Source organism: Tasmannia lanceolata, unplaced genomic scaffold, assembly GCF_043159265.1.
Source record: "Tasmannia lanceolata isolate RefF3 unplaced genomic scaffold, GAP_Taslan_0.1 ptg000008l, whole genome shotgun sequence".
Classification (NCBI taxonomy): domain Eukaryota; kingdom Viridiplantae; phylum Streptophyta; class Magnoliopsida; order Canellales; family Winteraceae; genus Tasmannia; species Tasmannia lanceolata.
In genome coordinates, this window is record NW_027518685.1 from 7,102,169 (window position 1) to 7,232,116 (window position 129,948).

Sequence of the window (129,948 nt, forward strand, 5' to 3'; positions counted from 1 at the left end):
TGTAAAAACCCTCTGAACTACCTTCAACAGATACTCATAAATCACCAAGGATTAGATCGATCACTGTGATCTATAAAACACACTATATTTCTAAGAAATCCTTTAGAACAATCAAGCTTATCATAAAACATGATCTATTTCAAAATTGTTAAATAATAAATAAATAAATAAAAATGAATACATACTTGAATCGAAAATAACTTGTTCGAGCTCTGAAAAATTGTTGAGAACTGAATAGAGAGCAAACTTTCAAAATCACAATCAAACGAACCTGATTGCCTAAGCTTTTCACAGCTTCTCAAACGCAGAACAATCTGAGTTGCTAGCCACGCCTTTACAAGCAGAAAATAACCAGATCCGAAGAAAATTCTTTTAAAAACCTACTCGATCTGAGCCATAATACTCAGATCCGAGGTAAATGAACATAGATATAGAATCCGCTTAGGAAAAAAAACAAACAAATCCTACAGAATTTGCTTAGATCTGAGGATTTTCGATGAATAGAAATGTTCAATCCTAAAAGGCCTTGATCTGAGATGGAATAATAGATCTAAGGTTTGGATCTGGGTATTAAGGTTTAGATCTAAGTTTTGATAATAAAGGAAAGGAGAATAACAACAACTGCACTAGAAAAAGGAGAAAATAATGAGATTGAAAAGAAAATCCCACCGGAAATCGACCGGAATCTGACAGATTTGATCGGAGAAGACGATCGGAGATGTACACGGCCAGGAAATGGACGGAGAATGGAGGCTATCGGATTTCTCTCTCTCTTTCTTTCATATTTTCAGATCTAAAATCTCAGATCTGAGATTTCTCTTTTATAGACAGATTTGCAGAGGGAAATCGGCTCCAGGAAGAAGTAGAGGTGATGGTTAATGGATGGTGATCAGAAAATGAGATGAACTCACCGGAGAAAATGGAGGCCGGAGAAGAGGAATTTAGACTGTGAATCTGCCGGAGAGGGAGGTGGATCGGAGCACGGCCGGAGGATTGGAGAAGATCGGAGAGGGATCGGAGCAGAAAAGGTTGCCGGAAAAGGATCAAAGAAGGTGGATCGATGATCGGAGAGATTGCCGGAGAAGGATCTTTGCCGGAGAAGAATTGGAGAGATTGCCGGAATCTTGACCGAAGAAAGAGAAATCCGATCGGAGGTTGACGGCTCGATTAATCGGCTCGAAGAAGATGAAGGAGATCGGAGTTTGCCGGAGTTGGATCGGAGAAGGTCAGAGGAAAACAGAAACAAAAAACCCAAATCTCTCTCTTTCTTTCTCTCTCTCTCTCTCTCTCTCTCTCTTTCTTCAACGAAAATGAGGATGAACAGTGCCCTCATTTCTGTTGAACAGTGCCCTCATTTCTGTTGATTTTTTTTTTATATAACAGAGTAAAAAAAAACCGATATTCGCACCCCTAATTGATAGAGCGCGCGAATTTATAAGCGCACCTCCGCCGCTTTGTCCTATTAGCGAAAGACAAAATCGGAATTTCACATTTCAAAGGTGCACCCCCTCTTCGGCTAATCCACCCCCTTACAGGTTTACACTACGACATTGATTCATCTCGTTCGCTGATCAAACGAGCTCGGATTCCAACGAAATTTTACGGGGACCTATGGGGGACCCTAACCTAGCTTAGGGTGCAATCCGGGATCCTAGCTTGGTGATTGGATGGGGTTTTGCTCGAGCACCGCGAACTTGGGTCCGGTCAAAATGGTGTGTCTACACTAGTAAGGTACTGTAGGATCCTAAATAGAAGTTCTTAAAGGAAAGTGTAAAGAAGGATATTCCCATATCAATCTTGTTTATAAAGGGAAAGTAGGAGAGATGACCAAATCCATTAGTGCCTTCTTTGAATTTTGGATGGCCATGATTTGTTGCCATAAGAATAGTCAATTAATTTCTTAACTGAATATAGCATGGTGGGCAAGCAAGGCAATTTGGATTGGTGTGTTGGGTTGGCCATGGGCAAGGAAGGCAAGTTACCTAACCCAATTAAATTGCTTACCTTTTTGTCATATGCAAGGAAGGAAATTTTGCCAAATCAAATTTAATTGTTGCATGGTCGATCAAGGCAGTTGCTGTGAACCCCGATCCGAGGACAAGTCCTTGCAATCCTCTAGATCTCCACAAAGTGAAGGAGAGCTCTACCAGGGAACTCTCGAAACGGATGCCACCCTCACAGCATAGCATGAGTGGCGATATAAAAAAAAGAGATACATCCTGATCCGGAGCCAGGGCTCGAAACCAAGATATATCTAAAAATAACTCAGAGTCGCCATCCATGGACACGCCATGGAACCAAAATAAATGCTCTGTTTGCAATGGATAACCAGAGATACAAAAGGTCCGTGCCTGATGACGAATGGAGAAGCTCCGAAGAGCGCCCCCAATTCGCCCGAGTGCGAACACTTGGTCTCTTATGCCATTTATTATTAACATCGAAGAGTTTTGGGCGAAAATCATGTGAAATGGGAACAAATATCCCCGAGTGGACGTCTAACTAATCATGCATGACTCGGGGATGAAATAATAAGCACACACAAAATAAGATAAAAGATGTGTCGCCTAATCACAACTAGGTTATGAGTGACATACGTAACTGGTGTCTAAGTTCTGGTGGGCAAACACATGCATGCTACAGCTAAAGGTATAAGGTCTGCGCATGAAAGTAAGAGAACATAGCAAAACACACAACATAACAAAACAATAAACCCTAAGACTCTAAACGATTTAGCCCGAGTCCTCGGATGGTCTGATGTTCATCCAAGGAAGCCTACGTATCCCCGCCTCCACGAGAATCAAGGCAACGTAGTTCTTCGCGCCTATTCTAAGCTATGATGCCTAAGACACCTAGACCTCTATCTTAGACTCGATCTAAAAGACCAGACTAGTTATTAAAGCTTCTTGAACGATTATTTATATTCCAGTGGATTGTAGATTTTAGGACACCCTATATGCCCTAACTAAATGCAGGTTAGCTCTAAGCTAATGCAGGTGGTTCCTACAACCTATGTGTAACTAGGCTGTGCGTCCTAAGGAAAACAATGGGATCACTAACGCATCTTAGACCTAGTCATCAGTCGGCGATGTGAATCGCCAACTGACCGGACGGAGGCGCTCATATAACTCTAGGACAGACCCCTAACTCTAAAACAAGCACATAACAAACAAAATAAAAAACCTATCAAAAGAAACCCCTAACTCTAAAAGTCTCTATCTAGGAGAAACTCCTAACGCTAGAGGAAGAGCTTTTTGAAAAAACACAGTTTTAAAGAAAAAAAAGTTAAAGTATATTTATTTACAAAGTTTGGCTGGACCTGATATAAGAATCTCAAGCTGCACTACGTACCTCTTAGAAGAGGATCAAGCCAACGTAGTTCGAAAATCGAACTCTCCTAATACGCTATAAAACTCAACACTTCAAATGATTTAACGGTTTTAATGTGTTTCTTTTCAAATGTTTTTGATATTTTTAAAGTTTTTAAATGTTTTTGAGTTTCAAATTTCTAATGTTTTTTTTATTTTAAAGCTTTTGGATCTTAAAATGATTTCACTCTTACGGGGAACAAACAAGCATAACCATAAACTAGGGCAAAGCCCTAAAGCAAAAAGGGGAAACCCCAAACAAGCCACAAAGGTCTCAAAGAGACGATCCACAAAAACCAAACAAGCGTCCCAAGAAGAGAGAAAATGATCCAAGATCCCAAGCAAGCAAAGCTCTAATAAGACTGAGTTAGTCTCTAATGGAGAAACTCCTAACTAATAACACCAAGGAGGGAATACAAATGAGTTAGAGACTCTCTAATAACACTACCAAGTCAAAGACTCGCTCTAAAAGAGGAGGCCACTCTAACATAAGGCTAAGTAAGCCTCCTAAAGGGGAAACTCTCTATATGAGATAAAGCTTGTGTCCGAGACACAAATGACGTAAACAAGGGTTCTGATGAGACTGGACAAGTCTCCTATATACAAAGGAGGGGTATGCTACTTGGACTAAGCAAGTCCCCTAAGGATGGGCTTGGGCTAGCGCCTTCATCACCCATCTCTACAAACTCATCTATATCTCTCATCAGCTCATCTGCAAAATCTCAAATAACCCCACCCAAATCTGATCCTAGGTAGTCTAATTCCTCACCCCTATCTTTTAGCCACCTTTTATAACCTGATTTGTCTATGAACTGGTGACGAAAGGCTGGTTCTAAGGGGGGGCACGACAATAGTAAAGGATGCATGAAACATAATCTTCACAACAATAAAGGTAGCCCAGCAAGATGGATTTTTAACATTATGTGACTCATCCAAAATCCTCAATGCATAACATAACAGCAATATTCCATGCCCCACTACTATTACTAAAGAAGCTCCTAAACATATATAACAAGGAAAAAATGCCGAACAGTTAGAACTGTTGGAACTCAAACCACATCCTCACTTCCATTGGATTCCTGCCTCAAATGATGGGATGAACACAAAGCTCCAAAGTGACACGGTTATCACTATTTCCTACTAGCATGGAATGAGGGATTGAAATTTATAGTATGAATGCATAATGACCCAAACCAACTATATGTGTGAGAAAATCTCAAAGTAGAATTTCTTATAAAAATGTAGCTGTACATACATTAGTTTATTAAACCAAATCAAAATATATCACGCCAATTCAGTGTAATTCATCAAACTGAATTATATAATATTAGAAATGAGTGACCCTGCCAAAGGAACTAACTATGACCAGGATCCACAAAACACTAATCATCTACAAAATACCAATCGATTTATACCTCTATCTCACACCTCAAACATGATAATTTGTATCATTTCTAATCAATTTGGCATATTATCATTTTTATAAGGGATAAAAAAAAAACTGGAACCCGCCTGGATGCCAATGCATCAAAGCATAAGTCAAACACCCTGTCATTTAGACACTAAAGGCATTCTAAGAAGTAAGAACGAAATGCATACCCTGCAACCCTATGTTCTAACAACACTAAATTCATCCATGCAACTTTGCCTACACTTTCTTTGGTATTTAGATGCCCAGGGACTTAGATCGAAAACATGAGAAGCCAAATATTAAAAAAAAAGTGCAATTAGATCTCGATAGAAACAGAACTAACAACAAAATAACAGATCCAACATATTCCAAATCAAGTGATGAATGAACCAAATAATGCTAAGAACCCCAATGGGAAATTCTTTAACACAGAGGTTATCTCATTGACAAACAACCTGAGCTTCACTATCAAAAATACCAAGAAGAGACAGTAATCATAGGAGTTAGCATGAAATTCATCATCAAGTGCTCCAAGGAATCACTAATCGTAAGAATTGAAAGCAGAATTAGAGATCACTACCTGAAGGAAGCTTTTAATTTGAGATATCCCTCACGTATTCATTAAGCTGCCGATTCTACCTCTAAGAAGGAGATGGAAATTTGAGAAGAGGGTCGGATCTGAGATGGTGCGGGTTTACAGAGGAGGTTGAAATGGGAAAAATGGAGGTGGGTTTTGATGGGAAGGAGATGGTCGGAGATGACAGAGAAGGGGAGAAAGGTGAGGTTGAGTGGGTCTTGCCGGATTTAATGGCGACCGGCCGGAATCCGATGGGTTTGACGGGAAGAAAATGAAATGGGTTTGGATCTTGGGTTTTAGAGAAGGAAAAGGTAAATGGAGAAGAAGAAGATGGAGGAGGTCACAGAAAGGAGGGTCGGATTCAATGGAACTAGCCGGATTTGGGTAAGAGAGGGCCGGATTCTGGTGGAATGGTCGGAATTAATGGTGAGGTGCGGTAGATTGCAGAGAGTAGATTTAATGGTGGAAATGGGTTTGGTGATTAGGAGAAGATGGTCGGATTCCGGCAAGATTGCCGGAATCAATGGAGTTTCTTGGAGATTGGGTTTTGGGTAAAGGTTCGAAGTGGGTTTAGGTGTTAGAATAAGATTGTGAGATAGAAGGGAAAGGGAGAAGGTGGTAGATAGATCAAGTAAGATTAGGGAATTCATGGCTTTGGCGTTGTAGTTTGAGGCTTGTTGTTCGGCTTCAGTCCAATCATTTAGATTTCTAGTGGGTAATATATATTCATTATTAATTGCTCTCCACATTTGATAATCTTGGGTTAAAAAGATTTTCATTTTGGTTTTCCAAAATCCATAATTTGTTCCATCAAAGTAGGGTGGCCTAGTGTTTGAGTAGCCTTCATGGTGTTGAGGGTAGTTTGCCATTTTTAGAATCTTTACTCTAGACCGGTTAGGGTTTTAAAAATTAGAGACGAGGCTCTGATACCAATTGAAATAAACAAGAGGGGGGGTGAATTGATTTTAACACTAAATTAGGCCTTTTGCAAATTTAATTAATGACCCTAATTTGAATTTTTTTCTCTAGATTAGATTTTTGGTTAGATCAAGTAAGATTAGAAACAAATGAAATACCAAACCAAATGACAAGAATGAAAGTACAAGAAGAGGAAAGAACACACCGATATATAGTGGTTCGGGCAAAGCCCTACTCCACTCTTCTTAAGATCGTCCTTAAGGTTTTCCACTATGCGAGACCTCCACGATGCCTGGCTCCGAGGCGATTACACTTCCAAGGGATATTAAATAAGGATGCCCTTACACCTTTACACCGACTCTCCTTCTTCGCCGAGTTCTAAGCGATTGCTCTCTAGGGTATTACAATAGGATGCCCTAGCCACCTTTACAAGAATAGAAGAGAAATAGCTTGGCTTCTTCTTGAAAGCTTGATGCTCTTTGTAGTCCCTTGATTGCTCTTCAATAGTGGTTGCAAGTGAAAGCTCTAAATCCCAACTTAGTAGATTTGCAAGTGCAAGGTAAGTTTGGGGAGAAAAACAAAATCCAAAGCTCAAATGGTTGCAAGTTTTCTTGAATGCTTAAGGAAGTTTTTCAATTGTTCAAGAGAGAGGAAAATAATCCTCTTGATGTTATATATATAGCATTTGACAAAATATGACCGTTTGGGGGTGTGGACCCCGATCCGAGAGAAGCGGCGGACGAGCCCCACACTAGTCTCAGGATCATCCACGTGAATGGAGAGCTCTACCAAGGAACTCTCGAAAGAAGTGCCCCTCACAGTATGAGTGGCGATAAAAGGTAAGATACCTCTCGATTCGGGGACTAGCCCAGATTCGAGGCGTACCTTAAACAAAGAAGAGTCGCTATCCAAGGAAGTGGGCCAAGGAACCCATACTATGCTCTGTTGCCACGGATAACCAGAGATTATAAAAGAAAGGTTCGTGCCTGGTGTAGACACCCACATTTTGCTTTACTTTAACCAACAATAACCTAATATATTGATCCATCCTCAAATTTTTTGAAAAAAACAAAATGATAAAGAGATGTACCTGGTGAGATGATTAGATCCGAAAAATTGAAAAATACCCTGATTAGTGAATTTAGTGTGTTAAATCCATGTGAGAACCCCCTCTATCATTGATTTATATGTTTTAGGTCATTAATATCTTGATCTGACTTTACGGATCATCAATCGGGACAAAATAAGCTAGGGTCACTTCATAGCCCGGACCCTGATTCCATTCCGAGACCCGATTTCCGTAAATCGTTAGATCAATGACAGATCTTGACCTGGGTCTCACCATCCAAAACCACCTAACCTCTCCTCTCATCCTAACCATCCAAACCTCACCTAACCTCACCTAACCTCTCCTCTCATCCTAACCACCCAAACCTCACCTAACCTCACCTAACCTTACCTAACCTCACCTAACCTTACCTAACCTCACCTAACCTCACCTAACCTCCTATCCCATTCTCCTATAAATACCCTCTCATCCCACCATCCAAAAAAGAGAAGAAAGGGAAGAACCCCTCTCTTAGAAAATTCATCCCTCTCCCTCATCTCTTCAAGGGTTCAGCCATCCTTGCCGGATCGGGTGATTTTATACGTTTGGTGATATATATCAAAAGCAGTCATTATCAAGCAAGGAATCATCTTCAAGGAATTAACATCAAAGAAAAATCAAACACAAAGTGGGTTTCCAAAGAGGTAGGCATTTATTTCAATTCTATGTAGGGTCTGTTTTCATGCATATCTTTTACTTTAAAAGAAAAACCATGTTAGGAAGCATGTAGGGTCTGTTTTCCCCCTGGTTAGCCTCTGGTTAGACCCTGGTTGCACCCAGGTTCGCTGCTGGTTGCACCCAGGTTCGATGCTGGTTGCACCCTGGTTCCCTACTGGTTGCACCCTGGTTCCCTGCTGGTTGCACCCTGGTTCCCTATTGGTTCGCACCCTGGTTCGATATTGGTTCGCACCCTGGTTCCCTGCTGGTTCGCACTCTGGTTAGACCCTGGTTGCACCCAGGTTCGCTGCTGGTTGCACCCAGGTTCCCTGCTGGTTGCACCCTGGTTCCCCTGCTGGTTCGCACCCTGGTTCCCTGCTGGTTTGCACCCAGGTTCGCTGCTGGTTGCACCCAGGTTCCCTGCTGGTTGCACCCTGGTTCCCCTGCTGGTTGCACCCTGGTTCCCCTGCTGGTTCGCACCCTGGTTCCCTGCTGGTTGCACCCTGGTTCCCCTGCTGGTTCGCACCCTGGTTCCCTGCTGGTTCGCACCCTAGTTCCCTGCTGGTTCGCACCCTGGTGCACCCTGGTCCGCACCCTGGTTTGTACCCTGCTTCCTCCTAGTTAGACCATGGCTAGTCTCGGGTTTGCTCATAACTTAGACCCGACTCACTTGACCCTAACCATTAACCCAATCCAACCAAGTCATATCCCAACACAATCCGAGTCGCATGTCTGAATCCATTTGGCCGAATCTCATAAGCCCGCCCACTTTGAATTCCGAAAATTCAAACCCTTGATGATTCCTATATGATCAATTCTTTGATGCAAATTCCCAATTCCAAAATCCCATTGCTAGATCAATGTTTCTGAATCTCAAGTCCTATGCTCAAATACAAACCCGATTCCAGATCCAAATACCAATTCTGTCTTCCAAAATCCAAGCAACATCCCCAGTGGAACTACGTGTGGCTTGATCCCCATCACGGGGTACGTAGGCAATTTGGCACTCCCAAGTTCAGTCGCACCTTTCTCTATCTTTCCCATTCCCTCACACTATTCATCATCTCGATTCATCTCGTGTCTCTCGGAACCATTGGATTATGGTTTCCGTCGTAAGAACCCTTAGAGCCCAATTTAGGAACAATGGTGTCGTGTCGTGTTGTGTCCTAAGTTTTAGGGAGTCCTAGAGTTAGGAGTCCAGCCTCATCACGGACGCTTGCTATGTATAGCAACCGTGCCATAGGTCAAGTTACACTAGTCATCCAGTTTTTCCCTAGGACAAGCCTAGTAAACTAGGATGTAGGCTAACCTGCATTAGTCTAAGGGACAACTTGCATTTAGATAGGATCATATAGCATCTTCGATGAAATCCTAAGATAATAAAATCCTCAACTTGAATTAAATAACTTCTCTTAAAACTGTTGAAACAGTCAATCCCGTCTAGGTCGGTGTCTTAGTTGAGTTAGGCATATGTAACTTAGCTTAGGTGCACCGAACTACGTCGACTCTGATCCCAGTGAGGCTTGGGTACGTAGGCAGCTTGGATGTCTGATGGCATACCACCCGCGAGTCGGCACCACAACAAATTGTGGTGTTTTGTATATTAATTTTCTTGTAAATACTTAATCAAATCACTTAGGACTTTCCATGAAATTAGAATTCTAGGAGAACCTTCACTTAGATTGAATCCAGACAAATTAATAAATCAAGATACACATTTAGGATTCTCATTGAAATTAGATCATAGGATGCATGTCACTTAGTTCGCACATTAACATAGAGTTGAATGAGCCATTTAAAATAAATTTAAAAGAGTTAGCTTTTGGAATCGAAGACCGATTATCGGGCAGGAATGGTGCATGTGGCGGATAACTCCCCATACCTTCCATTCTCGTAACCAGGTAGCGAGTCTAGATTTCTGGTTAATTTCGGGTCCTAGATCCCACATCTAGGTGGCGACTCTGTCAGTCTCTTTCGTGTGGAATTCGGATTGCCTTAGTGATCCCAAGTTCACATGAAAGACGAATTCAAATCAATAATTAAATGCACACGCCAATCGCGTGGGTACGGGAGACCAAGAGAGAGAGCGTGGCGGCTCGCGCCCCACCCCTCTCGCGGGATCAGGTACCACAGTCTGGCGACTCTGCTGGGGATCACCTAACTTCATTAAAATTCCAAAAGATAATTCATTTGAATTTAATTTAACTGGCTCATAAAAACTCTATACTTGTCAGATTAATTTGTCTTGTTTTATTTTCTCATCACCTTTTACTTGAACTTAATCTAACAAAACCTGAAGGCATCATAGATTGCGCAAACATATTGCACACACTTACATCACTTGCATCTAAACCCTTGCATCTCACGTGCACACAGTCCTATTTTAGGAACCCGGAGTGTTATCTAGCATGGTTGACTGGGATTTCATCACCTGGTGCCTCTGTTCTAGAGAAGCATTCCACCCTTAGCCTAGTACCTTTATGGTACGTAAACGGATCTCTTGTTCACGTACTGATACGCCGGACACTGGTACAGTATATCGAACAGGGATTCGCGCTAAGGGAACTCTTGGCCTTACCCCTAGATTAACCCACACATGCATGTAGTATACGAACACATGTGCATCACGTGTGTGAGCCTAGTTTAGGATATCCTACCCATTTGTGTCTAGATTAGGCCGTGGTCCATCTTCCAATGGCTACGATCGGTCCTTAGATACACGAACAAAGTCATGAGTCGAGATCCTCTCTCCACTCCGCTAGATTAGGATTAGGGTTGATGCCTTCAGGTAACACTGTTAAAATGTGTGAAGATTAAAAACTTTCCCTTTGGGGTTAGGATATAAATCCCATCATTTTCAAAGATCTCATAGGATTAGTCATTCATGATCTATCCGTTGAAAGCAATCTTATGCTATCTCATCTAATCTCTTGATCGTGCGTCTTTCATTCTTCTGTCATACAATTCGATCGTATCTTCATGCCATCCCCTAACTGGCAGGAGCAGAATCTCACAATCTTTCGATTATGCAATCTCATGATCTGATCATGCCTGGTCCAGATGATCCAATCTTACTTGTACCCTTAGTCCTTTCTTACTCTAAGGGCAACCTTTTTCAAGAATATTTTGCTAAGTCCTTCAGAGTTCACTATCATAATCCTTGAACTAGGGGCATTCCCCTATGCGAATCAGTCATCATGGTCAGTACAATTGTTGAGTCCGGTCTTACATTTCAAGGTCAATGCCTAGTCCAGGCAAATCATCTCTCTTTTTTATTTAGAGTTGTGAATCCTGAGCATGTTCAGGATAGGTCGTGTCCAATAATTCACTTGTGTTTGTTTCTTAAGTGTGCTTCTGATCTTAAAATAAGACTCCCTCCTCAAATGAGGACAAAATTGACGAAACTCCACTTGAGTCACAGCAATTACTTGAACAAGAGGAGGAGCGCCAATCCCAGCTTTTCAAAAATGAAATTGAAGTGGTAAACGCTGGCACTGAAACTTTGATTCAGTAAATGCCGATTGAAAATACATTACCCTCTGAAGAGTGTGAAGAATTGATAAAATTATTTCAAGAATAAGATGATTGTCTAGAAAAGCTACAACCGATACCAGGGGCAAGACATAGTTGGAAAGCTCAAAGAAAATGAAGAAAGTGAGAAGATATATGCTATACAAGGGGCATAGAGTGGAAACAACTTTCATATTTCCAATTAATGACCTTGGTTCTCAAATTCATAACATAAAGCCAACAAATTCAAGATAAGAAGTTCAAGAGCAAGCATTGAAAAGTGATCATCAGAACGAATCCATAGATGGAGGATGTCAAAGAACAAGTTTCGCTCTATGAAAGTCGAAAGCACACTTTAGAATCTTGGAAGAAGAAGATCCATTATCTCTTACCTGGAAATGCCGTCAAACTCCGTAAAAAAAAAAAAACAAAACAAAAAAGAAAAAAATAATCAGTACCAGACGGACTCTAGCCAATCTGAACATCGGAAGGCCTCCTTTGGCCGAATAAATCCCAAAATCAGAACCCAATGTCAAAACAAATACCTGTTTGCAAACCCTTTGAGCCTGAATGAAATTTTCTTGAAAACCCATCAAACTAGGGGCATCTGCCCCGAACTACGCGAGACCTGATCCCTACACTGGGGTACGTAGGCAGCTCGGTTAAACTGAGTTCGGTCGATTCAAAAAAGAAAAGCAATTCAGTCGATCCAAAAAAAAGAAAAAAAAAAGAAAAAGAAATTCAATCCTTTCAGAAAAAAGAGGGACAAGTTCCTAAAGAAGAGAAGTCAATTTTTCCAGAAAAAAAAAAGAAAAATCAATAAACATTCGAACAATTTATCTTCAAACTAGGGGCATTCGCCCTGAACTACACACAACCTGATATGTAGGCAACCTGTTCACAGGTTCGGTCGAAATCTTTGTTGAAACCTTAAGCCATTCTTTGAAAAGCCCTATCCTACCTATAAAGTCCCTCCGGTGTTCAGATTTAATGATCTAGGTCCCGAAACACAAAAAGAAAAAAAAAAGGACGGAGTTTGAAGATCTGCTAGACTGAAAACCTGAAAGGGCGGTCTAGGCAAAATTTAAGATCATTTCCCTGCTAAGTTGAAAACCCGAAAGGGCGGCTTAGGCAAAAGCTAAGGGGATAGCCTGCTGGATCGAAAACCTAGAAAGGTGGTTCAGGCAAAAGTTAAGGCTAGCGCGGTCCGCCAAGTTAAAAACCCTGAAGAGGTAACTTGGTCACGGTAAGAGAATCAGTATAAGAAGGCTACAGCCGGTATCAAGACTGAAGATCAACTGAAATTCAAGCAAATTCAAGTGATATCCTCAAAACTGGGGGCATTGAAGCTAAGCAATCTTAAGGGGTGTAATTAAATCCTTGAGGCATTACTGTTTCAAGGAAGAAGTCCCATGTGCACCAATTGAAAAAAAACATTCCTTGAAAGGATAGACTTACCAAATAAAATATTAACTAAGTCAGAAGTATTACTGTGTCTGTCAGTGTAGTCAGTCAATCTTTGTCATTCTATGTTCACTCCTTCAGAGCTGCTCAATCTTTTGAGTAGTGCATTTTATCTAAGTTTTCTCTTTAGAAAGAGTCAATCGTCGTCCTGGTGTCCAAATGATGCAACTGTCTCGGTGAAGAAGGCCCAGCCTCGTCAGCTCCCTGCGATCGTATGAAGGAGTTCGAGAATCTAGTCAAACAGCTACATTTCAAAGAAGATCAACTCAGAAGAGTTCAGAAGTAGAAACATCAGAAAGCCCAACTTTCGTAAAAAGATCATACCCCAGGAAGGCACCTTAAGCTTGGAAGAGCCCCAGATGCAATGGTGGTTGAGCCAATTTCTCAGAAAGATGAACCATTAAAATTCGGAATCTCCTTCCAGTTGTTAAATACTATCCTGGTCAAGAAATGTTTATCTAAACACCTGTCAAGAGGCAAATCCCACTTTTCCATGATTATATCCAAGAGAGCCATTGTTCTAAATTACCAATCTCAACTGTCTTGTTCAAGGTTTCAGTTATCAAAATCCCCAGAAGACAAGACCAACAGTCTCATTGAGAAAAATCTTGTTGAAGTTTCATAAAAGTGTTCCTAATCCATCCTTGTTACTAATGGTTCTTCGTTCATAAGGTTGGTCGTCTCATCATTCGTCAAAGTCTTGGTTTCCAATATCTTTACTGGGCACGATCTATAATGTCCCCGATTTCATTGAGTTCAAAAAAAAAAAAAAAAATCCAAAATTCATCAAATCCAATTCTACGTCAAATTCAAATTCATGAAAACCTCTAAATTCTTCGAGCCCGTTTGTGAACGGTGCCACTTTTCTCGAGGCCATTTGGGAATGTTCTCGTCTTCTCCTTGAGCCCGTTTGTGAACGGTGCCTCATTTTCTGAGTCCATTTGTGAATGGTCTCATGTCCTCCTTGAGCCCGTTTGTGAATGGTGCCTCATTTCTCGAGTCCATTTGTGAATGGTCTCGTCTTCTCCTTGAGCCCGTTTGTGAACGGTGCCTCATTTTTTTGAGTCCATTTGTGAATGGTCTCGTCTTCTCCTTGAACCCGTTTGTGAACGGTGTCTCATTCTCTGAGTCCATTTGTGAATGGTCTCATCTTCTCCTTGAGCCCGTTTGTGAACGGTGCCTCATTTTCTAAGTCCATTTGTGAATGGTCTCGTGTCCTCTTTGAGCCCGTTTGTGAACGGTGCCTCATTTCTCGAGTCCATTTGTGAATGGTCTTGTCTTATCCTTGAGCCCGTTTGTGAATGGTGCCTCTTTTCTCGAATCCATTTGTGAATGGTATCGTCCTCCTTGAGCCCGTTTATGAACGGTGCCTCATTTCTCGAGTCCATTTGTGAATGGTCTCGTCTTCTCCTTGAGCCCGTTTGTGAACGGTGCCTCATTTTTTTGAGTCCATTTGTGAATGGTCTCGTCTTCTCCTTGAACCCGTTTGTGAACGGTGTCTCATTCTCTGAGTCCATTTGTGAATGGTCTCATCTTCTCCTTGAGCCCGTTTGTGAACGGTGCCTCATTTTCTGAGTCCATTTGTGAATGGTCTCGTGTCCTCTTTGAGCCCGTTTGTGAACGGTGCCTCATTTCTCGAGTCCATTTGTGAATGGTCTTGTCTTATCCTTGAGCCCGTTTGTGAATGGTGCCTCTTTTCTCGAATCCATTTGTGAATGGTATCGTCCTCCTTGAGCCCGTTTATGAACGGTGCCTCATTTCTCGAGTCTATTTGTGAATGGTCTTGTCTTCTCCTTGAGCCCGTTTGTGAACGGTGCCTCTTTTCTCGAGTCCATTTGTGAATGGTTTTCTATCCTCTTCGAGCCCGTTTGAGAACGGTGCCTCTTTTCTTCGAGTCCATACAACTATGGTCTCTTATCCTCTTTGAACATCATACATCTATGATGTCTCATTTCCTTGAATCCGTACAAATACGGTATTTCATTATCTTCGAGTCCGTACAACTATGGTCTCTTATCCCCTTTGAACATCATACAACTATGATGTCTCATTCCCTTGGAATCCGTACAAATACGGTATTTCATTATCTTCGAGTCCGTACAACTATGGTCTCTTATCCCCTTTGAACATCATACAACTATGATGTCTCATTCCCTTGGAATCCGTACAAATACGGTATTTCATTCTCTTCGAGTCCATACAACTATGGTCTCTTATCCCCTTTGAACATCATACAACTATGATGTCTCATTCCCTTGGAATCCGTACAAATACGGTATTTCATTCTCTCCGAGTCCATACGACTATGGTCTCTTATCCCCTTTGAACATCATACAACTATGATGTCTCATTCCCTTGGAATCCGTACAAATACGGTATTTAATTCTCTCCGAGTCCATACGACTATGGTCTCTTATCCCCTTTGAACATCATACAATTATGATGTCTCATTTCCTTGGAATCCGTACAAATACGGTATTTCATTATCTCTGAGTCCAAGCTGCCTACGTACCCAAATCTCATGTCCTCTTTGAGCCCTTTTGTGAAAGGTGCCTCATTTCTCGAGTCCATTTGTGAATGGTCTCGTCTTCTCCTTGAACCCGTTTGTGAACAGGTTTCTCATTCTCTGAGTCCATTTGTGAATGCTCTAATGTCCTCTTTGAGCCCGTTTGTGAACGGTGCCTCTGTTCTCGAGGCCATTTGTGAATGGTCTCATCTTCTCCTTGAGCCCGTTTGCTGACGGTACATCATTTCCCAAAAATAAAAATTCATCAAATCCAATCCCTGATTCAAACAAATCCAATCTTACGTCAAATTCAAGTTCATGAAAAATCTCATGTCCTCTTTGAGCCCTTTTGTGAAAAGGGCCTCATTTCTCGAGGCCATTTGTGAATGGTCTCGTCTTCTCCTTGAACCCGTTTGTGAACAGGTTTCTCATTCTCTGAGTCCATTTGTGAATGGTCTCATGTCCTCTTTGAGCCCGTTTGTGAACGGTGCCTCTTTTCTCGAGGCCATTTGTGAATGGTCTCATCTTCTCCTTGAGCCCGTTTGCGGACGGTACCTCATTTTCCAAAAATAAAAAAATTTATCAAATCCAAATCCTTAATTAAAAAAAAAATCCAATTCTACGTCAAATTCAAGCTCATGAAAAATCTCTAAATTCTTCAAGCCCGTTTGAGAACGGTGCCTCTTCTCTTCGAGTCCGTACAACTATGGTCTCTTATCCCCTTTGAACGTCATACAATTATGATGTCTCATTCCCTTAGAATCCGTACAAATACGGTATTTCATTCTCTTCGAGTCCATACAACTATGGTCTCTTATCCCTTTTGAACATCATACAAATATGATGTCTCATTCCCTTGGAATCTGTACAAATACGGTATTTCATTCTCTCTGAGTCCATACAACTATGGTCTCTTATCCCTTTTGAACATCATACAAATATGATGTCTCATTCCCTTGGAATCCGTACAAATACGGTATTTCATTCTCTTCGAGTCCATACAACTATGGTCTCTTATCCCCTTTGAACATCATACAACTATGATGTCTCATTCCCTTGGAATCCGTACAAATACGGTATTTCATTCTCTCTGAGTCCATACAACTATGGTCTCTTATCCCTTTTGAACATCATACAACTATGATGTCTCATTCCCTTGGAATCCGTACAAATACGGTATTTCATTCTCTCTGAGTTCATACAACTATGGTCTCTTATCCCTTTTGAACATCATACTACTATGATGTCTCATTCCCTTGAAATCCGTACAAATACGGTATTTCATTCTCTCTGAGTCCATACAACTATGGTCTCTTATCCCCTTTGAACATCATACAACTATGATGTCTCATTTCCTTGGAATCCGTACAAATACGGTATTTCATTCTCTTCGAGTCCATACAACTATGGTCTCTTATACCCTTTGAACATCATACAACTATGATGTCTCATTTCCTTGGAATCCGTATAAATATGGTATTTCATCTTACCCAAGCCCATTCAAAAATGATGCTGCGTTTTCATTAAGAATCTTTCAAAAGTCATCCATTATTCTCTCTGAGACCATTTGAAAATGACGTCTCATTTCCTCTGAAGCTGTTCAAAAGCGATATTCCTTTCCCTCCGAAAATCCATTTGAAAATGGTATCCCATTTCTCTCGTTGCCAGCGGCACCGCAGCGGGTTTGTTTTATTGCATTCCAATTCTAGGATTTCATCTAAGGTCTTGCATTATATTAGGTTGCATTGTGTTTAGGGGGTCCTTTGTCGATTAAAGCTACGCAAAATGGTTCTGTCATTTTGACTTTGGTATTCGATGACTACGTCGTCTCTACCAAAGAGGGGCATCTGTAGACACCCACATTTTGCTTTACTTTAACCAACAATAACCTAATATATTGATCCATCCTCAAATTTTTTGAAAAAAACAAAATGATAAAGAGATGTACCTGGTGAGATGATTAGATCCGAAAAATTGAAAAATACCCTGATTAGTGAATTTAGTGTGTTAAATCCATGTGAGAACCCCCTCTATCATTGATTTATATGTTTTAGGTCATTAATATCTTGATCTGACTTTACGGATCATCAATCGGGACAAAATAAGCTAGGGTCACTTCATAGCCCGGACCCTGATTCCATTCCGAGACCCGATTTCCGTAAATCGTTAGATCAATGACAGATCTTGACCTGGGTCTCACCATCCAAAACCACCTAACCTCTCCTCTCATCCTAACCATCCAAACCTCACCTAACCTCACCTAACCTCTCCTCTCATCCTAACCACCCAAACCTCACCTAACCTCACCTAACCTTACCTAACCTCACCTAACCTTACCTAACCTCACCTAACCTCACCTAACCTCCTATCCCATTCTCCTATAAATACCCTCTCATCCCACCATCCAAAAAAGAGAAGAAAGGGAAGAACCCCTCTCTTAGAAAATTCATCCCTCTCCCTCATCTCTTCAAGGGTTCAGCCATCCTTGCCGGATCGGGTGATTTTATACGTTTGGTGATATATATCAAAAGCAGTCATTATCAAGCAAGGAATCATCTTCAAGGAATTAACATCAAAGAAAAATCAAACACAAAGTGGGTTTCCAAAGAGGTAGGCATTTATTTCAATTCTATGTAGGGTCTGTTTTCATGCATATCTTTTACTTTAAAAGAAAAACCATGTTAGGAAGCATGTAGGGTCTGTTTTCCCCCTGGTTAGCCTCTGGTTAGACCCTGGTTGCACCCAGGTTCGCTGCTGGTTGCACCCAGGTTCGATGCTGGTTGCACCCTGGTTCCCTACTGGTTGCACCCTGGTTCCCTGCTGGTTGCACCCTGGTTCCCTATTGGTTCGCACCCTGGTTCGATATTGGTTCGCACCCTGGTTCCCTGCTGGTTCGCACTCTGGTTAGACCCTGGTTGCACCCAGGTTCGCTGCTGGTTGCACCCAGGTTCCCTGCTGGTTGCACCCTGGTTCCCCTGCTGGTTCGCACCCTGGTTCCCTGCTAGTTTGCACCCAGGTTCGCTGCTGGTTGCACCCAGGTTCCCTGCTGGTTGCACCCTGGTTCCCCTGCTGGTTGCACCCTGGTTCCCCTGCTGGTTCGCACCCTGGTTCCCTGCTGGTTGCACCCTGGTTCCCCTGCTGGTTCGCACCCTGGTTCCCTGCTGGTTCGCACCCTGGTTCCCTGCTGGTTCGCACCCTGGTGCACCCTGGTCCGCACCCTGGTTTGTACCCTGCTTCCTCCTAGTTAGACCATGGCTAGTCTCGGGTTTGCTCATAACTTAGACCCGACTCACTTGACCCTAACCATTAACCCAATCCAACCAAGTCATATCCCAACACAATCCGAGTCGCATGTCTGAATCCATTTGGCCGAATCTCATAAGCCCGCCCACTTTGAATTCCGAAAATTCAAACCCTTGATGATTCCTATATGATCAATTCTTTGATGCAAATTCCCAATTCCAAAATCCCATTGCTAGATCAATGTTTCTGAATCTCAAGTCCTATGCTCAAATACAAACCCGATTCCAGATCCAAATACCAATTCTGTCTTCCAAAATCCAAGCAACATCCCCAGTGGAACTACGTGTGGCTTGATCCCCATCACGGGGTACGTAGGCAATTTGGCACTCCCAAGTTCAGTCGCACCTTTCTCTATCTTTCCCATTCCCTCACACTATTCATCATCTCGATTCATCTCGTGTCTCTCGGAACCATTGGATTATGGTTTCCGTCGTAAGAACCCTTAGAGCCCAATTTAGGAACAATGGTGTCGTGTCGTGTTGTGTCCTAAGTTTTAGGGAGTCCTAGAGTTAGGAGTCCAGCCTCATCACGGACGCTTGCTATGTATAGCAACCGTGCCATAGGTCAAGTTACACTAGTCATCCAGTTTTTCCCTAGGACAAGCCTAGTAAACTAGGATGTAGGCTAACCTGCATTAGTCTAAGGGACAACTTGCATTTAGATAGGATCATATAGCATCTTCGATGAAATCCTAAGATAATAAAATCCTCAACTTGAATTAAATAACTTCTCTTAAAACTGTTGAAACAGTCAATCCCGTCTAGGTCGGTGTCTTAGTTGAGTTAGGCATATGTAACTTAGCTTAGGTGCACCGAACTACGTCGACTCTGATCCCAGTGAGGCTTGGGTACGTAGGCAGCTTGGATGTCTGATGGCATACCACCCGCGAGTCGGCACCACAACAAATTGTGGTGTTTTGTATATTAATTTTCTTGTAAATACTTAATCAAATCACTTAGGACTTTCCATGAAATTAGAATTCTAGGAGAACCTTCACTTAGATTGAATCCAGACAAATTAATAAATCAAGATACACATTTAGGATTCTCATTGAAATTAGATCATAGGATGCATGTCACTTAGTTCGCACATTAACATAGAGTTGAATGAGCCATTTAAAATAAATTTAAAAGAGTTAGCTTTTGGAATCGAAGACCGATTATCGGGCAGGAATGGTGCATGTGGCGGATAACTCCCCATACCTTCCATTCTCGTAACCAGGTAGCGAGTCTAGATTTCTGGTTAATTTCGGGTCCTAGATCCCACATCTAGGTGGCGACTCTGTCAGTCTCTTTCGTGTGGAATTCAGATTGCCTTAGTGATCCCAAGTTCACATGAAAGACGAATTCAAATCAATAATTAAATGCACACGCCAATCGCGTGGGTACGGGAGACCAAGAGAGAGAGCGTGGCGGCTCGCGCCCCACCCCTCTCGCGGGATCAGGTACCACACCTGGTTACGAATTCGAAAGGTCCAAAGAGCACCTCATCCGCCCAAGTGCAAACACCTGGTCTCTTATGCCATTTACTTAATAATTTTGAAGAGTTTTGGGCGAAAGCCATATGAAATGGGAACGAAAATCTCCGAGAAGACGTCTATCTAATCATGCATGTCTCGGAGATGAATAATAAGCACACATAAAAGAAATGAAATGAGTGTCACCTAGGAGTAGCTAGATTCTGAGTGACAAGCCTAAGGAGCTAAGTTATGAGTGTCATACCTAATTGATTTCTGAGTTCTGGTGTGCAAACACATGCATGCTACAACTAAAGGTATAGGATTTGTTCATGAAATTAAGAAAACACAGAAAAACATATAACACATTTTAATTCTATACATGACTGGACAAGATGAATCCTAAAACTCTAATGCGACTTGACTCGGACCAAGATGGCCGTCCATCCTAGCTGCTCTACGTATCCCGGCCTCGGGAGGAATCGAAGTCAACGTAGTTCGATGACCTATTCTAACTATGATGCCTAACCATCTAGAACCGCTATCCTAGACTCGATCCGCTAGACTCGACTGATTTTTAAAGCCTTTTTGCACGATTGCTTAAATTCAAGTGAATTGTAATTTTTAGGACTCTCTATATGCCCTAACTAATGCAAGTTGATTAGCCTTAAGCAATGCAGGTGGGCCCTACATCCTATGTGTAACTAGGCTGTGCTTCCTAAAGAAAACCACGGGCTGACTATATGCTTCCTAGTCTAGCCATCGGTTCGACTAAATGTCTAACCGATCAACTTGAGGCCTCCTAACCCTAGGGACACTCACGCGACAGGACACACCATATCAAACAAATCAGGACAGTCTCATAACTCTAAAATACTCCAAATATCTAGGACAGATTCCTAACTCTAGGGGAAGATCTTTTTAAAAAGGCTTTGAAGATTTTTGTATTTTTTGGAAAATTTGAAATGTTTATTTTTAAAGGTTTAGCTGGACTTGGGATATGAATCCCAAGCTGCACTACGTACCCTGTTGAAAGGGATCAAGCCAACGTAGTTCAGAAACAGAATTTTCTAACTACTCCTAATGACTCAAGATTTTTGAGATTTTTGGATTTTAAAATATTTTTTGATACTTTTGAAATTTTTGAATGTTTTTTGAGTTTTTGACACAAGAGGACAAATTCCTATCATCATAAGGGTAAGATAAACTCCTGAATATCCCGCAAAGGTTGGACAACATCCTATGCTTTGTGGGGGGGAAAACAGAATCACAGCTCTAGAAGGGTTGGACAGCATCCTATACCTTGCAAGGAACTGGATAAAATCATATGATTTGATGAGAGGTTGGATGGAAATCTAACCCCTTTGATGATAGGACAGACTCCTGAAAGATTGACTCTCTAATTAAAGACAGACTTTCTAGCTAAAGGACTGATTCCTATATGAAAGGACTGACTCCTAGTGCACAACCCTAAGAAGAAAGTGCCAATGAGACTAGGCTAGTCTCCTAAACACAGAGATGGGCTCTATTGCCCTTGCAAAGACAAGATGGGTACGGTTTTTAACAGACCAAGTCGGTCTTTAACCTAAAGGAGATGTTCTATTTGAGACTTGGGTAGTCTCCTATGTATGACTCGCTAATGAGACAAAGCTTGTCTTCAAAAGGTATGATTTTCTTTGCACGAGACATAGTTTGTCTCCCTAAACAGGGGCTCTAGATGGCTCTTTCATCGCCCTGGCAATGAGAAAGACCTTATGTTTTAAGGGATACAAAAGACTGGGCAAGTCTTAAAATAAATGAGGGGAGTGCTACTTGGACTAAGCGAGTCCCCTATGGATGGGCTTGGGCTAGCGCCTTCATCGCCCTTGCAATGATAGGAAAAAGATAATAATGAGACTAAGTCTATCTCGGACAATGAAAAAGGAAAGAAACTAATATGAGACTAGATAAGTCTCAAAACAGACAAAAGGGAGGAGAAGGCTTCCCAAGATAATAGCCTAACTAAGAAAGAACTACTGGATTAAAATTGGAAAAAGGGAAATTGACTGTACAAATCCACAACCACACAATCACATAAATTTTGTGGATACTGATCAATGCAACTCAATCAAACCAATTCTCAAATGCATGTAAATATTTTCAAATCCTTTGGATAAGGTGTGCAATACTTGCTAACAGATTCAGGTCAAATGCAAAAGGCAACTATGCAATTTCTAACAGACAAGATGAAATTTGCATTCGATGATCCTAAAATATACAGATCAATTATGAGAGCAAATGGATCAAATAAACTAAAAATCAATTAAGTTGGAACTGATAGCATGATCTTAAGGCTTCAAAAAATCCATAACACCACACAAAGCCTGATTAAGCCGAATTGAAAACAACGTTAACATGGCTGGCAAACTTATCAGAGTAAGAATATTATTCCTAACCATTACTGCAGTTTTTTTTTTTAACACAAATAAACTAATTAGACATGTTACCATAAGAACTTGGAAAACTTCCAATGCTCAAATTTCCATACAGAAAATAGGATGTGAACTCATCTTAATACCAGAAATCAAAATTGATTCTTGACAAAGCATTACTCATGAAGAAAACAAACATTAAATCACAGGCAACATCGATTAAATAAAAAATGTAATCAAAATAAGCATATATGAAATTACCTGAGATTTCTTGAAATAGAATCCCTTACCACCGAGTCAGCTCCGAGAGAAACTTCAGATGCCGGAAAAAATGTTCACAGTTGGGGAGTGATCGAAGACCGTCATTTTTATTTTCCTCGGAAATGGAGCGATTCTCGAGGCGATGTTTCAGAAACTTCAGATGCCGAAAAAAAATGGAAACTCACCGGAGCTTGCTGGGGATGAAGAAGAAGGAGATGAGGAAGGTGTGCGGCTGCTAGCCGGTGGTGAAGTGAAGAAGAAATAGCCGGCAAATAGCCAGAGCTTGACCGGAGTCGCGGAGTTGCCGGAACTTGCAGAGGTTACCGGAGAAGAAAAGAAACCAGTGGATCTAAATCTAAGGAAGAGTAATAGCGAACAAGATCTGCTCAATCAAATTTTTTTTTAGCTCTTTTGATTTTTCATCTCTTAGATCTAAGATTTCTCTTTCAGATCTAAGATTTTTCTCTCTGATTTTTGAAAAAAACTTCAGCCGGAGTATTGCTGGAAGAGATCGATCGGAGAAGATGAAGCTTGGATCGGAACAGAAAATGGAAGAGCCAAGGTTAGGGTTTCGAATGAGGAATTAGGGCTTAGATTTGGGATTTGGGGCTTGAGTGACGTGAAAATAAGATGATGATGATGATTTTGATGGCAGTAGCATCGGATTCCGGTAGAATTCCGGCGGGGTGACCGGAGAAGATGAGAAAAGGGGTTGGGGTTTCATGGGGAAGCTTTCTCTCTTTCTACTCCCTCTCTCTGCTGATTTTCCTCCTGATCAAAAAATGAACTCCCTCTATTTATATATAGATGGAAATGATGGTGGCTATGGGGAGCTCCTCCCTCTCTCAAACCCTCTCTATGTATCCCCTCTCCCTGCTCTCCCTCTCACTTTATCGCCTCTCTCTCTGTTTTTCTCTCTTTTTCAGAGATTTTATTTTTATTTTTTTTATTTTTTAAAATGAGAGCCCTAACCTTTTTATAACCGATTGCAATAAAGAAGGGGTGTGCTAATATCAGCACACCCTCATTTTGGTGAGTGCACTCCTTCCCTCCCTCTTTGCTATTTTTTTTTAAAATGAGATCCCTCTCAACAGACCCCTGTTTCGATGGCTTTAGCAAAGAAAGGATATATTCCACCCCATTGGTCACTGTACAGCCATATGCTTGCTTTTTATTCTTTTATAAGGGGGTCTAAGTAATAAAAGGAGGTACTAAAAATAAGATGCTCTATTTCTTCTTTGAACATCACTTTATAGTTCTCATGAATTTTTAGACCTTGGGGTGATGTAGATCTCATTTTTCCTAATAACGGAGGAAATTGATGGTCAATGAAGGTTCGGTGAGTATTGGTAGAAAATCAAAATTTATTTTGGGTTGTTGTTGAGATGGAATGTGGGTTGGGTCTTCTAGTGGGGTAAAGGGAATTGATGCATTTGACCCCCATTTCTTCTAGGACAGCCCGTTATAGGTGTATATTGCCTTGGTTTGTAAGAAAAATGGGTGTTCTTGAAGAATTTTTTTTTAATAAAAATTAAGAGCTAAATTCATACATCTGTAGTTACCCAAGAACACCCTCTTGCTGCTATTTAGGCAATGAATTAATCTGACAAGATAGACCTTAGACTGGAAAAACTACCCCCCTTCTGCAAACTTGCACCATGACATTGCTTGACTCGTTCGCTAGGAAAACGCGCTCGGATTTCGATGAAATTTTGCAGGGACCTTGCTGGGACCCTAACCTACCTTAGGGTGAATTTTGGGAGTTTTAAAACATTGGTTTGGTTAGGTTTTACTCAAACATGGGAGGTTTAGGGTACGGTCAAAATGGGGTGTCTACAGGGGGTGTTGATATCAAAAACCAAAATTTAATTTAAATCCCAACGGCTATTTTTTGGTCTGTCGCGAGGTTCTCGGAGTTCCGAGAGAACGGCCAGAGGATGGAATTTTTCTACTGGACCATTTCTCGGAGTTCCGAGAAAATGGTCAGAAGCTACTGGACCATTTCTCGGAGTTCCGAGCTCGGAGCTCTGAGAAAAATCTCGGAGTTCCGAGAAGCCTAAAACAAACAGAATTTTGAGATTTTATTGCTTATCTGATTTTGGGCTTTTGGAACTCAACTCCTATGATAATTTTGGAATGTTTATGAGGGTCCCAACATGTTGGTCCACCACATAACCATTCACTAATCCATTTTAAGTTCTTATGTGTGTTTGAAAAACTCTTTTTAAAACACTTTGCCTTGACTTGGAAATCTAAAGAGAAAGGATGTACAATGATACCTATGTAACCTTCAACTTCTCTTTAGTCTTGGTCTTCAATTGATCTTCCATCTTTTGTATGCTTGCTTGAGAGATGATGTAAGCTCCACTTAGCTCCTTTGACTCTTGTGTTGGTACGTCTTTAAGCATGACCATGTAGTGTGTTGGTTTCTTCAATTGATCAATCCTATCTTAAACACAACACTTCAAGGCAAATTGATTAGTATTCAATAACACAATCAATTATGTTTAGAATCATCAAAATAAGATAGGAGAGTAGACCCTTGGGCTTACAACTAGATTAGTTCTCTTTCAAGGCATCATTTTTCCCCTCTTCCTTGAATGACAACAACCACCTTGTGTTGTGCCCTCATCTACAGCATCACCTATAGTTTAATGCTATTGGATTCTAATCCAATACAAGCAGCCCCTATTGCTAGTTGTTTCAGCCCCGTCCGCCATTCATTTGCATTGTTTAGCCTCCTCTCTTGGGGTTCTGAAATACCTTGGCAGTTCTGTGTCCTCTTTGGTGGGAATTGCAAGAGGAAGCTTGCTGTCTTTGGACCTTATATCTCATACCTGTAGTCACCTTTATCACGACCACAATTGGTTGTCACCGTCCCTTCTCAACCGGGAAAAAGCCTACTATTGCTTGGTCTTTGTAGCGAGAGGTGAGTAACCTTCCACCCCAACAGTCCGATAACTCTAGGTTTCATTTCATCCACCAACCTCTTTCTCATCTCTCTATGCTTTAGGGGGGGATCTTTTTGTTAATCTTGAGACTTAGCTTCAAAAAATGTAACTTGTCTTAAAAATTAACAAATCCCTAGCCATTGTTTAAAGGCGGCATTTTAATTTAAATGTCTCCTTTAGACAGTACAAATTGATTGTAAAAGCCCTATCAATTTCCACTATAGCTGATCATTATGTTTTCATAAAAGGAACCAAAAGTGAATTAATTTCACTCCATAAGGCATTTGTCTACCCTAAGCATGAATTGGACGGTTTAGATCATCATGCTATGACTTATGGCTATTCTCTAATAATAGAACCAACATTGGTTATGATGTCTCCAATTGAGCAATGGGTACTAAAATGTCTAGGAAGTTGAATTCCTTAGTCCGACCTTTGGCTTTTATCATAAACTATAGAGCTTAATGGTTTCGGTGATCATATTTGAACCATATCCAAGGCCTAAATGATTTTTACTAGTTGATATCTTCTAGAATAAAATCCTTATTGGAATTTGATGCTACATAGGGTGTTCGACGGAATTCCTTAAAGAAGTTGATCCTTCCCTAGACTTGGGTATTAACTGAGCTAGTGGTTACACTTGCATCAATCTTGACCTTGCAAAGTAATTCTTGGAGATTGAGCTTAAGGTAGGTGATCCTACCCTATGTCAGTGTATTACGTATATTCCATATACTTAGATTTGTTGCAAGCCTTTATTACAGTCCATTATATGGAACTTGTTTTGGAAAGGTTTCTCACTGATATCTTTTAGCATGTCATACTAAATGGTTGAATTGTCATTATCCATGAAATGCTTTAGTCTTAACATGCTTCCTTATTTATACAAAAAAAGATCTTTGTGACTAACATGATTTTGGAAACTCAAATTCATGAAACACTATTGAAAAGCATTCTATATATGATATGGTTTCAATGGTTTGGAACGGGGGAGCCCCAATGGTTTGAAACGTCTTCAAAATTTATGGCACGGTATTGAAAACATTAAATTGCTTTTCTCTATATTTGTATACAGTCTTGGTATGGAATGGATTCCGCCAGTAAGGTTGATCTCTGGTGGGGATCTAGTGCCCAACCTGCTAGTGGGTGAGTACACTGGATGTGATCACGTAGACCGATCGAGTTTATTTGCCTGTAAGGTTGATCTCGGGCGGCCAGTATGGAGTCCTCTGGCTATTGATATTGTGATATTGCGCACTTTAGAACCTGTGAGTCCTGCGAACGAGTGTTCGCCTTGGGTTACGCTACTTGCCAATAATGTTGGAAATTGGCCACAGAGAAGACTGTTAGGTATTTATTTTCTAAATGGAAAACTGCAAAACCAAGTGGTTGAAAATATATATTCTTGTCATTGTTTCCAAAGTGAAAAACTGCATAACCGAGTGGTTGGAACCGTTTTTGTAAAAGCATGTATTTTTATTATATAGCTTATGTAGAAATGATTTTCTTGCTTCTTATCAATTTCTGTATAGACTAAAATTTTATGGCATGTTACTTCTTTTCCGCACCAACATTGTTTTCGTTTTCCTATTAGCTGGCTTAGATTTGGAAAACTAGCTGGGCTGTTGTAGACACCCCATTTTGACCTGACCCCCAATTTCCCAAATCGAATAAATTCCCAAGATTTCTGATTCCCAAATATCCCGAAACTCGAGTCTTAAAGTCAACCTCAGAATCTCCCGGAAGCCAAGTTTCAAATTCCGAAATCCGTAAAGAATCAAACCCAAATGCGAGGAACCCCAAAATTTTATTGACCCACAGTGTTCACTAATTGATACAAATTTTCCCAGGGTGGTTAACCTCTCCGAGAGTGTCCCTACAAATTTTACAAGAATTGGACAAAAAATGGAAGAAAGGACAAACAGGTTAGTGCAACTATCAAAGCACGGTAGTGTTGATGCTATCTCCCTTTCTTGCAGAAGAGGGGGGTGAACTAGCATAACAAAGGTGCCCCTTGATAGGAAGAAAAGGCAAGTAGAGCCTAAGGGTAGGAGGGTGTAAAATCACCTTGTCCTAGGGGTATTTTAATAAAACGAGTGTTGCTTCCTTTACAAGCCACAAGCATAGGCCATTGGATCAAGGAGATGAGGTGTAGGGCTTAGATCAACTAGAACATTCTAGGTTTTTAGGGTTTCTAAGATAGAATTAGGGCTAAGGATAACAAATCAAGGGCTGATAAGAACCAAGAAAAAGAATCTAAGGAATGAATGGTTAGGATTAAAGCAAAAATTCCCAACCCAAAAGATAAAAATCAAGGGGAGCTCGTGACGCCAGGGGGATTCTCATTCTCGGTTTTGAGAGGGTTGCACATAGCAGAGAGAGAGAGAGAGAGAGAGAGAGAGAGAGAGAGAGAGAGAGAGAGAGAGAGAGAGAGAGGGCCAACCTGCTTCTTCTCAGGCGAGAAAACCCGCTAGAAACCCATACCCACTTCATCTCTCTTCACAACCACCATCTCCCTCAAACCCATTTAGCTAGGCCCCATTCCACCGACCTAACCGCCATCATCTTCTCCGGCCATCCAAGCCGGAATCCGCCATGAATCCGACTCCAATCCGGAATCCATAGAAACCCACTTCATTTCTGTAGACACCCCATTTTGACTAAGCCCTAAACCTTCCCGGCTCGTGCCAAATTCATCCGAATCTCAGCATTAGGGTCCCAAGTTTCACCCTAGGCTGGATGAGGGTCTTTTCTACCCCCCTGCAAATTTTCATCAAGATTGGAGCTCGTTTGCCCAGTAAATGGACCGAAATAGTGTATGTAGTGCAAATGAGGGGGTGGCCCACTAGGTTTTTCATTTTACCCCAAAATCCGTGTATTTGAAGGAAAATTCCAGTCATCCAAAGACCCTAAGCACCCATGACCATATTTTTGAGAACCTTATGATCCCAGAAATACCCCTGCAAAATTCCAGAAAAATCCGCCAAGATATTGCACAAAAGACAAGGCAAGTTAGTGCAGTTATCAACAGTAGGGGTGAATTATCCTGTTGAGATCGCACATTTGTGCGCCCATCAAATGGAGTGCCGATATCAACATCCCCATTTACCTATATATACCCATTTAAGCCTCATTTTTTTTTTTTAAAAAAAGAAAAATCCGAGAGAGAGGGCGAGATCTGTGCGAAACCCCAACTCCCTTCTTCTTCTCCGATCTTCTCTTCTCCGGTCAATCCACCTCCTCCGGCAACCCTCCGATCGTTTTCCGGTCTCCACTTCTTCGTCTCCGGCAATCACGATCTCTGGTAACGATCCTTCTCCGGCATCTTCTTCAGCCGATCCTCCTTTTCCTTCGCCGGTCATCTTCTCCGGCAGTTTCTTTATTTCCGATTTGATCCAATCAAATTCCGGTCATTTCCCCTAGCCGATTCACCTTCTACAACAAGCATCTTGCAGAGAGAGAAGAAGATTGAGAAATAGAGAAAATTTGCAGAGAAAGAGAATAAGAGAAAAATCCCGAATCCCTAAATCTGTTTCTTTCTTTTTCTCTGTTCATTTTCCGTTTGATTTTCCGATCAATTTTCTTTTCTCTGATCATCTTTTCCAGATCATTTTCCGCCGATCCACCGGAGTCCAGATCATTTTCCGCCGGTAGCCGCATCCCTAAATTTATTTCTTCCTCTTCTCAGTTCATTTTTCCGTTTGATTTTTCAAGACAAAACCCCTAGTTTCCGCCATTGAAACCCTAACCTGCAGATCTTACCGATCCATATCATTTCCGGCCAGATCTGTCCATTCCGGCCCGGAATTTCACCTCCGATCATCATCTGCACCTTGAAGCGGTTCAAAGAGAGGGAGATCGAGGCATCCATACATCTTTTGGAGTATTATCTCATCAATATTCATTCTTAGCTGAGGAAAATAGGTATTTTTTTTTTTTTTAGTTTAATTTCTTTAATTTTTTCAATTACTGTTACTATTCAATGCTTATTCTGCTTATTGATGCTAGAATTGTACAGAGTTGTGATGAATTAGTTTTTTTTTTTTTTTTTTTTTTTTAAACCTGTAATTTAGTAAATCTGAAGTTATTTCACTATCGATTTACTAATCTAAGATTATTATTGAGGCATGATTTTTGAATTTAGCTGTACAGTTAATTTTGTTGATTGATGTTCTAGATTTTTTTTAAATCTGAGATATCTCTGATACTTCTTGTTTGAAATTTGTGTGCTTTACGATTTTAGTTATGGAGGATAGCATTCCCCTCTAGTATATCTTTCAATGATTGATTTTTGGGGTCATTCCATATATAAGGCGACAATTAAATTTTTAAACAAAGCAATGATAAGGGAGATATATAGATGGATATATGTGCATGAATGTGAGAGAATGCGTGTGGCTGTGAAGGTGAAAATATATGTGATGAATATATGAGAATGTGTATGTAACTATATGATTTGCACTTTGGCTTTGTCTTCCAAGGATTCAACTTCTCACTGATTTATGTGGATTATATGCTGGTTCAACCTTCAACTGGTTAGGTCTTTTGCTGATTATAATTGAATTTGGTCTTTCACAATTCAGCCTTGTTATATGCATGTTTTGACTCCCCGATTCCGCCCCTGTTTTGCATAAAATCAACCCCTAGTTTACATAGTTTCAACCGATGAATCGGCACACATATATTGCATTGGTTTAATACGCTCTTTTGAGTCATTGATTTATCACAAATCATAAATACTCAATGACTTGATTCATTTCCTTTCACTTTGGTCTGAAAGTGACAGCATTCATTAGAAAATTACAAAATTGGTGATGGTCATATCTTTCATAATCGGAGATAGTTTGAGATAGTGTTGATTAAAAATGTGGTATTTATTATAATGCTATAAATACGACTTCGTATTTGGTTTACTATTGAAAATAAAACAAGAAAAGAATGCACCAAAATTTGTCCACATTTTCACCCTCACTGTTTAACATAAATCTGTGCACTGAATCAACCCGCTATTCAACACGAATCTGTCCACATTTCATTCACTGTTTTTGCACTTGAATCTGCACAAGTAAATGCCTCATTCAAATTAAAATTTGTACAAATTAGAAATATCATTTAATATATTTAACCTGCTGAATATTTAATACTTGTCTTTTATACTAATCTTTAAGTTAGATTTTGAAGGTGGTGATAAATGGAATGCTCAGGTGAGAATATCTTGAGGCTTATAATACTTGTTTTTATTTATTTAAATAAACTGTTTTAGGAAAGAAGGAGATCAGATGACTACTCTATTCGATATTATCGACATGAGTACTGTCTGATCTCAAGGCGGGATTAGAAATATTATCATGTGTATATGATATCAGATGATTACTTTGGCATCATCTGATTTCATTGGAGTCCCCGTATTGGGGTTTGTGGTTGGTTTTGAAGTGTTTGATATTGTTTTTACTTTATTAGGCTATCCAGCGGCTGGTCTGGACTAATTAATGTTATTTATCATTTTATGATTGCTATTAGATTGTATATTTTTCTTTGCTTGGCAATTGATTTATTTTTAGAATAAAATTTGTGATTATCTGGTAGACTTTCCTTCTCTCTTTTGATAGACTAACACAGTCTTTTAGACTTTTGTTAAAATTCTTTAGATATTAGAATCCCCTTTTCTTGTAGGGCGATGAAGGCGCTAGCCTAAGCCCATCCTTAGGGGACTCTCTTAGTTCGAGTAGCCCTTCCCTCGTTTGTTTTTAAGACGTGCCCAGTCTTTTGAGATACCCTTAAATTTTGTCATTTAAAGCCTCAATTTAGGGAGACAGGCTATGTCTCAGACAGAGAAAGTTGTATCCTTTAGAGACAAGCTTTGTCTCATTAGTGAGTCTATCCTTAGGAGACATGCCATGTCTTGTCAGCACCTCTCTTGGAGCTCATCTTTTGTTTAGGAGTCTCACCCAATCTCTTTTTTCTTTCTAAACCTCATTTTTGTGCGTCTTTTGGTTTTGGGAGAACACCTTACTCGGCTTGGCATCATACCCCGACCCTTATGGGTATTGGGTTGCACATTTGTTGCACCCTAGGGCTAGGTAGCTGTCCGGCCCGGCTGGGTGTTTTACCTTTGCCAAATATGCACAAGGTCTCTTTTTCCTTATTATTTGTGAGCTTTATCTTAGTTTGATAGTCCACTAGCATAGGAATCTGTCCTTAGTCTAGGGAGTCAGTCCTATCATCATAGGGGTTAGGATTCTATTCTACCTCTCATCGTATCATGTTTTTCTATCCGCTCCTGCAAGGTATAGGATGCTGTCCAACCCTTGCAGAGCTGTGTTTCTGTTCTTTTCCCCCGTAAAGCATAGGATGCTGTCCAACCTTTGCGGGATATCGGGAGCCTGTCCTCCCCTTATGATGATAGGATTTGTCCCCTTTGAGTCAAAAACATTTAAAAACAACAAAAACATCTGAAAAATCAAAAATCTCAAAAATCTTGAGTCATTAGGAGTAGTTAGGAAATCTGTTCCGAACTACGTTGGCTTGATCCTCTTCCACGAGGTACGTAGTGCAGCTTGAGATTCTTATCTCAGGTCCAGCCAAACCTTTGTAAATAAATCATTTACCCATTTTAAGAAAAAATACCAAAAATCTTCAAAACCTTGTTTTCAACAAGATCTTCCTCTAGAGTTAGTAGTTTGTCCTAGATAAAGAGTTTTAGAGTTTTGAGTTTGTCTTTGATGTGTTGTGTGGTTTGTTTGTGTTTGTGTTAGAGTTAGGAGTTTGTCCTAGAGTTATAGGAGCGCCTCCGTCCAGTCAGTTGGCGATTCATATCGCCGACTGATGATTAAGTCTTGGATACGCTAGTGATCCCATTGTTTCCCTTAGGGCGTACAACCTAGTTACACATAGATTATAGGAACCACCTGCATTAGCTTAGGGCTAACCTGCATTTAGTTAAGGCATATAGGGTGTCCTAAAATCTACAATCCATTGGAATTTAAATAATCACACAAGAAGCTTTAAGAACTAGTCCGGTCTTTTAGATCGAGTCTAGGATAGAGGTCTAGATGTCTTAGGCATCATAGTTTAGAATAGGTGCGAAGAACTACGTTGCCTTGATTCTCGTGGAGGCGGGGATACGTAGGCTTCTTTGGATGAACATCAGATCATCTAAAGACTCGGGCCTAGGTATAGATTAGAGTCTTAGGGTTGTATAGTATCGAGTCATTTTTCTATGTTTTGCAGTGTTTTCTTACTTTATTGCGCAGACCTTATACTTTTTTGGTGTGTCGTGCATGTATTTGTTCATCAGAACTTAGACACCCATTAGGCATGTCACTTATAACCTAGCTATGCTTAGGTGACACATGTTTCTTTTATTTTATCTTGTGTGCCTTTGATTTCATCTCCGAGACATGCATGATTAGATAGACGTCTTCTCGGAGATATTCATTCCCATTCCATATGATTTTCGCCCAAAGCTCTTCAAAATTATTAAGTAAATGGCATAAGAGACCAGGTGTTTGCACTTGGGCGGATGAGGTGCTCTTTAGACCTTCCGAATTCGTAACCAGGCACGAACCTTATTTTATATCTCTGGTTATCCGTTGCAACAGAGCATAGTATGGGATCCAGGGCCCATTTGCCTTTTTCCTTGGATGGCGACTCTTCTTTGTTTAAGGTACGCCTCGAATCTGGGCTAGTCCCCGAATCGAGAGGTATCTCACCTTTGTATCGCCACTCATGCTGTGAGGGGCACTTCTTTCGAGAGTTCCTTGGTAGAGCTCTCCATTCACGTGGATGATCCTGAGACTGTTAGCACGTGGGGGCACGTCCCTCACCGCCGACTCTCTCGGATCGGGGTCCACAATTTCCCTTCACAATCCCCTTCTCAGCCACCATCCTACCACCCACTTTCTTCATTTCACCCTCAAAACCCATTAACAACCATTTCTACCACCTCCGGTCATTCTCCCATATTTTTCCGACCCCCATCACCGGAGCTGTTTGCAGAGGAGGGTGAAAGAAGAAAAGGAAAAAGAGGGCTTTCTGCACAGAGAGAGAGAGAGAGAGAGAGAGAGAGAGAGAGAGAGAGAGAGAGGATGGAGGGAGCTCGAGCTCCATTCGCCACCACCAACCGCCATCCATCTCCGACCAAACGGCCATGCCACCTCCACCCACCGACCAACATCCTTTCCACCCAAACCCATTTCATTTCCACCCATTTCTTCGCCCAAACCCACTTCTACTTTCCATCAGCCACCGTTCAACACCCCCACAGCCACCATCTCTTCTTTTTCCCTCACCCATATTCTTTAAATACTCTAAACCCTCATTCAAAGATCTGTAGAAGCCCCACCATCACTTCACCCAATGCTCAGACAGAAGGATTTTCAAAGAAAAAAAAATCAGAGAAAGAGCTACAAATGGGATTAGGGTTTTCAAGAGGAGAGTATTTTCATTTTGCTGAAAATACAGATGGAGAAGGGGGGTTTGCAGAGGGAGAAAGAAATTGCAGAGAAAGGTAGAAGGGAAGAGGGAGCAGCTGGCCAATTACCCCATCACCACACTTCAAATCCGGCCATTCAATGTCACTTTTCCGATCACTGCTTTTTCAGTTGAGTTGGATCTTCGCTTGCCGGCATTAATGTTTCAGGTAACTTTCATTTTTTCCTTCCATTCGATGATTAGTACATAAATGCCATCATTTGCAAGCAATTAAAGGAAGTCCCCTCATCTAAACATGCTCTAAGGGAAGTAGTATTGGTGCAGACATGGTCTGCCATTTGTGTTGTTCTTGCGAATCACATCATAAGAGACAAAATGATGCCTATATTGAAGCCTTCAAGGATTTATCTTGGCATCATCATGACTTGTTAAGTGCACAGACTCGACCTACGCTCTTCCTTTTGTTGAAAAAAAAGAAAATAAGGTTGTGCTTGTAGGTCTGCTCATGGGTCTACGGATATCTTCTCTGACATCATCACTTTCATAGGGTTCAGAGTTATCTTTCTTCCTCCTTTCGGGATTACTCTTCATACGTTCCTCGGGACTCTCTTTGCATCTCGGGATTCCATCAATTTTGGGAGCGTTCCATCGGGTTAAGGCGATGACATAATGATTCTTGAGCCAACCCCTTTGCCCTTTACATCCTCTTTCCCTTCTTGAGATTCTTACAGGGTGTAGGGGTTTCTCTTCTTTCTGAGGTCGTCATTTCTTATGGGATTCAGGGGTTCCACCTTGTCTTCTTCTTGGGACTATTCTCTGCAAATTCCTCGGGATTCTTTTCGTATTTCGGGATCCTATCAATTTTGGGAACACACATCGTCGGGTTAAGGCTATGACGGACGGCAACCTCTTGAGCCAACCCCCCTTTTTCAATTCAAAGGGATAAAAAACACATAAAAATCGAATAGTAAAAATCGTCAAAAGCATCAAAAATATTTTTCGAAAAAGCTGTTTCGAACTACGTTGGCTTGATCCCTTCCTACAGGGTACGTAGGTAGCTTGGGTCCACCCAAGTCCAGTCAAACCTTTTAATAAATATTTTCAAACATTTCAAAACAAAAACAAAAATGGGCAAGGATGATGATCGCCAGGTCACTCGGAGTCCCCTTTTCATTCCATTTCAAATTTCGATCGTGGTTTTCCGGTTTTCATCGGTTTTCCAACGTTTTATCGGGTTTTGGGACAGGCGATGACGTAGCGTGGTCCCTTCACAGGGATTGTCCTCGCTGAGCCCAACGATGGGTCATGACGATCACGAGACTTGTCCGATCTTCAGCAGATTAGGATCGCTGGGCTTGATTCCTTTTGAATCGCCCTCTGAGCTTATCGTGTGTTCCATTTTCTTTTTTCTGGCAGTTTTTGGTTCTCGCATACCGATGACTTTCAGATTCTGTAGACACCTCATTTTGCTCTACCTTAATCGATAAAGAAATTAGGGTTTGTTTTCCGTCGGTTTTCCAATGTCTTTCTTTCCCGCATCCGTTTGTTACATTTCTAAATATTTTTGGTCATTTCCGTCGTGTTTCGCATTTTCCCGCTAAATGTTGAGAAGGATTATTCAGAAAAATCTAAACTAGGGAGAATTTGTACCTGCTAGTGTGGGACCTGCTAGTGTGGGACCTGCTAGTGTGGGACCCGTTTGTGTGGGACCCGCTGGTGTGGGACCTGCTAGTGTGGGACCTGCTAGTGTGGGACCCGTTTGTGTGGGGCCCGCTGATGTGGGACCCGCTTGTGCGGAACCCCCAAAGTGGGACTCACCATTAGCATGACTTAACTTTCTCTACCATTTCCACTAACTTTATTTTTCCCTTTTAAAATAACACCATTATCTCCATTACCATTATATATTCCATGATTCCCACCACCATTCCCACCATTCCATTATATATTCCATTATTCCCACCACCATTCCCACCATCCCATTATATATTCCATTATTTCCATCACCATTCCCACCATTCTCATTATCTATTCCATTATTCCCACCACCATTCCCACTATTCCATTATCTATTCCATTATTCCCACCACCATTCCCACTATTCCATTATATATTCCATTATTCCCACCACCATTCCCACCATTACCATTATATATTCTCCACCATACCCACCATTCTCATTTTTTATTTTCCACCTCTCCATCTTCTCCCACTAAGTTTTTCACTATATAAAGAGAGGAGAGGAAGAGGGGATGAGAGGAAGAAAAGAGGACCAAGGTGGCTCATCTCATAAAAATCCTTCTTCCAATCACTTCCTCTATCAACAGTGAGGGAAACAAAAAAATAAAAGAAAATAAAACAAAGAAAAAGAGAAAGAAAGCGGAAGCGGATCAAGCGGCGGTGCGATTTTCGAATTTTTCGGCTCTCGGATTCGGCGAGGATTTCGATCACAGGTAGGTACTTAATTTTTAGATTTTTCTAGAATTATTTGGTATATTTGCATGATTTTTAGTATTTAATTGGATTTAGTTGAAAATTAAATATGTATGCTCAAAATCATGATCTCCATGAGTGTTTCGAAAATAAAATATATACTAAATGAATTCCAAAATTAATGAAATTTCGTGGGAAACTAATATGATACCAGTACATTCTACCATGAAATTTTGAGAATTTTGAGAATTTGTTTGGTATATTATTTTATGCTTTCTTTGAAATTTACCAGCTTTTGGAGGAATTGTTACTGACATCAGATCACAACTAAAATTCTTAAAATTTTTACAGTAGTCTTCAATCTCACATTTATAGTTACTGTAAAAGTTTCAAGTGATTTGGATCTGTTTTCATATGGGATGTAGGGTTAATTCATAATCTGGTCTGAAAATTAAAAAATCTGAAACTGATAGTAAATGGTTTCCAAAATTCATGAAAATTTCTCAGTATGTTATTTTTACTTATATCTTATTAATGTAGAAATTTCATTGAATTTAGATTCATATTTCTAGTGGTTTCTGTGTTATTTGTGCAATCTGGTCAATCAATTATTAAATCGAAATTAAATATGAGCTTAATGTAAAAATCTGTAAAACTCTTTCCGTAAGCTACATTTCATCATATCTTGCTGCTGTAGAAATTTCAACTCATTTCGAATTCGTTTGCTACAATTTCACTTGTAAAATCACTCATATGTTTAAAATTGATAAAATTCATTGAAAATCCGAAATTAATTGAAAATCATCTGAATATTTCTAAAGAACCTTAAATCTCTGTCACACATTAACTCCTTAATCCATTGAAACAGAAATCTTAGGATCATTAGAATTCCCTGGAAAAATGGTCAGTGCATCCATAATCGTATCCCAATTGCAACCGATCTTTGACAATTTGAATACTTAAGCTATAGCATGTTGTTGGCTCCGAGGTTACTGTCCACGGAAATCCTGAGATATGCCAGGCAATAAGATGTTATAACCTAAGTATTAAATTGCGCAAGGAAAGAACGCACGATTCCCTTCCTTGGATGCTATTCTGGGCCGAAATTGGTGAACCCTAGAACCATTGGTAATCCTCAAGTGTCCATAAATCGAAAATCCAGGAAATCTGAAATTAATTAACTTCAAGAATTTGAATTGATTTGTCTCGAGTCTTCCGGAACCATTGGATTATGGTTTCCAATCTAAGAACCATTAGAGCCCAATTTAGGAACACTAGTGTTGTGTCGTGTCCTAAGTTTTAGGGAGTCCTAGAGTTAGGAGTCCAGCCTCATCACGGACGCTTGCTATGTATAGCAACCGTACCATAGGTCTAGTTACACTAGTCACCCGATCTTTCCCTAGGACAAGCCTAGTAAACTAGGATGTAGGCAAACCTGCATTAGTCTAAGGGACAACTTGCATTCAGATAAGAATCATATAGCATCTTAGATGAAATCCTAAGATAATAAAATCCTCAACTTGAATTAAATAATTCCTCTTAAAACTGTTGAAACAGTCAAATCCGTCTAAGTCGGTGTCCTAGTTGAGTTAGGCATATGTAGCTTAGCTTAGGTGCACCGAACTACGTCGACTCTGATCCCAGTGAGGCTTGGGTACGTAGGCAGCTTGGATGTCTGACGGCATACCACCCGCGAGTCGGCACCACAACAAATTGTGGTGTTTTGTATATTAATTTTCTTGTAAATACTTAATCAAATCAGTTAGGGTTTTCCATGAAATTAGAATTCTAGGAGAACTTTCACTTAGAATGAATCCAGACAAATTAATAAATCAAGATACACATCTAGGATTCACATTGAAATTAAATTCTAGGATGCATGTCACTTAGTTCGCACATTAACATAGAGTTGAATGAGCCATTTAAAATAAATTTAAAAGAGTTAACTTTTGGAATCGAAGACCGATTATCGGGCAGGAATGGTGCATGTGGCGGATAACTCCCCATACCTTCCATTCTCGTAACCAGGTAGCGAGTCTAGATTTCTGGTTAATTACGGGTCCTAGATCCCACATCTAGGTGGCGACTCTGTCAGTCTCTTTCGTGTGGAATTCGGATTGCCTTAGTGATCCCAAGTCCACAGGAAAGACGAATTCAAATCAACAAATAAAATGCACACGCCAATCGCGTGGGAACGAGAGACCAAGAGAGAGCGCGCGGCGGCTCGCCCCACGCCCCTCTCGCGGGATCATGTCCCACAGTCTGGCGACTCTGCTGGGGACCACCTAACTTCATTAAAATTTCAAAAGATAATTCATTTGAATTTAATTTAACTGGCTCATAAAAACTCTATACTTGTTAGATTAGTTTGTCTCGTTTTATTTTCTCATCACATTTTACTCGAACTTAATTTAACAAAACCTGAAGGCATCATAGATTGCGCGAACTTATTGCACACACTTACATCACTTGCATCTAAACCCTTGCATTTCACATGCACACACGTCCTATTTTAGGAACCCGGAGTGTTATCTAGCATGGTTGACTGGGATTTCATCACCTGGTGCCTCTGTGCTAGAGAAGCATTCCACCCTTAGCCTAGTACCTTTATGGTGCGTAAACGGATCTATTGTTCACGTACTGATACGCCGGACACTGGTACAGTATATCGAACATGGATTCGCGCTAAGGGAACTCTTGGCCTTACCCCTAGATTAACCCACACATGCATGTAGTATACGAACACATGTGCATCACATGTGTGAGCCTAGTTTAGGATATCCTACCCATTTGTGTCTAGATTAGACCGTAGTCCATCTTCCAATGGCTACGATCGGTCCTAGGTACACAAACAAAGTCATGAGTTGAGATCCTATCTCCACTCCGCTAGATTAGGATTAGGGTTGATGCCTTCAGGTAACACTGATAAAATGTGTGAAGAATAAAAACTTTCCCTTTGGGGTTAGGATATAAATCCCATCATTTCCAAAGATCTCATAGGATTAGTCATTCATGATCTATCCGTTGAAAGTAATCCTATGCAATCTCATCTTTTGATCATGTGTCTATCATTCGTCTTTTGTGGGATTCGATTGTGTCTTCATTGGCGGAAATTGTGTCTCAATCATTTGATCGTGCAATCTTGATGATCCAATCTTGCCTGTACCCTTGATCTCTTCCTCCTCTAGGGGCTACCTTTTTCAAGAATATTTCTGCTAAATCCTTCAGAGTTTACTCTCATAATCCTTGAACTAAGGGCATTCCCCTATGCGAATCTGTCATCATTGTCATGTCTTGGTCCTTTAGGATTCATTCTATTATCCCAATTACTTGCTTAAATGTGTAATATTTTTCAGTCATTGAGAAGAAACACTCCATGAATGTCAAGCTCATATACCTCGTGTTCATTATTTCCATGACAGAGCAGTAAACACCATAGCTAACCCTGCTACTCCTTGGGTTCGGATTTCTTCACGGTTAAAGAGAAAATCTGTCTCTCCGCCACCTTCCCTGAGAATCCCAGCATCTCCTTCTTTCTCAACCTCATCTTCGCCAATGGCAGACAACCAAGATGGTCTTCCACCCGCTGCCATTATCGATACTCTTACCTTGATTCTCCAGCAGCTTCAAGAACTCAAAGAAGAGAACCGAGTTATCAAGGCCCAGCTTTCTGAAAAGTTGGGGCCATCGTTGTCCAAAGATAAAGGGTCCATGCACCATACAGTTACTTCAGCCGCACCTGCCCAGCCAGTGTTCATTCCTATCCCTGACAAAACTGAAGAAGATTTTAAAAAAGAGCAGTACAGCGAAAATCGCAGCAGGCCTTCTCAGTCCATGGTTGATAAAGTAGTTATGGAGAAATTAGAAAGTCTTACCAGGAAGGTTCAGGACATTCAGTTTCAAGACCAAGGTGGTTTCAATCCGAGTGATCTCACACTGTTCCCAGAAATCCGTCTCCCAGCCAATTTTCAAATGCCGGACTTTGATAAATATGATGGTGTGGGTTGTCCAATCACACATTTGCAAATGTTCACCATCATGTGTCAGCCTCAAGGCTTATCTTCTGAGCAAATGGCTCAATTGTTCCCGGTTTCCCTGACCAAGGTTGCCAGGAGGTGGTTCATGGTCTTGGACAAGACTCGTTACAAGACATGGAAGGATATCGGCGAGCAATTCATCAGGCAGTTCAAATATGATGATGGTACAGAAATCACTAGAAAGGATTTGGAAAGGACCAAGCAAGACTCGAGGGAGTCCTTCCTAATTTTTGTGAAAAGATGGAGGAGAACAGCAGCGCAGATGATGGAGCGCCCTTCTGAGGAAGAGCAGGTCCAAATAATCATGAAAAATATTTCCCCCCAGCTCCAGTATCACATGTCGTTGCAGTATTATCCGGACTTCAAACACTTTATCGTGGCAGGCACCCAAATAGAGGAGGCTATGGCTCAAGGTGTGTTCAACCGAAGTAACCCGAATACCAGAGAATTCAGGAAGCCTCCATCAGCTGAAATTAATAACCTTTCCCGCTCCAAGCCTCAGCCTTCAAAACCTCAGAACCCCATGGTGATGGATTATACCCAACTTGCTGTCGCACCTCGGCCACAGGCCCAGACAGAATTTACCCCTCTCCCTCTTCCGCCATCTGAGATACTCAAGGAGTGTCTAGCTTCAGGTCGCATAATCCTGCCCGACATTAGGGCTCTTCCTAATCCTTTACCAGCAAATTGGCGAACAGATCAACACTGCGAATACCATAGAAATTCTGGCCATCTCACTGATAATTGCATTGCCCTAAAATTCAGAATCCAGAGGTTGCTCGACAATAAAAGCCTTGTGTTTGAGCCAAGTCCCGTTGCTACCAATAACCCATTATCAAATCATGCAGTACTGCCGCCAGCCATTCGCAATGCTTAAATAACTGAAGGTTCAAAGGGGCACAGGTCCGGTTGCAATGAAAAGAATCAGAAGTTGAAAGTACCATTTATGAGCCAGCTTTCGCCGAGCCTCCGAAGCTAGACAGTTGCGGCAGTTAAAGTTTTAGTCGTTTACTATTTTATTTTGAGTCAGCCATCATGGTCAGTACAATTGTTGAGTCCGGTTCTACAGTTCTAGGTTAATGCCTAGTCTAGGCAAGTTATCTTTTGTTTTTCTTTTAGAGTTGTGAATCCTGAACATGTTCAGGATAGGTTGTCAGATGTAGTATCTTTTTCTTTAAATAAAGTTTCAGTTCCAATAGTTCACTTGTGTCTATTTCTTAAGTGTGCTTCTGATCTTAAAATAAGACTCCCTCCTCAAATGAGAACAAAATTGACGAAACTCCACTTGAGTCACAACGATTACTTGAACAAGAGGAGGAGCGCCAATCTCAGCCTTTCAAAGATGAAATTGAAGTGGTAAACACTGGCACTGAAACCTTGATCCAATAAATGCCGATTGAAAATACATTACCCTCTGAAGAGTGTGAAGAATTGGTAAACCCGTTTTGAGGATAAAAAGATGGTCCCGTAAGCGTTACCATTAATGTCAAGAGAAAGACCCAGATAGAAGGTTCAAGAAAGAATGAAGTGAATATCATATGCTATGCAAGGGGCATAGAGTGGAAATAACTTTCATATTTCCAATCAATGACCTTGGTTCTCAAATTCATAACATGAAGCCAACAAATTCAAGATAAGAAGTTCAAGAGCAAGTATTGAAAAGTGGTCATCAGATATCAAGAGTTACAAATCCATAGATGGAGGATGTCAAGGAACAAGTTTCGCTCTATGAAAGCCGAAAGCACGCATTAGAATCTTGAAAGAAGAAAATCCATTATCTTACCTGGAAATGCCGTCAAACTCCGTGAAAAAAAAAAAAAAAAAAAGAGAAAAAAAAGAAATAAATAATCAGTACCAGACAGACTCTAGTAACCTAGATCGATTCCCAATCTGAACATCGAAAGGCCTCCTTTGGCCGATTAAATCCCAAAATCAAAACCCAATGTCAAAAGAATACCGATTTGCAAACCCTTCGAGCCTAAATCAAATTTTCTTGAAAACCCATCAAACTTGGGGCATTCCCCCGAACTACGCGAGACCTGATCCCTACACTGGGGTACGTAGGCAGCTCGGTTAAACCGAGTTCGGTCGATTCAAAAAAAAAAGAAAAAAGGAAAAGAAATGTAATCGTTCCAAAAAAAAAAAAAAAAAAAGAGGGACCAGTTCCAAAAGAAGAGAGGTCAATCATTCCAGAAAGAAAGAAAAAAAGGAAAAAATCAATTAACCTTCAAACAATTTATTTTCAAACTAGGGGCATTTGCCCTGAACTACACACGTCCTAATTCCTACATGGGGATATGGAGGCAACCTGTTCACAGGTTTGGTCGAAATCTTTGTTGAGCCTTAAGCCATTCTTTGTAAAGCCCTATCCTACCTATAAAGTCCCTCCGGTGTTCAGAATTATTGATCTAGGTACCGAAAACACAAAAAGTGAAAAAAAAAAAGGAACGGAGTTTGAAGATCTGCTAGACTGAAAACCTGAAAGGGCGGTCTAGGCAAAATTTAAGATCGTTCCCCTGCTAAGTTGAAAACCCGAAAGGGCGGCTTAGGCAAAAGCTAAGGGGATAGCCTGCTGAATCGAAAACCTAGAAGGGCGGTTCAGGCAAAAGTTAAGGCCACCACGGTCCGCCAAGTTAAAAACCCTGAAGAGGTGACTTGGTCATGGTAAGAGAATCATTGTAAGAAGGCTACAGCCGGTATCAGGACTGAAGATCAACTGAAGTTCAAGCAAATTCAAGTGACATCCTCAAAACTGGGGGCATTGGAGCTAAGCAATCCTAGGAGTTGTAATTAAATCATTGAGGCATTACTATTTTAAGGAAAAAGTCCAGTGTTTACCAATTAAAAAAAAAAATATTCCTTGAAAGGATAGACTTACCAAATAAAACGTTAACTAAGTCAGAAGCATTACTGTGTCTGTCAGTGTAGTTAATCAATCGTTGTTATTCTATGTTCATTCCTTCAGAGCTCCTCAATCCTTTGAGTAGTGTCTTTTATCTAAGTTTTCTCTTTAGAAAGAGTCAATCGTCGTTCCTATGTCCAAATGATGTAACTGTCTTGGTGAAGGAGGCCCGGCCTAGGCAGCTCCCTTCAATTGTACCTGAAAGAGCTCGAGAATTTAGTCAAACAACTTCATTTCAAAAAAGATCAGCTCAGAAAAATTCAGAAGTGGAAACATCAGAAAGCCCAGCTTCCGTAAAAAGATCATACCTCAAAAAGGCATCTTAAGCTTGGAAGAGCCTCAGATGCAATGATGGTCGAGCCAATTTCTCAGAAAGATGAACCGTTAAAATTCAGAATTTCCTTCCAGTTAGTTAAATACTATCCTGGTCAAGAAATGTTTATCTAAACACCTATCAGGAGGCAAGTCCCACTTTTCCATGATTATATCCAAGAGAGCCGTTGTTCTAGATTACCAATTTTAAGTGTCTTGTTCAAGGTTTCAGTTATCCAAATCCCCAAAGACAAGACCAGCAGTCTCTTTGAGAAAAATCTTGTTGAAGTTTAATAAAAGTGTTTCTAATCCATTCTGGTTACTAATGGTTCTTCGTTCATAAGGTTGGTCGTCTCATCATTCGTCAAAGTCTTGGTTTCCAATATCTTTACTGGGCACGATCTATAATGTCCCCGATTTCATTAAGTTCAAATCCAAAATTCATCAAATCCAATTCTACGTCAAATTCAAATTCATGAAAACCTCTAAATTCCTTGAGCCCGTTTGTGAACGGTGTCTCATTCTCTGAGTCCATTTGTGAATGGTCTCATCTTCTCCTTGAGCCCGTTTGTGAACGGTGCCTCATTTTCTGAGTCCATTTGTGAATGGTCTCGTGTCCTCTTTGAGCCCGTTTGTGAATGGTGCCTCATTTCTCGAGTCCATTTGTGAATGGTCTCATCTTCTCCTTGAGCCCGTTTGCGGACGGTACCTCATTTTCCAAAAATAAAAAAATTTATCAAATCCAAATCCTTAATTAAAAAAAAAAAAAAATCCAATCCTACGTCAAATTCAAGTTCATAAAAAATATCTAAATTCTTCGAGCCCGTTTGTGAACGGGGCCTCATTTCTCCAGTCCATTTGTGAATGGTCTCGTCTTCTCCTTGAACCCGTTTGTGAACGGTGTCTCATTCTCTGAGTCCATTTGTGAATGGTCTCATCTTCTCCTTGAGCCCGTTTGTGAACGGTGCCTCATTTTCTGAGTCCATTTGTGAATGGTCTCTTATTCTCCTTGAGCCCGTTTGTGAACGGTGCCTCATTTCTCGAGTCCATTTGTGAATGGTCTCGTCTTCTCCTTAAGCCCGTTTGTGAACGGTGCCTCATTTCTCGAGTCCATTTATGAATGGTCTCATGTTCTCCTTGAGCCCGTTTGTGAACGGTGCCTCATTTTCTGAGTCCATTTGTGAATGGTCTCTTATTCTCCTTGAGCCCGTTTGTGAACGGTGCCTCATTTCTCGAGTCCATTTGTGAATGGTCTCGTCTTCTCCTTAAGCCCGTTTGTGAACAGTACCTCATTTTCTGAGTCTATTTGTGAATGGTCTCATGTTCTCCTTGAGCACGTTTGTGAACGGTGCCTCGTTTCTCGAGTCCATTTGAGAATGGTCTCATCTTCTCCTTGAGCCCGTTTGTGAACGGTACCTCATTTTCTGAGTCCATTTGTGAATGGTCTCGTCCTCTCCTTAAGCCCGTTTGTGAACGGTACCTCATTTTCTGAGTCCATTTGTGAATGGTCTCATCTTCTTCTTAAGCCCGTTTGTGAACGGTACCTCATTTTCTGAGTCCATTTGTGAATGGTCTCATATCCTCCTTGAGTCCGTTTGTGAATGGTACCTCATTGTCTGAGTCCATTTGTGAATGGTCTCTTATCCTCCTTGAGCCCGCTTGTGAAAGATGTCTCATTTTCTTTAAAAAAAAAAAAAAAAAAAAAAAAAAAACCGCTTGAGAACGATCTTTGTTCTTTCTCTTCGGAATCCATTCGAAAGTGGTATCTCATTCTCTCGTTGCTCGTTTGTAAACGGCACCGCATCAGGATTTCTTATTATGTTCTAATTCTAGGATTTCATTTAGGGCCTTGCATTAGGTAGTAAATGTTTGCGTCTAAGTTCCGTTTTGTGTAGAGTCTTTTGTCGATTAAAGCTACGCAAAATGGCTCTGTCATTTTGACTTTGGTATTCGATGACTACGTCATCTCTACCAAAGAGGGGCATCTGTAGACACCTCATTTTGCTCTACCTTAATCGATAAAGAAATTAGGGTTTGTTTTCCGTCGGTTTTCCAATGTCTTTCTTTCCCGCATCCGTTTGTTACATTTCTAAATATTTTTGGTCATTTCCGTCGTGTTTCGCATTTTCCCGCTAAATGTTGAGAAGGATTATTCAGAAAAATCTAAACTAGGGAGAATTTGTACCTGCTAGTGTGGGACCTGCTAGTGTGGGACCTGCTAGTGTGGGACCCGTTTGTGTGGGACCCGCTGGTGTGGGACCTGCTAGTGTGGGACCTGCTAGTGTGGGACCCGTTTGTGTGGGGCCCGCTGATGTGGGACCCGCTTGTGCGGAACCCCCAAAGTGGGACTCACCATTAGCATGACTTAACTTTCTCTACCATTTCCACTAACTTTATTTTTCCCTTTTAAAATAACACCATTATCTCCATTACCATTATATATTCCATGATTCCCACCACCATTCCCACCATTCCATTATATATTCCATTATTCCCACCACCATTCCCACCATCCCATTATATATTCCATTATTTCCATCACCATTCCCACCATTCTCATTATCTATTCCATTATTCCCACCACCATTCCCACTATTCCATTATCTATTCCATTATTCCCACCACCATTCCCACTATTCCATTATATATTCCATTATTCCCACCACCATTCCCACCATTACCATTATATATTCTCCACCATACCCACCATTCTCATTTTTTATTTTCCACCTCTCCATCTTCTCCCACTAAGTTTTTCACTATATAAAGAGAGGAGAGGAAGAGGGGATGAGAGGAAGAAAAGAGGACCAAGGTGGCTCATCTCATAAAAATCCTTCTTCCAATCACTTCCTCTATCAACAGTGAGGGAAACAAAAAAATAAAAGAAAATAAAACAAAGAAAAAGAGAAAGAAAGCGGAAGCGGATCAAGCGGCGGTGCGATTTTCGAATTTTTCGGCTCTCGGATTCGGCGAGGATTTCGATCACAGGTAGGTACTTAATTTTTAGATTTTTCTAGAATTATTTGGTATATTTGCATGATTTTTAGTATTTAATTGGATTTAGTTGAAAATTAAATATGTATGCTCAAAATCATGATCTCCATGAGTGTTTCGAAAATAAAATATATACTAAATGAATTCCAAAATTAATGAAATTTCGTGGGAAACTAATATGATACCAGTACATTCTACCATGAAATTTTGAGAATTTTGAGAATTTGTTTGGTATATTATTTTATGCTTTCTTTGAAATTTACCAGCTTTTGGAGGAATTGTTACTGACATCAGATCACAACTAAAATTCTTAAAATTTTTACAGTAGTCTTCAATCTCACATTTATAGTTACTGTAAAAGTTTCAAGTGATTTGGATCTGTTTTCATATGGGATGTAGGGTTAATTCATAATCTGGTCTGAAAATTAAAAAATCTGAAACTGATAGTAAATGGTTTCCAAAATTCATGAAAATTTCTCAGTATGTTATTTTTACTTATATCTTATTAATGTAGAAATTTCATTGAATTTAGATTCATATTTCTAGTGGTTTCTGTGTTATTTGTGCAATCTGGTCAATCAATTGTTAAATCGAAATTAAATATGAGCTTAATGTAAAAATCTGTAAAACTCTTTCCGTAAGCTACATTTCATCATATCTTGCTGCTGTAGAAATTTCAACTCATTTCGAATTCGTTTGCTACAATTTCACTTGTAAAATCACTCATATGTTTAAAATTGATAAAATTCATTGAAAATCCGAAATTAATTGAAAATCATCTGAATATTTCTAAAGAACCTTAAATCTCTGTCACACATTAACTCCTTAATCCATTGAAACAGAAATCTTAGGATCATTAGAATTCCCTGGAAAAATGGTCAGTGCATCCATAATCGTATCCCAATTGCAACCGATCTTTGACAATTTGAATACTTAAGCTATAGCATGTTGTTGGCTCCGAGGTTACTGTCCACGGAAATCCTGAGATATGCCAGGCAATAAGATGTTATAACCTAAGTATTAAATTGCGCAAGGAAAGAACGCACGATTCCCTTCCTTGGATGCTATTCTGGGCCGAAATTGGTGAACCCTAGAACCATTGGTAATCCTCAAGTGTCCATAAATCGAAAATCCAGGAAATCTGAAATTAATTAACTTCAAGAATTTGAATTGATTTGTCTCGAGTCTTCCGGAACCATTGGATTATGGTTTCCAATCTAAGAACCATTAGAGCCCAATTTAGGAACACTAGTGTTGTGTCGTGTCCTAAGTTTTAGGGAGTCCTAGAGTTAGGAGTCCAGCCTCATCACGGACGCTTGCTATGTATAGCAACCGTACCATAGGTCTAGTTACACTAGTCACCCGATCTTTCCCTAGGACAAGCCTAGTAAACTAGGATGTAGGCAAACCTGCATTAGTCTAAGGGACAACTTGCATTCAGATAAGAATCATATAGCATCTTAGATGAAATCCTAAGATAATAAAATCCTCAACTTGAATTAAATAATTCCTCTTAAAACTGTTGAAACAGTCAAATCCGTCTAAGTCGGTGTCCTAGTTGAGTTAGGCATATGTAGCTTAGCTTAGGTGCACCGAACTACGTCGACTCTGATCCCAGTGAGGCTTGGGTACGTAGGCAGCTTGGATGTCTGACGGCATACCACCCGCGAGTCGGCACCACAACAAATTGTGGTGTTTTGTATATTAATTTTCTTGTAAATACTTAATCAAATCAGTTAGGGTTTTCCATGAAATTAGAATTCTAGGAGAACTTTCACTTAGAATGAATCCAGACAAATTAATAAATCAAGATACACATCTAGGATTCACATTGAAATTAAATTCTAGGATGCATGTCACTTAGTTCGCACATTAACATAGAGTTGAATGAGCCATTTAAAATAAATTTAAAAGAGTTAACTTTTGGAATCGAAGACCGATTATCGGGCAGGAATGGTGCATGTGGCGGATAACTCCCCATACCTTCCATTCTCGTAACCAGGTAGCGAGTCTAGATTTCTGGTTAATTACGGGTCCTAGATCCCACATCTAGGTGGCGACTCTGTCAGTCTCTTTCGTGTGGAATTCGGATTGCCTTAGTGATCCCAAGTCCACAGGAAAGACGAATTCAAATCAACAAATAAAATGCACACGCCAATCGCGTGGGAACGAGAGACCAAGAGAGAGCGCGCGGCGGCTCGCCCCACGCCCCTCTCGCGGGATCATGTCCCACAGATTCATTTCTTTTCTTACGTCTTTTTAGGTTGTCATGTGCTTGCCTCAGATTTCTCATGCGTCACTTCTAGTTTGTTTGCTTCTCAAACATGTGATTGATTGTTATTTTCTTAAACCTTATCTTTCGCATAGGTTCGCATGTTAGTGTGATTACTTTACTGCTTTTGTTGCTTAGCTATAGCGTTTATTCATTTGTCTTATCTTGATTATCTGTCTAGATATAGATCTTAGATATTTGCTTTCCTTATCTCATTATATCTATCATTATCTGCTTAGCTGTAGCTATGTATGCGATTGTTTATTGCTTTCTTAGATGTGATGAGTTAGGATTAGATGCGATAAGTTAGGATTTGGATGTTCATTTTCTTTGCCCATCCCCGGGTCATGCATGCTTAGATAGACGTTTTCTCGGGGATGATTGTTCCCATTTCACATGATTTTTGCCCAAAACTCTTCAAAGTTAATTAAAAATGGCATAAGAGACCAAGTGCTTGTACTTAGGCGAATTGGGGGTGCTCTTCAGATCTTCCTCATTCGTCACCAGGCACGGACCTTTGCATCTCTGGTTATCCGTTGCGACAGAGTATTTCATGGGATCCACGGCCCATTTCCTTGGATGGTGACTCTGAGTTATTTTCAGGTGCGTCTTGGTTTCGAGGCTCCTGTCTCCTGATCAAGAGGTATCTCATACATATCCATCGCCACCCATGCTGTGAGTGACATCATGTTTCGAGAGTTCCTTGGTAGAGCTCTCCTTCACATTGTGGAGGTCTCAGAGGACTGACGGGGGATCTCGCGTCTCTCGCCCACCGTCCTCTCGGGATCGGGGTCCACAGCTGTTCGCTCATTATGTGGTTTAACAATTTTCAGATACAGAGGAGCGGCAGTAGACTTGCTGAGATCAGGCACTTGCATTGGAGCTTAGGAGATTCTTGCTTTCTTTCATTAATCCAGTTAGAGACTTTTGTTATTTTATTAAGGTGACTATTATCAAATAAGTATTGTTGGATTTAGACTTATGGACCTATATATGTATTTCCTTTGAGCCTTAATTGAGACTAAAATTTCCGCAATTATTAGTCGCTCTGAATGTTGAGAATAGTTGATTGTAAAGGAGCCTTGCATGCTTGTAGGGGCGACCCCTTGGGCGTGTGGCGGCTGTCACGTGCACCTTACCTCAAATTATGGGTTCGGGGCGTGACATGTATGCCCCAAGTTAAGCGGGGTCAAGATGCTTTTTCTGGGAGCTTAAGACCAACATTGTTCATGCTATAATTGTTTGGCTTTTATAAATTAAGAGAGAACATTGTAGGGCTTTTTCTGCCAGATTTTGGTAGGAACACTGAGAAAAGATTCTTCTGCTCTTTTTTTTTTCTTTGTTCTTATTTTGGATTCATAGATACACTTTTCTACTAACTCATTTATGTCTTGAAAGAAATGAGAAGAAATCAGAGCCTTAAAACAATGAACATAAATATGCAAAAGTGGAACAACAAAACATGTCAGATCATTGCACGTGAGAAACAGATCATCTAAGATTCATATAATATTGTAAATTGAATTACTCTGCTCAAAGAGAGGACCATGCATAAGTCACAATCAGGATGTTGTTTAAATTTTAATTTCGAGCTGAAGAATGTTAATGAAAACTTGCCCGTATAGAAAATAATAAAAAACATATGTACAGCATAAAAGAATCGCAATCATGCAGAGTGATTGAGCAAAAGATATTGCAAGTTCGAAAGAAATAAAATAAAAGAATCACATGTTTTTATTTTGAACGGATAAAAGAATCACATGTTACACAACTAACTTGTCTGCTAAGCTGGAATTTTAGTGTTTCTTCAATTATTTCCGACCATCTCAAACCTTTACTAATGCAAAGTAATATGCAATCACAACAATAAATGGCAGCTAAACAATAGAAAGAAGAAAAGAAAAAAAGAAGTAAGAAAAGTGACAAGCAATTCTCATTGACATAACATGTGAAGAAAAAGGCAAATGCCAAAGCAGAACAAATGGAATATCTCGTTACAAAAGTGATGTGCAAATCTGTAAGTTATGGATTCGAGAATACCTTATAGTGATTTAATTCCTTAACTTGTGAAGCCGGAAATCAACAGTAACTATTCGGCAAGAATCAATAGTAAACAAATAGAGAAATAGTTAGACCACTTATCGAGTTGAGGCACGAAGGATCTTTGCTGCCCTTAAGGCAAATCTCATCCCCCCACTATGACGAATCAACGATGCAGATGGGCATCTCGACATATGCCTCCATGATATAACAACTCTTGCTCCAGGGGTGTGCACTCACGCAGCCCGGATGCCTAAGAACTCGCTTATAAGTGCCAAAATTGCCTTGACCAGAAAGCGTAGGGGAAAAGAACAGAAAAACCAGAGAGAAAATAGAAAGAAGGTGTAGACACCCCATTTTGACCATACCCTGAGCCATCCAATTTTGTGCAAAACCCCCATCAAATCTTTGAGCTAAGGTCCCAAATTCCACCCTTAGCTAGGTTAGGGTCCCGGCAAGGTCCCTGCAAAATCTCGTCAAAATCGGAGTGCGTTTGCTTAGCGAACAAGCCGCGAGAAGACTGTTGTGTAAATCAGAAAAGGGGGCGAATTTATCCGAGAGGGGGGCGAATTTATTTTGGAAAATACAGCTTTGGGCCGAAAAAGACGCGCAATTTCGCGCGCCTATCAAAGGTCCGCGCGCTTCATCAAGTGGGTGTGCCAATATTGTTTCCCTCTTTTGCCTATATATATAAAAAACCAGGCTAATTTTCTAAAAAAGAAAAAATCTCGACTGAAAGAGAGAGAGAGAACGAGAGGTTTTTCTTGTTTTTTCCGATTCCGATCATCTTCTCCGTCAATATTCCGGTCGAAGCTTCAGCCAAGGCTTCTTTTTCTTCGTTTTTTCTATTTCTTTCTCCTCTTGATTTCAAAACCTAGAGAACTGGATCTCGTCTGATCCAAACCCTAAATCCTATTTTCTTCTTCCTTCGATCGTTGTTTCATCTTCTCTGACTAAGTTCTTACCTGATTCCGGCTAGATTCTAACTAGTCATCGTTAACAGCAATCTCATCTCTTTTATCCTCTGTTAGATCCTTACTTTTTGGCACTTCTTCTTCTCCGATTGACTTCTGCTCCAAATTCGTTGATTTCTCATATTCAAAACCTCAGATCTGCTCATCAGAACCGTAGATCTGTTCATACAAAGCCTCATATTTGTAAAAAAAAAAAAAGGGAGAAAAGAAAATTAGAGCATCATAGAGAGAGAGAGTAGATCAGAGTATTGAAGCGCCTAACCTTCGTGATTTTCTTTTCCCGATCCTCTCCTCCGGTGGATCTGACAAGGCTCTGCCAAAAGCCTTCTTCTCCGAGCAGATCTGCTAGCTTCGGTGAGCTCCGATCTGGATTGAGGATGAAAGCGAAATTTTAAGAAATATTCAAGGAAGAAATTACAGCAAATTTTGATTATAATCTCCATCAGGTAATCTTCTATTTTTAATTTGCAGAAGGAATAGATGTTTGAATGATGAAAATTTGTTTTAGTACGTTCGATTGTTCTACTATTTGAATGAAAATTACTTGCCTCGAATTATGTTAAATAGCTAGATTGTTAAGATTTTTATTATTAAAATGATTTTTCAATTTATCTAAGAACTAATTTTATATTAGGTTCTGTATGCGAAGAGATGAAAATTTATTATTTACTAATTTCCTGTTTGAAGAGGTATTTGCACTTTATAAAAAAAAATAAAAAAAAAATCGTGATTATCTGAGTCCTTTGGATTTTATAATTTGAAATGTTTTTTGTAAATATGATTCTTTATAGATCTATTTTTTTTTAAAAGCACTGGTTTTGGTTCTCTAGGTTTTAATTTCTCTCATGTTCATTTGATTTGAATTTCTGAGTATTTATGTACGAGAGAGAGTTTATGCTATTGATTTTTTTTAGTTGCAATGTTTTCATATTATTTATTTATTTCTATTTTTATTTTTATTTTGCTAATGATGTAACTCTATAGAACCCCTATGGATAAGGCCAGGATAAAACTTCTAGAAATTTGATGATTAAGCTCTTTAGCCTTAGCCTGTGTGATTGTATATATTTCTCTTGTTGTACTGAAAATTGTTGCAAGTTCCAGCCCCAATTTCCTCTATATTGTCTTTAGTTTCGGATCCACCCCAAATCCCTTTTAATTGGATATCATAGCCATCACAGGTCTCTTGATCTATCATTTTTTATTTTATTTTAATGTTGATAGGTTTATAGACCTTTACTTTTAAAACATGATATCTGTATAACTTGTTGTATAACATGTTCATGTGTTTTGACCATCTTTTTACATTAGCATGCTATGTACAGGTTATCACTGTAGGAGTTGATGGATGAGTTTTGCACAGATAATTTTTGCATGCACAGAATATTTTTTTACATGGGTTAAAGGATAATATAAAGCTCTAAATTGGTCTGATTATTATGCTAGTATATGATAAAATTGAGTACTATTTGAGAGTCAATAGTGTGACTGTTGGTTATCCTCAAAAGATAGTCATGTATTTGTATTTTGATGTGAAGAACATGATCTGTAATGGGTATGTCTATGGCCTTTGTTAACGAGTTCAATGATTATCTAAAATAGTAGCATTGACAATTATATTATTTGTAATCCTCTTGGGTTTAAAGAAATCGAATAGCTGTTAGCAATGGTGTTATCATGTTTGAAACAGTAAGTTATTAATGCCCTCTTAAGGAGTTATCTGTCTAATTGGACTTTATGTTCCCTGTTTCTCAATCGTATAAAAAAAAAAATGCTGGTTATTGAGATTAAGGCATTAACTTGATATTGTATGGTCAATGTGCTTCTGTTAATTTGTTTGGGACACATAAAATAAAGCTGAAATTCTATCCGAGACCTATTAGGTTGACATTTGTGTAACCTCTAGTGATATTTCCTTTGTCAAGGAATTATGATTTTGTGAATTTTTGTCAAGTGGCCTGAAATAAATGTGCTAGACAATTTGGAATAACCTCATCTGTATGCATTCTTTTGATGGGTTTTGATGCCGACATTTGTTGATTTTGTCATAAAAAAAAAATGAACATAACCCCTGCTTAGTTCTTGTGAAGTTTTTTTTTTTTTTTTTTTTTTTAGGTTTGTCTTCACATAGATAATTCCCCTTATTTTGAAATGATAACTTGTGGTACCCTGATCCCGCGAGAGGGGTGTGGGGCGCGAGCCGCCGCTCTCTCTCTCTTGGTCTCTCGTATCCACGCGATTGGCGTGTGCATTTTATTATTGATTTGAATTAATCTTTCCTGTGAACTTGGGATCACTAAGGCAATCCGAATTCCACACGAAAGAGACTGACAGAGTCGCCACCTAGATGTGGGATCTAGGACCCGTAATTAACCAGAAATCTAGACTCGCTACCTGGTTACGAGAATGGAAGGTATGGGGAGTTATCCGCCACATGCACCATTCCTGCCCGATAATCGTTCTTCGATTCCAAAAGCTAATTCTTTTAAATTTATTTTAAATGGCTCATTCAACTCTATGTTAATGTGCGAACTAAGTGACATGCATCCTATGATCTAATTTTAATGTGAATCCTAGATGTGTATCTTGATTTATTAATTTGTCTGGATTCATTCTAAGTGAAAGTTCTCCTAGAATTCTAATTTCATGGAAAATCCTAAGTGATTTGATTAAGCATTTACAAGAAAATTAATATACAAAACACCACAATTTGTTTGTGGTGCCGACTCGCGGGTGGTATGCCATCAGACATCCAAGCTGCCTACGTATCCAAGCCTTACTGGGATCAGAGTCGACGTAGTTCGGTGCACTTAAGCTAAGCTACATATGCCTAACTCAACTAGGACACCGATCTAGACGGGATTGACTGTTTCAACAGTTTTAAGAAAAGTTATTTAATTCAAGTTGAGGATTTTATTATCTTAGGATTTCATCGAAGATGCTATATGATTCTTATCTAAATGCAAGTTGTCCCTTAGACTAATGCAGGTAATCTACATCCTAGGTAACTAGGCTTGTCCTAGGGAAAAGATTGGGTGACTAGTGTAACTAGACCTATGGCACGGTTGCTATACATAGCAAACGTCTGTGATGAGGCTGGACTCCTAACTCTAAGACTCCCTAAAACTTAGGACACGACACGACACCAGTGTTCCTAAAGTGGGCTCTAATGGTTCTTAAGACGGAAACCATAATCCAATGGTTCCGAGAGACACAAGACAAATCGATTTAAATTCTCGAGGTTAATGAATTTTAGATTTCAAGGATTTTCAGTTTTTGGACATTCAAGGATTACCAATGGTTCTAGGGTTCACCAGTTTCGGCCCAGAATAGCATCCAAGGAAGGGAATCGTGCGTTCTTTCCTTGCGCAATTTAATAATTAGGTTATAACATCTTATTGCCTGGCATATCTCAGGATTTTCGTGGACAGTGAACCTCGGAGCCAACAACGTGCTATAGCTTAAGTATTCAAATTGTCAAAGATCGGTTGCAATTGGGATACGATTATGGATGCATTGGCCATTTTTCCAGGGAAATCTAAAGATCCTAAGATTTCTGTTTCAATGGATTAATGATTTAATATATGACAAAGATTTAAGGTTCTTTAGAGATTTTCAGGTGATTTTCAATTAATTTCGGATTTTCAATGGATTTTATCAATTTTAAGCATATGAGTGATTTTACAAGTAAAATTATTGCAAACGAATTCGAAATGAGTTGAAACTTATACAGAAGCAAGATATGATGAGATGTAGCTTTCTGGAAGATTTTTACAGATTTTTACATTAAGCTCAAATTTAATTTTGATTTAACAATTAATTGACCAGATTGCAAAAATAACACAGAAACTACTAGAAATAGAAATCTAAATTCCATGAAATTTCTACATTAGTAAGATATAAGTAAAAGTAGCATGCTGTGAGATTTTCATGAATTTAGAAAACTATTTACTATCAGTTTCGGATTTTTCAATTGTTAGGCCAGATTATGAATTAACACTACATCCCATGTAAAACAAGATCCAAAGTAATTGAAACGTTTACAGAAGCAAGAAATATGAAATATAAGACTACTGTAAAAATTTTAAGAATTTTCTTTGTGATCTGATGTCAGTAAAAATTCCCCCAAAATCTGCTGATTTTCAAAGAAAGCATAAAATTATATACCAAACAAAATCCAAAAATTCTCACAAATTCATGGTAGAATGTATCATTATCATATTATTTTCCCACGAAATTTCATTATTTTTAGAATCTGTTTAGTATATCGTTTAGTTTTCTTTGTTAAAAATCATGCAAAAATCCGAAAATATACCAAATAATTCTAAAAAAATTCCGAAAACGGTGTACCTACCTGTGATCGAAATCCTCGCCGAATCCGAGAGCCGAAAAACTCGAAAATCCCGCCTCCGTGCGATTGCTTCCGCTTTCTTTCTCTTTTTCCTTCTTTTTTTGTTTCTTTTTCTTCTTTTCTTGTTTCTTTTTCTTCTTCTTTTTTCTTTTCAACCCCACATAGCAACTTTGTTAGAACACATGATAGAAGAGAAATGAGTTGTCTTCCCTTACTCCCCCTCATTGAACCATTTATAGCAAAGGAATGGGAGGGTGGTGGCCACCATTGTGGACTTATTCCATGGTAGGTGGCCACCATTGTGGACATATTCCATGGTAGGTGGCCACCATTGTGGACATTGAATTTTGACATGTGTGTGGCCCCATGCATGTTTTTTAAAGTCCTTTTGAGTAGGTAAAAGATAACCCAAGTGGGTCCCATATGTGACCAAATTCCCAATTGTGCATAAAATCATATGCCCCACTCCAAAGTATGATCGGAACCGTTCATTTGATGGGCGACAATGTGATTTAATTTGTGCTCCGCTAATCAATCCTATGGGCTGATCCAAGCCATCCAATAGATCAAAATGTGAATATGTTACCCCATTTTTAAATCACTCCCATTTGATGATCCGAACCGTCCATTTGATGGGCGACAATTGATGATCTTGACCGTTCAAATAGTGGGCTGCGATGTGATTTAATTTGTGCTCCACTAATCAATCCTATGGGCTGATCCAAACCATCCAATAGATCAAAATGTGAATATGTTACCCCATTTTTAAATCACTCCCATTTGATGATCCGAACCGTCCATTTGATGGGCAACAATTGATGATCTTGACCGTTCAAATGGTGGGTCGCAATGTAAATTGGTTGTGCCCCCTTAAATCATTCCTCTATGACGATCCAGACCATCCAATTGATGGGTCCCCTACCTAAGTAGGTTGTGTTCTCCTAAATCATTTCAATGGGCTGATCCGAGTAACTCAACCTGATGATCGTAACAAAATTGGTTGTTAAAACGACTTCTCTGAGATCTTGACTGTTCTCTTGATGATCATCTTTAGGTGTTGGATCGAAGTAGGTTCAAAACTCATTTTTCACTAAAACAATACGCGGGCCACCCTGTTTGATCCAAATCTAAACAAATGCTCAAGACGGGCCCATCAATCGGATCCAAATTCTCTCTTGCTCGGATTCTTGGGAATAACCTTTCTCAACAATTATCAGGACGACACAAAACATGACAAAAATAACCAAAAAGATCGAGAAAACAAGAGGAGCGGACACGGGAATGGAAAACACTGAAGGAGACTGATAACAAGAACACTAACTTCTTTGTTGATTAAAACAAAACAAAATGGGGTGTCTACAGATGCCCCTCTTTGGTAGAGATGACGTAGTCATTGAATACCAAAGTTAAAAATGACAGAACCATTTTGCGTAGCTTTAATCGACAAAGGACTCTACACAAAACGGAACCTAGACGCAAACATTTACTACCTAATGCAAGACCCTAAACGAAGTCCTAGAATTGGAATGCAATAAAAAAAATCCTGCTGCGGTGCCGCTCACAAACGGGCAACGAGAGAATGAGATACCGCTCACAAGCGGGCTCAAGGAGAAGACGAGACCATTCGCAAATGGACTCGAGAAATGAGGCACCGTTCACAAACGGGTTCAAAGAAAAGACGAGACCATTCACAAATGGACTCGAGAAATGAGGCACCGTTCACAAACGGGCTCAAGGAGGACCTGAGACCATTCACAAATGGACTCAGAAAATGAGACACCGTTCACAAACGGGTTCAAGGAGAAGACGAGACCATTCACAAATGGACTCGAGAAATGAAGCACCTTTCACAAAAGGGCTCAAAGAGGACATGAGACCATTCATAAATGGACTCAGAGAATGAGACACCGTTCACAAACGGGTTCAAGGAGAAGACGAGACCATTCACAAATGGACTAGAGAAACGAGGCCCCGTTCACAAACGGGCTCGAAGAATTTAGAGAATTTTTATGAACTTGAATTTGTCGTAGGATTGGATTTTTTTGAATTAAGGATTTGGATTTGATAAAAAATTTTATTTTTGGGAAATGAGGTACCGTCCGTAAACGGGCTCAAGGAGAAGACGAGACCATTCACAAATGGACTTGAGAAATGAGGCACCTTTCACAAAAGGGCTCAAAGAGGACATGAGATTTTTCGTAGGATTGGATTTTTTTTTTGAATTAAGGATTTGGATTTGCTAAATTTTTTATTTTTGGGAAATGAGGTACCGTCCGTAAACGGGCTCAAGGAGAAGACGAGACCATTCACAAATAGCCTCGAGAAAAGAGGCACCGTTCACAAACGGGCTCAAAGAGGACATGAGAATTTTCGTAGGATTGGATTTTTTTTTTTTTTCTAGTTAAGGACTTGGATTTGCTAAATTTTTTATTTTTGAGAAATGAGGTACCGTCCGTAAACGGGCTCAAGGAGAAGACGAGACCATTCACAAATGGACTTGAGAAATGAGGCACCGTTCACAAACGGGCTCAAGGAGAAGACGAGACCATTCACAAATGGACTCGAGAAATGAGGCACCATTCACAAACGGGCTCAAGGAGAACATGGACTCAAAAAATGAGACACCGTTCACAAACGGGTTCAAGGAGAAGACGAGACCATTCACAAATGGACTCGAGAAATGAGGCCCCGTTCACAAACGGGCTCGAAGAATTTAGAGATTTTTTATGAACTTGAATTTGACGTAGGATTGGATTTTTTTTTTGGATTTGATAATTTTTTTTATTTTTGGAAAATGAGGTACCGTCCGCAAACGGGCTCAAGGAGAAGATGAGACCATTCACAAATGGCCTCGAGAAAAGAGGCACCGTTCACAAACGGGCTCAAAGAGGACATGAGACCATTCACAAATGGACTCAGAGAATGAGAAACCTGTTCACAAACGGGTTCAAGGAGAAGACGAGACCATTCACAAATGGACTCGAGAAATGAGGCACCTTTCACAAAAGGGCTCAAAGAGGACATGAGATTTTTCATGAACTTGAATTTGACGTAAGATTGGATTTGTTTGAATCGGGGATTGGATTTGATGAATTTTTTATTTTTGGGAAATGAGGTACCGTCCGCAAACGGGCTCAAGGAGAAGACGAGACCATTTACAAATGGATTCGAGAAAAGAGGCACCGTTCACAAACAGGCTCAAAGAAACAAGATAGCTTTGATTGATGAATTCAACAACGAAGAATTTAGAGTTTTTTCATGAACTTGAATTTGACATAGGATTGGATTTGATGAATTTTTGATTTTTCAGAAATAAGGCACCGTCCACAAACGGGCTCAAGGAGGACATGAGACCGTAAATGGACTCAGAAAAATGAGACACCGTTCACAAACGGGTTCAAGGAGAAGACGAGACCATTTACAAATGGACTCGAGAAAAGAGGCACCGTTCACAAACAGGCTCAAAGAAACAAGATAGCTTTGATTGATGAATTCAATAACGAAGAATTTAGAGATTTTTCATGAACTTGAATTTGACATAGGATTGGATTTGATGAATTTTTGATTTTTCAGAAATAAGGCACCGTCCACAAACGGGCTCAAGGAGGACATGAGACCGTAAATGGACTCAGAAAAATGAGACACCGTTCACAAACGGGTTCAAGGAGAAGACGAGACCATTTACAAATGGACTCGAGAAAAGAGGCACCGTTCACAAACAGGCTCAAAGAAACAAGATAGCTTTGATTGATGAATTCAATAACGAAGAATTTAGAGATTTTTCATGAACTTGAATTTGACATAGGATTGGATTTGATGAATTTTTGATTTTTTTGAACTTAATGAAATCGAGGATGTTATAGATCGTGCCTGACAAAGATATCGGAAACTAGGACTTTGACGAATGATGAAACGGCAAACCGAAGAACCATTACTAACAAGAATGGATTAGAAACACTTTTATGAAACTTCAACAAGATTTTTCTCAAAGAGACTGCTGGTCTTGTCTTTGGGGATTTGGATGACTGAAACCTTGAACAAGACACTTGAAATTGGTAATCTAGAACAACGGCTCTCTTGGATATAATCATGGAAAAGTGGGACTTGCCTCTTGATAGGTGTTTAGATAAACATTTCTTGACCAGGAAAGTATTTAACTAACTGGAAGGAAATTCTGAATTTTAACGGTTCATCTTTCTGAGAAATTGGCTCGACCATCATTGCATCTGAGGCTCTTCCAAGCTTAAGGTGCCTTCCTGGGGTATGATCTTTTTACGGAAGCTGGGCTTTCTGATGTTTCTACTTCTGAATTTTTCTGAGCTGATCTTCTTTGAAATGAAGTTGTTTGACTAAATTCTCGAGCTCTTTCAGGTATAATTGCAGGGAGCTGCCTAGGCCTGGCCTCCTTCACCAAGACAGTTACATCATTTGGACATAGGAACGACAATTGACTCTTTCTAAAGAGAAAACTTAGATGAAAGGCACTACTCAAAGGATTGAGCAGCCCTGAAGGAGTGAACTTAGAATAATAAAGATTGACTGACTATACTGACAAACATAGTGATGCTTCTGACTTAGTTAATGTTTTGTTTGGTAAGTCTATCCTTTCAAGGAATAGTTTTTCAATTGGTAAACACCGGACTTCTTCCTCGAAACAGTAATGCCTCAAGAATTTAATTACGACCCCTAAGATTGCTTAGCTTCAATGCCCCCAGTTTTGAGGATATCACTTGAATTTGCTTGAACTTCAGTTGATCTTCAGTCTTGATACCGGCTGTTGCCTTCTTATACTGATTCTCTTACCGTGACCAAGTCACCTCTTCAGGGTTTTTAACTTGGCGGACCGCGCTAGCCTTAACTTTTGCCTGAACCACCTTTCTAGGTTTTCGATCCAGCAGGCTATCCCCTTAGCTTTTGCCTAAGCCGCCCTTTCGGGTTTTCAACTTAGCAGGGGAATGATCTTAAATTTTGCCTAGACCGCCCTTTCAGGTTTTCAGTCTAGCAGATCTTCAAACTCCGTTATTTTTCTTATTCATCATCATTTCATTTTTTTATTGTATCTCAGGACCTAGCTCATTAGTTCTGAACACCAGAAGGACTTTTATAGGTAGGATAGGGCTTTTCAAAGAATGGCTTAAGGCTCAACAAAGATTTCGACCGAACCTGTGAACAGGTCGCCTACATATCCCAAGGTAGGAATCAGGTCGTGTGTAGTTCAGGGCGAATGCCCCTAGTTTGAAGATAAATTGTTTGATTTTTTTTTTCCTTTTTTCTTTTCTTTCTGGAACAATTAACTTCTCTTCTTTTGGAACTTGTCCCTCTCTTTTTTTTTTGAAAGGATTGAATTTCTTTTCCTTTTTGAATCGACCGAACTCGGTTCAACCGAGTTGCCTACGTACCCCAGTATAAGGATCAGGTCTCGCGTAGTTCGGGGGAATGCCCCAAGTTTGATGGGTTTTCAAGAAAATTTGATTTAGGCTCGAAGGGTTTGCAAATCGGTATTCTTTTGACATTGGGTTTTGATTTTGGGATTTAATCGGCCAAAGGAGGCCTTTCGATGTTCAGATTGGGAATCGATCTAGGTTACTAGAGTCCCTCTGGTACTGATTATTTTTTTTTCTCTTTTGTTTTTTTTTTTCGCGGAGTTTGACGGCATTTCCAGGTAAGAGATAATGGATCTTCTTCTTTCAAGATTCTAATACGTGCTTTTGACTTTCATAGAGCGAAACTTGTTCTTTGACATCCTCCATCTATGGATTCGTACTCTCGATATCTGATGATCACTTTTCATTGTTTGCTTTTGAACTTTTCATCTTGAATTTGTTGGCTTTATGAATTTGAGAACCAAGGTCATTGATTGGAAATATGAAAGTTGTTTCCACTCTATGCCCCTTGTATAGCATATATCTTCTCACTTTCTTCATTTTCTTTGAGCTTTCCATCTATGTCTTGCCCCTGGTATCGGTTGTAGCTTTTCTAGACAATCTTCTTATTCTTGAAATAATTTTATCAATTCTTCACACTCTTTAGAGGGTAATGTATTTTCAATCGGCATTCACTGAATCAAAGTTTCAGTGCCAGTGTTTATCATTTCAATTTCATCTTTGAAAGGTTGGGATTGGCGCTCCTCCTCTCGTTCAAGTAATTGCTGTGACTCAAGTGGAGTTTCGTCAATTTTGTCCTCATTTGAGGAGGGAGTCTTATTTTAAGATCAGAAGCACACTTAAGAACAGACACAAGTGAACTTTTTGGAACTGACTGAAATTTTATTTAAAGAAAAGCTATTACATCAGACGACCTATCCTGAACATGCTCACGATTCACAACTCTAAATAAGAAAGAGAAACAGAAGATAACTTGCCTGGACTAGGCATTGACCTTTAACTGTAAGACCGGACTCAACAATTATACTGACCATGATGACTGACTCAACATAAAATAGTAAGTGACTAAAACTTTAACTGCTGCAACTGTTTGGCGTTGAAGGCTCGGCGAAGGCTGGTTCGTTCTGAACATCATCATGGCTGATACTTTCAATTTTGGACAATGATGACTGATTCGCATAGGGAAATGCCCCTAGCTCAATGATTCTGAGAGTGAACTCTGAAGGACTTAGCAAAATAATTTTGAAAAAGGTAGCCCCTAGAGGAGGAACAGACCAGGGGTACAAGCAAGATTGGATTATCTGGACCAGGCATGATCAGATCATGAGAACGCATAATCGAAAGATTGTGAGATTCTGCATCTGCCAGTTAGGGGATGGCATGAAGATACGATCGAATCGTATGACAGAAGAACGAAAGACGCACGATCAAAAGATTAGATGAGATAGCATAAGATTGCTTTCAACGGATAGATCATGAATGACTAATCCTATGAGATTTTTGGAAATGATGGGATTTATATCCTAACCCAAAGGGAATTTTTTTTTTTTTTTTTTCACATTTTATCAGTGTTACCTGAAGGCATCAACCCTAATCCTAATCTATCGGAGTGGAGAGAGAATCTCGACTCATGCCTTTGTTCGTGTATCTAAGGACCGATCGTAGCCATTGGAAGATGGACTACGGCCTAATCTAGACACAAATAGGTAGAATATCCTAAACTAGGCTCACACACGTGATGCACATGTGTTCGTATATTACATGCATGTGTGGGTTAATCTAGGGGTAAGGCCAAGAGTTCCCTTAGCGCGAATCCATGTTCGATATACTGTACCAGTGTCCGGCGTATCAGTACGTGAACAAGGGATCCGTTTACGCACCATAAGGTGCTAGGCTAAGGGTGGAATGCTTCTCTAGCACAGAGGCACCAGGTGATGAAATCCCAGTCAACCATGCTAGATAACACTCCGGGTTCCTAAAATAGGATGTGTGTGCATGTGAAATGCAAGGGTTTAGATGCAAGTGTTATAAGTGTGTGCAATAAGTTTACGCAATCTATGATGCCTTCAGGTTTTGTTAGATTGAGTTTAAGTAAAATGTGATGAGAAAATAAAACAAGACAAACTAATCTAACAAGTATAGAGTTTTTATGAGCCAGTTAAATTAAATTCAAATGAATTATCTTTTGGAATTTTAATGAAGTTAGGTGGTCCCCAGCAGAGTCGCCAGACTGTGGGACCCTGATCCCGCGAGAGGGGTGTGGGGCGCGAGCCGCCGCTCTCTCTCTCTTGGTCTCTCGTATCCACGCGATTGGCGTGTGCATTTTATTATTGATTTGAATTAATCTTTCCTGTGAACTTGGGATCACTAAGGCAATCCGAATTCCACACGAAAGAGACTGACAGAGTCGCCACCTAGATGTGGGATCTAGGACCCGTAATTAACCAGAAATCTAGACTCGCTACCTGGTTACGAGAATGGAAGGTATGGGGAGTTATCCGCCACATGCACCATTCCTGCCCGATAATCGGTCTTCGATTCCAAAAGCTAATTCTTTTAAATTTATTTTAAATGGCTCATTCAACTCTATGTTAATGTGCGAACTAAGTGACATGCATCCTATGATCTAATTTTAATGTGAATCCTAGATGTGTATCTTGATTTATTAATTTGTCTGGATTCATTCTAAGTGAAAGTTCTCCTAGAATTCTAATTTCATGGAAAATCCTAAGTGATTTGATTAAGCATTTACAAGAAAATTAATATACAAAACACCACAATTTGTTTGTGGTGCCGACTCGCGGGTGGTATGCCATCAGACATCCAAGCTGCCTACGTACCCAAGCCTTACTGGGATCAGAGTCGACGTAGTTCGGTGCACTTAAGCTAAGCTACATATGCCTAACTCAACTAGGACACCGATCTAGACGGGATTGACTGTTTCAACAGTTTTAAGAAAAGTTATTTAATTCAAGTTGAGGATTTTATTATCTTAGGATTTCATCGAAGATGCTATATGATTCTTATCTAAATGCAAGTTGTCCCTTAGACTAATGCAGGTAATCTACATCCTAGGTAACTAGGCTTGTCCTAGGGAAAAGATTGGGTGACTAGTGTAACTAGACCTATGGCACGGTTGCTATACATAGCAAACGTCTGTGATGAGGCTGGACTCCTAACTCTAAGACTCCCTAAAACTTAGGACACGACACGACACCAGTGTTCCTAAAGTGGGCTCTAATGGTTCTTAAGACGGAAACCATAATCCAATGGTTCCGAGAGACACAAGACAAATCGATTTAAATTCTCGAGGTTAATGAATTTTAGATTTCAAGGATTTTCAGTTTTTGGACATTCAAGGATTACCAATGGTTCTAGGGTTCACCAGTTTCGGCCCAGAATAGCATCCAAGGAAGGGAATCGTGCGTTCTTTCCTTGCGCAATTTAATAATTAGGTTATAACATCTTATTGCCTGGCATATCTCAGGATTTTCGTGGACAGTGAACCTCGGAGCCAACAACGTGCTATAGCTTAAGTATTCAAATTGTCAAAGATCGGTTGCAATTGGGATACGATTATGGATGCATTGGCCATTTTTCCAGGGAAATCTAAAGATCCTAAGATTTCTGTTTCAATGGATTAATGATTTAATATATGACAGAGATTTAAGGTTCTTTAGAGATTTTCAGGTGATTTTCAATTAATTTCGGATTTTCAATGGATTTTATCAATTTTAAGCATATGAGTGATTTTACAAGTAAAATTATTGCAAACGAATTCGAAATGAGTTGAAACTTATACAGAAGCAAGATATGATGAGATGTAGCTTTCTGGAAGATTTTTACAGATTTTTACATTAAGCTCAAATTTAATTTTGATTTAACAATTAATTGACCAGATTGCAAAAATAACACAGAAACTACTAGAAATAGAAATCTAAATTCCATGAAATTTCTACATTAGTAAGATATAAGTAAAAGTAGCATGCTGTGAGATTTTCATGAATTTAGAAAACTATTTACTATCAGTTTCGGATTTTTCAATTGTTAGGCCAGATTATGAATTAACACTACATCCCATGTAAAACAAGATCCAAAGTAATTGAAACGTTTACAGAAGCAAGAAATATGAAATATAAGACTACTGTAAAAATTTTAAGAATTTTCTTTGTGATCTGATGTCAGTAAAAATTCCCCCAAAATCTGCTGATTTTCAAAGAAAGCATAAAATTATATACCAAACAAAATCCAAAAATTCTCACAAATTCATGGTAGAATGTATCATTATCATATTATTTTCCCACGAAATTTCATTATTTTTAGAATCTGTTTAGTATATCGTTTAGTTTTCTTTGTTAAAAATCATGCAAAAATCCGAAAATATACCAAATAATTCTAAAAAAATTCCGAAAACGGTGTACCTACCTGTGATCGAAATCCTCGCCGAATCCGAGAGCCGAAAAACTCGAAAATCCCGCCTCCGTGCGATTGCTTCCGCTTTCTTTCTCTTTTTCCTTCTTTTTTTGTTTCTTTTTCTTCTTTTCTTGTTTCTTTTTCTTCTTCTTTTTTCTTTTCAACCCCACATAGCAACTTTGTTAGAACACATGATAGAAGAGAAATGAGTTGTCTTCCCTTACTCCCCCTCATTGAACCATTTATAGCAAAGGAATGGGAGGGTGGTGGCCACCATTGTGGACTTATTCCATGGTAGGTGGCCACCATTGTGGACATATTCCATGGTAGGTGGCCACCATTGTGGACATTGAATTTTGACATGTGTGTGGCCCCATGCATGTTTTTTAAAGTCCTTTTGAGTAGGTAAAAGATAACCCAAGTGGGTCCCATATGTGACCAAATTCCCAATTGTGCATAAAATCATATGCCCCACTCCAAAGTATGATCGGAACCGTTCATTTGATGGGCGACAATGTGATTTAATTTGTGCTCCGCTAATCAATCCTATGGGCTGATCCAAGCCATCCAATAGATCAAAATGTGAATATGTTACCCCATTTTTAAATCACTCCCATTTGATGATCCGAACCGTCCATTTGATGGGCGACAATTGATGATCTTGACCGTTCAAATAGTGGGCTGCGATGTGATTTAATTTGTGCTCCACTAATCAATCCTATGGGCTGATCCAAACCATCCAATAGATCAAAATGTGAATATGTTACCCCATTTTTAAATCACTCCCATTTGATGATCCGAACCGTCCATTTGATGGGCAACAATTGATGATCTTGACCGTTCAAATGGTGGGTCGCAATGTAAATTGGTTGTGCCCCCTTAAATCATTCCTCTATGACGATCCAGACCATCCAATTGATGGGTCCCCTACCTAAGTAGGTTGTGTTCTCCTAAATCATTTCAATGGGCTGATCCGAGTAACTCAACCTGATGATCGTAACAAAATTGGTTGTTAAAACGACTTCTCTGAGATCTTGACTGTTCTCTTGATGATCATCTTTAGGTGTTGGATCGAAGTAGGTTCAAAACTCATTTTTCACTAAAACAATACGCGGGCCACCCTGTTTGATCCAAATCTAAACAAATGCTCAAGACGGGCCCATCAATCGGATCCAAATTCTCTCTTGCTCGGATTCTTGGGAATAACCTTTCTCAACAATTATCAGGACGACACAAAACATGACAAAAATAACCAAAAAGATCGAGAAAACAAGAGGAGCGGACACGGGAATGGAAAACACTGAAGGAGACTGATAACAAGAACACTAACTTCTTTGTTGATTAAAACAAAACAAAATGGGGTGTCTACATAACTGTGCTGGTAAAATGAGTTAAGTTCCTTAATAAAGCTCTTTATTTTCATTCCCTAACTCAGTCCTTAGTATTGAGATATGCAGGTTAGCTCCTTTTCATTTGTTCATGACCTGAGTTGCTCATTTATTTTACTAGTTTTTCTTTTTAGTGAGTTTTGATATGTATTAAGATGAAAATTTGAAATACTAGAAAATTTGATATTAATATAAGAGCATGCAAGAGAATGTGATTTTGCCGCTTTTATTTAAATTGTGATGTTTTAAATGTGTGTTTGAGTGGGCGATGAAGGCGATAGCCCAAGCCCATTATTCTATACATAAACTGCTGCCCTTTGATCTTTTTCACTAGCATATAGCTGCTGTCTATTAATGTTTCATTACTTGCTACCTCTTATTTTGCATAAACTGCTGCCCTTTGATCTTTTTCACTAGCATATAACTGCTGTCCATTAATGGTTCATTACTGGCTGCCTCTTATTTTGCATAAACTGCTGCCCTTTGATCTTTTTCACTAGCATATAGCTGCTGTCTATTAATGGTTCATTACTTGCTACCTCTTATTTTGCATAAATTGCTGCCCATTGGTTGTTTCACTAGCACATAATTGCTGTCCACTGATTAGTTTACTACTTGCTGCCTTATTTTATTTAAATAAATTGTTTAATAAGAAGAAGGAGATCAGATGACTACTCTATTCGATATTATCGACATGAGTACTGTCTGATCTCACGGCGGGATTAGAAATATTATCATGTGTATTTGATATCAGATGATTACTTTGGCATCATCTGATTTCATTGGAGTCCCCGTATTGGGGTTTGTGATTGGTTTTGAAGTGTTTGATATTGTTTTTACTTTATTAGGCTATCCAGCGGCTGGTCTGGACTAATTAATGTTGTTATCATTTTATAATTGCTATAGATCGTTTATTGTTCTATTGAAAATTTCTCTTTGTTTGGTATTTGATTTATTTTTATAAGAATAGAATGGAATTTGTGTTTATCTGTTAGACTTTTCTTCTCTCTTTGATAGACTAACACAGTCTTTTAGATTTTTGTTAAATTCTTTAGATATTAGAATTCCCTCTCGCTGAAAGGGCGATGAAGGCGCTAGCCCAAGCCCATCCTTAGGGGACTTGCTCAGTCCAAGTTGCATACCTCTCCTTTGTATATAGGAGACTTGCCTAGTCTCATTCTCTTACTAACCCTCCTCTTTGTGCGTCGTTTGGTTTTGGGAGAACACCCTACTCGGCTTGGCTTCATACCCCTATCCTATATGGGTATCTGGTTGCACATTTGTTGCACCCTAGGGCTAGGTAGCTGTAGACACCCCCATTTTGCTCTGCTTTGATCAACAAAGAAATTAGGGTTTCGCTGTCAATTTTTCAGTATTTTCCATTCCCGTGTTCATCCCTTACGCTTTCTCAAATCTTTCTGGTCATTCCTGCAATGTTCTGATTTTTTTTCCGTTGAGTATTGAGAAGGGTTATTCATGAGAATCCGAGCAAAAGAGAATGTGGGACCCGCTGGTGTGGGACCCGTTTGTGTGGGACCCGCTGGTGTGGGACCTGCTAGTGTGGGACCTGCTAGTGTGGGACCCGTTTGTGTGGGACCCGCTGATGTGGGACCCGTTTGTGTGGGACCCGCTGATGTGGGACCCGCTTGTGTAGGGCCCGCTGATGTGGGGCCCGCTTGTGCGGAACCCACAAAGTGGGACTCACCATTAGCATGACTTAACTTTCTCTACCATTTCCACTAACTTCATTTTTCCCTTTAAAATAACACCATTATCTCCATTACCATTATATATTCCATTATCCCCACCACCATTATCTCCATTACCATTATATATTCCATTATCCCCACCACCATTCCCACCATTACCATTATATATTCCATTATCCCCACCACCATTCCCACCATTACCATTATATATTCCATTATTCCCACCACCATTCCCACCATTACCATTATATATTCCATTATTCCCACCACCATTCCCACCATTACCATTATATATTCCATTATTCTCCACCACACCCACCATTCTCATTTTTTATTTCCACCTCTCCACTAAGTTTTTCACTATATAAAGAGAGGTGATGAGAGGAAGAAAAGAGGAGAAAAACAACACATTGTTTTTGGATAGTTTTCTCTTTCTCTCCCTCAATATCTCCCTCCCTCAATATCTCTCACTCTCTCACTCTCACACTATCATTATCTACTTTCTCTCCTTATTTGTTTCTCCCCATCTCTCTCCCTTGTTCCATATAAAAAAAAATATAAAAGAAAATAAAACAAAGAAAAAGAGAAAGAAAGCGGAAGCGGATCAAGCGGCGGTGCGATTTTCGAATTTTTCGGCTCTCGGATTCGACGAGGATTTCGATCACAGGTAGGTACTTAATTTTTAGATTTTTCTAGAATTATTTGGTATATTTGCATGATTTTTAGTATTTAATTGGATTTAGTTGAAAATTAAATATGTATGCTCAAAATCATGATCTCCATGAGTGTTTCGAAAATAAAATATATACTAAATGAATTCCAAAATTAATGAAATTTCGTGGGAAACTAATATGATACCAGTACATTCTACCATGAAATTTTGAGAATTTGTAGAATTTGTTTGGTATATTATTTTATGCTTTCTTTGAAATTTACCAGCTTTTGAAGGAATTGTTACTGACATCAGATCACAACTAAAATTCTTAAAATTTTTACAGTAGTCTTCAATCTCACATTTCTAGTTACTGTAAAAGTTTCAAGTGATTTGGATCTGTTTTCATATGGGATGTAGGGTTAATTCATAATCTGGTCTGAAAATTAAAAAATCTGAAACTGATAGTAAATGGTTTCCAAAATTCATGAAAATTTCTCAGTATGTTATTTTTACTTATATCTTATTACTGTAGAAATTTCATTGAATTTAGATTCATATTTCTAGTGGTTTCTGTGTTATTTGTGCAATCTGGTCAATCAATTGTTAAATCGAAATTAAATATGAGCTTAATGTAAAAATCTGTAAAACTCTTCCCGTAAGCTACATTTCATCATATCTTGCTGCTGTAGAAATTTCAACTCATTTCGAATTTGTTTGCAATAATTTCACTTGTAAAATCACTCATATGCTTAAAATTGATAAAATCCATTGAAAATTCGAAATTAATTAAAAATCATTGTGAAAATTTCCAAAGAACCTTAAATTTTGTCACATGTTCACTCCTTAATCCATTGAAACAGAAATTTTAGGATCTTTAGATTTTCCTGGAAAAATGGCCAGTGCATCCATAATCGTATCCCAATTGCAACCGATCTTTGACAATTTGAATACTTAAGCTATAGCATGTTGTTGGCTCCGAGGTTACTGTCCACGGAAATCCTGAGATATGCCAGGCAATAAGATGTTATAACCTAAGTATTAAATTGCGCAAGGAAAGAACGCACGATTCCCTTCCTTGGATGCTATTCTGGGCCGAAATTGGTGAACCCTAGAACCATTGGTAATCCTCAAGTGTCCATAAATCGAAAATCCATGAAATCTGAAATTAATTAACTTCAAGAATTTGAATTGATTTGTCTCGAGTCTTTCGGAACCATTGGATTATGGTTTCCAATCTAAGAACCATTAGAGCCCAATTTAGGAACACTAGTGTTGTGTCGTGTCCTAAATTTTAGGGAGTCCTAGAGTTAGGAGTCCAGCCTCATCACGGACGCTTGCTATGTATAGCAACCGTACCATAGGTCTAGTTACACTAGTCACCCAATCTTTCCTTAAGACAAGCCTAGTAAACTAGGATGTAGGCAAACCTGCATTAGTCTAAGGGACAACTTGCATTCAGATAAGAATCATATAGCATCTTAGATGAAATCCTAAGATAATAAAATCCTCAACTTGAATTAAATAATTCCTCTTAAAACTGTTGAAACAGTCAAATCCGTCTAAGTCGGTGTCCTAGTTGAGTTAGGCATATGTAGCTTAGCTTAGGTGCACCGAACTACGTCGACTCTGATCCCAGTAAGGCTTGGGTACGTAGGCAGCTTGGATGTCTGATGGCATACCACCCGCGAGTCGGCACCACAAACAAATTGTGGTGTTTTGTATATTAATTTTCTTGTAAATACTTAATCAAATCAGTTAGGGTTTTCCATGAAATTAGAATTCTAGGAGAACTTTCACTTAGAATGAATCCAGACAAATTAATAAATCAAGATACACATCTAGGATTCACATTGAAATTAGATTCTAGGATGCATGTCACTTAGTTCGCACATTAACATAGAGTTGAATGAGCCATTTAAAATAAATTTAAAAGAGTTAGCTTTTGGAATCGAAGACCGATTATCGGACAAGAATGGTGCATGTGGTGGATAACTCCCCATACCTTCCATTCTCGTAACCAGGTAGCGAGTCTAGATTTCTGGTTAATTATGGGTCCTAGATCCCACATCTAGGTGGCGACTCTGTCAGTCTCTTTCGTGTGGAATTCGGATTGCCTTAGTGATCCCAAGTTCACAGGAAAGACGAATCAATAATAAAATGCACACGCCAATCGCGTGGGTACGAGAGACCAAGAGAGAGTGCATGGCGGCTCGCGCCCCACCCCTCTCGCGGGATCATGTCCCACAGTCTGGCGACTCTGCTGGGGATGTTCGAGTCATCAAATCTTTCAAGGAGTCAGTTGAGGAAGATAGTCGTCCAAAGAAGAAGTCTAGAAAGAGTGCTTAATGTCATGTTTTCTCTTATCAGTCTATCTTTGAAAGATCGAACCATGTACTCAAGCTTTAATGATCTATCAATAAAAGTTCACCTTTTTCTTTCAGTATCTTCGTCTATGCATACATCAGTGTCTACTTCTTTCTGATTTTAAATATGTCTTTCAAATATTACAGGGCCGTAGACACCATAGCTAACCCTAATACTCCTTGGGTTCGGGTCTCTTCTCGATTACAGAGGAAATCTGTATCCCCGCCACCTTCTCTGAGAACCCCAGCATCTCATTCTTTCCCGTCCTCATCCTCACCAATGGCAGAAAACCAGGACAGTCCTCCACTCGCTGCTATCACCGATACTCTTACCTTGATTCTCCGGCAGCTTCAAGAACTCAAGGAAGAGAACCAAGTTATCAAGGCTCAACTTTCTGAGAAGTTCGGACAATCGTTGTCCAAGGATAAAGGGCTTGTGCACCAAGCAGCTACTTCAGCAGCACCTGTCCAGCCAGTGTTCATCAATATCCATGATAAAACCGAAGAAGATTTGGAAAAAGAGCAGTATAGCGAGAATCGCAGTAGACCTTCTCAGTCCATGGTTGATAAGTCTGTTATGGAGAAATTAGAGACTCTTACCAGAAAAGTTCAAGACATTCAGTTTCAAGACCAGGGTAGTTTCAATCCCAGTGATCTTACTCTATTTCCCGAAATCCGCCTTCCTGCTAATTTTCAAATGCCCGATTTCGACAAATATGATGGTGTGGGTTGTCCAATCACACATTTACAAATGTTCACCATCATGTGTCAGCCTCAAGGCTTATCTCCTGAGCAAATGGCTCAATTGTTCCCAGTTTCCCTAACCAAGGTTGCTAGGAGATGGTTCATGGTCTTGGACAAGACTCGTTACAGGACATGGAAGGATATCGGCGAGCAATTCATCAGGCAGTTCAAATATGATGATGGGACAGAAATCACCAGAAAGGATTTAGAGAGAACAAAACAAGACTCGAGAGAATCCTTTCTGATTTTTGTGAAAAGATGGAGGAGAATAGCAGCTCAGATGATGGAGCGCCCGTCTGAGGAGGAGCAAGTCCAGATAATCATGAAAAATATTTCCCCCCAGCTCCAGTATCACATGTCATTGCAATACTATCCAGACTTCAAACACTTCATTGTGGCTGGCACCCAGATAGAGGAGGCTATGGCTCAAGGTGTATTCAACCGTAGCAACCCAAATCCTAGAGATTTCAAAAAATCCCCACCAGCCCAAGTCAGTAGTATCTCCCATTCCAATGCTCAATCCTCTAAATCCCAGGAACCTCTAGTAATGGACTATGCTCAACCTGCGACCGCACCTCGGCAACAAGCCCGGGTAGAATTTACTCCTCTTCCCATTCCATCTTCGGAGGTGCTTAAGCAGTGTCTGGCTTCAGGTCGCATAACCCTACCTGCCACCCGGCCTCCCCCCAATCCTTTACCTGCCAATTGGCGAGCCGACCTACACTGTGAGTATCACAGGGGTCCTGGTCATCTTACAGACAATTGCATCGCCTTGAAATTCAGAATCCAGAAACTTATTGATGAGAAAGTCATTGCATTCCAACCAAGACCCAATGTCACCCAAAACCCGCTACCTGGTCATGCTAATCCTCCCGCTGCCGTTAATGCCATAACCATAGGAGATCCTGAGTTTGACCCTCTCACCCTCATATGTGCTTTAGAACCCATTTCTGAACCCGAAATCATCTTCTGTGATGAATCATACCTGAGGGAGTCTGTACCTCCCTTGGTAATCACCTATGAGCCACAAGTCCCTCAAATTATCACCTATGGTGAGCCAGAATTGGATGAAGTCAGACATGTGACAAGGGGTGGAAGAATTTTCAAACCTGCTGAATTAAGAGTCGAAAATCCAGGGGCATTGGCTCGAGGAGAGGAGCCGCAATACGTGAAGGACCCAGATGATGAAGTTGTTCAGCAGTTGAAGAAAACTCAGGCTGTCATATCTGTTTGGGGGTTGTTGATAGCATCGAAGAAACACAGAGAGGCTGTGTTGAAAGAACTGAATACCACACAGGTGTCCTCAGAAATATCTCCAGAGCAACTAGCTGAAGTTGTCGCTCTGACACACGCCACCAGGGCCATTAGTTTCTCAGACCAGGAGCTGCCTCCTCAAGGTCGGAATCATGCTAGAGCTCTTCATGTCACTGTTGTTTGCGAAGGCAAGAAAGTACCGTCTGTGCTGGTAGATAATGGATCCGCGTTGAATGTATGTCCATTAAGAACTGCCATTACCTTGGGTTTCGGTCCCACTGATTTTGCCGAATCAACCCTTGGTATCCTCGCATATGACAATACCCGCAGAAATGTGGTCGGAGTCCTTACCACCAGGATCGTTATAGGCGGTCAAGAATTTGAGGTGGAATTTCAAGTTATTGATATCAAAGCCTCGTTCAATATACTTCTGGGACGACCCTGGTTGCATAAGGAAGGTGTTGTTGCCTCAACCCTTCATCAAAAACTGAAGTTCATTAAAGAAGGAAAATTGATCACTGTCAGAGGCGACGAAGAGCCAGAAATAGGGCAGATAACAGGAGAAACTCGGATTCTTCCAGTTACAAAAGCAGATGATTACAACTTGAATGGTTTCGCATTCGATGTTACTGCTATTTCCTATGAAGATGCCTCTCGGGAGGAGTTGTATTTGCCTTTTGCCATCAGTCCTGTGGTTGCCAAGATGATGAGAAAAATGAACTACTTTCCGGGTATGAATTTAGGCCGTGATCCAAGCAAAGCGTCTCACTGGCGCCCAATCAAAGCAAACTCTGGAGCTTTCGGTCTTGGGTATATACCTACTGAGGAGGAGGAGGAATCCATGAAAGAATTGTTGAAATTGAAGGAAGAAATCCGCCGCACTGGAAGGATACTCCCGATGACTCCATATTCCTTATCAATGAATGGTCACTTTATCAAAGAAGGTGAGACTTCTCCATACTATGGGTTTTCTGAACCATGGTATGACTCAGTAACAGGGATCATGATACCGGGTTTTGAAATATTCAGTGGCCTTGCTCTCCCAGAAACAGAACCGCCGGTATATTGTGTTCAAAAAACTGTTGAGGATTGGATAGTCTGCCTTGAGCCAGATATGTTGGGGTCTTTGTTCGAAGAAGATGTGCCTGATGTTGTTTGTCAGGAGTTGCCCGTTTTAGATCATTCTAAAAAGCAAGAAGAGACTGACTGTGAAGATGTGCTGGTGGCAGTTATTCAGAGTAATGATACCTTTACTGAACCTCAGAGTCAGATTGCACCTGCAACAGAAAATCTTTCAAACTGGAGTTCTGATGTTTTTCCACCTTATTATATTGCTAAGTCAAGTCTAGTCAAGTCGAGTGAATCGGTGTCAGTGCCTAGTCCAGGCGAGTCATTTTCTGAGTTTATTTACTATGTGAATCCTGAGCCTGTTCAGGATGAGTCCAATGATAATGATGTAACTTCTTTCAATTCAATGAAATCTGATTCTCAGTATGTCTCTGTGTTTGCTTCTGACTTTAATAATAATGATAACACTCCCTCCTCAGACGAGGAAGAGGGGATCGACGAAACTCCCTTTGAATTACAGCATATGCTCAAACAAGAGGAGGAGCGCCGAGCCCAGCCTCTTAAAGATGAAATCGAAATTATAAACATCGGAACAGAAGATTTAATACAGGAAATACGAATTGGAAATACTCTATCATCTGAAGAGCGCGATGAATTAATAAACCTACTTAAGGAACATAAAGAAGTTTTTGCCTGGTCCTACAAAGATATGCCCGGGTTGAGCGAAGACATTGTTCAACACAAGCTACCTTTGTTGCCTGGGATTAAACCTAAAAAGCAGAAGCTAAGGAGAATGAAGCCTGAGTGGGTCCTGAAAGTAGAAGAAGAGGTTACTAAGCAGTTGAATGCTGGATTTCTGCAAGTGGTGGAATATCCAGAATGGCTCGCAAATATAGTACCTGTACCGAAGAAAGATGGAAAGGTGAGAATGTGTGTAGATTTTAGGGATTTGAACAAGGCAAGTCCAAAAGATGATTTCCCTCTACCACATATCGATATCTTGGTGGACAATACGGCCGGGCATGAATTACTATCTTTCATGGATGGTTTCTCGGGCTACAATCAAATTAAGATGGCACCCGAGGACATGGCTAAGACCTCGTTCATTACACAATGGGGGACATATTGCTATCGGGTAATGCCATTTGGTCTTAAGAATGCTGGTGCGACGTATCAAAGAGCAGCTACAGCCTTACTCCATGACATGATACATAGAGAAGTCGAAGTTTATGTCGATGATATGATTGTAAAAGCTAGGGAAAGGAGGGATCACATCCCGAACCTCAAGAAGTTCTTTGAAAGAATACTCAAATACCAGCTTCGCCTGAATCCTAGCAAGTGTGTATTCGGGGTTACCTCTGGTAAGTTGTTAGGATTCATGGTGAGTCAAAGGGGTATAGAGGTGGATCCTCAGAAGATTAAGGCTATCCAGGAGATGCCGCCGCCTAGAACCGAGAAGGAAATTCGGGGATTCCTAGGAAGGATACAGTTCCTAAGGCGATTCATCGCTCATCTGACATCAACTTGTGAACCTATCTTTAAGCTCTTAAAGAAGAACTCTTCCAAAGAATGGACAGAGGAATGTCAGCAGGCCTTTGAAAAGATAAAGCAAAGTTTGTCTGAACCACCGATAGTAGCACCAGTGATACCGGGACATCCATTGCTGCTTTATTTGTCAGTAACAGAAACCACAATGGGTTGTATGTTAGCGCAGCAAGATCCAGAAACCAAGCATGAAAAGGCTGTGTATTATCTTAGCAAGAAGATGTTGGAGTATGAACAGAAGTATACTGTCCTAGAAAAAACCTGCTTAGCCTTGGTTTGGGCTACTCAGCGACTCAGGCATTACATTTTATCACATAAGGTCTTGCTCCTGTCAAGGATGGATCCTCTGAAATATCTCTTTGAAAAACCAGCCTTGACAGGCAGGACTGCCAGATGGTGTGGGACATGATCCCGCGAGAGGGGCGTGGGACGCGAGCCGCCGCGCGCTCTCCTTTGGTCTCTCGTTCCCACGCGATTGGCGTGTGCTTCTTAGTGTTGATTTTAATTCGTCTTTTATGTGAACTTGGGATCACTAAGGCAATCCGAATTCCACACGAAAGAGACTGACAGAGTCGCCACCTAGATATGGGATCTAGGACCCATAATTAACCAGAAATCTAGACTCGCTACCTGGTTACGAGAATGGAAGGTATGGGGAATTATCCACCACATGCACCATTCCTGCCCGATAATCGGTCTTCGATTCCAAAAGCTAACTCTTTTAAATTTATTTTAAATGGCTCATTCAACTCTATGTTAAAGTGCGAACTAAGTGACATGCATCCTAACATCTAATTTCAATGTGAATCCTAAATGTGTATCTTGATTTATTAATTTGTCTGGATTCAATCTAAGTGAAAGTTCTCCTAAAATTCTAATTTCATGGAAAGTCCTAAGTGATTTGATTAAGCATTTACAAGAAAATTAATATACAAAACACCACAATTTGTTGTGGTGCCGACTCGCGGGTGGTATGCCATCAGACATCCAAGCTGCCTACGTACCCAAGCCTCACTGGGATCAGAGTCGACGTAGTTCGGTGCACCTAAGCCAAGCTACTTATGCCTAACTCAACTAGGACACCGACCTAGACAGAATTGACTGTTTCAACAGTTTTGAGAGAAGTTATTTAATTCAAGTTGAGGATTTTATTATCTTAGGATTTCATCTGAGATGCTATATGATTCTTATCTAAATGCAAATTGTTCCTTAGACTAATGCAGGTTTGCCTACATCCTAGGTTACTAGGCTCGTCTTAAGGAAAGATTGGGTGACTAGTGTGACTAGACCTATGGCACGGTTGTTATACATAACAAGCGTCCGTGATGAGGCTGGACTCCTAACTCTAGGACTCCCTAAAACTTAGGACACGACACAACACTAGTGTTCCTAAATTGGGTTCTAATGGTTCTTAGATTGGAAACCATAATCCAATGGTTCCGGAAGACTCGAGACAAATCAATTCAAATTCTTGAAGTTAATTAATTTCAGATTTCATGGATTTTCGATTTATGGACACTTGAGGATTACCAATGGTTCTAGGGTTCACCAATTTCGGCCCAGAATAGCATCCAAGGAAGGGAATCGTGCGTTCTTTCCTTGCGCAATTTAATACTTAGGTTATAACATCTTATTGCCTGGCATATCTCAGGATTTCCGTGGACAGTAACCTCGGAGCCAACAACATGCTATAGCTTAAGTATTCAAATTGTCAAAGATCGGTTGCAATTGGGATACGATTATGGATGCACTGACCATTTTTCCAGGGAATTCTAATGATCCTAAGATTTCTGTTTCAATGGATTAAGGAGTTAATGTGTGACAGAGATTTAAGGTTCTTTAGAAATATTCAGATGATTTTCAATTAATTTCGGATTTTCAATGAATTTTATCAATTTTAAACATATGAGTGATTTTACAAGTGAAATTGTAGCAAACGAATTCGAAATGAGTTGAAATTTCTACAGCAGCAAGATATGATGAAATGTAGCTTATGGAAAGAGTTTTACAGATTTTTACATTAAGCTCATATTTAATTTCGATTTAACAATTGATTGACCAGATTGCACAAATAACACAGAAACCACTAGAAATATGAATCTAAATTCAATGAAATTTCTACATTAATAAGATATAAGTAAAAATAACATACTGAGAAATTTTCATGAATTTTGGAAACCATTTACTATCAGTTTCAGATTTTTTAATTTTCAGACCAGATTATGAATTAACCCTACATCCCATATGAAAACAGATCCAAATCACTTGAAACTTTTACAGTAACTAGAAATGTGAGATTGAAGACTACTGTAAAAATTTTAAGAATTTTAGTTGTGATCTGATGTCAGTAACAATTCCTCCAAAAGCTGGTAAATTTCAAAGAAAGCATAAAATAATATACCAAACAAATTCTCAAAATTCTCAAAATTTCATGGTAGAATGTACTGGTATCATATTAGTTTCCCACGAAATTTCATTAATTTTGAAATTCATTTAGTATATATTTTATTTTCGAAACACTCATGGAGATCATGATTTTGAGCATACATATTTAATTTCCAACTAAATCCAATTAAATACTAAAAATCATGCAAATATACCAAATAATTCTAGAAAAATCTAAAAATTAAGTACCTACCTGTGATCGAAATCCTCGCCGAATCCGAGAGTCGAAAAATTCGAAAATCGCACCGCCGCTTGATCCGCTTCCGCTTTCTTTCTCTTTTTCTTTGTTTTATTTTCTTTTATATTATTTTTTTTTTATATGGAACAAGGGAGAGAGATGGGGAGAAACAAATAAGGAGAGAAAGTAGATAATGATAGTGTGAGAGTGAGAGAGTGAGAGATATTGAGGGAGAGAAAGAGAAAATTATCCAAAAACAATGTGTTCCTTTTTTTTTTTCTTCCTCTCATCACCTCTCTTTATATAGTGAAAAACTTAGTGGAGAGGTGGAAATAAACAATGAGAATGGTGGGTGTGGTGGAGAATAATGGAAATAAACAATGAGAATGGTGGGTGTGGTGGAGAATAATGGAATATATAATGGTAATGGTGGGAATTGTGGTGGGGAATAATGGAATATATAATGTGAATGGTGGGTGTGGTGGAGAATAATGGAAATAAACAATGGTAATTGTGGGAATGGTGGTGGGAATAATGGAATATATAATGGTAATGGTGGGAATGGTGGTGGGGATAATGGAATATATAATGGTAATGGTGGGAATGGTGGTGGGGATAATGGAATATATAATGGTAATGGTGGGAATGGTGGTGGGGATAATGGAATATATAATGGTAATGGAGATAATGGTGTTATTTTAAAGGGAAAAATGAAGTTAGTGGAAATGGTAGAGAAAGTTAAGTCATGCTAATGGTGAGTCCCACATCAGCGGGTTCCGCACAAGCGGGTCCCACATCAGCGGGCCCTACACAAGCGGGTCCCACATCAGCGGGTCCCACACAAACGGGTCCCACATCAGCGGGTCCCACACAAACAGGTCCCACACTAGCAGGTCCCACACTAGCAGATCCCACACCAGCGGGTCCCACACAAACGGTCCCACACTAGCAGGTCCCACACTAGCAGGTACAAATTCTCCCTAGTTTAGATTTTTCTGAATAATCCTTCTCAACATTTAGCGGGAAAATGCGAAACACGACGGAAATGACCAAAAATATTTAGAAATGTAACAAACGGATGCGGGAAAGAAAGACATTGGAAAACCGACGGAAAACAAACCCTAATTTCTTTATCGATTAAGGTAGAGCAAAATGGGGTGTCTACAGATGGTTATTGTTGTTGTCTGAGTTTGACATCACCCATGTAACCCAAAAATCAGTAAAGGGCCGAGTCATTGCTGAACAATTGGCAGAAGCACCCCGAGAAGAAAATCAGCCTTTCAAGACGATGTTCCCAGATGAAGAGATCATGATGGTAGAAGATGAATATCCAGAAACTGGTTGGACCCTCTATTTTGATGGAGCAGCAAACCAAACAGGGCAAGGAGTAGGGGCATTGCTTGTGTCACCCCGAAATGAGCATGTTCCCCTTGCAGTTAAGTTACAATTCAATTGCACCAACAATATGGCAGAGTATGAAGCATGCATTGTTGGGCTTGAGGCAGCATTGGCCTTAGGCATAGAGAATCTTGACGTATATGGAGATTCAATGTTAATCATTTGCCAAACCCAAGGAGAATGGAGAACCAAAGAAGAAAAGTTGCTGCCATATCATGAATACTTGGATATTCTCGCTAAGCAATTCCAGCACATCACTTTCAGTTATTTGCCAAGGTTGAAGAATAGATTCGCCGATGCCTTAGCGACGTTAGCTTCTATGATTGACATACCTCACAATATGAAAATGAGGCCCATCACGGTTCAAGAGCAATGGGCTCCTGCATATGTTGATGCTATAGAGATAGCTGCAAGATGTCCCGATGGTAAACCATGGTATACGGACATAAAGAACTACATCTCGGGCCAGGGGCATCCCAATGAGGCGTCGAATAAGGAGATAAGGACTTTGCAGAGATTGGCGGCTAACTTTGTCATTTGTGGAGGAGAGCTGTATCGACGGTCCTTCGACGGAATTCAACTCTTATGTGTCACTGAAGATCAGGCAGAAGAAATTCTCGCAGATGTTCATGAAGGGGTGTGTGGACCTCATATGAATGGGAAGATGTTGTCAAAGAAGATCCTACGTCTGGGGTACTATTGGCCAACATTGGAAGCAGATTGTCACACATTTGTGAAGAAATGCTATAAATGTCAGATACATGCGAATCTCATCCATGTACCACCTACCGAATTGCATTCTCTTACTTCTCCTTGGCCGTTTTCGGTTTGGGGAATTGACATTATTGGCAAAATTTCCCCTAAGTCATCCAGTGGTCACGAGTACATACTCGTTGCAATTGACTACTTCACTAAGTGGGTTGAGGCCGCTTCTTATGCAAAGCTTACATCCGCATCAGTTGCTAAATTCATACGAACCAACATCATATGCAGATATGGGATTCCCCATGAACTTATCTCAGATAACGGATCTCATTTCAAGAAAGAAGTTATCATTCTTTGCGAAGAGTTCAAGATTAAGCATCACAAATCCTCACCTTATCGGCCGCAGACAAATGGAGCAGTGGAAGCTGCAAACAAAAATGTCAAGACTATCATTAGCAAGATGTCAGAAACTTATAGGGATTGGTCGAATAAGTTGCCGTACGCCTTGTGGGCTTACAGAACATCAATTAGAGCTTCAACTGGGGCAACCCCTTACTCTCTTGTTTATGGTATGGAAGCAGTGCTACCTGTAGAGATTCGTGTACCTTCGCTCCGAGTATTGGCTGAAGTCAAGTTGCCAGAAAATGAATGGGCAGACGCCAGATATAAAGAGCTGAATATGCTAGATGAAAAGAGGTTAAAAGCGCTTTACCATGTGCAGGGTTATCAGCGCAGAATAGCCCGGGCTTTTAATAAAAAGGTTAAAATCAGAGATCTCGAAGAAGGCAACCTTGTTCTAAAAGAAAACCGAGCACCAGTGTTTGACCCAAGAGGCAAATTCAAGCCTAATTGGTCAGGGCCATACATCGTGGACCAAATCTTACCTGGAAAAGCCGTCAAGCTCCGTAATTTAAATGGAGAAATATTGCCGGAACCAACAAATCTTGATCAACTCAAGAGGTTCTATGCTTGAACACCAGAAGGCCGTCTTTTGGCCGAATAAAACCCAAATTCATAACCCAAAATCAAAAAATATATAACCTTTTGCAAACCCTTTTGAGCCTACATAAAATTTTCCTTCAAAACCCAATGTACTAGGGGCATTCCCCTGAACTACGCATGACCTGATTCCTACACTGGGATACGTAGGCAACCTGTTCACAGGTTCGGTTGAAACTCTTGCAAAACCTTAAGCCATTTTTTGAAAAGCTCTACCTCACCTGTAAAGTCCTTTTGGTGTTCAAGTAAAAAAAAAAAAAAAAAAAAAAAAAAAAAAAAAAAAAAAAAAGAGAATGGAGCTTGAAGATCCGCTAGATTGAAAACCTGAAAAGGCGATCTAGGCAAAATTTAGGATCATTCCCCTGCTAAGTTGAAAACCTGAAAAGGCAGCTTAGGCAAAAGTTAAGGGGGTAGCCTGCTGAGTCAAAAACCTGAAAAGGCGATTCAGGCAAAAGTTAAGGTTGAACGGTCCGCCAAGTTGAAAATCTAAAAAGGAATACTTGGTCGTGGTAAGATGGGGTTCACGCCAGAAGAATTACATCGACCTCTGAACTCTCAGTAGGTCAGGCAAAAATAACAATGATTCCCGAAACTAAGGGCATTAATTTCAAAACAATCCGAAAGTTGATAGAAGGATATATGAAGTATCACTGTCTTAAAAAATAAGTTAAGATGTTTATCAGTGGAGAAACATTCTTTAAAAGAGGCTAACCTAACCCAAAAGAAAATACTGATAAGTCAGAAGCATCACGAGATCACTTGAGTAATCTTTCTTATTTTGTCTTTTTATTACCAATGTCTGTGGTTCTATTTTTAGAAAAATTTACAAATGCTATTTTAAAGAATTGTTGTAGGGTGCAATCACTCTGAAGGCAGGTTCATTAACAGATTCCGAGAAACTTGGAAAAGGTGCGACTGTCATGAATGGTGAAAAATCGTTGCAAGAATGATCTCTGGTCAATGAATAGAAGAAGGTTAGAAGGCCTTAAACTGGGGCAGGTTGCTAATGAAGTGGCATCTCATGTTCAAGCCTTGAAAGACCTTTGCTGCATGGTGGTATGGAATCATTTGCTTCCAAAGTTGTTAATTAGAGATTTCAGTTCCTTTTCTCTGATAATCTATGTCAAAGCTCAAATTATCTCTGAATTCATTTGAAAATGGTCTCTTCTCTTTAAGCATCATATAAATGTGATGTCTCATTTCTTGGAATTCGTATAAATACGATAGTCCATTGTCCTTGAGTTAACTTTGAGCATCATATAAATATGGTGTCTCATTTGTTTGAAATCCGTATAAATACGTTATTTCATTCATTCTGAGTCCATTCAAAAATGTTCTCTTATTCTCTTTGAGCATCATACAAATAGGATACCTCATTTCCTTGGAACTCCGTAAAAATACGGTATTCCATTATCTTCTGAGTCCATTCAAAAATGTTCTCTTATTCTCTTTGAGCATCATACAAATATGATACCTCATTTCCTTGGAACTCCATAAAAATATGGTATTCCATTCCCTTCTGAGTCCATTCAAAAATGTTCTCTTTGAGCATCATACAAATATGATACCTCATTTCCTTGGAATTCCGTAATTCATCAAATCCAATTCTACGTTAAATTCAAATTCCCAAAATTCATCAAGTCCAATTCTACGTCAAATTCAAATTCCCAAAATTCATCAAGTCCAATTCTACGTTAAATTCAAATTCCCAAAATTCATCAAGTCCAATTCTACGTCAAATTCAAATTCCCAAAATTCATCAAATCCAATTCTACGTCAAATTCAAATTCCCCAAATTCATCAAATCCAATTCTACGTCAAATTCAAATTCATGAAAAAATCTCCAAATTCTTCATTATCAAATTCATTAATTCATCTCAACCGAAGATTGAAGCCGTAAAAATACGGTATTTCATTCTGAGTCCATTCAAAAATGTTCTCTTATTCCCTTTGAGCATCATACAAATATGATACCTCATTTCCTTGGAACTCCGTAAAAATACGGTGTTCCATTCTCTTCGAGTCCATACAACTACGTTCTCTTATTCTCTTTGAGCATCATACAAATATGATACCTCATTTGCTTGGAACTCCGTAAAAATACGGTATTCCATTCTCTTCAAATCCATACAACTATGGTTTCTTACTCTCTTTGAGCATCATACAAATGTGATGTTTCATTTCCTTGGAAACCGTAAAAATATGGTATTTCATTCTGAGTCCATTCAAAAATGGTCTTTTCTCTTTGAACATCATATAAATGTGATGTCGAGCGGCACCGCAGCGGGATTTTGTTTTTTATTATTATTGCATTCCAATTCTAGGACTTCGTTTAGGGTCTTGCATTAGGTAGTAAATGTTTGCGTCTAAGTTCCGTTTTGTGTAGAGTCTTTTGTCGATTAAAGCTACGCAAAATGGTTCTATCATTTTAACTTTGGTATTTGATGACTACGTCGTCTTTACCAAAGAGGGGCATCCTAGGTAGCTGTCCGGCCCGGCTGGGTGTTTTACCTTTGCCAAATATGCACAAAGTCTTTTTTTTTTCCTTGTTAATATTTTTCTCTATCCTACCTCTGTGTCTAAGAGACTTACCTAGTCTCATTTTCTTGCTAAACCTCCTCTTTGTGTATCATTTGGTTTTGGGAGAACACCCTACTCGGCTTGGCTTCATACCCCTATCCTATATGGGTATCTGGTTGCACATTTGTTGCACCCTAGGGCTAGGTAGCTGTCCGGCCCGGCTGGATGTTTTACCTTTGCTAAATATGCACAAGGTCTTCCCTTATTACTTGCGAGCTTTATCTTAGCTTGATAGTCTCACTAGCACCCTTCTTTATCTCTTTTTCTTTTAGGAGACAGGCTTTGTCTCATTAGCGCCTCCTTCTTAGAATCCTGTTTTCAGAGTCAGTCCTTAGCATAGGAGTCAGTCCTTAGCTAGAGAGTCTGTTTTTCTTTCAGGAGTCAATCCTATTATCATACGGGTTAGGATTTATCCAACCTCTCATCAAATCTTGTGTTTTTCTATCCGCTCTTGCAAGGTATAGGATGCTGTCCAACCCTTGTAGAGCTGTGTTTCTGTTCTTTTCCCCCGCAAAGCATAGGATGCTGTCCAACCTTTGCAGGATATCGGGAGTCTGTCCTCCCCTTATGATGATAGGATTTATTCCCCTCTAGTCAAAAACACTTAAAAACAACAAAAACATCTGAAAAACCAAAAATCTCAAAAATCTTGAGTCATTAGGAGAGTAGTTAGGAATTCTGTTTCGAACTACGTTGGCTTGATCCTCTTCCACGAGGTACGTAGTGCAGCTTGAGATTCTTATCTCAGGTCCAGCCAAACCTTTGTAAATAAATCATTTACCCATTTTAAGAAAAAATACCAAAAATCTTCAAAACCTTGTTTTCAACAAGATCTTCCTCTAGAGTTAGTAGTTGTCCTAGATAAAGAGTTTTAGAGTTTTGAATTTGTCTTTGATGTGTTGTGTGGTTTGTTTGTGTTTGTGTTAGAGTTAGGAGTTTGTCCTAGAGTTATAGGAGCGCCTCCGTCCGGTCAGTTGGCGATCCACATCGCCAATTGATGACTAGGTCTAAGATGCGATAGATCCTACTGTTTTCCTTAGGATATACAGCCTAGCTACACATAGATTATAGGAACCACCTGCATTAGCTTAGGGCTAACCTGCATTTAGTTAAGGCATATAGGGTGTCCTAAAATCTACAATCCATTGGAATTTAAATAATCACATAAGAAGCTTTAAGAACTAGTCCGGTCTTTTAGATCGAGTCTAAGATAGAGGTCTAGATGTCTTAGGCATCATAGCTTAGAATAGGTGCGAAGAACTACGTTGCCTTGATTCTCGTGGAGGCGGGGATACGTAGGCTTCTTTGGATGAACATCAGATCATCTAAAGACTCGGGCCTAGGTATAGATTAGAGTCTTAGGGTTGTATAGTATCGAGTCATTTTTCTATGTTTTGCAGTGTTTTCTTACTTTATTGCGCAGACCTTATACTTTTTGGTGTGTCGTGCATGTGTTTGTTCATCAGAACTTAGACACCCATTAGGCATGTCACTTATAACCTAGCTATGCTTAGGTGACACATGTTTCTTTTATTTTATCTTGTGTGCCTTTGATTTCATCTCCGAGACATGCATGATTAGATAGACGTCTTCTCGGAGATATTCATTCCCATTCCATATGATTTTCGCCCAAAGCTCTTCAAAATTATTAAGTAAATGGCATAAGAGACCAGGTGTTTGCACTCGGGCGGATGAGGTGCTCTTTAGACCTTCCGAATTCGTAACCAGGCACGAACCTTATTTTATATCTCTGGTTATTCGTTGCAACAGAGCATAGTATGGGATCCAGGGCCCATTTGCCTTTTCCTTGGATGGCGACTCTTCTTTGTTTAAGGTACGCCTCGAATCTGGGCTAGTCCCCGAATCGAGAGGTATCTCACCTTTCATATCGCCACTCATGCTGTGAGAGGCACTTCTTTCGAGAGTTCCTTGGTAGAGCTCTCCATTCATGTGGATGATCCTGAGACTTAGTGTGGGGCCCGTTCCCCGCCTCTCTCTCGGATCGGGGTCCACAGGCTGGCGACTCTGCTGGGGATTTCTTTCAAGATATTGCCTAACTCTGTTAAAATGCCATTTACTTAATAATTTTGAAGAATTTTGAGCTAAAATCATTATAAATGGGAATTTAATCGCTTAGAATCCAGGGGCACCAGATAGGTGTTTAAAACAAGGGATTCACACACTGCACAGCATACATCATTTTATTTTCTTTTCTTTTTTTCTTTTATTGATTTTCTTATTATTAGCTCCATGGGATAGATATAATGCGTACCTCATGGGATATCACTATCCAGATGGTGCTGTTGTATCTATTACCAAACTATGCGCCAGTGCTGCAGTCGTAAACACTAGGCGTACTTGTGTTTACAGCAGCCGATGAGCAATGAAGCATACTATGTATAACACTAGGCGTACTTGTGTTATACATTTTAAGTATGGATCATAAGCATAGTACCTGATATATTGAGTCTGGAGCTCTACTTTCATTTTACATATATTATGTATATGAATATATTTGCTAACTTAGTGAAACCCAATTAGGATCTGCATGTGCGTATATATATATATATATTGCATTCATATAAGGACGAACATGTGTTGCTTATACATGTTGGAGCCTAGATTTAGGAGCCTTGTCCTATTCATTGATTATTGTAGCTCACCGTATATGGCTACAACGCAGTCCTAGTACACTCACATGTCTGTCTTGAGTCAAGTGTCTTGACTTTGTGGGATTATATTTATGGCTGGTGCCCCTGGTTAGGATATATATGTATATATCTATATATTGATTATCAGATTGAGGGCTTACTCTTTAGTAAGGTTTCCTTGTCTAATCTAATCAGTTGTGTCAGTCCTTTTTTTTTCAGATCTAGACCCGACCAGTGGCTTTTACTTGCCCCTCTCATGGTCGTGGCCTCTCTGTTGTTCTATTTATTGAGATTATGTCCCTATATCTGTTGATTATAAGATCAGGACCTACTTTCTAGTAGAGATTTCTGGCTTTGATCAATCAGTCATGTCTATGCATCTCTCAGATCTAAACCTAGCTAGTGGCTTCTACTTGTCACCCTCATAGCTACGGTTTATTCTTTGACTCGGTGATCATAAAATTCATTTGTTTTTATCCCTCAGATTGAAGCTTCATTTATCCATTCTTTAGTTGTGTCATATATTATTCAGATTGTTTTCTTCTTTCGTCTTTAGATATGATCGACAGTTTGTCTGCTGTCTTTATGGTCATATTCTATTTTTGATCTCTTTGATCGTTCAGTTTTGACATCCATCTTCCAGATTTAGATCCGGTCTATGATCTACTTTTGTCATTTTATGACCGTGGTCTCGTTTCTGAGTTTCTGATCATCTTTGATCAGTAGTGGAACATTCGATGTCATCCATAATATCCTTCTTATGCTTGATCGTTAAGTTCATTTTTATTCTTTATTTATTCGAAGTTATCTTCATTCCCTCATTATCCCGTCCTATCTTTGTGTCAGGTCTGATTATGGCAAACCTTTTGTTGGACAACTGGATAGCCGATACCATTAAAGCTCTTCCGCGTGAGCAGTCGCAGAGAAATATGGCTGATCATTTCATCAATTCGTTCACCTATTTGAACAGTCGGGATATAAATTGGAAGTTTCTCCAAGCAGCTGCTAGACTTTGGGATCCTGTTCTTCATGTTTTCCGATTTGGCCGTTTTGAACTTTGTCCCATATTTGAAGATTGGTGTACCATGCTAGAGCTCCCATCTGAGGGACTCTGGATCAAACCTTCAAGGATAGAATCTCCTCATGGTCTGTTTTGTAAACTGTTCAAAAATGAGACTGTGGATTCTCTGCCATGTTTAACGGATACGTGCGTAAAAATTCAAGACCTTATTAAACTTTTTTCGAAAAACGTCGATCCTACTAACTCTCGTTTTCAGGATTGCCGACGTAATGCTTTGATTTTTATGGTCTTCGCACGTCATGTTCTTCGCAGAAATTCTCATGTCGCATCTTTGATACTATTAGGAGTGGTAGATCAAATCAATGAGGGGAGGAATCCTATCCCTACCATGTTAGCAGAGACCTTCTTGGGATTAGATCTTATTGCTTCCCAAGAGATCAAGGACAATTTCAATGGATGTGTCAAGTTATTGTATGTCTGGCTTGGTGAAAAACTTCAAATTCTTCAGCGACAAAACCAAAATCCATATACCCTGAAGAATTTCCATACATGGAAACCAATAGCCCATCAACCTCAGTCCATCGATGAATGGCACAATTGGTTGCAACATGTAGAGGAGAGTCAGTTTCGCTGGGTAAGTCATTCATGTTTCCATGTTTTTACATGCACTTACCCGCATTCATTTGTTTATCTCATGGGTACCGAAAAATCTTCCTTTTATGCACCCATGCGAATTCTCCACCAGATTACGGGAATTCCGTGTCCTTCCGGAATCATAGTCCCTCCTCTCTGTGAAGATCTCACTCCTGATCTCGTCCGATCCATTGTGGCTGCTTGGGGAAACAAAAATGTAGAAAGAAGGTGTAGACACCCCATTTTGTTTTGTTTTAATCAACAAATAAATTAGTGTGTTAAATCCATGTGAGAACCCCCTCTATCATTGATTTATATGTTTTAGGTCATTAATATCTTGATCTGACTTTACGGATCATCAATCGGGACAAAATAAGCTAGGGTCACTTCATAGCCCGGACCCTGATTCCATTCCGAGACCCGATTTCCGTAAATCGTTAGATCAATGGCAGATCATGACCTAGGTCTAACCATCCAAAACCACCTAACCTCTCCTCTCATCCTAACCATTCAAACCTCACCTAACCTCACCTAACCTCTCCTCCCATCATAACCATCCAAACCTCACCTAACCTCACCTAACCTCACCTAACATCACCTAACCTCACCTAACCTTACCTAACCTCACCTAACCTCACCTAACCTCCTATCCCATTCTCCTATAAATACCCTCTCATCTCACCAAAGAAAGGAGGGAAAAAAAAAGAAAAGAGGGGAGAACCCCTCTCTTAGAAAATTCAAGCCCTCTCTCTAGACCAAATCCCTCTTCTCCATAAGTTTGCATGGAATATCGTCTACAAAAAGGTATGTCTTTTGGAATTTTATTTTCTTTTCTATATTTGTAGGATTGAGTGTTGTTTTGCGTATATTTTGGTTGATGTCATGTTTAATTTTGTACTAGTTTGGCCTTGGTCATGTTCTCACTTATGCTAAATATGATTAATGTGTTAGGGTCATTAGAACCTATTTGCAATGGGATGTTGAAATCATTGGCTTGTTAGGGAATTTAGATTTCTTTTGGGAAAACAATTCATTAAAAATTTTGAACATTTACAAGAAAGAAAACTTGAATTTTACATGAATTATCAAAACCCATTTAATTTGGCTTACAAAACCTCCATCTTTCAATTGATAACAACAGCCCCCACTCCAATTTGATAACAACAGCCCCCACTCAATCTCAAGAACCCAATATCCATACCCCACCTTGCCAAGTAGATAAAAACAACCCCTTTTTCAAACATCCCATTTGAATCTAATCTCAGGCCCATTCAAGCCATTTTTCATATTCACCGTCTTTTAATCACTAAAAAAATAAGAACTATCAAAAGAAAACATGGGGGTGCCAATATCATTCCCGTCATAGTGCTAGCTGTTAGACTTTAAACAGATTTTTCGACCTCTAAACAACAGAATCGTGGGAAATGGTTAACTACAAAGTAGTAGATATTTTCGTGCCGTTTCCAACGAGTATTCGTGCTAGATCAGACAGCGAGCGGTTAAAAAGTTAAGTCCAAAATGGTTGCGGCACACCTTTAGGCATTTCCAGTTTAATGTTGCTGTCCTTTTGTTTGCAACACAAATTCGAACCTCTAAATCACAGATTTACAAACAATGGAGAACTACAAAGTTGTAGCCCTATAAAAGATCTTTCCAACGCATGTTTGTACGTTGAATTTGGCCAAGCGGTTAAAGAGTTACGACAGTTTTAGTGGGCTGCATTTGTCAGATCTTTTAATGGTCAATGGTTTGTCGAATTTGTGCAATTGTCAAAACTTGGTTGTGTTAACGTCATTTTCCAAACCAAAATCGAAAGACATTAATCTAAAGTACATCCAACCTAAAATTAACAAAACTAAAATTCACCCATTTAAAATCCACTGATAAAAATCCGTTAAAAGCCATTAACCAAAAGACCACTAAAAATTTCAAATGAAACTAAAACCTTCTAAATAAACAACTTTAAAAGCTACCAAACACACTAAATACCTTCAGATAATAAAAGCTTCAAGAAAACTCTAAAAGTTTCCACAAACTCAAAAGAATTCGAGATTCCCAAGAGCCGGTGGATTCAAAATTCCTTTAGGAACCCTTAGAGCCCAATTTAGGAACACTGGTGTCGTGTCGTGTCGTGTCCTAAGTTTTAGGGAGTCTTAGGTTTTAGGGAGTCCTAGAGTCAGGAGTCCAGCCTCATCACGGACGTTTGCTATGTATAGCAACCGTGCCATAGGTTTAGTTACACTAGTCACCCGATCTTTTCCATAGGACAAGCCTAGTAAACTAGGATGTAGGCTAACCTGCATTAGTCTAAGGGACAACTTGCATTTAGATAAGAATCATATAGCATCTTCGATGAAATCCTAAGATAATAAAATCCTCAACTTGAATTAAATAACTTCTCTTAAAACTGTTGAAACAGTCAATCCCGTCTAGGTCGGTGTCTTAGTTGAGTTAGGCATATGTAACTTAGCTTAGGTGCACCGAACTACGTCGACTCTGATCCCAGTGAGGCTTGGGTACGTAGGCAGCTTGGATGTCTGATGGCATACCACCCGCGAGTCGGCACCACAAACAAATTGTGGTGTTTTGTATATTAATTTTCTTGTAAATGCTTAATCAAATCACTTAGGACTTTCCATGAAATTAGAATTTTAGGAGAACTTTCACATAGATTGAATCCAGACAAATTAATAAATCAAGATACACATTTAGGATTCACATTGAAATTAGATCATAGGATGCATGTCACTTAGTTCGCACATTAACATAGAGTTGAATGAGCCATTTAAAATAAATTTAAAAGAGTTAGCTTTTGGAATCGAAGACCGATTATCGGGCAAGAATGGTGCATGTGGTGGATAACTCCCCATACCTTCCATTCTCGTAACCAGGTAGCGAGTCTAGATTTCTGGTTAATTACGGGTCCTAGATCCCACATCTAGGTGGCGACTCTGTCAGTCTCTTTCGTGTGGAATTCGGATTGCCTTAGTGATCCCAAGTTCACAGGAAAGATTAATTCAAATCAATAATAAAATGCACACGCCAATCGCGTGGATACGAGAGACCAAGAGAGAGAGAGCGGCGGCTCGCGCCCCACACCCCTCTCGCGGGATCAGGGTACCACAGTTTGGCGACTCTGCTGGGGACCACCTAACTTCATTAAAATTTCAAAAGATAATTCATTTGAATTTAATTTAACTGGCTCATAAAAACTCTATACTTGTTAGATTAGTTTGTCTTGTTTTATTTTCTCATCACATTTTACTCGAACTTAACCTAACAAAACCTGAGGGCATCATAGATTGCGCAAACATATTGCACACACTTACATCACTTGCATCTAAACTCTTGCATCTCACGTGCACACACGTCCTATTTTAGGAACCCGGAGTGTTATCTAGCATGGTTGACTGGGATTTCATCACCTGGTGCCTCTGTGCTAGAGAAGCATTCCACCCTTAGCCTAGTACCTTTATGGTACGTAAACGGATCTCTTGTTCACGTACTGATACGCCGGACACTGGTACAGTATATCGAACAGGGATTCGCGCTAAGGGAACTCTTGGCCTTAACCCTAGATTAACCCACACATGCATGTAGTATACGAACACATGTGCATCATGTGTGTGAGCCTAGTTTAGGATATCCTACCCATTGGTGTCTAGATTAGGCCGTGGTCCATCTTCCAATGGTCACGATCGGTCCTTAGATACACGAACAAAGTCATGAGTCGAGATTCTCTCTCCACTCCGATAGATTAGGATTAGGGTTGATGCCTTCAGGTAACACTGATTAAATGTGAAAAAAAAAAAAAAAAAATTTCCCTTTGGGTTAGGATATAAATCCCATAATTTTCAAAGATCTCATAGGATTAGTCATTCATGATCTATCCGTTGAAAGCAATCTTATGCTATCTCATCTAATCTTTTGATCGTGCGTCTTTCGTTCTTCTGTCATACGATTCGATCGTATCTTCATGCCATCCCCTAACTGGCAGATGCAGAATCTCACAATCTTTCGATTATGCGTTCTCATGATCTGATCATGCCTGGTCCAGATAATCCAATCTTGCTTGTACCCCTGGTCTGTTCCTCCTCTAGGGGCTACCTTTTTCAAGATTATTTTGCTAAGTCCTTCAGAGTTCACTCTCAGAATCATTGAGCTAGGGGCATTTCCCTATGCGAATCAGTCATCATTGTCCAAAATTGAAAGTATCAGCCATGATGATGTTCAGAACGAACCAGCCTTCGCCGAGCCTTCAACGCCAAACAGTTGCAGCAGTTAAAGTTTTAGTCACTTACTATTTTATGTTGAGTCAGTCATCATGGTCAGTATAATTGTTGAGTCCGGTCTTACAGTTAAAGGTCAATGCCTAGTCCAGGCAAGTTATCTTCTGTTTCTCTTTCTTATTTAGAGTTGTGAATCGTGAGCATGTTCAGGATAGGTCGTCTGATGTAATAGCTTTTCTTTAAATAAAATTTCAGTCAGTTCCAAAAAGTTCACTTGTGTCTGTTCTTAAGTGTGCTTCTGATCTTAAAATAAGACTCCCTCCTCAAATGAGGACAAAATTGACGAAACTCCACTTGAGTCACAGCAATTACTTGAACGAGAGGAGGAGCGCCAATCCCAACCTTTCAAAGATGAAATTGAAATGATAAACACTGGCACTGAAACTTTGATTCAGTGAATGCCGATTGAAAATACATTACCCTCTAAAGAGTGTGAAGAATTGATAAAATTATTTCAAGAATAAGAAGATTGTCTAGAAAAGCTACAACCGATACCAGGGGCAAGACATAGATGGAAAGCTCAAAGAAAATGAAGAAAGTGAGAAGATATATGCTATACAAGGGGCATAGAGTGGAAACAACTTTCATATTTCCAATCAATGACCTTGGTTCTCAAATTCATAAAGCCAACAAATTCAAGATGAAAAGTTCAAAAGCAAACAATGAAAAGTGATCATCAGATATCGAGAGTACGAATCCATAGATGGAGGATGTCAAAGAACAAGTTTCGCTCTATGAAAGTCAAAAGCACGTATTAGAATCTTGAAAGAAGAAGATCCATTATCTCTTACCTGGAAATGCCGTCAAACTCCGCGAAAAAAAAAAACAAAAGAGAAAAAAAAATAATCAGTACCAGAGGGACTCTAGTAACCTAGATCGATTCCCAATCTGAACATCGAAAGGCCTCCTTTGGCCGATTAAATCCCAAAATCAAAACCCAATGTCAAAAGAATACCGATTTGCAAACCCTTCGAGCCTAAATCAAATTTTCTTGAAAACCCATCAAACTTGGGGCATTCCCCCGAACTACGCGAGACCTGATCCCTATACTGGGGTACGTAGGCAACTCGGTTGAACCGAGTTCGGTCGATTCAAAAAGGAAAAGAAATTCAATCCTTTCAAAAAAAAAAGAGAGGGACAAGTTCCAAAAGAAGAGAAGTTAATTGTTCCAGAAAGAAAAGAAAAAAGGAAAAAAAAATCAAACAATTTATCTTCAAACTAGGGGCATTCGCCCTGAACTACACACGACCTGATTCCTACCTTGGGATATGTAGGCGACCTGTTCACAGGTTCGGTCGAAATCTTTGTTGAGCCTTAAGCCATTCTTTGAAAAGCCCTATCCTACCTATAAAAGTCCTTCTGGTGTTCAGAACTAATGAGCTAGGTCCTGAGATACAATAAAAAAATGAAATGATGATGAATAAGAAAAATAACGGAGTTTGAAGATCTGCTAGACTGAAAACCTGAAAGGGCGGTCTAGGCAAAATTTAAGATCATTCCCCTGCTAAGTTGAAAACCCGAAAGGGCGGCTTAGGCAAAAGCTAAGGGGATAGCCTGCTGGATCGAAAACCTAGAAAGGTGGTTCAGGCAAAAGTTAAGGCTAGCGCGGTCCGCCAAGTTAAAAACCCTGAAGAGGTGACTTGGTCACGGTAAGAGAATCAGTATAAGAAGGCAACAGCCGGTATCAAGACTGAAGATCAACTGAAGTTCAAGCAAATTCAAGTGATATCCTCAAAACTGGGGGCATTGAAGCTAAGCAATCTTAGGGGTCGTAATTAAATTCTTGAGGCATTACTGTTTCGAGGAAGAAGTCCGGTGTTTACCAATTGAAAAACTATTCCTTGAAAGGATAGACTTACCAAACAAAACATTAACTAAGTCAGAAGCATCACTATGTTTGTCAGTATAGTCAGTCAATCTTTATTATTCTAAGTTCACTCCTTCAGGGCTGCTCAATCCTTTGAGTAGTGCCTTTAATCTAAGTTTTCTCTTTAGAAAGAGTCAATTGTCGTTCCTATGTCCAAATGATGTAACTGTCTTGGTGAAGGAGGCCAGGCCTAGGCAGCTCCCTGCAATTATACCTGAAAGAGCTCGAGAATTTAGTCAAACAACTTCATTTCAAAGAAGATCAGCTCAGAAAAATTCAGAAGTAGAAACATCAGAAAGCCCAGCTTCCGTAAAAAGATCATACCCCAGGAAGGCACCTTAAGCTTGGAAGAACCTCAGATGCAATGGTGGTTGAGCCAATTTCTCAGAAAGATGAACCATTCAAATTCATAATTCCCTTCCGGTTAGTTATCCTGGTCAAGAAATGTTTATCTAAACACCTGTCAAGAAGCAGATCCCGCTTTTCCATGTTAATATCCAAGAGAGTCGTTGTTCTAAATTACCAATCTCAAATGTCTTGTTCAAGGTTTCAGTTATCAAAATCCCCAGAAGACAAGACCAGCAGTCTCTTTGAGAAAAATCTTGTTGAAGTTTCATAAAAATGTTCCTAATCCATTCTTGCTAGTAATGGTTCTTCGTTCCAAAGGTTTGCCGTTTCATCATTCGTCAAAGTCCTAGTTTCCAACATCTTTGTCGGGCACGATCCATAATATCCCCGATTTCATTGAGTTCAAAAAAATAAAAAATTCATCAAATCCAATCTTACGTCAAATTCAAGTTCATGGAAAATCTCTAAATTCTTCGAGCCCGTTTGTGAACGGTACCTCTTTTCTCGAGCCCATTTGCAAATGGCCTCGTCTTCTCCTTGAGCCCGTTTATGAACGGTGCCTCATCTCTCGAGTCCATTTGTGAATGGTTTCGTCTTCTCCTTGAGCCCATTTGTGAACGGTGCCTCATTTTCTGAGTTCATTTATGAATGGTCTCATGTCCTCCTTGAGCCCGTTTGTGGACGGTGCCTCATTTCTCAAAAAATCAAAAATTCATCAAATCCAATCCCCAATTCAAAAAATCCAATCCTACGTCAAATTCAAATTCATAAAAATCTCTAAATTTTTCATTGTTGAATTCATCAATCAAAGCTATCTTGTGTCGTCGAGCCCGTTTGTGAACGGTGCCTCATTTCTCGAGCCCATTTGTGAATGGTCTCGTCTTCTCCTTGAGCCCGTTTGCGGACGGTACCTCATTTCCCAAAAATAAAAATTCATCAAATCCAATCCCCGATTCAAACAAATCCAATCTTACGTCAAATTCAAGTTCATGAAAAATCTCATGTCCTCTTTGAGCCCTTCTGTGAAAGGTGCCTCATTTCTCGAGGCCGTTTGTGAATGGTCTCGTCTTCTCCTTGAGCCCGTTTGCGGACGGTACCTCATTTCCCAAAAATAAAAAATTCATCAAAACCAATCCCCGATTCAAACAAATCCAATCTTACGTCAAATTCAAGTTCATGAAAAATCTCATGCCCTCTTTGAGCCCGTTTGTGAACGGTGCCTCTTTTCTCGAGGCCATTTGGGGATGGTCTCGTCTTCTCCCTGAACCCGTTTGTGAACAGGTTTCTCATTCTCTGAGTCCATTTGTGAATGGTCTCATGTCCTCTTTGAGCCCGTTTGTGAACGGTGCCTCTTTTCTCGAGGCCATTTGTGAATGGTCTCATCTTCTCCTTGAGCCCGTTTGCGGACGGTACCTCATTTTCCAAAAATAAAAAAATTTATCAAATCCAAATCCTTAATTAAAAAATAAAAATAAAAATCCATTCCTACGTCAAATTCAAGTTCATAAAAAAATCCCTAAATTCTTCGAGGCCGTTTGTGAACGGTGCCTCATTTCTCGAGTCCATTTGTGAATGGTCTCGTCTTCTCTTCGAACCCGTTTGTGAACAGGTGTCTCATTCTCTGAGTCCATTTGTGAATGGTCTCATCTTCTCCTTGAGCCCGTTTGTGAACGGTGCCTCATTTTCTGAGTCCATTTGTGAATGGTCTCGTGTCCTCTTTGAGCCCGTTTGTGAACGGTGCCTCATTTCTCGAGTCCATTTGTGAATGGTCTTGTCTTCTCCTTGAGCCCGTTTGTGAACGGTGCCTCATTTCTCGAATCCATTTGTGAATGGTCTTGTCTTCTCCTTGAGCCCGTTTGTGAACGGTGCCTCATTTCTCGAATCCATTTGTGAATGGTCTCGTCTTCTCCTTGAACGGTGCCTCATTTCTCGAGTCCATTTGTGAATGGTCTCGTCTTCTCCTTGAGCCTGTTTGTGAATGGTGCCTCATTTCTCGAGTCCATTTGTGAATGGTCTTGTCTTATCCTTGAGCCCGTTTGTGAATGGTGCCTCTTTTCTCGAATCCATTTGTGAATGGTATCGTCCTCCTTGAGCCCGTTTGTGAACGGTGCCTCATTTCTCGAGTCCATTTGTGAATGGTCTTGTCTTCTCCTTGAGCCCGTTTGTGAACGGTGCCTCTTTTCTCGAATCCATTTGTGAATGGTATCGTCCTCCTTGAGCCCGTTTGTGAACGGTGCCTCATTTCTCGAGTCCATTTGTGAATGGTCTTGTCTTCTCCTTGAGCCCGTTTGTGAACGGTGCCTCTTTTCTCGAGTCCATTTGTGAATGGTTTTCTATCCTCCTTGAGGCCGTTTGTGAACGGTGCCTCATTATCCAAGTCCATTTGGGAATGCTTCTTATCCTCGTTGAACCCGCTTGTGAGCGGCGTCTCATCTCCTTCTAAAAACTGTTTGAGAGCGATCTTTGTCCTTTCCCTTCAGAATCCATTCGAAAATGATATCTCATTCTCTAATTGCCCGTTTGTGAACGGCGCCGCATCGAGTTTTTATTATTATTCAAGTTCTAGGGTTTCATCTAAGGTTTTGCATTATGTTAAGGTGCGTTGTGTCTAGAGAGTCCTTTGTCGATTAAAACTACGCAAAATGGTTCTGTCATTTTTAACTTTGGTATTCAATGACTACGTCATCTCTACCAAAGAGGGGCATCTGTAGACACCCCATTTTGTTTTGTTTTAATCAACAAATAAATTAGTGTGTTAAATCCATGTGAGAACCCCCTCTATCATTGATTTATATGTTTTAGGTCATTAATATCTTGATCTGACTTTACGGATCATCAATCGGGACAAAATAAGCTAGGGTCACTTCATAGCCCGGACCCTGATTCCATTCCGAGACCCGATTTCCGTAAATCGTTAGATCAATGGCAGATCATGACCTAGGTCTAACCATCCAAAACCACCTAACCTCTCCTCTCATCCTAACCATTCAAACCTCACCTAACCTCACCTAACCTCTCCTCCCATCATAACCATCCAAACCTCACCTAACCTCACCTAACCTCACCTAACATCACCTAACCTCACCTAACCTTACCTAACCTCACCTAACCTCACCTAACCTCCTATCCCATTCTCCTATAAATACCCTCTCATCTCACCAAAGAAAGGAGGGAAAAAAAAAGAAAAGAGGGGAGAACCCCTCTCTTAGAAAATTCAAGCCCTCTCTCTAGACCAAATCCCTCTTCTCCATAAGTTTGCATGGAATATCGTCTACAAAAAGGTATGTCTTTTGGAATTTTATTTTCTTTTCTATATTTGTAGGATTGAGTGTTGTTTTGCGTATATTTTGGTTGATGTCATGTTTAATTTTGTACTAGTTTGGCCTTGGTCATGTTCTCACTTATGCTAAATATGATTAATGTGTTAGGGTCATTAGAACCTATTTGCAATGGGATGTTGAAATCATTGGCTTGTTAGGGAATTTAGATTTCTTTTGGGAAAACAATTCATTAAAAATTTTGAACATTTACAAGAAAGAAAACTTGAATTTTACATGAATTATCAAAACCCATTTAATTTGGCTTACAAAACCTCCATCTTTCAATTGATAACAACAGCCCCCACTCCAATTTGATAACAACAGCCCCCACTCAATCTCAAGAACCCAATATCCATACCCCACCTTGCCAAGTAGATAAAAACAACCCCTTTTTCAAACATCCCATTTGAATCTAATCTCAGGCCCATTCAAGCCATTTTTCATATTCACCGTCTTTTAATCACTAAAAAAATAAGAACTATCAAAAGAAAACATGGGGGTGCCAATATCATTCCCGTCATAGTGCTAGCTGTTAGACTTTAAACAGATTTTTCGACCTCTAAACAACAGAATCGTGGGAAATGGTTAACTACAAAGTAGTAGATATTTTCGTGCCGTTTCCAACGAGTATTCGTGCTAGATCAGACAGCGAGCGGTTAAAAAGTTAAGTCCAAAATGGTTGCGGCACACCTTTAGGCATTTCCAGTTTAATGTTGCTGTCCTTTTGTTTGCAACACAAATTCGAACCTCTAAATCACAGATTTACAAACAATGGAGAACTACAAAGTTGTAGCCCTATAAAAGATCTTTCCAACGCATGTTTGTACGTTGAATTTGGCCAAGCGGTTAAAGAGTTACGACAGTTTTAGTGGGCTGCATTTGTCAGATCTTTTAATGGTCAATGGTTTGTCGAATTTGTGCAATTGTCAAAACTTGGTTGTGTTAACGTCATTTTCCAAACCAAAATCGAAAGACATTAATCTAAAGTACATCCAACCTAAAATTAACAAAACTAAAATTCACCCATTTAAAATCCACTGATAAAAATCCGTTAAAAGCCATTAACCAAAAGACCACTAAAAATTTCAAATGAAACTAAAACCTTCTAAATAAACAACTTTAAAAGCTACCAAACACACTAAATACCTTCAGATAATAAAAGCTTCAAGAAAACTCTAAAAGTTTCCACAAACCCAAAAGAATTCGAGATTCCCAAGAGCCGGTGGATTCAAAATTCCTTTAGGAACCCTTAGAGCCCAATTTAGGAACACTGGTGTCGTGTCGTGTCGTGTCCTAAGTTTTAGGGAGTCTTAGGTTTTAGGGAGTCCTAGAGTCAGGAGTCCAGCCTCATCACGGACGTTTGCTATGTATAGCAACCGTGCCATAGGTTTAGTTACACTAGTCACCCGATCTTTTCCATAGGACAAGCCTAGTAAACTAGGATGTAGGCTAACCTGCATTAGTCTAAGGGACAACTTGCATTTAGATAAGAATCATATAGCATCTTCGATGAAATCCTAAGATAATAAAATCCTCAACTTGAATTAAATAACTTCTCTTAAAACTGTTGAAACAGTCAATCCCGTCTAGGTCGGTGTCTTAGTTGAGTTAGGCATATGTAACTTAGCTTAGGTGCACCGAACTACGTCGACTCTGATCCCAGTGAGGCTTGGGTACGTAGGCAGCTTGGATGTCTGATGGCATACCACCCGCGAGTCGGCACCACAAACAAATTGTGGTGTTTTGTATATTAATTTTCTTGTAAATGCTTAATCAAATCACTTAGGACTTTCCATGAAATTAGAATTTTAGGAGAACTTTCACATAGATTGAATCCAGACAAATTAATAAATCAAGATACACATTTAGGATTCACATTGAAATTAGATCATAGGATGCATGTCACTTAGTTCGCACATTAACATAGAGTTGAATGAGCCATTTAAAATAAATTTAAAAGAGTTAGCTTTTGGAATCGAAGACCGATTATCGGGCAAGAATGGTGCATGTGGTGGATAACTCCCCATACCTTCCATTCTCGTAACCAGGTAGCGAGTCTAGATTTCTGGTTAATTACGGGTCCTAGATCCCACATCTAGGTGGCGACTCTGTCAGTCTCTTTCGTGTGGAATTCGGATTGCCTTAGTGATCCCAAGTTCACAGGAAAGATTAATTCAAATCAATAATAAAATGCACACGCCAATCGCGTGGATACGAGAGACCAAGAGAGAGAGAGAGCGGCGGCTCGCGCCCCACACCCCTCTCGCGGGATCAGGGTACCACAGAAGGTTAGGTTTATCTCGCAAATTCCGACGTGGAGAAATATCGGAAAAGCCAGCAGGCAAAAGAGTTCGGATTGAGGAACCTTGAAGATCCGTATCATGTTTTGTTATTCTGATTTTTTGCATTCCTCATTTTTGTGAGTCTGTTATCCAGTTGTGATTAGAGATTAATATTTTTCATCCTTTGTAATCACAATTCGAATTTTATTAATGAAAGTGTGTTTTTGTCTCTTTTGTCATTATTTGATCAAAATAGTTTATCTCGATTATCAAAATTTTAATCTAGTGTTTATATTTCCATATCAGGATTCTTGATTGAGCAGCCATTGCTCCTAAGAAAATCCTCGTTTCAAAATCAACCTGGTCCCGTCAGTCCGCTGATTCCAGGCTGAGTCGTTTTTCTTCCTCACCAATTTCTTTTACCTCCCCTGCATTACCTTTCTCCAATATCCAGGAAATCCCTTCGCCTGTCCAATTTCCTATTGCACCGATGGCTGACTCTGGAAACGCTATAGCTGAGATGAGTGAGATGATGAAGGCTATGCTTCAACAGATGAATAATATGAATGAAGAGATAGCCCGTCTGAAAAATGACAGAGAGTCTACTTCCAGAGAACATGTAGCTCAGCACCCATCAGTTATACCTCCTCCCCCTCCTGCAATGGCCGGACCTGCGGTCTTGAACGTCGAAGACGATCTTGATAATGAGCAGTATGAAGAAGAAAATCGTCATCCTAATCTGAATAGAGCCAATGAGGACAGAGCGATGGCGGACAGAATGGATAGGCTGGCCCAAGAGATGGAAAACATAAAATTTCAAGGCCCGAAAAAGTTGAACATGGCCGATTTTATGTTGTATCCGGGAGTCACATTGCCTCCTAGATTCAAAGTTCCGGACATGGATAAATACGATGGGACCGGGTGTCCTCGAAGCCATCTAATGTCAGTTCTTCCGCTTTTACAACAGCATGGTCTATCTCCGGAGCAAGTTGCTCTATTATTTCCTAGATCCCTTGTTGGAACAGCTAAGAAGTGGTTCCTGAGTTTGAAAACAGAGGAGATCCGAACTCTAGAGAGTATTGCAAACAGGTTCGTCGAACAATTCTCTATGGAAGAGGGGATCGATGTAACTAAGAGAGATTTGAAGGCTTTGAAACAGGGCCATAATGAAACTTTTACTTCCTTCATCCGTAGATGGAGAAGGAAAGCTGCCCAGATGACTCATCGGTTGTCAGATGAGGATCAGATCAAGATTGTGGTGAAAAACCTATCACCACAATATTACCACCATATGGCTATCCAATATTTCCTTGATTTTAACCATCTTATTAAGACTGGGACTCAGATAGAAGATGCATTGGCTAAAGGCCTGAGATCTAGAGTACCATCTGATGGCAGAGAAGGGAAGCGACCTGTGATGGCGCCGAAAGAGGTCCATAATGTCAATTATGTCAGGCCGCCCCCACCCAGAGTAGTTACTGAAGTAAGAAGGCCAACAATGGAGCAGAAGCCTCTTCGTCATTTCGATCCCCTTCCGTATTCTTTGTCCGTAGCTTTGAAGAAGCTATTGAAGGACAAGAAGATCAAGTTGCCTGACATTAAACCTCCTCCCAACCCGTTGCCAAGAACCTGGAGAGAGGATCAATTCTGTGATTACCACCGTAACACTGGCCATATCACTGACAGGTGTTTAGCTTTGAAACACCAAATTCAAAACATGATCGATAGGAAGGAACTGTCAATCGAGTTACCAAATGTAACTAGAAACCCCCTTCCTACGCATGCAATGCCGCCTCCATCCTCGGTCAATGTCATTTGCGCCGAGGAGTCTGTCATTGATCCGGCTTCCTTCATATGTGCTGTGGAATCCGAAGAACCCTATGTCTGGAAATTTGAAGAAGGAGATCAGTGGGTAGAATCAGAAAGGCCATATGTTTTATCCTGGAACGATCCTGATGTGGCTGGGCCATCAAACCAGTCATATATTTTCCAGTGTGAAGATTGGGAGAAAGATTCTGAATCTCTATATGTCTTAAGGGTGGGTGATGATGAGGGAGAAGAAATAAAAACCCCTTACACCCTTAGGATAGAAGATGAAGATTTGTTGTTCCTGAGCGATCAATGTGATGAACTCCGCCACGTCACACGAGGTGGACGAGTATTTAAGCCAGCTGAACTCAGAGTTGATAATCCAGCTGAGGTTGCAAGAGGGGTTGACAATCAGAAACAGAAACAGAGGCTTGAGGAAGAAGAAGACAATTTGTTGAATCAGCTCAAGAAGACACAAGCTAATGTGTCCATTTGGGGTTTATTGATGGCATCGCCGAAGCACAGACAGGTTGTACTTCGTGAGCTGAACTCGTCCCAAGTATCTGTTGAGATTACTCCAGATGAGTTGGTCGGCCTGGTAGCCATGACCAAAGCTTCAAAAGCTTTGTCTTTCTCAGACGAAGATTTGCCGTCAGAAGGGAAGGACCATACTCGTCCTCTCAAAATTACCTTGCTTTGCAACCAGAAGAAAGTCTCTGAAGTACTGGTAGACAATGGGTCAGCTTTGAACGTGTGTCCTTTGAGCACTGCCACTACTCTGGGTTTTGGGCCTGAAGACTTCATTCCGTCTGAGCAGGGTATACTGGCATATGATGGAACCCGAAGGGACGTTATTGGAACCTTGGCTACTGAGATTGTCATTGGAGGAGAAACTTTTGACATTGAATTTCAGGTGTTGGATATCAAGACTTCTTTTTGTCTATTGCTTGGTCGACCTTGGCTGCACAAGGTTGGAGTTATCCCTTCCACACTTCATCAAAAACTGAAATTCATTCGAAACAATCGGGTGATCACAGTTAAAGGAGATCCTGAGCCAGAAGTCGGACAAATATCTCAAGAGCTTGTTACTGAAAATACAAGAGATATCAGTCTGACAGGATTTTCAGTGGAGGTTTCAGCTATCACCATGAAAGAAGCTATGAATGAAGAAATTATGTTTCTTTCTAGCACTAATACTCGGGTAGTCAAGATGATGCGCCGATTTGGGTATCTCCCAGGGGCAGGTTTGGGAAAGAATATGCAGGGTCCGATTGAGCGGCCCGAGTTGAAAGCATCTGATGGGTTGTTTGGGTTGGGATACAAGCCGACTCGCAAGGAGGTGCAGGAAATGAGATCCTACATGTTTAAATGGGCCGAGTGTCGCCGCAAGGGTTTAGAATTTCCAATGGGACCCTTCAGTATGATAATGAATGGCAGATTCCGGAAAGAAGGAGCTGATTGCCCTTATTACGGTTTTTCAGAGCCATGGTATGATGAGAGCGGGCTAAAGCTGCCTGGTCTTGAGATCTTCTTCGCAGATGAGTTGCCAGCAGAATTTTACAGTAAGCAGATTGCAGAGGCAGTAGTGACAGAGGAACCAGACTCAGACTGGGTTGAGAACTTCGAACCGGAACTCTTGAATTCTTTGTTTCAGACCGAGGCACTAGTCATTGCTATGATTGGAAGAGACGCACCTTTTCTGAACCCAGAAGACTATATCACCCCAGCCGAGGGACCTCTGGATAACTGGACCTCACAGGTTATACCCCAAGTAATCCCTCAGTACATTCTAGTCCCTTCAAAAGAGTCAGTTATTTCAAAGTATGTGTCAGTTTCTGAGTCCATCCCAGAGTCTGTCATTTCTAACTTTTCTTTTGATGCAGGTACTGTAGAAGTCGGGTCTACCTCTGGAATGGGTGACGAGTCTGTCCTTGGTGGTGTCGAGTCTGAGTCTGAGGGCGTATTCATTGATTCTTTGGCTGTACATGTTTCTCATCACGTCGATACTGATGTCGGCTTATTTTTTCATTCTGTTTCAAAATCTGTAACGCCTGATGTGGGCAAGTCATCTGATGTAATCATTCATTCTGATGAAATAAAAGATTCTTTTGCTTACATTCCTGTACTTGTCTCTTCTACTGATCCTGCTTCTAAACCTGATCAAGTAACTAATAATGATAATCAAGACTCCCCCTCTAATGAGGTAGTCGACGAAACTCCCCTTGAAATCAAGCATATGATTCAACAAGAGGAGAGTCGCCGCGCTAAACCACTTGAAGAGGAAATTGAAACCGTAAATATAGGTGATGAAACCTTAATTCGGGAAATACGAATTGGCAAAATTTTATCTCCTGAGGAGCGTGAAGAATTAATCACCTTACTAAAAGAGTTTAAGGAGGTTTTTGCTTGGTCTTACGACGACATGCCAGGATTGAGTGAGGACATTGTCCAACACAAATTACCTCTAATCCCTGGCATCAAGCCGAAGAAGCAAAAACTCCGAAAGCTTAAAACAGAATGGGAGTTGAAAGTTCATGACGAGGTTAAGAAACTACTAGAAGTGAAATTCATCGAAGTAGTTGAGTACCCTGAATGGCTTGCAAATATTGTACCCGTACCCAAGAAGGATGGGAAAGTCAGGATGTGTGTCGATTTCAGAGATCTGAACAAGGCCAGTCCGAAAGATGATTTTCCGCTTCCGAACATTGATCTCTTGGTTGACAATACCGCTGGACATGCACTCTTATCCTTTATGGATGGATTCTCAGGGTATAACCAGATCAAGATGGCGCCTGAGGATATGATGAAGACGGCATTCATTACTCAGTGGGGGACGTATTGCTACAGAGTGATGCCATTTGGTCTCAAGAATGCTGGTGCCACCTATCAGAGAGCTGCGACTACTCTTCTTCATGACATGATTCACAAAGAAGTCGAGGTCTATGTAGATGACATGATTGTCAAAGGCAGGACTCGGCCAGAGCATACAGTCGCTTTGAGAAAGTTCTTTGAGCGAATCCGAAAGTTTCAGCTTCGCTTGAACCCTAATAAATGTGTATTTGGGGTCACGTCAGGGAAGTTGCTTGGATTCATGGTCAGTGAAAGAGGAATCGAAGTGGACCCTCAGAAGATCAAGGCTATCCAAGAAATGCAACCACCAAAAACAGAAAAGCAGATTCGTGGATTTCTTGGTAAAGTGCAATACTTGAGGAGATTCATATCTCATTTAACTATGACATGTGAACCAATCTTCAAGTTATTAAAAAAGAATTCCTCCAAGAAATGGAATGAAGAATGTCAGGAAGCGTTTGAAAAGGTCAAGCAGTGTTTGTCTTTGCCTCCTGTCTTATCCCCAGTCATTCCTGGTCAACCGTTGTTGATGTATTTGTCCATCACGGATACAGCAATGGGTTGTATGCTTGCTCAGCAGGAGGCAGGGTCTAAGAAAGAAAAGCCCATCTACTACATCAGTAAGAAAATGTTGGAATATGAAATCAAATACACTGTCTTGGAAAAGACGTGTTTAGCATTGGTCTGGGCGACTCAAAGGCTTAGACATTATCTTCTGTCGAACAAGATATTTTTGCTCTCACGGATGGATCCGTTGAAATATTTGTTCGAAAAACCTGCTCTTACTGGAAGAACAGCCAGATGGTTACTATTGTTGTCTGAGTTTGACATCACTTATGTCACTCAGAAATCAATTAAGGGACGGGTCATTGCTGAACAGCTGGCTGATGCTCCTATTGAAGAGAATGCTTTTCTGAAGGCTGATTTTCCTGATGAAGAGATTATGGACATTGAAGAAGAAACTCTGAGTTCAAAGTGGCTTATGTACTTTGACGGAGCTGTCAATAATCACGGTCAAGGAATAGGGGCAGTTTTGGTTTCTCCAAAGAAGATGTACATTCCATTATCCATCAAGTTGCAATTTGAGTGCACCAATAACATGGCAGAATATGAAGCATGCATCGCAGGACTTGAGGCAGCTTTGGCTTTGCGAATTCAAGACATCGACGTATTCGGAGATTCAATCCTGATCATTTGTCAAATAAATGGGGATTGGAAGACAAAGGAGGCGAGGTTGATCTCATATCACACTTATCTTGCATCTCTGGTCGGGAAGTTCAGGAATGTCACCTTCACTCATCTGTCAAGGACAAGGAATCACTTTGCTGATGCTTTAGCCACCCTGGCATCAATGTTGGACATTTCTGCTACAATGGAGGTTCAACCTTTAGCTGTAAGGTTGCAATGGGCTCCAGCACATGTGAATGCCATTGAAATATCTGCCAGGTGTCCAGATGGAAAGCCATGGTATACAGATATCAGAAATTTCATTTCAGGCAAGGGGCATACGCCTGAAGCTTCCAGCAAAGAAAGGAAAACTCTTCAGAAGTTCGCTGCCAACTTCATCATTTGTGGTGAAGAGTTGTACAGAAGGTCATTTGACGGTATTCAGCTTCTGTGTGTTGATGAAGATCAGGCTGCAGAGCTCATAGAACAAACACATGAAGGTGTTTGTGGTCCTCACATGAATGGAAAAATGCTGTCAAGGAAAATCCTTAGACTTGGTTTCTATTGGCCCTCAATGGAAACAGATTGTTTCGCATTCGTGAAGAAATGTCATAAATGCCAAGTATATGCGAATCTTATTCATGTGCCTCCGTCAGAGCTGCATTCTATGACCTCGCCATGGCCATTCTCAGTATGGGGAATTGATATCATTGGCAAAGTCTATCCCAAATCGTCAAGTAGGCACGAGTACATCTTGGTGGCCATTGATTATTTCACGAAATGGATAGAAGCTGCTTCATATGCTTCCATAACTTCCAATACAGTTGCGAAGTTCATCCGTGCGAATATCATTTGCAGATATGGAGTACCTCATGAATTGATCTCTGATAATGGATCTCATTTCAAGAAAGAGGTAGTGCACCTGTGCGAAGAATTTAAAATCAAGCATCACAAGTCATCTCCTTACAGACCGCAAACAAACGGGGCTGTAGAGGCAGCAAATAAGAATATCAAGGTCATAATCAGTAAGATGACCGAGACTTATAAGGACTGGTCGAACAAGCTTCCTTTTGCTTTATGGGCTTACAGGACATCGATCAGATCCTCTACAGGTGTAACTCCATATTCTCTAGTGTATGGAATGGAAGCAGTCCTCCCTGTTGAAGTGAGAATCCCGTCCCTAAGAGTTATGATGGAAGCGAATCTGTCAGAGTCTGAGTGGGCAAGAGCTAGACATCAGGAATTACAGATGATTGATGAAAAGAGGTTGAGAGCCTTGTATCACATCCAAGGGTATCAGAGAAGAATCGAAAGAGCCTTCAATAAGAAAGTCAAGGTCCGAGAGTTGAAGCCAGGAGATCTCGTCTTGAAGTCTTACAGGGCACCGGTGTTTGATCCCAGAGGGAAGTTCAGACCAAATTGGTCTGGTCCTTATATTGTTGATGAAGTCCTGCCTGGAAAAGCCGTAAGACTCCTCAATGAAAATGGAGAAAAATTAACAGAACCCACAAACCTGGACCAACTAAAAAAGTACTATGCTTAGATACACCAGGAGGCCATCTTTGATCGATCAGAGCTCAAAAGCCAACAACCTCAAAGTCAAAAAACCATTTGCAAACACTTTGGGTCTAAATAAAAAAAAAAACACTTTCATTCTTTTGATAAACTCAAACCAGGGGCATCTTTTATGACTTGCGTCATAAAAGATAATAACCTGAACTACGTCATGACCTGATCCCTCTCTCCAGGGTACGTAGGTAGCCTGATTAATTCGGGTTCGGTCAAATCCTTCAAACCTTTCAAATCCTTAAAAAAAAAAAGAGAGAAGGAAAGAAAGAACAAAATAAACAATTTTTGAAACCCAAATGGGCGAACTACGCGGACCTGATTCTCATTTCTTTGGGGATACGTAGGCAGTCTGGAGGGCCAGATTCGGTCAAATACATGAAAACTTACCAAATGTTAACCTGTTTGAACCCAAGCCTACCTAAAAGTCCTTCTGGTGTACTTAGGCCCAGGTTTGTAGAGAAACAGAAAGAAAATAAAAAAAATAATGGAGTCTTAGACCCGCTAGACTGAAAACCCGCAAGGGTGGTCTAGGCAAAAGTTAGGGTCATTCGCCCGCTAAGCTGAAAACCTGAAAGGGCGGCTTAGGCAAAAATTAAGGCATGCGGTCCGCCAAATCGAAAACCTGAAAAGGCAATTTGGTCATGGCAATGACTTCATAAAGGACAGAACCTCTGAAAGCCAGCAAGACTTTCATTTCTTCGGCAGCACTACTTCAAAAGTCTGAGTAAGCACCGACAGAAATTCTTCTGACACTCTCAAGGCTAAGGGGTTAAGACTAAGCAATCCAAGGGAATAATAACCATGATGGAAATACTGGAAAAAGGAATGAAACACCTTTAAATACGGTTTTCAAAAGATTTTAAGAGTGGTAGACTGTACCATTTTAAAAATACTTATCAGACTAAGAAGCAGATTCAGTCTCTCTTAGAGTTTAAGTCATTGTGCCCGTCGAAGTTCTCATTTGCTGGTTGTCCAAGTCTTTTTCTATGTTGAGTCAAGGTCAAATTCCAGAGTTCTGTGTAGTTAATATTCCTCCCAAGGCTGGGGTGATAAAAAAAAAATGATGAATTTGTATCCCCTCAAGGGTGATGCGCAGCAGAGTGAAGTTCCGAAGATGATTGATTCTCAAGTCCATATGGCAGGCTTTCAAGCCCATATGAAATGGCAGAGATCGTCAGAATTGAAAGGCAATTGTCGGGCAGATACAGCCTGTTGTAAACCTGAAAGCTTTGTAACCTTAGATATTCAATGAAATGAAAATTTTTTTAACCATTTCCTATGTTTTGCTCTCTTACGAATCTGTTATGGAAGTATTTCATACTAGGGGCATCTTTTATGACTTACGTCATAAAAGATATCAAGCGTGATGATAACTAGGATAGCTATTCTCAGCAAATGAAAACCAGAGAAGCTTGAGTACAATCTTTGAGCCGGTCTCTTCAATCAAATTGTTTTCTTTTAAAGTCAAGTTTTCAGAAAATTTTATCCCTAGCGGAGTCTAGAATTTGCTCCTGCAATCGTCAAATCCTCAGCAAAATGTTTTTCACTCATTCTAAAAGGGTCAATACCTGAAATTTTCTTCAAGTTTCTTGAGTTTTATCTTCGGCGAAGATCATGCATTTTCAATCATTCTTGGCAAAGAATGACTTATTCACCTTGTGAAATTGATCAAAGTTGGTCATCTCTTCAATCGTTTCAATGAATTTTCCTTTCATTTAAAAAATATGTCCGCCAATGGCTCCGTGATTTGGAGTTTAGTTTTTTCTTTCACCATTTGAAAGATTTTAAAAGTTGTTTTCGCCAATAGCTCCGCGATTTGGAGTTCGGTCATTTCTTTCACTATTTGAAAGATTTTAAAAGTTGTTTTCGCCAATGGCTCCGCGATTTGGAGTTTAGTCTTTTCTTTCACCATTTGAAAGATTTTAAAAGCTGTTTTCGCCAATGGCTCCGCGATTTGGAGTTCGGTCATTTCTTTCACCATTTGAAAGATTTTAAAAGTTGTTTTCGCCAATGGCTCCGCGATTTGGAGTTTGGTCTTTTCTTTCACCATTTGAAAGATTTTAAAAGCTGTTTTCGCCAATGGCTCCGCGATTTGGAGTTTGGTCTTTTCTTTCACCATTTGAAAGATTTTAAAAGCTGTTTTCGCCAATGGCTCCGCGATTTGGAGTTTGGTCTTTTCTTTCACCATTTGAAAGATTTTAAAAGTTGTTTTCGCCAATAACTCCGCGATTTGGAGTTCAGTCATTTCTTTCACCATTTGAAAGATTTTAAAAGATGTTTTTGCCAATGACTCCGCGATTTGGAGTTTGGTCAATTCTCTCACCATTTGAAAGATTTTATTTCAAGGCATTCAAAGTCCATTTTCACATGGCATTTCAAGTCCATTTTCACATGGCATTCAAGTCCATTTTCACATGGCACTCTGTAGACACCCACATTTTGCTTTACTTTAACCAACAATAACCTAATATATGTTTTAGGTCATTAATATCTTGATCTGACTTTACGGATCATCAATCGGGACAAAATAAGATAGGGTCACTTCATAGCCCGAACCCTGATTCCATTCCGAGACCCGATTTCCGTAAATCGTTAGATCAATGGCAGATCTTGACCTGGGTTTAACCATCCAAAACCACCTAACCTCTCCTCTCATCCTAACCATCCAAACCTCACCTAACCTCACCTAACCTCTCCTCTCATCCTAACCATCCAAACCTCACCTAACCTCACCTAACCTCACCTAACCACCTAACCTCACCTAACCTTACCTAACCTCACCTAACCTCACCTAACCTCCTATCCCATTCTCCTATAAATACCCTCTCATCCCACCATCCAAGAAAAGAAGAAAAAGAACCCCTCTCTTAGAAAATTCATCCCTCTCCCTCATCTCTTCAAGGGTTCGGCCATCCTTGCCGGATCGGGTGATTTTATACGTTGGGTGATATATATCAAAAGCAGTCATTATCAAGCAAGGAATCATCTTCAAGGAATTACCATCAAAGAAAAATCAAACACAAAGTGGGTTTCCAAAGAGGTAGGCATTTATTTCAATTCTATGTAGGGTCTGTTTTCATGCATATCTTTTACTTTAAAAGAAAAACCATGTTAGGAAGCATGTAGGGTCTGTTTTCCCCCTGGTTAGCCTCTGGTTAGACCCTGGTTGCACCCAGGTTCGCTGCTGGTTGCACCCAGGTTCGATGCTGGTTGCACCCTGGTTCCCTACTGATTCGCACCCTGGTTCCCTGCTGGTTGCACCCTGGTTCCCTACTGGTTCGCACCCTGGTTCCCTACTGGTTCGCACCCTGCTTCCCTGCTGGTTGCACCCTGGTTCCCTACTGGTTCGCACCCTGGTTCGATATTGGTTCGCACCCTGGTTCCCTGCTGGTTCGCACTCTGGTTAGACCCTGGTTGCACCCAGGTTCGCTGCTGGTTGCACCCAGGTTCCCTGCTGGTTGCACCCTGGTTCCCCTGCTGGTTCGCACCCTGGTTCCCTGCTGGTTCGCACCCTGGTTCCCTGCTGGTTCGCACCCTGGTGCACCCTGGTCCGCACCCTGGTTTGTACCTTGCTTCCTCCTAGTTAGACCATGGCTAGTCTCGGGTTTGCTCCTAACTTAGACCCGACTCACTTGACCCTAACCATTAACCCAATCCAACCAAGTAATATCCCAACACAATCCGAGTCGCATGTCTGAATCCATTTGGCCGAATCTCATAAGCCCGCCCACTTTGAATTCCGAAAATTCAAACCCTTGATGATTCCAATATGCTCAATTCTTTGATGCAAATTCCCAATTCCAAAATCCCATTGTTATATCAATGTTTTTGAATCTCAAGTCCAATGCTCAAATACAAACCCGATTCCTGATCCAAATACCAAACCTGTTTTCCAAAATCCAAGCAACCTCCCCAGTGGAACTACGTGTGGCTTGATCCCCATCACGGGGTACGTAGGCAATTTGGCACTCCCAAGTTCAGTCGCACCTTTCTCTATCTTTCCCATTCCCTCACACTATTCATCATCTCGATTCATCTTGTGTCTCTCGGAACCATTGGATTATGGTTTCCGTCGTAAGAACCCTTAGAGCCCAATTTAGGAACAATGGTGTCGTGTCGTGTTGTGTCCTAAGTTTTAGGGAGTCCTAGAGTTAGGAGTCCAGCCTCATCACGGACGCTTGCTATGTATAGCAACCGTGCCATAGGTCAAGTTACACTAGTCATCCAGTTTTTCCCTAGGACAAGCCTAGTAAACTAGGATGTAGGCTAACCTGCATTAGTCTAAGGGACAACTTGCATTTAGATAGGATCATATAGCATCTTCGATGAAATCCTAAGATAATAAAATCCTCAACTTGAATTAAATAACTTCTCTTAAAACTGTTGAAACAGTCAATCCCGTCTAGATCGGTGTCCTAGTTGAGTTAGGCATATGTAGCTTAGCTTAGGTGCACCGAACTACGTCGACTCTGATCCCAGTGAGGCTTGGGTACGTAGGCAGCTTGGATGTCTGATGGCATACCACCCGCGAGTCGGCACCACAAACAAATTGTGGTGTTTTGTATATTAATTTTCTTGTAAATGCTTAATCAAATCACTTAGGACTTTCCATGAAATTAGAATTTTAGGAGAACTTTCACTTAGATTGAATCCAGACAAATTAATAAATCAAGATACACATTTAGGATTCACATTGAAATTAGATCATAGGATGCATGTCACTTAGTTCGCACATTAACATAGAGTTGAATGAGCCATTTAAAATAAATTTAAAAGAGTTAGCTTTTGGAATCGAAGACCGATTATCGGGCAAGAATGGTGCATGTGGTGGATAACTCCCCATACCTTCCATTCTCGTAACCAGGTAGCGAGTCTAGATTTCTGGTTAATTACGGGTCCTAGATCCCACATCTAGGTGGCGACTCTGTCAGTCTCTTTCGTGTGGAATTCGGATTGCCTTAGTGATCCCAAGTTCACAGGAAAGATTAATTCAAATCAATAATAAAATGCACACGCCAATCGCGTGGGTACGAGAGACCAAGAGAGAGAGCGCGGCGGCTCGCGCCCCACCCCTCTCGCGGGATCGGGTCCCACAGTCTGGCGACTCTGCTGGGGACCACCTAACTTCATTAAAATTTCAAAAGATAATTCATTTGAATTTAATTTAACTGGCTCATAAAAACTCTATACTTGTTAGATTAGTTTGTCTTGTTTTATTTTCTCTCATCACATTTTACTCGAACTTAATTTAACAAAACCTGAAGGCATCATAGATTGCGCGAACTTATTGCACACACTTACATCACTTGCATCTAAACCCTTGCATCTCACATTCACACACGTCCTATTTTAGGAACCCGGAGTGTTATCTAGCATGGTTGACTGGGATTTCATCACCTGGTGCCTCTGTGCTAGAGAAGCATTCCACCCTTAGCCTAGTACCTTTATGGTGCGTAAACGGATCTATTGTTCACGTACTGATACGCCGGACACTGGTACAGTATATCGAACATGGATTCGCGCTAAGGGAACTCTTGGCCTTACCCCTAGATTAACCCACACATGCATGTAGTATACGAACACATGTGCATCACATGTGTGAGCCTAGTTTAGGATATCCTACCCATTTGTGTCTAGATTAGACCGTAGTCCATCTTCCAATGGCTACGATCGGTCCTAGGTACACAAACAAAGTCATGAGTTGAGATCCTATCTCCACTCCGCTAGATTAGGATTAGGGTTGATGCCTTCAGGTAACACTGATAAAATGTGTGAAGAATAAAAACTTTCCCTTTGGGGTTAGGATATAAATCCCATCATTTCCAAAGATCTCATAGGATTAGTCATTCATGATCTATCCGTTGAAAGTAATCCTATGCAATCTCATCTTTTGATCATGTGTCTATCATTCGTCTTTTGTGGGATTCGATTGTGTCTTCATTGGCGGAAATTGTGTCTCAATCATTTGATCGTGCAATCTTGATGATCCAATCTTGCCTGTACCCTTGATCTCTTCCTCCTCTAGGGGCTACCTTTTTCAAGATTATTTTGCTAAGTCCTTCAGAGTTCACTCTCAGAATCCTTGAGCTAGGGGCATTTCCCTATGCGAATCAGTCATCATTGTCCAAAATTGAAAGTATCAGCCATGATGATGTTCAGAACGAACCAGCCTTCGCCGAGCCTTCAACGCCAAACAGTTGCAGCAGTTAAAGTTTTAGTCACTTACTATTTTATGTTGAGTCAGTCATCATGGTCAGTATAATTGTTGAGTCCGGTCTTACAGTTAAAGGTCAATGCCTAGTCCAGGCAAGTTATCTTCTGTTTCCCTTTCTTATTTAGAGTTGTGAATCCTGAGCATGTTCAGGATAGGTCGTCTGATGTAATAGCTTTTCTTTAAATAAAATTTCGTTCAGTTCCAAAAAGTTCACTTGTGTCTGTTCTTAAGTGTGCTTCTGATCTTAAAATAAGACTCCCTCTTCAAATGAGGACAAAATTGACGAAACTCCACTTGAGTCACAGCAATTACTTGAACGAGAGGAGGAGCGCCAATCCCAACCTTTCAAAGATGAAATTGAAATGATAAACACTGGCACTGAAACTTTGATTCAGTGAATGCCGATTGAAAATACATTACCCTCTAAAGAGTGTGAAGAATTGATAAAATTATTTCAAGAATAAGAAGATTGTCTAGAAAAGCTACAACCGATACTAGGGGCAAGACATAGATGGAAAGCTCAAAGAAAATGAATGAAGTGAATATCATATGTTATGCAAGGGGCATGGAGTAGAAACAACTTTCATATTTCCAATCGATGACCTTGGTTCTCAAATTCATAACATGAAGCCATCAAATTCGAGATAAGAAGTTCAAGAGCAAGCATTGAAAAGTGATCATCAGATATCAAGAGTTACAAATCCATAGATGGAGGATGTCGAAGAACAAGTTTCGCTCTATGAAAGCCGAAAGCACGCATTAGAATCTTGAAAGAAGAAAATCCATTATCTTACCTGGAAATGCCGTCAAACTCCGTGAAAAAAAAAAAAAAGAGAAAAAAAAGAAATAAATAATCAGTACCAGACAGACTCTAGTAACCTAGATCGATTCCCAATCTGAACATCGAAAGGCCTCCTTTGGCCGATTAAATCCCAAAATCAAAACCCAATGTCAAAAGAATACCGATTTGCAAACCCTTCGAGCCTAAATCAAATTTTCTTGAAAACCCATCAAACTCGGGGCATTCGCCCCGAACTACGCGAGACCTGATCCCTACACTGGGGTACGTAGGCAGCTCGGTTAAACCGAGTTCGGTCGATTCAAAAAAAAAAGAAAAAGAAAAATCAATCGTTCCAGAAAAAAAAAGAGGGACAAGTTCCAAAAGAAGAGAAGTTAATTGTTCCAGAAAGAAAAGAAAAAAGGAAAAAAATCAATTAACCTTCAAACAATTGATCTTCAAACTAGGGGCATTCGCCTTGACCTACACACGACCTGATTCCTACCTTGGGATATGTAGGCAACCTGTTCACAGGTTCGGTCGAAATCTTTGTTGAACCTTAAGCCATTCTTTGAAAAGCCCTATCATACCTATAAAGTCCTTCTGGTGTTCAGAACTAATGAGCTAGGTCCCGAGACACAATAAAAAAAAAATGATGAATAAGAAAACGAACGGAGTTTGAAGATCTGCTAGACTGAAAACCTGAAAGGGCGGTCTAGGCAAAATTTAAGATCATTCCCCTGCTAAGTTGAAAACCCGAAAGGGCGGCTTAGGCAAAAGCTAAGGGGATAGCCTGCTGGATCGAAAACCTAGAATGGTGGTTCAGGCAAAAGTTAAGGCTAGCGCGGTCCGCCAAGTTAAAAACCCCGAAGAGGTGACTTGGTCACGGTAAGAGAATCATTATAAGAAGGCTACAGCTGGTATCAAGACTGAAGATCAACTGAAGTTCAAGCAAATTCAAGTGATATCCTCAAAACTGGGGGCATTGAAGCTAAGCAATCTTAGGGGGCGTAATTAAATCCTTGAGGCATTACTGTTTTAAGGAAAAAGTCCAGTGTTTACCAATTGAAAAACTATTCCTCGAAAGGATAGACTTACCAAACAAAATATTAACTAAGTCAGAAGCATCACTGTGTTTGTCAGTATAGTCAGTCAATCTTTGTTATTCTAAGTTCACTCCTTCAGGGCTGCTCAATCCTTTGAGTAGTGCCTTTCATCTAAGTTTTCTCTTTAGAAAGAGTCAATCGTCGTTCCTATGTCCAAATGATGTAACTGTCTTGGTGAAGGAGGCCCGGCCTAGGCAGCTCCCTGCAATTATACCTGAAAGGGTTCGAGAATCTAGTCAAACAGCTACATTTCAAAGAAGATCAACTCAGAAGAGTTCAGAAGTAGAAACATCAGAAAGCCCAGCTTCCGTAAAAAGATCATACCCCAGGAAGGCACCTTAAGCTTGGAAGAGCCCCAGATGCAATGGTGGTTGAGCCAATTTCTCAGAAAGATGAACCATTAAAATTCAGAATTTCCTTCCGGTTAGTTAAATACTATCCTGGTCAAGAAATGTTCATCTAAGCACCTGTCAAAAAACAGATCCCGCTTTTCCATGTTAGAGAGCCGTTGTTCTAAATTACCAATTTCAAGTATCTTGTTCAAGGTTTCAGTTATCAAAATCCCCAGAAGACAAGACCAACAGTCTCATTGAGAAAAATCTTGTTGAAGTTTCATAAAAGTGTTCCTAATCCATTCTTGTTACTAATGGTTCTTCGTTCATAAGGTTGGTCGTCTCATCATTCGTCAAAGTCTTGGTTTCCAATATCTTTACTGGGCACGATCTATAATGTCCCCGATTTCATTGAGTTCAAAAAAAAAAAAAAAAAAAAAAAAAATCCAAAATTCATCAAATCCAATCCCCGATTCAAACAAATCCAATCTTACGTCAAATTCAAGTTCATGAAAAATCTCATGTCCTCTTTGAGCCCTTTTGTGAAAGGTGCCTCATTTCTCGAGTCCATTTGTGAATGGTCTCGTCTTCTCCTTGAACCCGTTTGTGAACAGGTTTCTCATTCTCTGAGTCCATTTGTGAATGCTCTAATGTCCTCTTTGAGCCCGTTTGTGAACGGTGCCTCTGTTCTCGAGGCCATTTGTGAATGGTCTCATCTTCTCCTTGAGCCCGTTTGCGGACGGTACCTCATTTTCCAAAAATAAAAAAATTTATCAAATCCAAATCCTTAATTAAAAAAAAAAAATAAAAAAAAATCCAATCCTACGTCAAATTCAAGTTCATAAAAAATCTCTAAATTCTTCGAGCCCGTTTGTGAACGGGGCCTCATTTCTCAAGTCCATTTGTGAATGGTCTCGTCTTCTCCTTGAACCCGTTTGTGAACGGTGTCTCATTCTCTGAGTCCATTTGTGAATGGTCTCATCTTCTCCTTGAGCCCGTTTGTGAACGGTGCCTCATTTTCTGAGTCCATTTGTGAATGGTCTCGTGTCCTCTTTGAGCCCGTTTGTGAACGGTGCCTCATTTCTCGAGTCCATTTGTGAATGGTCTTGTCTTCTCCTTGAGCCCGTTTGTGAACGGTGCCTCATTTCTCGAATCCATTTGTGAATGGTCTCGTCTTCTCCTTGAGCCCGTTTGTGAATGGTGCCTCATTTCTCGAGTCCATTTGTGAATGGTCTTGTCTTATCCTTGAGCCCATTTGTGAATGACGCCTCTTTTCTCGAATCCATTTGTGAATGGTATCGTCCTCCTTGAGCCCGTTTGTGAATGGTGCCTCATTTCTCGAGTCCATTTGTGAATGGTCTTGTCTTCTCCTTGAGCCCGTTTGTGAACGGTGCCTCTTTTCTTCGAGTCCATACAACTATGGTCTCTTATCCTCTTTGAACATCATACATCTATGATGTCTCATTTCCTTGGAATCCGTACAAATACGGTATTTCATTCTCTTCGAGTCCATACAACTATGGTCTCTTATCCCCTTTGAACATCATACAACTATGATGTCTCATTTCCTTGGAATCCTTACAAATACGGTATTTCATTCTCTTCGAGTCCATACAACTATGGTCTCTTATACCCTTTGAACATCATACAACTATGATGTCTCATTTCCTTGGAATCCGTACAAATACGGTATTTCATTCTCTTCGAGTCCATACAACTATGGTCTCTTATCCCCTTTGAACATCATACAACTATGATGTCTCATTTCCTTGGAATCCGTACAAATACGGTATTTCATTCTCTTCAAGTCCATACAACTATGGTCTCTTATCCTCTTTGAACATCATACAACTATGATGTCTCATTTCCTTGGAATCCGTACAAATACGGTATTTCATTCTCTTCGAGTCCATACAACTTTGATCTCTTATCCCCTTTGAACATCATACAACTATGATGTCTCATTTCCTTGGAATCCTTACAAATACGGTATTTCATTCTCTTCGAGTCCATACAACTATGGTCTCTTATACCCTTTGAACATCATACAACTATGATGTCTCATTTCCTTGGAATCCGTACAAATACGGTATTTCATTCTCTTCGAGTCCATACAACTATGGTCTCTTATACCCTTTGAACATCATACAACTATGATGTCTCATTTCCTTGGAATCCGTACAAATACGGTATTTCATTCTCTTCGAGTCCATACAACTATGGTCTCTTATCCCCTTTGAACATCATACAACTATGATGTCTCATTTCCTTGGAATCCGTACAAATACGGTATTTCATTCTCTTCAAGTCCATACAACAATGATCTCTTATACCCTTTGAACATCATACAACTATGATGTCTCATTTCCTTGGAATCCGTATAAATACGGTATTTTATCTTGCCCAAGCCCATTCAAAAATGATGCTGCATTTTCATTAAGAATCTTTCAAAAGTCATCCATTATTCTCTCTGAGACCATTTGAAAATGACGTCTCATTTCCTCTGAAGCTGTTCAAAAGCGATATTCCTTTCCCTCCGAAAATCCATTTGAAAATGGTATCCCATTTCTCTCGTTGCCAGCGGCACCGCAGCGGGTTTGTTTTATTACATTCCAATTCTAGGATTTCATCTAAGGTCTTGCATTATATTAGGTTGCATTGTGTTTAGGGGGTTCCTTTGTCGATTAAAGTTACGCAAAATGGTTCTGTCATTTTAACTTTGGTATTCGATGACTACGTCGTCTCTACCAAAGAGGGGCATCTGTAGACACCCACATTTTGCTTTACTTTAACCAACAATAACCTAATATATGTTTTAGGTCATTAATATCTTGATCTGACTTTACGGATCATCAATCGGGACAAAATAAGATAGGGTCACTTCATAGCCCGAACCCTGATTCCATTCCGAGACCCGATTTCCGTAAATCGTTAGATCAATGGCAGATCTTGACCTGGGTTTAACCATCCAAAACCACCTAACCTCTCCTCTCATCCTAACCATCCAAACCTCACCTAACCTCACCTAACCTCTCCTCTCATCCTAACCATCCAAACCTCACCTAACCTCACCTAACCTCACCTAACCACCTAACCTCACCTAACCTTACCTAACCTCACCTAACCTCACCTAACCTCCTATCCCATTCTCCTATAAATACCCTCTCATCCCACCATCCAAGAAAAGAAGAAAAAGAACCCCTCTCTTAGAAAATTCATCCCTCTCCCTCATCTCTTCAAGGGTTCGGCCATCCTTGCCGGATCGGGTGATTTTATACGTTGGGTGATATATATCAAAAGCAGTCATTATCAAGCAAGGAATCATCTTCAAGGAATTACCATCAAAGAAAAATCAAACACAAAGTGGGTTTCCAAAGAGGTAGGCATTTATTTCAATTCTATGTAGGGTCTGTTTTCATGCATATCTTTTACTTTAAAAGAAAAACCATGTTAGGAAGCATGTAGGGTCTGTTTTCCCCCTGGTTAGCCTCTGGTTAGACCCTGGTTGCACCCAGGTTCGCTGCTGGTTGCACCCAGGTTCGATGCTGGTTGCACCCTGGTTCCCTACTGATTCGCACCCTGGTTCCCTGCTGGTTGCACCCTGGTTCCCTACTGGTTCGCACCCTGGTTCCCTACTGGTTCGCACCCTGCTTCCCTGCTGGTTGCACCCTGGTTCCCTACTGGTTCGCACCCTGGTTCGATATTGGTTCGCACCCTGGTTCCCTGCTGGTTCGCACTCTGGTTAGACCCTGGTTGCACCCAGGTTCGCTGCTGGTTGCACCCAGGTTCCCTGCTGGTTGCACCCTGGTTCCCCTGCTGGTTCGCACCCTGGTTCCCTGCTGGTTCGCACCCTGGTTCCCTGCTGGTTCGCACCCTGGTGCACCCTGGTCCGCACCCTGGTTTGTACCTTGCTTCCTCCTAGTTAGACCATGGCTAGTCTCGGGTTTGCTCCTAACTTAGACCCGACTCACTTGACCCTAACCATTAACCCAATCCAACCAAGTAATATCCCAACACAATCCGAGTCGCATGTCTGAATCCATTTGGCCGAATCTCATAAGCCCGCCCACTTTGAATTCCGAAAATTCAAACCCTTGATGATTCCAATATGCTCAATTCTTTGATGCAAATTCCCAATTCCAAAATCCCATTGTTATATCAATGTTTTTGAATCTCAAGTCCAATGCTCAAATACAAACCCGATTCCTGATCCAAATACCAAACCTGTTTTCCAAAATCCAAGCAACCTCCCCAGTGGAACTACGTGTGGCTTGATCCCCATCACGGGGTACGTAGGCAATTTGGCACTCCCAAGTTCAGTCGCACCTTTCTCTATCTTTCCCATTCCCTCACACTATTCATCATCTCGATTCATCTTGTGTCTCTCGGAACCATTGGATTATGGTTTCCGTCGTAAGAACCCTTAGAGCCCAATTTAGGAACAATGGTGTCGTGTCGTGTTGTGTCCTAAGTTTTAGGGAGTCCTAGAGTTAGGAGTCCAGCCTCATCACGGACGCTTGCTATGTATAGCAACCGTGCCATAGGTCAAGTTACACTAGTCATCCAGTTTTTCCCTAGGACAAGCCTAGTAAACTAGGATGTAGGCTAACCTGCATTAGTCTAAGGGACAACTTGCATTTAGATAGGATCATATAGCATCTTCGATGAAATCCTAAGATAATAAAATCCTCAACTTGAATTAAATAACTTCTCTTAAAACTGTTGAAACAGTCAATCCCGTCTAGATCGGTGTCCTAGTTGAGTTAGGCATATGTAGCTTAGCTTAGGTGCACCGAACTACGTCGACTCTGATCCCAGTGAGGCTTGGGTACGTAGGCAGCTTGGATGTCTGATGGCATACCACCCGCGAGTCGGCACCACAAACAAATTGTGGTGTTTTGTATATTAATTTTCTTGTAAATGCTTAATCAAATCACTTAGGACTTTCCATGAAATTAGAATTTTAGGAGAACTTTCACTTAGATTGAATCCAGACAAATTAATAAATCAAGATACACATTTAGGATTCACATTGAAATTAGATCATAGGATGCATGTCACTTAGTTCGCACATTAACATAGAGTTGAATGAGCCATTTAAAATAAATTTAAAAGAGTTAGCTTTTGGAATCGAAGACCGATTATCGGGCAAGAATGGTGCATGTGGTGGATAACTCCCCATACCTTCCATTCTCGTAACCAGGTAGCGAGTCTAGATTTCTGGTTAATTACGGGTCCTAGATCCCACATCTAGGTGGCGACTCTGTCAGTCTCTTTCGTGTGGAATTCGGATTGCCTTAGTGATCCCAAGTTCACAGGAAAGATTAATTCAAATCAATAATAAAATGCACACGCCAATCGCGTGGGTACGAGAGACCAAGAGAGAGAGCGCGGCGGCTCGCGCCCCACCCCTCTCGCGGGATCGGGTCCCACACACTCAAAGTCCGTTTTCACACGGCATTCAAAGTCATTTCAAGTCCATTTTCACATGGCATTTAAGTCCATTTTCGCATGGCATTCTAAGTCCGTTTTCACACGGCATTCAAGGTACTTAAGTCCGTTTTCACACGGCATTCAAGGTATTCAAGTCCGTTTTCACACGGCATTCCAGTCACATTCAAGTCCATTTTCACATGGCATTCAAGTCTATTTCTACACGGCATTCAAATCCATTTTTTCTCCAAACTTCAAGATCATTTACAATCAAATCTATCATTTAATGTTTTGCAAGAGAAGCTATCTCGCCCATATATCAATTGTTGAGTTACGAGTTGGAGAGAGGCTATCTCACCAGCATTTGCAGAGTCAGAGTCCGGTGAAAGGCTATTTCACCGTGTTATCTTTGTAAATATTATTTTCAAAAAAAAACAAAAATCAAAATTTGATTTGCTTTCTTTTTTCGGGTCGGCCAAAATGTGTTGTCTGTTCAACTTTGACATACGCGCGACAAGCGCTCTGCCAAAGAGGGGCATCTGTAGACACCCCATTTTGACCATACCCTGAGCCATCCAATTTTGTGCAAAACCCCCATCAAATCTTTGAGCTAAGGTCCCAAATTCCACCCTTAGCTAGGTTAGGGTCCCGGCAAGGTCCCTGCAAAATCTCGTCAAAATCGGAGTGCGTTTGCTTAGCGAACAAGCCGCGAGAAGACTGTTGTGTAAATCAGAAAAGGGGGCGAATTTATCCGAGAGGGGGGCGAATTTATTTTGGAAAATACAGCTTTGGGCCGAAAAAGACGCGCAATTTCGCGCGCCTATCAAAGGTCCGCGCGCTTCATCAAGTGGGTGTGCCAATATTGTTTCCCTCTTTTGCCTATATATATAAAAAACCAGGCTAATTTTCTAAAAAAGAAAAAATCTCGACTGAAAGAGAGAGAGAGAACGAGAGGTTTTTCTTGTTTTTTCCGATTCCGATCATCTTCTCCGTTCAATATTCCGGTCGAAGCTTCAGCCAAGGCTTCTTTTTCTTCGTTTTTTCTATTTCTTTCTCCTCTTGATTTCAAAACCTAGAGAACTGGATCTCGTCTGATCCAAACCCTAAATCCTATTTTCTTCTTCCTTCGATCGTTGTTTCATCTTCTCTGACTAAGTTCTTACCTGATTCCGGCTAGATTCTAACTAGTCATCGTTAACAGCAATCTCATCTCTTTTATCCTCTGTTAGATCCTTACTTTTTGGCACTTCTTCTTCTCCGATTGACTTCTGCTCCAAATTCGTTGATTTCTCATATTCAAAACCTCAGATCTGCTCATCAGAACCGTAGATCTGTTCATACAAAGCCTCATATTTGTAAAAAAAAAAAAAGGGAGAAAAGAAAATTAGAGCATCATAGAGAGAGAGAGTAGATCAGAGTATTGAAGCGCCTAACCTTCGTGATTTTCTTTTCCCGATCCTCTCCTCCGGTGGATCTGACAAGGCTCTGCCAAAAGCCTTCTTCTCCGAGCAGATCTGCTAGCTTCGGTGAGCTCCGATCTGGATTGAGGATGAAAGCGAAATTTTAAGAAATATTCAAGGAAGAAATTACAGCAAATTTTGATTATAATCTCCATCAGGTAATCTTCTATTTTTAATTTGCAGAAGGAATAGATGTTTGAATGATGAAAATTTGTTTTAGTACGTTCGATTGTTCTACTATTTGAATGAAAATTACTTGCCTCGAATTATGTTAAATAGCTAGATTGTTAAGATTTTTATTATTAAAATGATTTTTCAATTTATCTAAGAACTAATTTTATATTAGGTTCTGTATGCGAAGAGATGAAAATTTATTATTTACTAATTTCCTGTTTGAAGAGGTATTTGCACTTTATAAAAAAAAATAAAAAAAAAATCGTGATTATCTGAGTCCTTTGGATTTTATAATTTGAAATGTTTTTTGTAAATATGATTTTTTATAGATCTATTTTTTTTTAAAAGCACTGGTTTTGGTTCTCTAGGTTTTAATTTCTCTCATGTTCATTTGATTTGAATTTCTGAGTATTTATGTACGAGAGAGAGTTTATGCTATTGATTTTTTTTAGTTGCAATGTTTTCATATTATTTATTTATTTCTATTTTTATTTTTATTTTGCTAATGATGTAACTCTATAGAACCCCTATGGATAAGGCCAGGATAAAACTTCTAGAAATTTGATGATTAAGCTCTTTAGCCTTAGCCTGTGTGATTGTATATATTTCTCTTGTTGTACTGAAAATTGTTGCAAGTTCCAGCCCCAATTTCCTCTATATTGTCTTTAGTTTCGGATCCACCCCAAATCCCTTTTAATTGGATATCATAGCCATCACAGGTCTCTTGATCTATCATTTTTTATTTTATTTTAATGTTGATAGGTTTATAGACCTTTACTTTTAAAACATGATATCTGTATAACTTGTTGTATAACATGTTCATGTGTTTTGACCATCTTTTTACATTAGCATGCTATGTACAGGTTATCACTGTAGGAGTTGATGGATGAGTTTTGCACAGATAATTTTTGCATGCACAGAATATTTTTTTACATGGGTTAAAGGATAATATAAAGCTCTAAATTGGTCTGATTATTATGCTAGTATATGATAAAATTGAGTACTATTTGAGAGTCAATAGTGTGACTGTTGGTTATCCTCAAAAGATAGTCATGTATTTGTATTTTGATGTGAAGAACATGATCTGTAATGGGTATGTCTATGGCCTTTGTTAACGAGTTCAATGATTATCTAAAATAGTAGCATTGACAATTATATTATTTGTAATCCTCTTGGGTTTAAAGAAATCGAATAGCTGTTAGCAATGGTGTTATCATGTTTGAAACAGTAAGTTATTAATGCCCTCTTAAGGAGTTATCTGTCTAATTGGACTTTATGTTCCCTGTTTCTCAATCGTATAAAAAAAAAAATGCTGGTTATTGAGATTAAGGCATTAACTTGATATTGTATGGTCAATGTGCTTCTGTTAATTTGTTTGGGACACATAAAATAAAGCTGAAATTCTATCCGAGACCTATTAGGTTGACATTTGTGTAACCTCTAGTGATATTTCCTTTGTCAAGGAATTATGATTTTGTGAATTTTTGTCAAGTGGCCTGAAATAAATGTGCTAGACAATTTGGAATAACCTCATCTGTATGCATTCTTTTGATGGGTTTTGATGCCGACATTTGTTGATTTTGTCATAAAAAAAAAATGAACATAACCCCTGCTTAGTTCTTGTGAAGTTTTTTTTTTTTTTTTTTTTTTAGGTTTGTCTTCACATAGATAATTCCCCTTATTTTGAAATGATAACTGTGCTGGTAAAATGAGTTAAGTTCCTTAATAAAGCTCTTTATTTTCATTCCCTAACTCAGTCCTTAGTATTGAGATATGCAGGTTAGCTCCTTTTCATTTGTTCATGACCTGAGTTGCTCATTTATTTTACTAGTTTTTCTTTTTAGTGAGTTTTGATATGTATTAAGATGAAAATTTGAAATACTAGAAAATTTGATATTAATATAAGAGCATGCAAGAGAATGTGATTTTGCCGCTTTTATTTAAATTGTGATGTTTTAAATGTGTGTTTGAGTGGGCGATGAAGGCGATAGCCCAAGCCCATTATTCTATACATAAACTGCTGCCCTTTGATCTTTTTCACTAGCATATAGCTGCTGTCTATTAATGTTTCATTACTTGCTACCTCTTATTTTGCATAAACTGCTGCCCTTTGATCTTTTTCACTAGCATATAACTGCTGTCCATTAATGGTTCATTACTGGCTGCCTCTTATTTTGCATAAACTGCTGCCCTTTGATCTTTTTCACTAGCATATAGCTGCTGTCTATTAATGGTTCATTACTTGCTACCTCTTATTTTGCATAAATTGCTGCCCATTGGTTGTTTCACTAGCACATAATTGCTGTCCACTGATTAGTTTACTACTTGCTGCCTTATTTTATTTAAATAAATTGTTTAATAAGAAGAAGGAGATCAGATGACTACTCTATTCGATATTATCGACATGAGTACTGTCTGATCTCACGGCGGGATTAGAAATATTATCATGTGTATTTGATATCAGATGATTACTTTGGCATCATCTGATTTCATTGGAGTCCCCGTATTGGGGTTTGTGATTGGTTTTGAAGTGTTTGATATTGTTTTTACTTTATTAGGCTATCCAGCGGCTGGTCTGGACTAATTAATGTTGTTATCATTTTATAATTGCTATAGATCGTTTATTGTTCTATTGAAAATTTCTCTTTGTTTGGTATTTGATTTATTTTTATAAGAATAGAATGGAATTTGTGTTTATCTGTTAGACTTTTCTTCTCTCTTTGATAGACTAACACAGTCTTTTAGATTTTTGTTAAATTCTTTAGATATTAGAATTCCCTCTCGCTGAAAGGGCGATGAAGGCGCTAGCCCAAGCCCATCCTTAGGGGACTTGCTCAGTCCAAGTTGCATACCTCTCCTTTGTATATAGGAGACTTGCCTAGTCTCATTCTCTTACTAACCCTCCTCTTTGTGCGTCGTTTGGTTTTGGGAGAACACCCTACTCGGCTTGGCTTCATACCCCTATCCTATATGGGTATCTGGTTGCACATTTGTTGCACCCTAGGGCTAGGTAGCTGTCCGGCCCGGCTGGGTGTTTTACCTTTGCCAAATATGCACAAAGTCTTTTTTTTTTCCTTGTTAATATTTTTCTCTATCCTACCTCTGTGTCTAAGAGACTTACCTAGTCTCATTTTCTTGCTAAACCTCCTCTTTGTGTATCATTTGGTTTTGGGAGAACACCCTACTCGGCTTGGCTTCATACCCCTATCCTATATGGGTATCTGGTTGCACATTTGTTGCACCCTAGGGCTAGGTAGCTGTCCGGCCCGGCTGGATGTTTTACCTTTGCTAAATATGCACAAGGTCTTCCCTTATTACTTGCGAGCTTTATCTTAGCTTGATAGTCTCACTAGCACCCTTCTTTATCTCTTTTTCTTTTAGGAGACAGGCTTTGTCTCATTAGCGCCTCCTTCTTAGAATCCTGTTTTCAGAGTCAGTCCTTAGCATAGGAGTCAGTCCTTAGCTAGAGAGTCTGTTTTTCTTTCAGGAGTCAATCCTATTATCATAGGGGTTAGGATTTATCCAACCTCTCATCAAATCTTGTGTTTTTCTATCCGCTCTTGCAAGGTATAGGATGCTGTCCAACCCTTGTAGAGCTGTGTTTCTGTTCTTTTCCCCCGCAAAGCATAGGATGCTGTCCAACCTTTGCAGGATATCGGGAGTCTGTCCTCCCCTTATGATGATAGGATTTATTCCCCTCTAGTCAAAAACACTTAAAAACAACAAAAACATCTGAAAAACCAAAAATCTCAAAAATCTTGAGTCATTAGGAGAGTAGTTAGGAATTCTGTTTCGAACTACGTTGGCTTGATCCTCTTCCACGAGGTACGTAGTGCAGCTTGAGATTCTTATCTCAGGTCCAGCCAAACCTTTGTAAATAAATCATTTACCCATTTTAAGAAAAAATACCAAAAATCTTCAAAACCTTGTTTTCAACAAGATCTTCCTCTAGAGTTAGTAGTTGTCCTAGATAAAGAGTTTTAGAGTTTTGAATTTGTCTTTGATGTGTTGTGTGGTTTGTTTGTGTTTGTGTTAGAGTTAGGAGTTTGTCCTAGAGTTATAGGAGCGCCTCCGTCCGGTCAGTTGGCGATCCACATCGCCAATTGATGACTAGGTCTAAGATGCGATAGATCCTACTGTTTTCCTTAGGATATACAGCCTAGCTACACATAGATTATAGGAACCACCTGCATTAGCTTAGGGCTAACCTGCATTTAGTTAAGGCATATAGGGTGTCCTAAAATCTACAATCCATTGGAATTTAAATAATCACATAAGAAGCTTTAAGAACTAGTCTGGTCTTTTAGATCGAGTCTAAGATAGAGGTCTAGATGTCTTAGGCATCATAGCTTAGAATAGGTGCGAAGAACTACGTTGCCTTGATTCTCGTGGAGGCGGGGATACGTAGGCTTCTTTGGATGAACATCAGATCATCTAAAGACTCGGGCCTAGGTATAGATTAGAGTCTTAGGGTTGTATAGTATCGAGTCATTTTTCTATGTTTTGCAGTGTTTTCTTACTTTATTGCGCAGACCTTATACTTTTTGGTGTGTCGTGCATGTGTTTGTTCATCAGAACTTAGACACCCATTAGGCATGTCACTTATAACCTAGCTATGCTTAGGTGACACATGTTTCTTTTATTTTATCTTGTGTGCCTTTGATTTCATCTCCGAGACATGCATGATTAGATAGACGTCTTCTCGGAGATATTCATTCCCATTCCATATGATTTTCGCCCAAAGCTCTTCAAAATTATTAAGTAAATGGCATAAGAGACCAGGTGTTTGCACTCGGGCGGATGAGGTGCTCTTTAGACCTTCCGAATTCGTAACCAGGCACGAACCTTATTTTATATCTCTGGTTATCCGTTGCAACAGAGCATAGTATGGGATCCAGGGCCCATTTGCCTTTTCCTTGGATGGCGACTCTTCTTTGTTTAAGGTACGCCTCGAATCTGGGCTAGTCCCCGAATCGAGAGGTATCTCACCTTTCATATCGCCACTCATGCTGTGAGAGGCACTTCTTTCGAGAGTTCCTTGGTAGAGCTCTCCATTCATGTGGATGATCCTGAGACTTAGTGTGGGGCCCGTTCCCCGCCTCTCTCTCGGATCGGGGTCCACAGAAGGAGAACAGGAGAAGAATCCGTTAAGGATGTCTTTCTTTTTTCTC

At 40.1% G+C, this 129,948-nt stretch overlaps 1 protein-coding gene and 1 long non-coding RNA gene across 2 annotated transcripts; both read left to right on the top strand.

Annotated features, from left to right (window-relative positions):
• The first annotated feature begins 14,212 nt into the window (after positions 1–14,212).
• On the top strand, positions 14,213–105,586 carry LOC143885576 (uncharacterized). Its single transcript, XM_077389793.1, has 4 exons — positions 14,213–18,126; positions 102,192–104,571; positions 104,959–105,354; positions 105,578–105,586. The coding sequence occupies exons 2-4, from the start codon at positions 102,376–102,378 to the stop codon at positions 105,584–105,586; spliced, it is 2,601 nt and encodes an 866-aa protein (XP_077245908.1). The 5' UTR covers positions 14,213–18,126; positions 102,192–102,375.
• Positions 105,587–111,956: 6,370 nt separating this feature from the next.
• On the top strand, positions 111,957–116,708 carry LOC143884165 (uncharacterized). Its single transcript, XR_013252763.1, has 2 exons — positions 111,957–112,659; positions 112,705–116,708. It is a non-coding gene; the product is annotated as an uncharacterized LOC143884165 (long non-coding RNA).
• Positions 116,709–129,948: the final 13,240 nt, after the last annotated feature.

Coding starts and splice junctions, on each gene's coding strand:
- LOC143885576 (XM_077389793.1), top strand. CDS start 102,376: ATGGCTGACTCTGGAAACGCTATAGCTGAGATGAGTGAGATGATGAAG. Junction 104,572..104,958: donor GAACCTTGGCTACTGAGATT/GTCATTGGAGGA, acceptor AAGAATATGCAG/GGTCCGATTGAGCGGCCCGA.